Genomic DNA, 140,775 nt, shown 5'->3' with positions numbered 1-140,775 from the left:
GACAATGAAAAATACATAATAGCTGTCTAAGTTATTTATTTAACAATAATATCTAGCAGATCAAAGAGTTTAATTAAGCAAATATTAGTAGCTAGTGCCGCCCCCAATCCTTACTAATTAAGCCTCTAATAGAGTCAGAGAGAGACTAATTCCGCCTTCTTTAATTTGGCTCATCAATTTTGTCATGCTTACGTTCAAAGCACCATCTCCTTTCACACCAAACAACTCCTTATAAGTAAGTAAGTAATATCCCTTAATTCCACTACTACTCATATATATAATATCAAAAATATTATTTGTACATTAAAATCAGTCACTAAAATTAGTCGTATTTGTGTATAAATATATATATAGTTTAATTTATTTTTAATATATATTTGTATTATAATATGTATTTTATACTGAGAACTGACTTTAGTAGTTGATTTTGGTGTACACGTAACATAGTCGATATATATATATATATATATATATATATATATATATATATATATATATATATATATATATATATATATATATATATTTAATAAGTTCAACGCATCATCAAATTATTGCTTTAATTGCTCCAGCAGTTTACAAATTATAAACTCATATGTGTATGTATTTGCCTTATTTTACAAGAAATCAAAGTCACACATTCACTCACAAAAAGTCAACCCTAAGAAAGTGTCCCACACACACTACTAATTTATCAATTAACCTAATCAAAAAAATCAAATCAACAACCCTTTTATTATAAATACCACCCTTTTATATCTCCCCCAAATTCCAATTCCAATTCCATTTGCTTAGTTTTCTTCTTCTCTCTAAACTTTCTCAATCATCATCATCACCCACATACTAAATTTTCCAAAATTTTATTCTTTTACAACCCACACACCAAATTTTCCAAAGTTTTTGTTTTTAATTGATACATATATACAAATTAAAGATTTTATCATATTATTATTATTATTATCATGATGAAGAGAGAAAGAGAAGTGATTGAAAGCATGACCATGGCAAATTGCTTGATGCTACTATCTAGAGGAAGTGATCAATTTAGGGCAACATATTCTTCAAGTTTTTCTTCTAATTATAACAACAACGACGACAACAACAGCAACAGAGTGTTCGAGTGCAAAACATGTAACAGACAATTCCCTTCATTTCAAGCACTTGGAGGGCATAGAGCTAGTCACAAGAAGCCAAGGTTGAATGATGATCATGGTGGCAATAACAAAATGGAAGATCAACATCAATTGGAACCTCAAAAGCCTAAGACTCATGAATGTTCCATTTGTGGGTTGGAATTTGCAATTGGTCAAGCATTAGGTGGACATATGAGGAGGCATAGAGCTACTTCAAATTTGAATCATCATAATGGAAGATTATTATTGCATAATAATAACAATAATAATAATAATAATTCTTCTACTATGAGTAGTAGTAGTGGTGGTAGCACTAGCCTTGAGTCAAAGAATAATAGTAAGAGAGTTTTGGTTTTGGATTTGAATTTGACACCCTTTGAGAATGATTTGGAGATTTTGAAGATTGGAAATTGTTTGTATTGATGAGTAGTATAGTTAATTAGTGTATTAAATTATAGGAAGATGAGTGTTTTTAATTCTTTTTTTTTTGAACTCTTTACATTTTGTAATTTTTCATTATCACACTGTAAATTTGTTCATTTTTAATTTCTTGGCCTCAATTATAGAATTTCATGTTATTTATTTACATGGTAATAACTAATAAGTCAAATAGAAAATTGTTTGCATATATAATTTACGGTAAAAACTCAGATGAAGTTGATTTCACGTGAAGTTGATACCTGAGAGTTATTAGATGAAAATTTAGTCAAATCAGTCAAATCATTTAACGGCTCTCAGATATCAACTTCATGTAAAGTCGACTGCACCTGAGTTTTCACGATAATTTATTCTTCAAACTACTGCTGTGAAAGTTAATTAAAAGCTTGATTAAAATCTATAATTTAATTAATAATTATATAAAAAATTGACTAAATGATTGGAAGAAAAATATTTATCCTTAGCTTGATCAGTTTATTTTGATTAAAATTTTCAAAAACTCTAAAACTAAATTTTTAAAATATGCAATATGTAATTATTTATCAGAAAATTAAAAAACAAACGCAGCCATACAATTATATATTGTGGATGACATTTTACTGTTCATTTTATATATAGACGTTTAATTTCTTTTACAATAATATATTATAGCGAGTTCAATTACTTGCAAATTATATATAATTAAAATTTTAAACAACCTGCCTAAAGCGTGAAAAATAAACAAATGATATAAAACCCTTTTTATATTTGATGCGATATTGCTTTCAAAGGAAAAAAAAATAACGAAGGTTTATATCTCTGACTTCTCATAGATATTCAATGATCATTGATTTGATGTGAACATTTAATTAATATACACACATCCTTATAATATGTAGGTTAATATACGAAAATATTTGATAAAAAAATAAATATATTTTATTTAATATTTATTAATTATTATAATAATTAAAAAAGGTTAAATAAGATAAATTATTATCGATTAATATATTATAGTTTCGTTGCTAATAAATTGGGTAAGGAAATTCGCAACTGCCAACGCCGTGCACTTCAATATATATTATTCATCTTAATTAACGGCTGCTATCTAGAAGCTCTCTTAATATTAATTAATAATCAAATTATTGTTGTATTCACAGTTTCACACGCTAAATATAAAATTTTTAAAGAAATATATTAACATGCAACGCTTGCTACTTACAGAATTGTTGGTAGCTACTAGCTAGAGTTTGTTAAAGATAAAAGCGAAGAAAGTTTGTACTTTTTCAATCGTTTATTCAGTCTATAGATATTTTATGAATTAACCTAAACTTTTCTGTAAAAAGGAAAAGATATATTAAAAATGGACCATGCATAAGTTGTTAGACCAAAAAGTATGGTAAACCATGTGCTTCACAAGTGTTTCTTGGTTTCTATTTCTTCAATTCCCACCTTTTCATCACGATATACATAGAGAGAGAATTATTTTTTATAATAAAATCACTACTTTACAAAAAAAATTTTGTTATCACGGAGTCACGATGGCAGGACAAAGACTAATCCGCCGCGATACTAAATTTTATTTAAAAGTTTGTTGTTAGCTAATAAATTGCTACGACATGCATAAAGTGAAATTCAAATTTCCAACACTTATTTAAGTAAATTAGTAAATTAATTAACTACTATATTAACCCAACTTAATTTACTTTATAAAATTTAAACCGATGGAAAACACAAGGATAGTTATATCTAACTTTCAATTGACAATTTATCATTACCCACCAATAACTTAATTAAATAACTACTGACTCCATCAGTTAATCATCCTACGTACCTAGCTATAATCATAAAGTTAGCCTAGCTAACAATATTTGAAAAATTATCGATTATTTAATAAAAATATAATTATTCATATAATTTATTTTACTAATTTAAATTTTTAGAAAAAAATAATTTATAACAAAATAATAAAACTTTTATAATTTAAAAGTTTAATATTTGGTTTTTATTAATTTTAAAAGAAAGATTTTTAATAAAAAGATAATAAAAAATATATATAAAAATTACATAAATTTAAAATAAACTTTAAGTAAAATTAAATTAAATATATAATTATTCGTATATTTTTTTATTAATTTAAATTTTTAAAAGAGTAATTTTATAACGTTATCATATCACACGATCTTTTCCCATTTTGGGTGTTTCAAAGGAGTGACAACTTATTTAAAGTTTTAAACTATTGCCTAACAAGTGATGGTATTAATTAAGTAATTTTTAGATGGTACGACAAGTTAATTAAATTAAAAGAGTTACTATTACACGATAATATATAATATTGTCCGAGGAGTTAGAATTTGTGTGGATAATATATACTTTCCGATAGGCGATTGTGACAACTACTTGGCGTAGATACTACAAGAGACACGAAATAAGTTATCTATTAATTCTTTTAAATTTTATTTAATAAATTAAAACCATAGGATAATAATGATGTGAATGGCAATTGTTATGATGAGTAAATAATCAAATTTATTTTCAATGAGTTATAGTTTAAATGGTATAATCTTTTTATATTTATTTAAGAGATTATAAATTTGAGTCTATTTATTTTTAATAAAAAAAATCAAATTTATTTTAAAAAATGATTTATTCTTTTAAATTATCATTTAATTGTTAAAAGATTTATAATTAAATTTATTTAATTTTTAAAAATTTAAGTTGATTATATTAATTTTTTATTATTTTTATTATTTATGATGTCAAAATTAAATAATATAATATATTAAATGACATTATTACGACAATATATATTTGACAGTCATAATTAACGATTAATATGATAAGTTTATAAAATTAGATCAAATTAATAATTTAAATTGAAAAATTTTAATATTTCAAAAAAATTTTTGATTTAAAATTAATTTAATCTAATTATATAAATTTATCATATTAACAGTCAATTAAAATTATAAAATATGTATTTAATCAGTGTAATATTACTTAACAAGTCATATCAATAAATTTTAATATTATTAATAACAAAAATAATAAATGAATTAATATGAATAACTCAAAATATTTAAAAGATAAATTTAACTAAAAAAATTTAAAAATTATTTTAAAAAAATAAATAATTATTTAAAAACGAATTTGATCATTATTCACGTCTCAATTCATTGTATATATCAGTTTATATTACCTGGTAACGTTATTTAATTTTTATCTTCTTCAATGGACGATGGGAGCAAATTCTGAAGTGATAACGTTTACTTGGTTACGAAGAAAACAATGTGATTATATGTAATAGGGTAATTAATTAATTAATCAAGTAGACTTATTATTTTTTGTATTCACTACAGTCATCATCATTAATTATCACCATCTATATCATCATCTATCATATCACCTCAATAATACAGTTAATGTCAAAGTTTCTCACTTTGCAATTTCCTTCGTTTTGCTTCATAATTATCACTTTATTAGTCAGCAGGTCGCATATAATTTTTTTAACAAAAATCATAATATATATAGAGAGCTACTCACGTATAAAGACGCTTAAAACGTCTTTTTTTAAAGGCGTTTTTTAATAATTAAAATTTAATCTATATAATCGATCAAACTGTGTTATTTTTGTTAAAATTAGATCAAACAAATCGATTTAACCGAAAAATTGATAAATCAAATATTGAACCAATTTAAATTAATATTTTTTATAAAAAATGATTATAATACTCTTATTATAAAAAATAACTAAAATATTCTTATTATATATATTAATTTTAAAAATTCTAAATTCTAATTCTATGATGGCATAGAGAGAAGAAAAGAGTTAGGATTTAGAATTTTTTAAATATATAATAGAAATATTTTAAGTCATTTTTTATGATAGGAGTATTATAGTCATTTTTATAAAAAAAATATTAATTTAAATCAGTTCAAGATTTGATTTATCGATTTTTCGGTCAAATCGATTTATTTCGTCTAATTTTAACAAAAATAACACAGTTTAATCGATTTATAAGTTATATTTTAAGTGTCTTTATGTGAGTGGTTATATATATATATATTATTCTCTCAACAAAATTCTGATAATATTATTCCTTTTAAATAATGAATTAAGAAATTTAATGGCCCCAGAAAAATGCATGAGAGATTGAAGAAAAATGTTTTTCTTGGATGCTTCAGTTCAAAAAAGAAAAATAAATAAATGATAAGATGCGGAAACTATTATACTAATTTCATGGCTGCCTGAACATGTTAGTCAAAGAGTGGAATTTATTTATTATTATTATTTTTTTAAATAGATAACAAAAATTAAACTATGTCGGTTTGTTAACACATCTAGAACCTCAAATTAGAAAAACAAATTCTCAACCTTTCTTCATTATATATCAACCACAAGTTACGTACTTTTATAAAACGTTTACTGTTGACATATTTTATAAATTGATTTAATTTTTGTGGGCATATTAAAATATTACCCTTCATTAGAATTCTAAATTAAATTAAAATTACAGTTTCTTTTTGTTAAAATTTTCAACCAAAAATAATGAAGGTATTCCACTATATTCCATGGTTTTATTTTACAAGTATAATAAACGTTTATATTATTAAAGTTTCTAGAAATAGTGTAGTGTGTATGTAGTGTAATAATAATTAAATACTAGTTAGGACAATTTGATTATTTTGGTACAACCTTGTTAGGTAGCTTGCAAAAGATGTGTTGGTCCAGCAAGGGATATTTCAGTAAAAGTTTGGTCTAATAAAGCTTCTTTTTCCAAGTACTATATAGTAGCAATGGAAATTATATTATGCTGTTTTTTTTGGTCCCCATAGCTGACCTTGTTATATTCCTACATTTAGATTTCACACAAGCCACTTCAAATTTTATGTTAAGAATAGATTGATGTGTCTTCGAGTTGAAATATGACCAGATTTGTTAATGAAACTTCCGTTTGTAACTCTTAGGAAAAGTCATAAATATCTTTTTCAGGAAGATAATTTTGTATTATTATTATTATTATTATTATTATTGAGTAAATAATCAAATTCGTTCTTAAAATATCACTAATTTTTTAATTTGGTATCTGAAAGATTTTTTAGTCAAATTTATTTTCTAAAAATTTTAAGTTAATAACGTTGGTCCTTCCGTCACTTTCTTTGTTAACGGTATCAAAGTTTACTAATATAACAAGTTAAATGATATCACAATATATATTTATGAGTCTTAATTAATTATTAATATTTATAAGTTCATCATAAAATTAGATCACATCAAAACTTAATTAAGAGAAATTTTGAGACATTAAAATTTCTCGATTTAGGATTTGATTTGATCTAAATTCATAAATTTATCATGTTATTCGCCAATTAAAATTATTAGGTGTGTATTGCAGTATCACTTATAGTATCATATCTGCAAATTCTAGATAATTTAATCAAATTATAGATTTGATCTAATGTCATTAGTAACGGAAATGACAAAAAAACTATGAGTAATTTAAAATTTTTAAATGATAAATTTAATTAAAATAATCTTTCGAAAATCAATTTGAGAAATAGATAATCTTTCAAGAGATTAATTAATTTGATCATTTATTCTATTATTATTATTTAGTAGAGTTAAGTTTCTTGAAAATAATAGCATGAAAATATTCATAAATAGAAAAAAGTATAAAATAATATAGTAAATTAGTAATAAGCATGAGTGCATGAGCAAGCACGCAAGCATAAAATATTAAGAAGAAAAATTAAGAAAAAGTCAAATGGTTATTAATTAATGTTTGGTGTATAGGGAGAGTAATGAGTCGGTACCCACAGTTAGTTAGCAACTTAACTAACACTTAAGCGACGGCGTGATCAATGCCGTTTATAAATTACAAAAGCCATCATCGTAATCAAAACGACAGCACATGCTACCAACCCAACTAATTAAGTTTTAATTTCATTAATATATAAACTTTAATTTTTTTAAATGACAAAAATTTTGATATTATATTATAAAATTATTTATTTAAAAAAATTAAATTGATAAAAAGAAATATATAAATAGAGATATTTTTAACGAAACAATTTTTTGTCTTTAATATTATAATGATTTTTTTGAAAAATATAAAAAATTGTAAAAACCAATTTTCTAAAATAGCTTAGTAAGTGTTATGAAAGGAAGTAGCACGTCAAGAAGAACAATAAAGTCAATACTATGGTAAGTCAATGTTATTACTAATCTCCCACCATTAGAGCAGCAAAACCGCCAACATCATATTAATTTGTTGCATGTCATCAATGTTGACTTTCACAACTCTATTGTTTGACTTGTTTGTTCTTATGATGTATGTGGATATGCATCATGCATATCACAATTTCTGCTATTGTATATTTCTCACTCTATTTTTTTTTTTTCATTTTGATATTGGTACATTATTCTTGTTTGTTAATTATATATTTTAGTTATGATGATCTGTGGCATTTTCGAATAGAACGACTTGTTTGCAAATTAAAGCAACTTATCAATTCACAAAGATACATTGATTTCTTGCCTCCACAAATATTCTTATAGCAAGAATTAATGCTGGTTGCATTAAACAATTTTCCTGTATGTATATATAACTTGTGTATTGAACTTTAGTCCATAAATTGAAGAACACTAAGTATAATAATATAATCAGTTACTATAAGAAAGCTAATTAAGGTGGTTAAATATTAACCTCTGAGAAAGCTGTGATTTAGATTTAAATAATTTCTTTCTTGTATGTATGTGTTAACATTAGATATTTTTTGCTACCAACCAAGTTGGGTTGGTTTAGTGGTTAGCTCACTAATCCGCTTAAGCAAGTGTCGGGGGTTCGAATTCTGTCTTGTGCATGCAGCAACCCATTGATTAGCGACAGACAGATTAGTCCTTGGCCTGTCGGATTAAGAGATACCGTGGGAAACAAAAAAAAAAAAGATATTTTTTGCTACCCCATTTTAGGGAATAACTTCAATTCTTGCTTACATATATAGTGGCACAAATGTTCACACGGCAAGAATAGATGTTTATGTATCTTTAATTTTGGCCCTTTATTTATTTGTTTATTTTATATTAACTTTAATTTATCTTGTGACAAACACATGCATTTGCTCAAAAGCCAGAGATTCTTTGGATTATATATATATGACATATAAGGCACCTTATTATGGCAATTATATTTATATAGCTCATATGGCCGATGTAACTTTCCATTTCACAGTTGCTAATAATTTGGCATTTATATATACATATATGTTCTTGTTAATTATTTAGTTTCGTATATATACTTGCTTTTTATTATATAATTTCATCACTTTTAGTGTGGCTGGTGCTGCTCAATCTAGCTACTACCCACTCCGATCCTATTTCAACTTTTCCACAAAAGGAAGCAAAGGAATTTATCAAATTGTTATATTGTTTGGATAATATTATTTAAGGTACATTATCTCAACTTTTGGGTGCTATGAATACTTAAGATCATCTAGTGATTTTTTTTCCTTTTCCTTTTTAGGGTATTCTATATAGAAAATGTTTGTTCACCGTAAGAAAAACCTCAAATAGCGACGGTTTTTTAGGATTTTGTGATAATTTTTAATCGTTGCAAAATAAATTATCAATGGTTTGAGAACCGTCGCCTTTAAATCGCATGAATTAAAATTTGCAGTAGCTTTTAACAATTATTGGTATAATTGTCGTTAAATAGATAAAATTATTTGCGATGGCTAACAATTATCACTATTTGAAAAATAACCGCCGTAAAAAAATAATATATAATTTTTTTAAAAATATAGCAAAAATTTATAACCACTGCAGTCTTCACAATTATATTAAAAGAATTAATTTTTCACAAAATTATTTAATTTCTCTTACAACTAGCCAAAAAAAAAAAAAAAAAAAAAAACTAAACTAAGTTAGCTTGTACTAATTTTTTTTTACTGGAATAAAATCTAAAAAAAGAGAATTTTTGTTTAACAAAATCTAAGTGTCATTAACCAACGATTATTAATACTATAAAATTGATCATTATCTCATTAGAATTATAAGTAAAAATGCCTCATGAATAATAATAGAAGGAAAATCAAACACAATAAAAAAAAACACCAAAAAAATATAACTCTTATGAATATTCAAACAACAATTCATTCTTTCAAAAAGCAAATAAAACATAATCAAATATAAGGATTTAATAATAAATAAATAAAATAGAATAAAAAAAAGCTACACTACTGTAGCTAAAGTCTTTTCTTCAAAATAAACTCATGAACCAAATGCAGCAACAGAAATATCTGATACTCTAAAGCTTGGCTCCCTAGGATTTGATTTTTCATGTTAAAATTGCTTTTAGCAATATATTGAATCTAATGACAGAACATAATACATATAAATATTTAGCCAAGAAATTAAAATCAAAATTAAAATATCTATAAAATGTATATAATAGCATTTCATTAAAATTAGACTTACTTTTCTAATTACTTCTCCCTTGCCATGATTTTTTCTGACTTTGTTGCACACTTATATATTATTGTGAGGTTAATCTTTCAAGAATTCTCCATCATCAAGACGTTGGTGGACACATCATCATGGCATTGTTGTTTTAGTGGGATGGAGCTCTCAAAAAGGAACATCTTTTCAGGTCAATGTAAGTTTATATATGTTATTGAATAAAACTACATATATACACACCAATTTAATTATATTTATTTTAGCTTAACGTAACTTTCTTCATATATGATGAAATCTAGGGCTCCTTTAGTTTTAGGATATAGTTCCACCCCCTAATGCATGAATCTTTGTTTAATTATGCTAAAATAATTCCATTCTTCTATTTTCTAATTATATTAAATCACATATTATACTATGTCTAGTTTATTCAAATATATTGATGAGTAATATTATATAATCAATAAATATTATTATTTTTAGTTAGTACTTAACTAGCTTAATAATAATTTATATTTATATTTACAGATATTTAAATATTTGAGTAAAGTATCGTTTTTGTCCCCAACGTTTGGGGTAAATCCTATTTGTGTCCCTAACGTTTAAATCGTTCTATTTATATCCCTAACGTTTGTAAAAGTGATTCAATGTTATCCTGCCGTCAATTACACATCATGAACACTTTAGTTTGAGTTTTAAAAATCTCTTCTTGAAGTTAGAATACAAATGTCTGGGATAGAATCGATGATCTACTCTGAAAAATAGCTCATCAAAAGTTGAAACTAATTCGTACAACATATACATAATTCACTTTTCTAGGATATAATTGAATTTAAACACAAATAGTAGGTATAATATTAAAATCGAACACATCCAAATGAGACCTAATTGAGAATGAATATATCCAAGTGAGAATAATTAAAAAATATAATCTGATTTGTTAGTATAATTAATAGTAGGATAACATTGAATCACTTTTATAAACGTTAGGGATACAAATAGGACGATTTAAACGTTGGGGACACAAATAAGATTTACCCCAAACGTTGGAGACAAAAACGATACTTTACTCTAAATATTTTGTACACAAAAAATATATAATTTATACTTATATTTATCAGAATTTTGTATACATAAATTAATATAATTTATTTGTTAAAAATAATTTAGTGTTTATACTGGACAAATAATAACTAAAAATTACTAATCTTAAAAAATTTCTTTATATTCATTATTAAAAATATTATAAATGGTTACAATTAATTTATGAGTAATCCTAGAGAGAATCAAATTTTTTTCCAATGTTACCTAATTATTTATGATTCTTTATACTTTTTCTTAATTATTATCTTTTTTAATTAGCTGATGTTCTGTATATGTTTGGCAGATAATTATATATTTATATCTACTAGCTATTTGAGATTGGTTTCAAACTATCAAGCCACACTTGCCATTGAAGAGAAAGATCATTATTCAAGTTATTTATGCACGAACCTTATTATCAATAATTCAGGTAATCATTATTATTTTAGCTGACTTTTCATATAACAATTATTAGAATAGTCTTTATATAAAGTTTATAACTAAAATTGTGAACATATATATGTCAAATTATTTAATAACAAAAAACAATGTTAATGGGTGAAGATGGTGAGTTGAGCAACTCCAATGATATATTTTTTGGATATTAGTTTTGACTTTTATAGTAACTAAATTGATTTAAAATTAAAATTTGCATTAGACATAATTTTTGAAATGATATTAGCACCAGTAAGGAGATATTATATCTAATAAAATGCTCCAATCTTATTAAATAACGTTAAATTAAAACAAAACCAAGCATTGGAGTGATGAATTTTATATTAAGTTTCAAATTAACTTTTATGATACATCATCCTACAAATATTTATGTGATACTATATGAAACCTAAAATAAAATAAAACCAAGAATTAAGATGTTCTTAGTTACTAATTAACATATCGGTTCCGCTACGTTACCAATAGCGTTTCTGTTAACTTCTGCCAACTCTTATTTATAACTGTGTTTAATGGAAGTGTCTTCGTGGATGTGTCTAATAAAAATGTATTTTTTATGGCCGTGTTTAATAGAAGTGTCTTTATAGATATATTTTTTGGATGTATCTCTTTATATATGTGTTTAAAATATAATAATTAATTATTATTGGTAATAAGTTGGCAGATAATATATTGGTAATCTATACTTTTCCTTTAACATATATATCCTATTTTTCACGGAGGAAACTGAAATGGCAGATAGTGTGGTGAGTAGCATTGTTTCGTTTGCGGTGGATAACTTGTCACGGCTACTTGTTGGTGAAGTGAAGTTACTTTCTAGTATGGAAGATGATATTACTTCTCTGCGTAATGATCTCAAGTTCATGGTAGCGTTCTTGAAGAATTCTGAGGGAAATCGCAACAACGAATCGGTGAAAGAGATGGCGGACCAGATTAGACAAGTGGCTTTCCAGTCTGAGGATGCCATTGACACATATGTTGCTAATGTTGCCAGGCACAAAAGCTTAAACAAGTTGAGGATGTGTTTCTACTGCACAGGCCACGTGGCAATACTTCATGAGTTGAATGCTCAGGTTAAAGCAATCAAGTCCACTCTTAAAGGTATATATAGAAACAAAGTCATGTATGGCATTGATGAGCATAGTGGTACTACAAAAGGACGGAGCAGGTGGTGTGGAGTATCTCCAGATCAGAGAAGAAGGAGAGATGTGGAAGAAAGAGAAGTGGTAGGATTGGTGCATGAGTTCAATGTGGTTATGGAGAAGCTCATGGAACCAGATCCTAATCTTAACGTGGTTTCCATAATAGGCATAGGTGGTTTGGGAAAGACCACCCTTGTTAGGAAGATCTACAATAAAGATGAGGTGAAGAGCATGTTTGATTGTTGTGCATGGAGTTATGTGTCCAATGATTATAAAATTAGAGATCTACTTTTAAGCCTTTTGAAATGTTTTAGAATCATCCATAGATGAATGTAAAGATTTGAGTGTGGATGAACTGAAGAAGAGGTTAAGTGAATGCTTGAAGGGAAAAAAGTATCTGGTAGAGCTTGATGATATTTGGAAAACTCAATGTGGGATGAGTTGAAAGAGGCGTTTCCAAACGACAAAAATGGTAGTAGAATAATCATAACAAGTCGTCTAAAAGAAGTAGCATTATATAGCAATGCAACCCTTGTGTATGACCTTCCTTTTCTTGATGAACAAGTTGGAAACTCTTCTCCAAGAAGATCTTTGGAGATAAAGAGTGTCCATTTGAGCTAGAGCCTCTAGGTAGAACAATAGCTATCAGAGTAACGGGTGGAAATGGATAAAGAATGGGTTCAAGTTGGCTACTATTATCACCTAGTGGATTGAAGGCATTCATCCATCTAAGGTATTTGAAAGTCCAAACATTTTCTACAAAGATTTTCTATGCTATCTTTGGAATCTAGAAACGTTGTATTTATGGCATGATGAAGTTATTATTCTACCAAGCAAAACATGGAAGCACAAATCACTCAGAAATATTTTTATAAATAAACTCTCATCGGTTCACCATAACATAGAGGAAAGGAGCATCAATGTCTCGCATTCGACACTATAACATTCCTCTCAACCATGTCTCAGAGTGAGGTTATATTGGTAAAAACTCAACTTGTAATTATTTTTAGGTGAGGTTAATAGTCAATAATCGTTATATAATAATTTAATCAAATATGTTAAATCATCAAATGGTTTTGGACTATGATCTTCACATGAAGACAACTTAATGCTAGTCTTCACCGGTTATATTCATCATCAACAGCCAAGCAACGCAATTCAAGTTTAATTTTTCTATGCTTTTCCATATTTCTTGATTGTCGTTTAGTATGTTTCACTTAGATATGTGTTTCCATCACCATGTAAACTAACTATGCCAATATTGAGGAGATGCTTTAATGTTCTTGTGTGTTTTACTACTAATGTTATGGGTTCATTTTTAGATGCCATCCATAGCCAAGCAAGCCAGCCCAATAGTTTAATTTTTGTATGCTTTTTGTTGTGTTTATTTTATTTTATTTGATTATTTGGATCTTTGTACTAATTTTTTTTAATTGGGTCCTTACAAAATTAAGTCAATTATTGCTAAAAGAGATTTAATTGAAAAAAAAAAATTTAATACAAGGACACAATTTAAAAGAAAAAAGGTATAGAGACTTAATTGAAAATTTGGCGAAACCCTAAAACAGAGAGACTGGATTAGCAAATTAAAGCGATTTAATTCACAAAGATGAACTAATGCTATTGGTTGAATTTAACAATTAAACTTATGTCTGTAAAGAAGACTCCACATACATGATCCAATAATAACTCACAAACACACCCTTCATCTTCAGGTCTTCAAATATGAGCAAACTAATAAAGATGGTTAATCAACTTTTGAGAATTAAATATGTGATTTAGATTAGAAAATTCTTTTCTTGTAACGTACCTCTATGCCTAAAAGATAATGTTATGTAGTGCTCTTATTCTAAAGTTCTTTTCGATTTTTTATTTTTATTTTTTGATTCTTCTTTTTTGTATGTAGGTTTATGATTAGAATAGGATTGAAAGAATTTGAGATTTTTTTAGGTTTAATAATTTTCTTAGCTTTTTGGATGCTACTTGTTTGGAGAGAATTTGCATGTTTAATGAGTAAGATTGTGATTGAGGAAGTTTTTGGATGTGATTTGGAGGAACTAAAGCTAAATTCGAAAGGAAATTAATGATCCTAAACGGTTAGAGATTCGAGAGTGTCAGCCAGTGTAATATGTGTGTTATTCACGCTCTTATCAAAATATTATGACTCATTAATAATTAATGAATGTTAAATAAAATAAATTTTGACTATTTTTTTTTGTTTTTCTGATATTATCGTATTTTTTTATTATACATACCTTTTCGATTACTTAGCATAACTAAAAACCAAATATGAAAACTCAAATCACCAAGACATATAAACTTAAAATAGTTTAGCTAACATGTATTTTTTGGACACATAATAAAAGGGCAAATGACGCATATAAACCAAATAGAGGATTGTTTTACACAATTCCACCAAAGAAAAAATATTATTAGGTTTTACTAAGAGCACTTTTTTATATAGTTCGAATTAGAGCTATTCGAATTACACATACCATAGTAATTCGAATCATACTGATTCGATTCACACACACTAACACACGCTTATTCGAATCACCCTGATTCAAATTACACACTAATGTACACTAATTCGAATCACCCTGATTCGAATTACACACACTAATTTGAAACAGCATCATTCGAACTAGTCCAGAATTTCGTGACCATAGTAATTCGAAACAGGTTGTTTCGAATTACCCCCTGTTTTCCCTATATAAAGAGTTCGAAGTAACCTTATTCGAACTACTATTCTAAATCCACGCCCCACCAAATCCCAGAGAAAACAACCCAGTACAATTCCAACAAAGGCTTGAGCAGAATATTTAGCTGATGGGGGATAATCCGGATCGATTTTATCGTTTGGATGGAGTAGTCCATATAGCTGGTGTTATCAATGAAGAGGTCAGTACGAACTTGTTCTTTTAAAATATGAGCGAATAAGTTATTTTTTTAATATATATTTTTACCTTTGGTGTGTTAGAATGGTAGTCATTATGTACCGTTGCTAAGTTAGATAGGATTGCCATACAAGTGGTTTTGTTAGTGGTTTTGTTAGTGAATGATGTTAGTGGTTTTGTTAGTAGTAGTGTTAGTGGTTTTGTTAGTGAATGATGTTAGTGCAACGGCAGCAGGGTATGCGTCTGGGCGAGAGGTACGTTCCGTACTTACAGATGGCCGGCTTATACCATCTTACGGGGCTGAACGAGAGATGGTTCAGACTGGATGAGCCCCTGGTCAGTGCGTTCGTTGAGCGCTGGCGTCCGAAGACGCACACGTTTTATATGCCATTCGAGGAGTGCACTATTACATTGCAGGACGTGGCATACCAGTTAGGACTGCCGATCGATGGACATTATGTCAGTGGTTGCCTAACAGATTTTCAAACATACATCCAGGGTGGTCGGCCAGCGTGGGTATGGTTCTAGGAGTTGCTGGGTGTGTTACCTCCACATCATCATCACCATCATCATCCAGCAATGCATCACCCATCCCAGCCGGTGCCCCACACTGTAAAGAAATCGACACCCTCTCCACGATACCAACTTCTCCGCCACCACTGCAGTTGAGATCAACAGCGAACGACGGGGAAGCGACAGGCTCGTCCCGAGGTGCATTCACAGGCACGGACGAAGATGCACCAACAGGTCTCGAGCTAAAACCGGCTACCGTGCCTAGAGTTTGGGTATTCCGATCCGAACCTCCCGAACTAGATACCACATCAACCAACTTTGTCAACAACTCAGGTGTCCTGACCTCGGAAAACTGCCGACGACAATGGAACAGGACCTGCAAATCCTCGTCACTTCCTATAATGAAAGAATCATACTTCACGTCATCTCTAAGCACTGATATCGGAATGCGATAGAATAACTTCTGAACCCGTTTCACGCCTTGCAGCTCAAGTTTCTGTATTATAGAATTCAAGAAGTTATCGAATCTCATCGTAGGTCTCATAAAAGTACTTAGAGGATCTTTATCAGTGAACTTCACACCAGAGCGTGTTTTTCTCTTAATCGACCCTCTATAATGCACCAACACTACACAACTCTTCTCACTAGCCATTTTGTCTCACTCAAATGAACTCAATTCACGTTCACACCATATTTATACACGTATGGGGCTTCCTAATTCGAAACAGCCAATTTTGAATTATATATACATAATTCGAATCAGCTAGATTCGAACTGCCTATTGAATTGCTCACCATATAATTCGAATAAGAGTGATTCGAACTGCCCCATGCATGATTCGAATCAGTTCGGTACGAATTACCTAGCATGCATACTCCCTCATAATTTGAACAGCATTGATTCAAATTACTATTGTTTTTAGTTCGAATTACATAAATACATGCTTTTGGTTGATCCATGTCTTATTTTTCGATTTTGGTTGAATCATGTAATATCTCATTCAAACTGGTTTAATACTGCAATTTGTCCCATAATAAAATTATTAATTAATTTTTTTCATACAAACGATATAAAATTTAAATTTTCAATATATTTATTATGCATTTATTAGAGAAAACTATTTAAAATTTTCTATTACTAGCAATTTTAACTTCTGCCTTAAGAAGACAGGTTAGTTAAACCCTAATTTAAACGATGACACACAAAAAAATTGACTTTATTTTTAAATTAGTCAACATACTCATTTTCCCTTGTTAGTTTTTGTACCAAAATTTTTTTCTAAGAGAAATACTTTTGACGGTAATATCAAAGAAAGTTTCTCCTTGCAACGTTGCTACCTTTGATGATAAAAATGACAACTAACTGCTTTATTTATATGTTTTGCCATTGTGATTTCAGTTCATCCACTAGATTTGTGAAATCAACAAACTTTATCAGTAACTTGAAGAATCAATGTGCCTGCCAATAAGTAAAAGAAAAAGGTACACGAAAGAATGTGTAGCTAAAAGCCTAAACTCAAAAACATATAAAATTCAAGAATTAGTCCTAAAACATACAGTCACAATAATAAGCATGTATATTGTACTCCGGAGCGGATCCTCTCTAGTGAAGAAAAAACTGGATGGTGTTAATTGTAATCTCTTATCCTTTATTGTTTTTTCTCTCATATTTATTTTTGGTCCTACTTATAAAGTTAATGGTAACTGATAAGAGATAACACTTCATCTGCTCAGGTGTTAAAAAAATTAGAGAGGATCCATTTCCTGTTGCGGAAATGTTTGGTAACCAAAGAAAATTAGACAAAAACAATCATAACTTGCCTTATTTAACATTCATTAATTGTTGCGACAATAAATGAATATTAAATAAGACAAGTTCTGACCGTATTTTTTGTCTCCCTAACATTACCCCTCCTGTTGTACCCATCTTCATAGCTAACATTCTACTATGAATTAATTAACATCCACTTGCACATGCATCCACTTGGGTCTGCTCAATCATGTCATAATTAATTAATGGGATAAGTTGATCTTAACAATAATGTAAATTTGTTTAGGCGTAAAAATGCAAATTTTTAACTCTGCATGCGAGTAACGACAACACTCTACTAGTCTACTGTACTCCACTAAGCTAGTGTTGGTGCATAGATTATTTAATTGAATTAGTACTTTTCATTTCTATTATAATATCACAATTACCTTTAATTTCTTTTATACCAATGAATTTTTTAAGCAACTTGACATTACTTTTTTGAAATCGTCTTATCTTACCCTCTCTATTCATACTGTGTATGTCTTGCTCTTCTTCCCAGCTTTTATATGTAATGTAACACACAATCACTACTACTTTACTTCTTAGTTCTTATGTGGTTAATTATATGTGTGCCTTCTCTCTTAATTACTGGTACGTTCTGATCATTTATTTTCTCTCATATATATTTGATTGATTTGATTCACTTTATATTTTCTTTCTTTATTGTTTTAGGGAAATTGGGAAATATATTCCATTTGAATAATAAGGATACAGATCTTCAAGATTTTTCACTTATTGGTGAATCATACATAGTTTGGCGAGTATTTGGATATGTATTAATAACTATGCTAATACTTGATTTTTTCTTTTCTGGCAGATTTTTTTTTAAAACAAGGATCTGTTTGGTGGTTAATTTATCTAACAAATAATTAATAAAATTTGACAAAAAAAAAATTGTATTTTAAACAAGCAAAGAACAAGATTTAAGTAGTTAGCATAAGGCTATTCAAATTTATCATTTATTTTTATTTCTTTTTTATATTTTCTTTAAGAGAAAGAGGTTTTTTAACGAAAAATGAAGCCCAACAAATAGCTATTCAAACTGTTTATGAAGCTTACTATATAGATTGAAGAAGAAGAACCATTGCTATATTATATTATTACTGTAAAAGTAATATTAACATCATAAACTTACTCATATATAGAAGATTTGAAATAATTGATAAAGAGAGATAGCTAGGGAAGAGTAGTGTAAGGGAGAGATATAGCAACAGAACAAGGAAAATAAGAACAAGCAAATTTTTTAAGAAATTGCTCCTAGTTATAACTGCAGTAAGGTCCAGTTTGGGTAACTAACTTTATTAAGCTCCTTTTGATAAAATAACTTAAACAATAAATGATTCTGTTAAAAGTAACTTATAAATAAGTTATTTTGTGTTTAGATTTTTAACTCTAAAAGTGCTTATTTTAAAGAAATGTAATGAAAAGTAGAAATATTATGAGAGAAGTCATTTTTTTTAACTTCTCTATAAGCTCCAAAATAGCTTTTTAGAAAGTTGCAATTTGGTTTTAAAAATTGCACCCGACATTAATACTACTACTTTTTATAAGTTAAAAATGAAAAAAAACTACTTCTAGAGTTTCCAAACGGCCCTAATAAGTATCGATATCTACTTATTTATTTTGCTTCGCTCATTTTTTTAGTTTTATTTCTAGTGGACTGAATTACCATGAGCTATGTAGATGTGAATAAGATGTTTAATTTATACAAAATATTTATTTCTTAGAAAAAAAGATTATTTCCAAATTCTTTTAATTTGATATAATATGGTATAAATTTTACAATATTGTCCTTGTTATTAAATATTCACTCATCATCTCCTTAATTTATTTTCATGTCAAGTCAGAAAATGAAATTGAATGACATTGATGATGGATTATAATTAACCCACCATATATGTTTGTTTGTTTCTATCTAATATTTATTTTCATTAAGAATTATTCTTCACATATAAGTTATTTATACATACAAGTTTATACAAATTATTTATATTGTATTATTTAAAAATTTTTGGTGTATGTATATTGATAAATTTTGTATAATTCAAACTCTTCCTTTTCTTTCTTGCATTATAAAAGTGAATTTTATTGAATTAAGATTAACTTGTATAAACTTGTATGCCAAAAAAACTTGTATGTGTAGCAGGTCTGTTTCATTAATTGTGGATGAATACTAATTAAAGCAAGTTCTGTTGTTTTTTTTGTTTCTCTAATATTATGTTATATTTTATTGACTTCCTTCTGCATAGATGATTTTGCTTTCTTGCTTGCCTAACACTCAACAATGTCCTCTCAATTTTGTCCTAGGATTGTAAGATGGTGGACACTGTTGTATCCTTTGTGCTAGACAACTTGTCGCGGGTGCTTGTTAGTGAAGTGACATTGCTTTCAGGTGTGAAGGATCAAATCAAACCCCTAAGTGAAGAACTTAAGTTCATGAACATTTTCATTAAGAGTTCTGAGGGAAAACACGATGATCCCGTGGTGAGAGAAGTGGTGAACCAGATCAGAGATGTAGCATACGAAGCTGAAGACGTGATAGACACCTATGTCGTCAATGTCAACAATCAAAGAAGCAGAAACATGTTGGGAAAGTTACTCCACAGCAAAGACCATGTGATGACGCTTCATGAGGTGAATGATCGGATTACCACCATCAAGAGAAGGATCGATGATATCTATGAAAACAAGTCTAAATATGGCATCCAACAAGGTGATTTTGAAAGTCATTTTAGAAACAAAGAATTTGCAGAAGACTCATTGCTTGCAAGAAGGAGGGATGTGGAAGAAGAAGAAGTAGTTGGCTTGGTGCATGACTCCGATGAGGTGATTAACCACCTCGGTAGCAGAGGAGATTCGAGTCGTAAAGTTGTTTGCATACTAGGCATGGGTGGATTGGGAAAAACCACTCTTGCTCGAAAGATCTACAATAGCGACAAGATCAAGACCATGTTCCAGTGTCGTGTGTGGGGTTTTGTGTCCAATGATTACAGAGCTGAAGAACTCTTAATAAACCTTTTGAAGTGTTTGGGATTATCTGTAGAGGAGTGTAAAGATTTAAATGATCAAGAAAAAATGAAAGGAGAAGTCAGAAAACGCATGAGTGGAAAGAAATATCTGCTAGTGCTAGACGACATCTGGAAAACTCAAGTGTGGGACGAGTTGCAAGAAGCCTTTCCCGATGACGACAAGGGTAGCAGAATATTAATAACTACACGTGTTCAGGATATTTCTCACTATACAAGAGCAACCTTCACTTACAAACTCCCATTTCTTGATGAAACTCAAAGTTGGGAATTGTTTTGTAGAAAGGTATTTTGCAAAAAAAATTGTCCTCTTGAACTAGAACCTCCTGGCAAAGAAATGGCTAGTGCCTGTAAAGGTTTGCCACTTGCCATTGTTGTGTTAGCAGGTATGGTTGCCAAAAAAGAGAGGTCACCAAGAGAATGGCATAAAATCAAGAATCATGTTTCTTGGTATCTTGCTCAAGAGGAGGAATATCGAATTGTGACCAATATTCTGAAGCTTAGCTATGATGACCTTCCTCAAACATTAAAGCCATGCTTTCTTTATTTGGGAGTGTATCCTGAAGATTATGAAATCCATGTGAGAACATTGTGTCAACTGTGGATAGCTGAAGGGTTCATTCAGAAAAAAGAAGTTGGACCATCGAATTCACCAGAAGTAGAAGATATTGCCGACATGTATTTAGATAAGCTGGTGGAACGGAGTTTGGTGCAAGTTGCAAGTAGGAGAACTGATGGGGGTGTGAAGACATGTAGAGTCCATGATCTTCTCCGAGACCTCTGCATTTCAGAGAGCAGCGAAAATAAGTTTATGGAAGTGTGTACGACATTAGATGCTAACAAGTGTAATCCCCGTAGGATGTCTCTCCAGTATAGAGGAAACCTGAGGCTAACCAAAGATAACCAATCATCTGCACGCTCTCTGCTTGTATTTGGTGAAAGAACTATCTGGAAGAGTAAATCAGAAGGGTGGAAACAGATAGAGAATGGTTTCAAGTTGGCTCGTGTATTGCATATGAACCTAGTGGAGCTACATTCACAACCAAGTGGATTGAAGTCATTGATCCATCTAAGGTATTTGAAACTGATAGTAGGTTCTCTAAGAATTGCAGGTGATGTTTTAACTTGTATATGCAACCTTTGCAATCTAGAAATGTTGCATCTAGAGTTTCATCGTGACTCCGATCATTTAGCTCTACCAAGCAAAATATGGAAGCTGGAGTCATTGAGGCGTATTTATTTTCGCCAACTGTATGCAAAGTGGGATTGTACTGGAGTATCAATGTTGAGTGTAGAAAATGGGGAAACAAGTATGGAGAATCTCCAGACTCTGGGTTTCATTCATCTCGATTCACAACTAGCAAGTGTCCTTAACAAGGGCATGTTTCCCAACTTGACAAAACTAAGTTTATGGCAACATCTAAATAAGTCAAATGATGAAATATTAGAGAAGATTTTGCAGTGCCTAAACAAACTCCGTACGCTAAAGGTACATAACATCAGTAGGCTTCCATTAGATCCGAATGTGTATCCCAGGAGTCTCTCCAAGATTACCATAAGACGCCACTGCGAAATAGACTCAAGATTGATCAAGACTCTGGGACAGCTTGTCAACCTGCAAATCTTGAATCTAGAGTTAGCAAGCATGCATTACGATGTTAATTGCGCGGCTGGGGACTTCCCACAGCTTCAAGTGCTACGTGTGAAACTGTACAAGAGGCTCCCTGGCAGGTGGAAAATAGAAGAAGGAGGAATGCCACATATTCGATATTGCGACCCTGAAAACCTGCTCAACCGTGATCAAGACTGAAGTTATATTCATCATCTACAGTCATTAAGAGAAAAGGACAAATAGGTCCCTGACTTTTTGCCCTGCATTGACTATTGAAAAATACTTTTAAGTCCCTGACCTTCACAAAACTTAGACGGATCAGTCCTTAACGGAGGCATTTGGACGGATCAGTCCCTGACGAAGGCATTTGAACAAAGGGACTGATCCGTCCAAATTATGTGAAGGTCAGGGACTTAAAAGTATTTTTCAATGGTCAGAGACAAAAATGTCCGCGGGACAAAAGGTTAGGGACCTATTTGTCTTTTTCTCTCTTAATTTTTCTATGCTTCCGTGTGTTTTCAGATTATAGTTCATTATTTTTCATTACTAATAGTGTGTGACTTTCCTGGTTTTCAATTCCCATAATAGTTCTCTTTCTTGTTTAAAAGTGGAGTGAAATGAATTGTATATTATTCAATTTACTGGTGTTGATTGTTTGGATTCAGATGCATTTCATACTGAATTTGAAGATCTTTTTTCCAAGGAATGAAATCCAATAGTTGCAAAGACAACAATATCCTTAGTAAAATGAAATTGAAGCTATTTAAGGTGTTTGAATGGAAGGAAAGAAAGATTGCTATGTTGATAAAGAGCATCCACATTCACAAAGTAAAGGGTTTCCTTGTTAATCTCTAATAATCTGACATTTTAGAACAGAGAGACCGGATTAGCAAATTAAAGCGATTTAATTCACAATGATGAACTAATGCTATTGGTTGCATTTAACAATTAAACTTATGTCCGTAAAGAAGACTCTGTAAACATGATCCAATAATAACTCACAAACACATCCTTCATCTTCAAGTCTTCAAATATATATATGAGCAAACTAATAAAGATGGTTAATCAATTTTTGAGAATTAAATATGTGATTTAGATTAGATAATTCCTTTCTTATAACATAATAAAAGATAATGCTATGTGATGCTCTGATTCTAAAGTTCTGGAGATTTTTTTTTGACTTTTTGACTTTTTCTTTTTTGTAGGTTTATGATTAGGTAGGGTTGGAAGAATTTAAGATTTTTTTAGGTTTAATAATGTTCTGAAGTTTTTTGGATGCTATTTACTTATTTAGCTTGTTTGAAGAGAATTTGTATGTTTATAGAAATATTTGGTAACTAAAGAAAATTAGTAAAAAATAGTCCTAACTTATCTTATTTAATATTTATTAATTATTACAATAATTAATGAATGATAAATAAGATAAGTTTTGGTTGCCTTTTTTTTTGTCTCTCTAGTATTACCGACATGTTTAATATTGTGATTGAAGAATTTTTTGGATGTGATTTGGAAGATCTGAAACTGAAATTGGAAGGAAATTAATGATCCCAAATGGTTAGAGAGAGGAGTGTAAACTGTGTAATATAGAGCTGGCAATGAGTAGGGTAGAGAGTAGGGTTTGTATCCTACTCTAACCCTACTTGCGAGTTGAAAATTTTATTAAAACTCTATCATATTTTATCTGTGGGTTGAGAACCCTACCCGTACTCTAAAATTCTAAACCCTATCCTATCTTATCTACAGAAATATCAATTTTTTTTAAATAAATATAAAATTCAATCATTTCGAATTTCATACATATTAATAAAATAAAAAATAAAAAACTAATGCTCTAAATTATTAAATTAACTAATTAGTTTAGTGGTTGCTTCATTTATTATAAGTCATTATACGAAGAAAATTATGAGTTTAACTCTCACCTCCTTCACTATATATCTAAGTTTTATGAAACGGGTTTAGCTAATATATATTTTTAGGACACATGATAAATGTAATAACCAGAAAAAAAAAAAAAAAAGAAGATAAGACGTGGGACCCACTCCTAAGTATATTTCTTCCTTCTCTAACTCTAGCCCCGCACTCACTCACCTCTTACCGCCGCACACACCCTCACTCACCTCATACCTTCTTTCTCACAGCACACACACCCAAATTCAACAGAAAAAGAAAGAAAAGGGAAAGAGAGAGGGGAGACCGCGAGAAGAGAAGGGAGGAGGAAGGAGGGAGCTGTCCACGCGAGGAGAGAGAGGGCCACACCTCGTCACCGCCGGCCTGGAGCTCGCCATTCGTGTCTTGTCGCGTCGCTGCTAGCCGCGTCCAGCTCGTTGCCATCGCGTTGTCATCAGAGGCTAGAACCGAGAGATGCATCCGAGAGAGGGGACGAGCGTGAGAGAGGAGACGAGGACGGACAGCCGCCGCGCCTTGTCTACGTTGCCGCTGAGCTTCAACCGCTGCCATGCCAAGTCGCCGTCGCCATCATTGAGACAGAAGAGAGAGCTCGAAGAGAAAGAAACAGAATGTGCGAGAGGAGCCGTCGTGAATAGAGGGTTGTTCTGTCACCAGTCGTCGTTCGGGTGAACCTTGGTTGCTAATGGAACTGTTGGTGCTGCTGGAGCTAAACCGTTCCTGTCAATAACCCAAACTATCGCAGCTCCACCTTGTCGCTGCCCTAATCCAAATCCTACGCTCATTCGTTCCATTTTACTTCAATCCTCCTCACCTTGGATTTTGGCACTCCGGGTTCGGTATCTTCGGTCCCTTGAGACCAAATTGTGAGTAGACTTTATATTTATAATTGTTTGATTGTGCATCTATAATTATTTTGATCTATAACTAGTATGATCTTTGAATTATACTCACTATATTTGTCTTGAATGATTTTAAATTGATTAGTATAATTGATTTATTTAAATAATTCGTTTTTATGAAGTTTATGCTTTCGGAACTATACATGAGACTATATATATTTTTGATGAAGTTTTGCACTTCTAAAATATTTGATTTTACTTGAATATCTATTTTTTTTAAACTATATATATTTTTGATGAAATTTTGTATCATTCTAAAATGTTTGATTTTACTTGAAAATCTGTTTTTGAAGCATTGAAGTAATTGTTAGTACTCACTTACTTTAAAGATTGTGAAATATGTTTGAAATTTCTTATGATTGAGAAGTATGATTGGAAAGATTTCTGATGAAAAAGTAAAATATGATTTGATTTGATTCTATACCTTATATATTTGAAAGATCAAGGATTTGTTGTATTTGAAATTATATGTTTTGAATTGGTTTGGGAGGCTCGTATTAGAAAACTGTAGTTAATGGTGGTTATGACGTTAATTTAGATGCATCTAACTCAGACTCCAGCTAGCAGGGGTGTTGCTAGCCTAACGTGTAGACCACACGCTAGATCTGTTATTCTGTTAGGAAACACAAGAGGAAAGGGCTACCCATAGAGGTGAAGCCGCTCAAGTGTGGACTTTTGATTTGATTTCTGTATGAGAACTCTCTTATTGATTCACTTATTATTATCAAGTATTATTTTCTAATTAAAATTATTTTGATATAATGTTTATATGGTCTCATGCCGATTATAGATGTATTGTCTAGTCATTGAGTTGCAAAACTCACCCTGTTTTTCTAAAAGTATTTTTCAGGAACAATTACTTGTCTATGTGAGGCTTTCAATTCAAGATGTACGATCTGCAATGAGTACTTATTTGTTGACGAGTTTTTAGATGTATATATGCTCCATACGACAGAGGCATGATCCAACTATTTTTAATTATTTTAATTTTGTTATAAGTGTATAATTATTTATTTTAGAACTTGTATAATATTTGTAACTTTCTTATTCAACTTATATTTGAGTCGGTTAGACTTGCTAGGGGACTATTTTCCTGAGCGCCGGTCATGGCTCATTTTGGGCTGTGATAATAAAATTACTAATTAAAAAAGTTTTTATAAAAAAATAATGTAAAGTTTAAATTATCAATATATTTATTGTGTATTTATTAAAGTAAATTATTTAAAATTTTCTATTATTAACATTCTTAACTTGTATTTTAAAGAGAGAGGTTAGTTAAACCCTAATTTAAATCATGACACAAAAAAATTGACTTTTGACGTAATATCAAAGAAAGTTTCTCCTTGCAACGTTGCTACCTTTGGTGATAAAAATGACAACTAATTGCTTTATATGTTTTCGCCATTGTGATTTCAATCCATCCACTTGATTTGTGAAATCAACAAACTTTATCAGTAACTTGAAGAATCAATGTGCATGCCAAAGAATGTCTAGCTAAAAGCCTAAACTCAAAAAATACCATAAAATTCAATAATTAGTCCTAAAACATACAGTTACAATAAGCATGTATGTTGTATCATCTTCATAGCAAACAATCCACTATGAATTAATTAACACTTGCACATGCATCTACTTGGGTCTGCTCAATCATGTCATAATTAATTAATGGGATGCGTTGACCTTAACAATAATGTATATTTGTTTAGGTGTAATAATGCACATTTTTATACTTTTCATTTCTATTATAATCATCCACTTGTGCATAGATAATTTAATTGAATTAGTACTTTTTATTTCTATTATAATATCACAATTACCTTCAATTTCTTTTATACCAATGAATTTTTTAAGTGAGTTGACTTTACTTTCTTAGCTTGAAATCGTGTTGCCTCCCTATTCATAGTTTCATTCTGTGTCTTGCTTGCTCTTCTTCCACAGATTTTTATGTCTGCCTTCTCTCTTAATTACTGGTACGTGCTGATCATTTATTTTCTCTCATATGTTTGATTGATTTGATTCACTTCATATTTTCTTTCTTTATTGTTTTAGGGAAATTCGGAAATATATTCCATTTGAATAATAAGGATACAGATACAATCGACACACCTTGTGCTTCAAGATTTTTCACCTATACATAGTTCGGTGAGTATAATTGGATATGTAATAACTATGCTACTACTTGATTTCTTTTTTTTGCTTGAATTTTTTCTAAAACAAAGATGTGTTGGTGGTTAATTAATAAAATTTGACAAAAAATGTATTTTAAACAAACAAAGTACAAGATTTAAGTTAGCATATGGCTATTCAAAAGATCCATATATTTGACATGAAGAAGAATCTAGATAAGACGAATTAACTCATTCATCTATTCAGATTTATCATTATTTTTTTTATATTTTCTTTTAAGAGAAAGAGATTTTTTTTTTTTTAAAATGAAGCCTAACAATTAGTTACTCAAAATGTTTATGTAGATTGCTATACAAAGATTAAAGAAGAACCATTATTGCAAATATATTATATTATTACTGTAAAGGTAATATTAAGATCATAAACTTAGATATGCATATGACATATATAGATGTACGAACATAGAAGATCTGAAATATTGATAAAGAGGAAAAAAAAGAAGGGTGTGAGTGAGAGATTCATATAGCAACAGAAGAACAAGTACTTCAACAAATTGCTCCTACATACTTATAACTATTATTTATTTTTCTTCGTTCATTTTTTTTTTATTTTATTTTTACTAGACTGAATTACCACGAATTATATAAATTCAGGTGTAGTCAGATAGTTGAGAGATAGTTGAGAGTCTTTAAATAATTTAATTGATTTGACTGAATTCTCATCTAACGACTCTCAACTATCAATTTCATATGAGGTTGACTTCATCTAAATTTCTACCTTCTGGGAAATAAAAAAAATTATAAAGTAGCTATGAAGTTGTGTTTTACACTAAGAAATCTTCAAGATTACCGGTTCTTCGAAGTTGCATGCGCAAAAGAATAAAACCTTATGTCTGTGTATCTCTCTTGAACACACACAATTTTCTAGTGAATCTTTCAAGACTCTTTTAGTTATTTTCTTATGACCTCTTCTTAGAGTTATCGGTTGCTTTTTATTATTATTATTATTATTATTATTATTATTATTATTATTATTATTATTGATGTTGATAATTTTCAATAATAACTATTAAATTAACAAAATTCAAACTCGTTCAATTTCTATATATTACTAAATTATTCAACAATCTTTATTTTTCTGCAAATTTATTCATAGATAAGCTATTGAAATTAAAAGAAAGATAGATGAGAGAGAAAGAGAGGCATGCCATTTTTCTTGAACAAATTTTGATAGCTCTTTTCTTCCTTTTTTTTTGTTACTTAAAAAAATGCTTGTAAATGAGTCAAAATAACTTTCAAGATTATAAGGAAGAAATTATACAACAACAACAAAGTCTTGTCCCACTAAGTGGGGTCGGCTACATGAATCAAACGACGTCATTGTGCTCTATCATGTATCATGTCTACAGAGAGACCGTTTACATATAGATCTCGTTTGACCACCTCATGGATGGTCTTCTTAGGTCTTCCTCTGCCTTTCGCCCCTTGTCCATCTTCCATCTCATCCACCCTCCTGACTGGATGTTCTATCGGTCTTCTTCTCACATGTCCAAACCACCTAAGACGCGATTCAACCATCTTTTCCACAATGGGTGCTACTCCAACTCTCTCCCTTATATCTTCGTTCCTTATTTTATCCAATCGCGTATGACCACTCATCCATCTCAACATTTTCATCTCTGCCACACTCAGCTTATGTTCATGCTCCCCTTTAGCTGCCCAACACTCCGTACCATAAAGCATAGCCGATCTTATAGCGGTGCGATAGAATTTACCTTTAAGTTTTAAAGGCACTTTTTTGTCGCATATAAAACCAGATGCACTCCGCCATTTTGACCAACCTGCTTGGATCCTATGATTTACATCATGTTCAATCTCTCCATTATCCTGTATGATGCACCCAAGATACTTAAAACTTTTAACTTTTCGTAGGCTGTTTTCTCCAATCTTCACCTCTATATTAGGGTTTTCCCTTCTCAAACTGAACTTACATTCCATATATTTCGTCTTGCTACGGCTTATGCGCAAACCATACACTTCTAGAGCTTCTCTCCATAACTCCAACTTCTTATTTAGGTCTTCCCTTGACTCTCCCATAAGGACAATATCATCGGCAAAAAGCATACACCATGGCACAGGATCTTGGATGTGCTCTGTGAGTACTTCCAAGACTAATGTGAAAAGGTATGGACTTAAGGATGATCCCTGGTGTAATCCTATACCAATAGAAAATTCCTCTGTCACACCACCTTGAGTCTTCACACTAGTTGTGGCCCCATCATACATGTCTTTAATTGCACGAATATATGCGATCCTTACTCTCCTCTTTTCTAAAACCTTCCATAAGACCTCCCTTGGTACTCTATCATACGCTTTTTCCAAATCAATAAACACCATATGTAGATCCCTTTTTATTACTACGATACCTCTTCATCATCCTTCTTAAAAGGTATATCGCTTCAGTGGTAGATCTGCCTAGCATAAATCCAAATTGGTTCTCTGTTACTTGTGTCTCTTTTCTCAACCTCCATTCTATCACCATTTCCCATAACTTCATGGTATGACTCATAAGCTTGATCCCTCTATAGTTTCCGCAACTTTGTATATCCCCCTTAAAATCTCATTAAAAAGCTTGGTTAACCAGTTGATGCCTTTTTCTCCAAGACCCTTCCAAACCTCAATCGGGATATTATCAGGTCCTACTGCCCTGCCATTTTTCATCTGCTTTAGAGCCTCTTTTACCTCGAAGTCTCGGATCCTCCGATAGTAGTCAAAGTTTTGATCTTCTTCCCTTGTGCGTAATCGACCAAGGCTTGGAAAAGTCTTCTGTCCCTCATTAAATAACTCGTAGAAGTAGCTCTTCCACCTTTCATTAATCTTCTCCTCTTGAACCAACACATCTCCATCCTTATCCTTTATGCACTTAACTTGATCCAAATCTCTCGTTCTTCTTTCACGGCTCTTTGCGATTCTATATATACATTTTTCTCCTTCTTTCGTGCCCAAAGACTAGTAGAGGCCCTCATATACTCTTGTTCTTACTTCACTTACAGCCACTTTTGTCTCTTTCTTAGCCGCCTTATATTTTTTCCAGTTATCTGCGTTGCGGCATAGAGACCACTCTTTAAAGCACTCCCTTTTTATCTTTATCTTATCTTGTACACTCGCATTCCACCACCATGACTCCTTGTCTCTTGGTCCTATTCTTTTAGATTCACCAAAGCTTTCTTTTGCTGTTCTTCTAATAACTTCTGCCATCTCCCTCCACATCTCTTTCGCGCTTTCATTCCCATCCTACTTTGCCGCTTCTCCTACCCGTCTTAGGAATCTTCTTTGTTCCTCACCTTTCATCTGCCACCACCTCGTCCTTGGGTTCTTCGTATGATGTCTTTTCCTCAACTTTTGCTCAACGCGTAAATCCATGACGAGCACCCTATGTTGTGTTGTCAAACTCTCTCCTGGGATAATTTTACAATTAATGCAAAATTTTCGGTCGACTCTCCTCAACAAGAAGAAGTCAATTTGAGAGCTTGTCATGCCACTCTTATAGGTTATAAGATGTTCGTCTCTCTTTTTAAAATATGTATTTGCGATGAGAAGATTAAAGGTTGAGGAAAAGTCCAAAATAGTTTTACCCTCGGCATTGATCACCCCGAAACCATGGCCTCCGTGAATATTCACATATCCAGTCACTTCTCTCCCAACATGGCCATTTAAATCTCCTCCTAAGAAAATCTTATCTCCCAAAAGTATGTCTTGAACCAAACTCTCTAGATCCTCCCAAAACATTATCTTGTGTTGTTCGTCCGAACCCACTTGCGGTGCATCGGCGCTAATCACATGGAAAGCACCTCCCTCCACCACAAGTTTGATAGAGATGATCCAATCTCCCACCCTCTTAACATCCACTACGTCCTTCTTTCACTGCTTACCCACAATTATTCCAACCCCATTCTTATTCTTCACCTTTCCTATATACCAAAGTTTGAAACCAGAAGTATCAAATTCCCTAGCCTTCGCACCAACCCATTTTGTTTCTTGTAGGCACATAATGTTAATCTTCCTCCTTGTCATGGTGTCCACCACCTCCATGGACTTTCCTATTAGGGTGCCTATATTCCATGTCCTAAATCTCAACCTTCTGTCGCTCCAACCTTTACCTTTTACTTTGTGAACTAGCTTATTTACCCTTGTCCGTTCATGAAAACGCGAGAATCCTTGCTCATTTAACACTATATTCGGGCACCGATGCAGCGGCTCTTGCTCATTTGACACCGTACTCGAGCCATACAGCGCGTTGCTTCCGGGCAACGACCTAGCTTTAGCGCAATAATGTCTTTGATTCATATCATGGGGGTTCGACTATATTTTTATGTTGGTTGTCGAAGACCTAACACAACCCTCCTCCTTTATCTGGGCTTGGGACCGGCTATATACCGCAAGTGTAACATAGGCGGAGTTATAAGGAAGAAATTATATTGTTAAATAATTTATTAAATTAGTTTTTAAAAGATAATTTTAAATAAACTTTTAGTATTTATTTTTGATAAATTAAACTAAAAATTATTATATTTAATAAACACAACTAATGGTTTCGAATTAAATCATCATACTAAATCGAAACTGTTGGCTTCAATTTACCATGGCATCTGTTCACGTGTATAAATCGAATGTAATAGATTCGATTTCCTAACAAATATAAATCGAATCTCTTTGTTTCGATTTACATGTATGTACAAATCGAAGTTATTTGTTTCGATTTATAAATATATGTCAATTTGTATGCAATTCAAATTTAATAAATTCGATTTAGTATTGGTTTCGTAAATCGAATTTAATAGATTTGATTTATATAGAAATGGATCTTGGGACATTCAGTAGTCATGTTTGATTTGGAAGATCTGGATAATTTTGGGTTTCAATTGGTTTATTCTGGTAATTTACCCTTTGTTTTTATCATAAAGTGCACATTATTTTCTTTAAAATAGTTTTTGTGTCGTTTTTTGTTGTTGAAGGTTTTATCCTAATGTTAATTAAAAGTAAATAATAAATAAGATATTTAATTTATATAAAATATTTATTTTTTAAAAAAAATTGTTTCTAAATTCTTTTAATTTGATATATAAAATACTATAAATTTCACAATATTGTATGTTCTTGTTATTAAGTATTATCTCATTATCTGATTAATTTATTTTCATGTCAAGTAAAAAAATGAGATTGAATGACATTGATTATCAATTATGATTAACCCATCATATATGTATGTTTGTTTCTATCTAATATTTATATTTTATTCATTTTTTTTCTTATGGATGATCTTACTTTCTTTCTTAATACACTTAATTAACAATCTTCCTTTAATTTTTTCATAGGATCCGAAAATAAAAAATGATTGATAGTGTTGTTAACTTTGCACTGGACAACTTGTCACGGCTGCTTGTTAGTGAAGTGACTTTGCTTTCTAGCGTAAAAGATCAAATCAGGTCCCTAAATGATGAACTGAAGTTCATGAACATCTTTATCAAGAGTTCTGAAGGAAAGCGTGAGGATCCATTTGTGAAAGAAGTGGTGAACCAAATCAGAAATGTAGCATACCAAGCTGAAGATGTAGTAGACACCTATGTCGTCAATGTCAACAATCAAAGAAGCAGAAACATGTTGGGGAAGTTCTTCCACAGCAAAGACCATGTGATGATGTTCCATGAGGTGAGTGATCAGATTAACAGCATCAAAAGAAGGATCGATGAGATTTATCAAAACAAGTCTAAATATGGCATCCAACAAGGTGATTTTGAAAGTCATAATGGAAACAAAGAATTTGCAAAAGACTCATTGATTGCGAAAAGGAGGAATGTGGAAGAAGAGGAGGTAGTAGGCTTGGTGCATGACTCTGATGAGGTGATTAACCACCTCGCCAGAAGAGGAGATTCGAGTCGTAGAGTTGTTTGCATATTAGGCATGGGTGGCTTGGGAAAGACCACTCTTGCTCGAAAGATCTACAACAACAAGAAGATCAAGAGCATGTTCCCGTGTCATGTGTGGGGTTTTGTGTCCAACCATTACAGAGCACAAGAATTACTACTGAGCCTTTTGAAGCTTTTGGGGTTATCCTCAGAGGAGTATAAAGATTTAAATGATAAAGAGAAAATGAAAAGAAAAGTCAGAGAATGCATGAGTGGAAAAAAATACCTGGTAATCCTAGACGACATCTGGAATATTCAAGTGTGGGACGAGTTGCAAGAAGCCTTTCCTGATGAAAACAATGGTAGTAGAATATTGATAACCACACGTATTGAAGATATCTCTCATTATACAAGAGCAATCTTCACTTACGAACTTCCATTTCTTGACGAAAGTAAAAGTTGGGAATTATTCTGTAAAAAGGTGTTTGGTAAAGAAAAATGTCCTCATGAACTTGAACTTCCTGGAAAAGAAATGGCTAATGCTTGTAAAGGTTTGCCACTTGCCATCATTGTGTTAGCCGGTATGGTTGCCAAAAAAGAGAGGTCACCAAGAGAATGGCTTAAAATCAAGAATAATGTTTCTTGGTATCTTGTTCAGGAGGAAGAATATCGAATTGTGACCAATATTCTGAAGCTTAGCTATGATGACCTTCCTCAAACATTAAAGCCATGCTTTCTTTATTTGGGAGTGTATCCTGAAGATTATGAAATCAATGTGAGAAGATTGTGTCAACTGTGGATAGCTGAAGGGTTCATTCAGAAAAAAGAAGTTGGACCATCAAATTCACCAGAAGTAGAAGATATTGCTGACATGTATTTAGATAAGCTGGTGGAACGGAGCTTGGTGCAAGTGGCAAGTAGGAGGACTGATGGTGGTGTGAAGACATGTCGAGTCCATGATCTTCTTCGTGACCTATGCATTTCAGAGAGTAGGGAAAATAAATTTATGGAAGTGTGCACAAATTTGGATGCTATTAAGTGTAATTCTCGTAGGATGTCTCTCCAGTATAGAGGAGAACTGAGGCTAACCGAAGATAACCAATCATCTGCACGCTCTCTGCTTCTGTTTGGTGAAAACACTTACTGGGAGAATGAATCAGAAGGGTGGAAACAGATAAAGAATGGCTTCAAGTTGGCTCGTGTATTGGACATGAACCAAGTGAGGCTATGTTTATCACCTCGTGGATTGACGACATTGATCCATCTAAGGTTTTTGAAAGTTACAGCATCTTCTAGAACAATTGGAGATGAAGTTTTAGCTTCTATATGCAACCTTTGGAATCTAGAAACGCTATACTTATGGATTAAACACTCTATTACTCTACCAAACAAAATATGGAAACTCAAGTCACTCAGGCATGTGTATTTAAACTGTGATGATATATTTAGAGAATTGACTCAAATAGAATCAATAATGCAGAGGATGAAAATGGAAGAAGCGACGAAGATATTTAAAGGATGGTCTGGAGGAGCATCAATGTCGAAGATGAAAATTGGAGAAACAAAGGTGGAGAATCTTCAAACACTGCATAACATCTGTCTTAATGCAAGAACAGCAAGCGTCCTAAAAAAGGGCATGTTCCCCAACTTGACAAAATTAACTTTGCGTGGAGAGGTGACAGAGCTGCCAGAGGCACCAGAAAAAGAATTCTTAGAGAACAGTTTGCAGTGCCTAAACAAACTCCGAACGCTAAAGCTACTTGGCATCGCGATACTTCCATTAGATCGGAATGCGTATCCTACAAGTCTTACCAAGATTACCATATCCTTTGGTCAACTGGATGCAAGAATAATAAAGACCCTGGGACAGCTTGCCAACCTGCAAATCTTGAAACTCGGTGGCAGAGGCATATATGGCGATGTTGATTGCGTAGCTGGTGACTTCCCACAGCTTCGAGTACTACAGTGTGGGGCTGACATGGTAGATGGCAGGTGGAAAGTAGAAAAAGGAGCAATGCCTCAGATTCGATATTGCAACATTCCTCACATCCGTGACTAAGAGTGATGAGGTTATATTCATCATCAACATTCGACCTTTGTTTTTCTGTATGTCTTGATTACCGTTTAATATCTTTCCTTGGATATGTAGTTTTATTACGATGTTGTTGCTTTAATGTTTATGTGTGTAGTACTACTAATGTTATTGCTTGGACACTTCGCTGAGTTATCGTGTCCGCGTGTCGGACACATTTCGAACACGACACTCACGACACTCGTCCGACACACTTAAATACAACCACATATCCGTGTGTCCAGTCTTATTCTTAACATATATTCTTAAAATAAATTTAGATATAATATATATTATTATTTATTAAAAAAATATTTTAAATACTTGATATAATTAAAATAAGACATTAAAAATAATTAAAAATTTTAATTTATATTTTAATATCAATAAAATATCAAAATATCATTACAATTTATCTAAAAAAGACTTTATATTTTATATATATACGTGTCTCCGTGTCATGTAATATTTTAAAATTCGCGTGTCAGCGTGTCCCGTATCGTATCGTGTCCGTGTCCGTATCAGTGTCCGTGCATCGTAGGATTCCATCAACAGCCAGAGCCCAAATTTAATTTTGTATGCTTTTCTTCTGTGTTTATTTTATTTGATTGTCGGACTACAGGGTATCAAGTTTCATTTGCATTTTGTACAATGATGAATACAAGAAAACAAAAACATTAGCAATTCCATATAAGATATAGTTAATTAACATTTGAAGCTGTGATTTGGAATCAATACTCAGATACTCCAAAACATAATATTACATTCAATGATCACCAACTTCTCAATATACTCCAAGCTCGAATAGAACGGCTTTATTGCCAAATTAAAGCAACTTAATTCACAAAGATACATTGATTTCTCGCTTCCACAAATATTCTCACGGCAAGAATTAATACTGGTTCATTAAGCAATTTTCCTGTATATATCTTCTGTATTGAACTTTAGTCCATAAATTAAAGAACACTACTCTATAAATATATGATCCATAATCATAACTCAAGCACATACACCCTTCACTAAGTATAATAATATAATCAATTACTATATGCAAGTTAATTAAGATGGTTAATTAACCTCTGGGAAACCTTTGATTTAGATTTAAATAATTCCTTTCTTTTATGTATGTGTTAAGATTAGATATTTTTTGCTACCCCATTTTAGGGATCGGAATAACTTCAATTATATTTGATACTTAGCTTGCTTACATATATATACATATACTTGCACAAATGTTCATACGGCAAGAATAAGATGCTTATGTATCTATCTTTTGGCCCTTTATTTATTTATTACTTTATATTGTGACAAACGCATGCATTGCTCAAAGCCCAGAGATTCTTTGGACTATATATGACTTAAGGCACCTTATGGCAATTATTTAATTTACTATATATACTTGCTTTTTATTATATAATTTCCTCACTTTGGTGTGGCTGGTGCTGCTCAATCTAGCTACTACCCAAACCGATCCTATTTCAACTTTTTCCACAAAGGAAGCAAAGGAATTTATCAAATTATTATATTGCTTGGATAATATTTATTAAGGTACATTATCTCAACTTTAGGGCACGGTTATGAATACTTAACATCATTTAATTAGTGATTTTTCCCCTTCTAATTTCGGTTGTCTATCTAGTGAATGTTTGTTCTTTCACACATTGGATTAATTAAGTTATTTAATTTGTTGTTGCACACATCATCATGGCATTGTTGCTTTGGTAGGAGCTCTTATATACAAAGGAACATCTTTTCAAGTCAATGTAAGTTTAATTTATGTTACCGAATAAACTATATATAGATTCACCAATATAATTATCTTTATTTTAGCTTCACTTCCTTGGTATATGAAATCTACGGCTCCTTTGATTTTAGCCTATAGTTCCACGGTTCCACCCCCTAATTAATGAATCTTTGTTTACAGTACATTATTTCTTCTATTTTTTATTTATATTTTAAATAACATATTATATCATTTCTAATTTATTCATATATACTCATTATTAAAAATATATAAATCGTTACCATTAATTTATTATCTAGCATGACTTATTTTTAATGATTGAGCGAGTACTACATACACACTGTTAGATTCTAAAGAAATTGATGAGCGAGGAAGAGATTATTTAAACAACATTGATGAAAGATAATTCAATGCATCTCAATAAAAATTATAAATCGAGTTAAATTCACATGTAGATATTTTAATATAAAATTAATAATTAAAAATTATCAACTTTAAATAAAAATAAATACATATAAATTTTAATCAATTAAATTATATTAACAGAATCTTTACGCACTTATTTAACCTTTTTTTTTTCTCCCCCACTTGTTCTGTGTAGGTTCTAACTGCCTAATAGGATCACAGGAATAATCTCTTGCCTCTTGGCACACCACCTGCTGTTGAAGTTGATTTTAGATTTTTTAATCAAGGTGAGACACATTTATTTCTTTTATATTCTCTGTGTCACTGCCAGATTCTCAATATATACATATATCTGTTTCATGAAATAATAATAATATTAAAATTTGGTCAATAATTAGTCGGTAAAAAAAAAGTGATGAGTAATTTTATATTATTGAATAAAATTTCACATTATTAAAAATATCAATAATAATTAATTAATGATTATAAATCATAAAATTTGATAGCCCTAACACTCATTGATAATTAATAACAATGATAATGAATAATGTAGCATGCATATGATCTATTTATCTATTTATAATAGAGTAATGTGAGAAAGATAATAAATCAATAATATAAAGTTATTTTATTTAATTTAATATTTATAATTTTATATATAATATTTATAATTATATATTTAAAATTATTCATTTATTTTAATAATAATTAAAAAGTACAAAATAAGGAAACTAATACATTAAAAAAAAGTTATGGCTTCTACTATAACCTCCAAATATTATACTTATATGTATTAAAAAAATTTTAAATAGTTCCACCATTATTTTTAGACATTTACTTTCATTTTATTGTGCCACGAAAGATTTTGTTTTTAATGACATAATATTTTTTAATGACGATAGATTATAAAAAGGAGTTAATAGTCAATTTTGAAAGCTACTCTAATCTTTATTTTGATCTTTGAAAGATAAAATTAATTAAAATTGTTCCCAAAAAATATACGATTTAGTAACGTTAGTCCTTCTATCAATTGGATGATGACGTATCACGTTAAGTACCATGTGGCATGATAACGTGGTGGGTTAATACCATGTGTCACAAGATGATTGGTTGACATGTCAGATCAGTGCCACGTGTCAGATCAGTGACACGTGGTGCCATGTGTCACTTAACATATAAAAAAGTTATTTATAATAAAAATAATCATTGAAATTTTAGATGTAAATTATTTTCATCTTTAAAATTTTAAAAATTCAAATTAGTTCTTATATATATATATTTTATTTTTTCTTGATAATATTAAATTTAAAATATTTTTTGATACTACTAATTTTAATAGAAATATAATTGACAAATAAAAAATTAGTAATGATATATTTTCTTCTTAAAAATTTTTTCAATAAAATTATCTCTCTTTTAATTCTTCTCAAAATCTCTCTTATTCTTTTCTATTCTAAAACATTTTTCTTACATTATTACATTTTGTTGGAACAAATATATATATATATATATATAATTAATTAATTAAAATATATGTATTTGCTAATCTAAACAAAGTTATATGCTCAAAATCAAAATTTATGTATGTTAACCTAAACAAAGTTATACCACTATTTTTTTTACTATATCTTTTTTTTATTACGGTATTACTTACATATAGGATGTAATGGTAGTGATATTAAAAATCAAAATTCAAGAAGATCAACAAATTTTGCTTCAATTTCAAACTTACAAAATATTGAAAATTTATTGCTTAATTATTATTATTATTATATATGCTAAACGAGTTGATTCTTAAGCGTACTACGTGCAAAAATCATAATAAATTTTTGTATGTTTCATATGTTTGAGATAGATTATATCATTTTTCTTTTAATATCACTACCATTACATCCTATATGTAAATAATACCGTAATGAAAAAAAAAAGATATAGTAGAAAAAAAATAGTGGTATAACTTTGTTTAGGTTAACATACATAAATTTTGATTTTGAGCATATAACTTTGTTTAGGTTAACAAATACATACATTTCAATTTTGAGTATATATATATTCCAGCAAAATGTAATAATGTAAAAAAAAGGTTTTAAAATAGAAACGAATAAGAGAGATTTTAAGAAGAATTAAAGGAGAGAGATAATTTTATTAAAAAAACTTTTAAGAAGAAAAGATACAATTACTAATTTTTTGTTTGTCAATTATATTTCTATTAAAATTAGAAGTATAAAAAAATATTTCAAATTTAATATTATTAAAAAAAATAAAAAAATTATATAAGGACTAATTTGATTAATTTTTAAAATTTTAGGAATGAAAATGACTTACGTCTGAACTTTCAAGAACTATTTTAATTATAAATAACTTTTTTACATGTCAAGTGACATATCAACCAATCATCTCGTGACACGTGGCATTAACCCACCACGTCATCATCCAACTGACGGAAGGACTAACGCGACCAAGTCGTGTATCTTTCAGGACGATTTCGATTAATTTTGTCTTTCGAAAACCAAAATAAAGATCAGGTATCTTTTAGGGACGATTTTGACTATTAACTCTTATAAAAAAAGGTTAATATTAACTAAATAAATTCTAAAAAATACAAAAGAGTTCATACGTGCTAATTTATTCTCTTGATAAGAATTATCATTATTTTTAAAAAATTTAAACTGAATTTTATTATAAAAACAAGATAAAAGACTCAAACAAGTGAACATCAATGTAGCACAATTGTAATTTTAAAATTTCTCAATTCTCAACTAAAGAGTTCTTCACAAGAAAAAAATGATAGTGTCTATCTTTCTGATTTCATATAATATACCATAAATTTAATAACATTATTAAATGTTCTGTGATGCATGTCAAGTAAGAAAAATGAAATTTAACCCAGCATATATATGTTTGTTTCTATCTCATGGATGATCTTGCTTTTGCGCTTGCTTAACACTCAAAATATCTTTTTAATTTCTCCATAGGACTGCAAAATGGTGGACAGTGTTGTTAGCTTTGCTTTGGACAACTTGTCGCGGTTGCTTGTTAGTGAAGTGACGTTACTATCGGGTGTGAAGGATCAAGTCAGGTCCCTATGCGATGAACTGAAGTTTATGGACATTTTCATCAAGAATTCTGAGGGAAAACGCAACGATCCATTGGTGAAAGAAGTGGTGAACCAGATCAAAGATGCAGCATATCAAGCTGAAGACGTGGTAGACACCTATGTCGTTAATGCCAATAAACAAAGAAGCAGAAATATGTTGAGCAAGTGCTTCCACAGCAAAGGCCATGTGATGATGCTCCATGAGGTGAATGATCAGATCACCACCATCAAGAGAAGAATCGATGAGATCTATCAAAACAAGTCCAAATATGGCATTCAACAAGATGATTTTGAAAGTCATGCGGGAAACAAAGAATTTGCAGAAGACTCGTTGATTGCGAGAAGGAGGGATGTGGAAGAAGAGGAGGTAGTAGGTCTGGTGTATGATTCCGATGAGGTGATTAGCCAACTTGAGGGAGGAGATTCGAGTCATAGAGTTGTTTGCATAACAGGCATGGGTGGTTTGGGAAAGACCACTCTTGCTCGAAAGATCTACAACAACGACAAGATCAAGAGCATGTTCCCGTGTTGTGTGTGGTGTTTTGTGTCCTACAATTACAGAGCTCAAGAATTATTAATGAGTCTTTTGAAGCTTTTGAATTTACCTGCAGAGGAGTATAAAGATTTAACTGATCAAGCAAAAATGAAAAGAAAGGTCAGAGAACGCATGAGTGGAAAGAAATACCTGGTAGTCCTAGATGACATCTGGGAAACTCAAGTGTGGAATGATTTGCAAGGAGCCTTTCCCGATGACAACAATGGTAGCAGAATATTGATAACCACACGTGTGAAGGATATTTCTCACTATACAAGAGCAACCTTTACTTACGAACTTCCATTTCTTAATGAAAGTCAAAGTTGGGAACTGTTCTGTAAAAAGGTGTTTTGCAAAGAAAAATGTCCTCACGAACTTGAAGTTCTTGGTAGAGAAATGGCTAAAGCCTGTAAAGGTTTGCCACTTGCCATCGTTGTGTTGGCAGGTATGGTTGCCAAAAAAGAGAGGTCACCAAGAGAATGGCTTAAAATCAAGAATCATGTTTCTTGGTATCTTGCTCAGGAGGAAGAATATCGAATTGTGACCAATATTCTGAAGCTTAGCTATGATGACCTTCCCCAAGCATTAAAGCCATGCTTTCTTTATTTGGGAGTGTATCCTGAAGATTATGAAATCCATGTGAGAAGATTGTGTCAACTGTGGATAGCTGAAGGGTTCATTCAGAAAAAAGAAGTTGGACCATCAAATTCACCAGAAGTAGAAGATATTGCTGACATGTATTTAGATAAGCTGGTGGAACGGAGCTTGGTGCAAGTGGCAAGTAGGAGGACTGATGGGGGTGTGAAGACATGTCGAGTCCATGATCTTCTTCGTGACCTATGCATTTCAGAGAGTAGGGAAAATAAATTTATGGAAGTGTGCACAAATTTGGATGCTATCAAGTGTAATTCTCGTAGGATGTCTCTCCAGTATAGAGGAGAACTGAGGCTAACCGAAGATAACCAATCATCTGCACGCTCTCTGCTTCTGTTTGGTGAAAGCACTTTCTGGGAGAATGAATCAGAAGGGTGGAAACAGATGTGGAATGGCTTCAAGTTGGCTCGTGTATTGGACATGAACCAAGTGAGGCTATGTTTATCACCTCGTGGATTGACGACATTGATCCATCTAAGGTTTTTGAAAGTTACAGCATCTTCTAGAAGAATTGGAGATGATGTTTTAGCTTCTATATGCAACCTTTGGAATCTAGAAACGCTATACTTATGGATTCAAGAGTCTATTACTCTACCAAACAAAATATGGAAACTCAAGTCACTCAGGCATATATACGTATGTTTAGCGCCAGCATCAATGTCAAGGATGAAAATCGGAGAAACAAAGGTGGAGAATCTTCAAACACTGCATGCAATCTTTCTTAATGCAAGAACAGCAAGCGTCCTAAACAAGGGCATGTTCCCCAACTTGACCAAATTAACTTTGTTTGGGGCGATAGAGCTGCCAGAAAAAGAATTCTTAGAGAACAGTTTGCAGTGCCTAAACAAACTCCGAACGCTAAAGCTACTTGGCATCGCGAAGCTTCCATTAGATCCGAATGCGTATCCTACAAGTCTTACCAAGATTACCATATCCTTTGCTCAGCTGGATGCAAGAATGATAAAGACCCTGGGACAGCTAGCCAACCTGCAAATCTTGAAACTCGTTGACGGAACCATAGATGGCGATGTTAATTGCGTAGCTGGTGACTTCCCACAGCTTCAAGTACTACATGTGAGGGACGTTCAACTGGATGGCAGGTGGAAAGTCGAGGAAGGAGCAATGCCTCAGATTCGATATTGCAACCCCCCTCACATCCTTGACTAAGAGTGATGAGGTTATATTCATCATCAACATTCGACCTTTGTTTTTTTTGTGTCTCTTTCCTTGGATATGTAGTTTCATTAAGATGTTCTGTGTTTAATTTGTTGGTTCATTGTAAAATAATTATGCGAGGAGTTGCTTTAATGTTTTTGTGTGTACTACTACTCCAAGCTTGACTCACTGATTTCAAGAGGAGAGTCTTGACTATGAAAGTGGAGTGAAATGAATTGTAATTATTCATGAGGTGTTGATTGTTGCGATTCAAATGCATTTCATACTGAATTTGAATATCTTTTTTCCAAGGGGTGAAATCCAAAAGGAGACTACTATTATTTGCAATAGCTGCTAAGACAACATTGTCCTTAGCAAAATGAAATTGAAACTCGTTTAAGGTATTTGAATGGATGAAGCTCCTTACAACTAGTTAAAAATTCAGCAAAAATACCAATGATATCAGTAGTATAATGTCTATTAAGTAGTGCTTTAGGTTCTCCACCTTCTAGAAAGCAAGCTGGTCTCTAATGCAGGCTCATAGCATAAAATTAACTATGTGGCTCAAAATTTAATTTGGTAAATTGTTGAACATATCATCATCAACATTGTTCTCTTCCCTGGAATAATCTGATGTTTCAGAAACTTAGGCTTAAAGAAAAAGGCACAGCACATGTTGATAGGGTCTTAACTGAGTAAAATATTGTGTACAAATATAAATATAAATTGGAATGAAAGAAAGATTGCTAAGTTGATAAAGCACATCCACATTCACAAAGTAAAAGGTTTCCTTGTTAATCTCTATTACATCAAAATAGAACCTAAAACTACAATTTTATTCACTACTCATTATGTAAATACAAAGAAAAGAATTGTTTCCCCTAGTAGTCACTGCTTGAAAGGGGTTCCTGACCATCATCACCAATGAAGGGGCCAATTGATATGATTAGGGGGGAAAAAGTGATTGGTAAGGACAATTTTGATTTCTGCTTTCGGTTTCTCAAACAATAGGGCTTCAAGATAGTATATATCTCTTAAACTAGATATGTCATACACATAAAATATGAATGCAGAAGTATTATATGATTACTAGTATCAGATACTATTATAAAAGGAGTTCATCACCAATTTTAAAGTATTTGTGCATGATAGATGAACATGAATGATTGGTTATTACCATTCCTCCAGTAGCAGACCTGAGATGAATGCAAGCAAGAACCGAACCAAGCAACTGTGCAAACCAATACAAAATGCTCCTCAAAAGGGTTATGTTTCCTCCAATGAAGGCACCAAAAGTAACAGCAGGGTTCACATGGTCACCAGAAATGTTTGCACCAACAGAGACAGCCACAATAAGACCAAATGCATGGGACAATGATGCAGCTATCAGACCAGATGGTATTGCTGGTCCATTGTTTGTAAGTTTATCTGCCAAAAAGTAACCATAATGTTACTTTTTTCACATTTTCACTAGTATCCTAAAATTCTCAAACTACCTTGTCTTTTCTAATTATTAGCCTTAAATGTGGACTAGATTCTGGTTATAATTGATTGAACCTTAGTGTGTAAGAGTATTACATTAATAGTGTATAAAATTGAACTATAAAGTATAAATTATTCTAAACTAATCTTAAAAAGGGGGTTGTATAGACTATAGAGTGGATACTATAAGCCATGCCAGAGACTTCACCAGCAAAAACAAAAATAAGCAATGAGAAGAATTCTGCAAATGCTGCTCTAATTGCATCAGGCTGAGCAGCCTCTCCAGGAGACCCAATTGCAATTCTTTGGACTGCCATCAATTCACTAATCACAACCAAATTATTGTGCTTATTTACTTTATTTATTTATTTATATATGGTTTGGTTGACAAGTGAGGAAAAGAAAGGTGTGAGATTTTTGTTTGCTCTTTAAATACAAAAACTAAGGGCCAAAGAAATGGTCAGTAAGACTATGATGTATTATGAAAGCATGGAGCCTACAATGACTATGAGACTGAGGTGGTTCATAGAGACACTTATAATTGACTTGGTCATAGTGTTTCCATGTTTTGTGGCTGTGATGAAGAATCAAAGTTATCACAGATAGATTAGAAAGGTATCATTTTTATTTTCATTTGGGGGGTGTATCCTGAAGATTATGAAATTCCTGTGAGAACATTGTGCCAACTGTGGATAGTTGAAGGGTTCATTCAGGGAAAAAAAAGTTGGAACATCAAATTCACCTGAACTAGAAAATATTGCTGACTTGTATTTAGATAAGCTTGTAGAACGAAGTTTGGTGCAAGTGGCAAATAGGAGGTGTGATAGTGGTGTCAAAACATGTAGAGTCCATGATCTTCTCCGCGATCTCTGCATTTCTGAAAGTAGAGAAAATAAGTTTATGGAAGTGTGCACCGAGTTGGATACTAATAAGTGCAATGCCTGTAGAATGTCTCTCCAGTATCGCGGACAATTCTTGCCAACCAAACACAACAAGTTGCATGCACGCTCTGTTCCGTTTTGGTGAAGAGACTTATTGGAATACTAAATCAAACGGGTGGAAAGCTATAATTAAAAACAAATAAATAAACCTATAATAATTTATAATTAAAAACTCGAAAAGTGTAATGAATACGGTGCCGAAAAAATGGTGTTTATCTACTAAAAAAAGGATAAAAGTTAATTTTTAATTTAAAAGATATAAAAATAAATTATTTTTTAGAGGATGTACTAACAATTTATTATTTTTTCTTTTATTTATTTTTAATTCCACTTATAAAATTAAAGGTGAGAATCACACTAAATTCTGTCAAGTGTTAAAAAAACTGATCTATATATAATAGCTAGGCATATAAGAACGAACAAGTCTTCACGCAGAACACTTCCAACCTCCATCATCGGTGAACCACAACTCCATTTTCTGAAATCTGACAAAATAAAGGTGATGTCTAAATCTAGCTTCTACGTGTTGTAATTATTAAATTACTCTTTCACCTTAATCTATGACAATAATAAAGAAGTTTTGTGATCCACAAATTCAACCCAATAAAATACATAAATTCAGTTACAATTTTAGTATTTATTATTTTATCTTATCTTATCTTTATCTTATTTTTATTTATTCTTATCTCATCTTTATTTGTTTTTATCTTTCATCGACCAATGCTTTATATATATTTAGTTTTACATTTATAATTTACAACTCAATCAATTCAATCAATCAAAAAATATAAAGTACAATATTTTTTATCTTTTTTTTATTCTTTCATAATTTTATCACTGATCTAGTATTCTAGTAGTGTACGTACGTATGTATTGCTCTCATAATGCATGAAAAATATAATACATTGTGTTGAATAGATGCGATTAGCTATAGTGGTAGATCAGATCAGATTATATATATGTGTATGTATTTATGTTATGTGTTTCCGTTGCATCAATATCATAATTCCCTACCTCATGTATGACCTTCAGTTCATGCTTAACACTAAAAATTCCTTTTTCTTGTAGGAAGATGGGGGACAGTGTTGTTACTATTGCCTTGGAGAACTTGTCAGGGCTGCTTGCTAATGAATTGATATCACTTTCGGGAGTGAACGATCAAATCAGGTACCTATGCAAACAACTGGAGTTCATGAACGTTTTCATGAAGAGTACAAAGGGAATGCGCGACAATGAGTCTGTGAGAGAAGTAGTGAACAAGATCAGAGATGTGGCACACAAAGCTGAAGACATGGTAGATACTTATGTTGTCAATGCTAACAAGCAAAGAGGCAGAAACATGTTGGTGAAGTACTTCTTCCACCGAAAAAACCATGTGATTATGCTTCCTGAGGTGAATGACAAGTTTGAAGCCATCTTGAGCAGTATCCTTGAGATCCGTGAAAAGATCAATGAAAACATGTTTATATATGGCATTCAACAAAGAAACAAAGAATTTGCAAAAGACTCATTGATTGCGAGGAGGAGGGATGTGGAAGAAGAGGAGGTAGTAGGCATGGTGCGTGACTCCGATGAGGTGATTAGACAACTCGAGGGAGGAGATTTGAGTCGTGAAGTTGTTTGCATATTAGGCATGGGTGGTTTGGGAAAGACCACTCTTGCTCGAAAGATCTACAACAACGACAAGATCAAGAGCATGTTCCCGTATTGTGTGTGGGGTTTTGTGTCAAATTATTACAGCGCTCAAGAGCTGTTAATGAGCATTTTGAAGCTTTTGGATCTACCAGAAGAGGAGTACAAATATTTAACCAATCCAGAGCAAATGAAAAGAAAAATCAGAGAATCCATGAGTGGAAAGAAATACCTGGTAGTCCTAGACGATATCTGGTATACTCAAGTGTGGGACGAGTTGCATGAAGCTTTTCCTCATGACAACAATGGTAGTAGAATATTGATAACCACCCGTATGGAGAATATTTCTCGCTATACAAATGCAACCTTTACTTACAGACTCTCATTCCTCGATGAAACTCAAAGTTGGGAACTGTTCTGTTACAAGGTGTTTGGCAAAGCAGGATGTCCTCTAGAACTTGAACCTGCTGGAAAAAAAATGGCTAAAGCCTGTAAAGGTTTGCCACTTGCCATTGTTGTGTTTACAGGTATGGTTGCAAAAAAAGAGAGGTCACTTAGAGAATGGAATAGAATCCAGAATCATATTTCTTGGTATCATGCTCACGAGGACTATCGAATTGTGACCGATATTCTGAAGCTTAGCTATGATTCCCTTCCTCGAACATTGAAGCCATGCTTTCTTTATTTGGGAGTGTATCCTGAAGATTATGAAATACCAGCGAGAACATTGTGTCAACTGTGGATATCTGAAGGTTTCATTCAGGCAACAGAAGCTGGACCATCAAATTCACAAGAAGTAGAAGATATCGCCGACATGTATTTAGATAATCTTGTGGAACGGAGCCTGGTGCAAGTGGCAAGTAAGAGGAGTGATGAGGGTGTGAAGACATGTAGAGTCCATCCTCTTCTTCGCGAGATTTGCATTTCCGAGAGCAAAGAAAACAAATTTATGGAAGTATGCGAGGAGTTGGATGCCAATAGAAGCGATTCCCGTAGAGTGTCTCTCCAGTATAAAGGAGAATGCTTACCAACCACAGGTGACAAATGGCTTGCACGCTCTCTACTCTTTTTTGGTGAAGAGACTCGTTGGGAACGTGAATCACAAGGGTGGAAACAGATAAGGAATGGCTTCAACTTGGCTCGTGTATTGGACATGAACCAAGTGGTGCTAGGTTTATCACCTCGTGGTTTGAAGACATTGATCCATCTAAGGTTTTTGAAAGTTACAGCATCTTCTAGAAGAATTGGAAATGATGTTTTAGCTTCTCTATGCAACCTTTCAAGTCTAGAAACGCTATACTTATGGCTTAGAGACGAAGTTACTCTACCAAACAAAATATGGAAGCTCAAGTCACTCAGGCATGTGTATTTAAACTTTGATAATATCATATTAAGAGAATGGACTCGAAAAGAATCAATGCCGAGGATAATCAGACAAAGGGCGAAGAGATTACAAATATGGTCTAAAGGAGCATCAATGTCGGAGATGAAAATTGGAGAAACAAAGGTGGAGAATCTTCAAACACTGAATAACATCTATCTTAATGCAAGAACAGCAAGCGTCCTAAACAAGGGCATGTTCCCCAACTTGACAAAATTAACTTTGCGTAGAGAGCCGACAAAGCTGCTAGAGCCAGAAAAAGAATACTTAGAGAACAGTTTGATGTGCCTAAACAAACTCCGAAGGCTAAAGCTACTTTGCATCGCGAAGCTTCCATTAGATCCGAATGCGTATCCTATAAGTCTTACCAAGATTACCATAGGATACTTTGGTAAACTGGATGCAGGAATAATAAAGACCCTGGGACAGCTAGCCAACCTGCGAACCTTGAAACTCGTTGGCGGAAGCATAAATGGCGATGTTAATTGCGTAGCTGGTGACTTCCCACAGCTTCAGGTACTACATCTGAGTGACGTTCAACTGGCTGGCAGGTGGAAAGTAGAAGAAGGAGCAATGCCTCATATTCGATATTGCATTAACCCTCACATCCATGACTAAGAGTGATGAAGTTATATCTCATCAACATTCGACCTTTGTTTTTCTTTGTGTCTTGATTACCGTTTAATATATCTTTCCTTGGATATGTAGTTTCATTACGATGTTGTGTGTTTAATTTATTGGTTCATTGTAAAATAATTATGCGGATATTGAGGAGTTGCTTTAATGTTTTTGTGGAGTTGCTTGATCTTTAGATTCCTTTAACTGCCAGGTAAGGCAGCCCAAGTTTAATTTTTGTGTGCTTTTCTTCTGTGTTTATTATATTTGATTGTCAGACTACAGGGTATTAAGTTTCATTTGCATTTTGTTACAATGACGAATATTGTGTACAAATATAAATATAAATTGGAATAAAAGAAAGATTGCTAAGTTGATAAAGCACATCCACATTCACAAAGTAAAAGGTTTCCTTGTTAATCTCTATTACATCAAAATAGTACCTAAAACTACAATTTTATTCACTACTCATTATGTAAATACAAAGACTAACATAAAGAAAAGAATTGTTTCCCCTGGTAGTCACTGCTTGAAAGGGGTTCCTGACCATCATCACCAATGAAGATATTATCATACATATTGGCAGCAATGGCACCACCAATGAAGGGGCCAACCCAATACAGCCAATGATGAGTCCATGACCAATTAACAACAGCAGGACCAAATGACGCTGCTGGATTCATTGATGCACCATCAAATGCACCACCTACTAAGATGTTTGCACCCACAACGTATCCAATTGCAATTGGGGCTACAATCCCCACATTTCCTTTCTTTGGATCCACACCTGTGCCATAAACTGTGTACACTAACCCAAATATCATCACTATTTCAAACACTAATGCATTCCATACTGACACACCAGAGGATAATGAGAAACCTGTTGTTTTCTGCAATGTCCTAATCAGAGTCTTAGTATATTGCTTGTTGCACAAGTAAGAGTCTTTGTATTGAAAATATGAATGTAACAAGAGAATGTTTTTAGTGAAAGGAGTTATTTAATGTTAGGGAGACAAATATCTTTCTTTCTTCCACAAATATCTCATGGCAAGAATTAATGCTAAGGAGACAGAGAAAAAAAAAAAACCAAAACTTATTTAATATTCATTAATTCAAGTTTTCACTAATTTTGATTAATTTTTTTTGTTACCAAATATTTTCGTTTATATATATTGTATTGAACTTTTGTCTATAAAGATGACTCTATATAAGATACAATAATATATTACTCACCTCCATCATCATCAACCAAACTAATTAAGATAATAAGATGGTTAACTAACTTTTGAGAATTGAAGCTTTGGTTTTTTAGATTTAAATTAATTCCTTTCTTGTATGTGTTAACCACCATTAGTAGATATTAATTATTGCTACCCCATTTTATTATTAGGCAATGGCTTTAGTTTGATACTTAGCTTGGTTCCATGTATACTTGCACAAACGTTGTGATGACGGCAAGAATAGATGCTTGTGACAAACACATAGATACACGGATTTGCTAATTATGATTACTTAAGGCACCTTAATTAATTATGGCATTCATTTAGAGATCATGGTCCATGCATGGTAACCTTTCCATTTCACAGTTGCTAATTGCTGTGCCTGGTGCTTCCCAATCACCCACTCACTACTATTTCAACTTCTCCACATAGCAAAGAAATTTATCAAACCATATTGAATGAATAATATTTAAGGTACACTCTTTCAACTTTAGGGTGTTTGCTCTATAATTTCTTACATAGCATAGCATAGCATGCATGAATTGAAGTGCCTAATTTATTTGTTGTTGCAAACTTATAATACTTGTTAAGTAGGAGCTCTCTTGAGAAAGGAACATCTTTCCAAATCAACGTAAGTTGTGTGTTATTGAAATAAACTACTGGTCAATTTAGTTAGAGTAATACTAAAGACATAAAATTATTTTATTTAACTTAATATATGTAACTTCATGCATGTAATATCTATTAAATTGGCTTTTAAAATTATACTTTTGTTTCAATTTGATTTTCAAAGCTTCGACAATTTGATTTCCTAATTTAGTATTTGTGACCCACGTTGGTTTCTGGCTTTATTTTTGTCACAGAACTATCAACATCATACTGACGGACAATTATCTGCTAAATTTTCTAACAGCTATTTGAAATAGTAATTAAATTTTTTTTTACCTCAATTTTCTTTCCACAAAACATTTAAAACCCTCCGTTTCTATTTCAACACGTCGTTAACAGTTCTATACCGAAAATATGATCAAGAACTAATTTGAGTCATTAATATCCAGTTAAAAGATTAAATTGTGTAAATTGAAATTTTGAGAATCGGATTAAAGCACATGTATATTTTCAAAGATCAATTTAAGTATTATCTTAATATATTACTCAATTATTTGAAGGATAATTAAATTAAAGAATAAAAAATAAAATAAATAATAATTAAGAAATACAAAATAAAATAACTAACTTTAAATTATTTTGGGTTGATTATTTTCTATTCACTCCTAAACATTTAATTATGTTTGTTTTACTCTATAGTTCCACCTCCTAATTTTCATGAATGCTCTGCCTTTCTTCTATTTCGTATTTATATTAAATGACATATTACTATTTCTAAATTATTATTTTATACTTGTTATTGAAAAATATTATAAATGATTACAATTAATTTATTATCCACATAACTTTTTTATGATTATATCTACCATATATAAACATATTATTAACATAGATTGTGTAATGTTTATTTTTATTTTCTTCTCAAAATAAGATAATAAAATAGTACATTAAGTCAGTTATTTACTACTTAAAGAGACGTATTTTTAAGATTAAATTTTAAACAAATATTTGATATCATTCATAGTGTGCCATAAACACAACGAGTTGATGAAATTGCGAAGAGCAATTACTAACTATTCGTTGAAGATAGTTTGGTGTTTCAACCGTAATGAAATATTAACAATATTAAGTAAATAAAAAAATAGTATTGTATGTTAATTATAGCAAAATTTTCTTTATATTCTTAGTGAGAAAATTAAAATCATTATTAATTATTTTATGAAATCTGTCGCACTTTGGCTGGGAAATTATTTTTCTGTGCTGATGAATTAGACTAGACATCTTTTCAATTTTGCAGAGCCGGAAAAGAAAAAAAAAAAGTGAATGATAACTAATTGGGAGATAAAGACGCTTAAAACGTTTTTTTTGTAAAGATGTTTTTTAGTAATTAACATTCAATACATATAATCGATTAAATCGTGTTGTTTTTATTAAAATTAGATCAGATAAATTAATTTGGCCGAAAAATCGGTAAACCAAATCTTAAACCGATCTAAATTAATTTTTTTTAATAGAAAATGACTACAATAACTTTATTATAGAAAATGACTAAAATACTTCTATTATATATATTTTTTTAAAATTTGAGAATCCTAATAAATTCTAATTCTATGACACAGCGCAGCGCAGAGAAAAGAAAAGAATTAGTATTTAGAGTTCTTAATATATATATATATATATATATATATATATATAATAATAATAATAATAATAATAATAATAATAAGAATAAGAGTATTTTAATTATTTTTTATAATAGATATATTATAGTAATTTTTATAAAAAAATTAATTTAGATCAGTTCAAGGTGTAGTTCACTAATTTTTTAGCCAAATTAATTTATCTAATTTAATTTTAACAAAAATAATACGATTTAATTAATTACATATATTAAATTTTAATTACTAAAAAATATTTTAAAAAAAAGACGTTTTAAACGTGGTTCCTAACTTTAAATAACTTAATGATATTGTGATGTACACCTCATATAGAAATTAAAGTACGAATTTGTTATTTATCTTTTGAACATGTTATATATGGCAGATAAACGATATATACATCAGCTATTTGGGGTTGGCTACAAATTATGCTTGCATCTTCTTATCAATAATTCAGGTAATTATTATTATTATTATTATTATTATTATTATTATTATTATTATTATTTGAGATTTTGAGAAAATATTTGATGAGATAATGTTGTTACATGAGCTAATCACTTATCAGATAATTAGTTCTTTAGTTAGTTAGCCAATTAGCATTTGTAAATAATTAGTTAGAAGCTGACGTGGTAAGTTAGTTATTGTGCTGAGTGGGAGTTGGCTAGTTTACTGGTTTTAGTAGTTAGTTATAGCAAGTGCTATTTATAGCAAAATGTGATGTTATATATCATTTATTCTTGTAGTAACTATAAATTTCTCGCTTTAACGATCATAAAACACATTATGATGAGTTAATGTTATTGTCTCCTAGAAAAATGTCACTCAGATAAAGACGCTTAAAATATATTTTTTTAAAGATGTTTTCATGTTATATTTTAATTAGTTTTTGTATAATTTATTTGGTGTTCTTCAACACATATTATTAAATTTCTCAAAAGATTTTCTTTCCAAAAATAATAAAAAGTACTTAATTTAGACTAAAACCAAAAAGGTAATAAATTAACTATTAATTTTTTTTAAAAGATTATTTACATAAAAAATATATCACATTCATCAAAAAAAAAAAAAATATATATATATATATATATATATAACAAGCTCTTAAAATTTTTATAAATAAAAAAATAATTAATTTATATTCGTACAATATATAAAATAATTACTATATTATTATTATATTATATATTAAGATTCACTCATTTAAATTTTATTTTAATATAAGCATTAGAAATAAATAAATTTTTTATAACAAAATGTAGTGTAACAAAATATATATAATATTAATTAGTTCTTAAAAAATTCTAAAAAAATAGTTTCTTTCATTTTAGTAAAATAACTATTTATTAAAGTAGACAAATTAATTATTTTCTTCTTATATACAGTTTTTTTAAAACATAAAAGTAATTAATTAGGACATTGGTTAAGATAATTAAAGTCACTATTTCATTAAATTTTTAATTTAAAGAAAAATCCTAGTTAATTTTGGTATAGAAATTTCGAATTTGAAAACATTGATAAAATTATGTTGAATTTTGATTTATTTTATTCTCATTTAAATTAATCGCTACATAAGTTAAAGTTCTGTTTTGAAGTTATATTCGAGCTTTAATCTGATTTTTAAAGTTTCAATTTACTTAGTTTGATTTTTTAACTTAGGTACCCGTGACTCATATTAGGGTTTTAAGTGTTTAGTTGAAAAAAATAAGGTAAAAAAAATTTTAATTGTCACATCAAACAGTCGCTAGAATGTATAATGTAACAGTCGTTAGTCCATCTCAGCATGTCGTTAACGATTTTGTGATATAGTGATAAAAATAAGATTAGAAACCAATGTGAGTCATAACTATTAAGTTGGGAGACTAAATTGAGTAAATCGAAATTTTTGAAATTAGATCGAAGCATAGTTGTTAGAACCAAACCAGTGATCGAACCGGTCAAGCTACTGGTTTACTGGTCTATTGGTTCAACCGATAAATCATTGGTTGAACCGATAAAATCGGTCTCACGTAAATATAAAATAGTTAAAAACTTAAAATTAAAATTTAAAATATATATCTTCACTAACATTTTATGAAGAATCAAGTCTCAACTTCTAAAATAACTAATATAAAAAAATCATAAAATTTTAATACTACAATAGTATCTTATTTTGACACAATAAAAAAATAATTAATTCACAAAACCTATCATCTAACTATAATATCAGTAGATTTTAACACTAACATCAAAACAAATAACCTTAATCACAATACTAACAATAAAATAGATCAAGTAAATTAATAAATTTTTAGTGAAATTTATATTTATATTAATAATGGTATATAATTAAAATATAATTAATTTTAAAAATAGAAAAAACAAAAATTAAATTAAATTAGATATTTATGTATACTATATAATTAAAATATAATACTTATTATTATTATTATTATTATTATTATTATTATTATTATTATTATTATTATTATGTACATTAAAAAATAACAGGCCAAATTATTGTCATAACATAATAGAAGTATGGATGTTTATTATTCTTCTCTAATGGAGGAAATAAAATTCTTTTCAATAGTTTATTTGACGTTTAGTAGAATAAAAATAAATTTTATTAGAATAAATTTTAGTACGAGTTTAATATTTTTATTCATCATAAAATATTTATAGAATTCCTCATAGATAAATTTTGGAAAAAAAAACATGATTTTTAATTTTATTTTTAAATAAACTTTATTTTTAATTTTAAAATAAATTTTAATTTTAATTTTTAATAATATTAATTTTTTATCGTATATAATTATTCAATTATTTTTTAATCATATATAAATAAATTACTCTTAATAAGTTTTTTTGTGTTATTCAATTATCTTTTTTAAAAAATAATTAAACTTTTCACAACAAAAATAATAAAAAAAATTATGAACGAAAAAAATTAACTCTCCTGATACTTTTTTGTATTTTTATTTATATTTTAATTATAAACATAAATATAATTTAATTATATTATTTATGAATGTGACTATAGATGTAGATAAAATTTAGTTATATTACTTATATATAGTTTTATTGTATTGTATTGCTTATAAAGTTAGATTATAATTATGACAATAGAATTGTTTTTGTATTTTTATATGTGTGACTAATTGGTGGTGTTAAAACATTACTCTTAATTATAAATAAGGTTTATAATTTAAAAAATTAAAGACTCAATTAAAAAGATACGAAAAAAATGATGTTAAAATATTCTAACTCTTTAAAATAAAAATATTTGAAATTCAATTAAAAATTATTTAAAATTTAAACTCAATAAAAATTTATATTCAATGTGTTTTGTATTAAATATATTTAATAACCTATTATATCATATTAGTTGAAATTAATTTTTATAATGTTAATTTTTTAATAACACTTTATTAGAAAAATAATCTTTTCAGAATTTTTTAAAAATTAATTAATATTATATATATTTTGTTACATTACATCTTGTTATGAAAAATTCATTTATTTCTAATACTTACATTAAAAATAAAAATAAAATTTAAATTAGTAAATTTTAATCTATAATATAATAATAATATAGTAATTATTTTATATATTATACGAATAAAAATTAATTATTGTTTTATTTATAAAAAATTTAAGAGCTTGTTATATATATATATATATATATATATTTATGAATGTGATATATTTTTTATGTAAATAATCTTTTAAAAAAAATCTAATAGTTAATCTATTATCTTTTTTGTTTTAGTCTAAATTAAATATTTTTTATTATTTTTGGAAAGAAAATCTTTTGAGGAATTTAATAATATGTGATGAGGAACACCGAATAAATTATATAGAAACGAATTAAAACATAACATAAAAACATCTTTAAAAAAAGACGTTTTAGGCGTCTTTATCTGAGTGGCCTCCCTCTTAGAATATGTCAAATAATAATTTTCTTAGCGTAAATTTTTAGTCACAGTAATTATTTAAACGAAAGATCACTCATCACTTAACGCATATGAATGAGATTTTAAATTAGGAGAATATATTCTTATTTAATTTTTTTTTTAATTTGTTCTGCTTAGGTTGTACCTACCACCTAACTGGAATTTAAATACAACATCACCTGTTGAAGTTCATTTAAGATTTTGTATGCGGATCCTCATCAATAATAATCTAGGTGAGAGATACATTTACTTGTCCTCTTGTATTTTCTTTGTATGACTGATAATGCACATTCTCCTTATATATATATATGTTAATAATATTATTGTTATATAATTATATTTTAAATAAGCCATATTATTACGGATTTTAAATAAGATATCTAAATAAAAGTTTAAATATGCGAATATATGTGTTGAAAGTTACTTAGATTTGGTCATTTTTTATCTTATAATTTTTATGTTCTTAACTCTTAGCTTTGTCCAATTATAATTTTTTTTTAACATTTTTCGTCAATAAAATAGGTATTACTTGCTCTAAAACAGTTGTTGTATAGTTTTTTTTGGTTGTTTTGTCCTTAATTTAAAGAATAAATATGTTTAATTTACTCAAATATTTAGTTTTAAGAAAAAAAAGATCACCGTGTCTATTTTCCTTTTTAATTTGATATAATATGCTATTAATTTCATAGTATTATTGTCTAATCCTTTCCTAAATGTTTTCTCATCATCTTATTTAATTTGTTTTTATAATTTTATGCATGCCAAGTAAGAAAAAGAAATTGAATGAGATTGATTATTGATTATTGATTATAGTTGACCCAACATATATATTTGTTTCTATCTAGTATTTCATATTGATAGAATTTATATTTATTTTATTTTTTTATTCTCTTGGATGATCTTGCTTTCTTGCTTTCACGGACTCAACAATATCTCTTAAATTTTCTCGTAGAATCACAAAATGGATAATGTTGTAACCTTTGTTCTGGACAACTTGTTGCGGTTGCTTGTTAGTGAAGTAACATTGCTTTCGGGCGTGAAGGATCAAATCAGGTCTCTATGTGATGAACTGATGTTCATGAACATTTTCATCAAGAGTTCTGAGGAAAAGCGCGGTGATCCGGTGGTGAGAGAAGTGGTGAAACAGATCAGAGATGTTGCATACGAAGCTGAAGACGTGGTAGACACCTATGTTGTCAATGTCAACAAGCAAGGAAGCAGAAACATGTTGAGCAAGTGCTTCCACAGTAAAGACCATGTGATGATGCTCCATGAGGTGAATGATCAGATTACTACCATCAAGAGAAGGATCGATGAGATCTATCAAAATAAGTCCAAATACGGCATCCAATAAGGTGATTTTGAAAGTCATATGGGAAACAAAGAACTTGCAGAAGATTCATTGATTGCGAGAAGGAGGGATGTGGAAGAAGAGGAGGTAGTAGGCTTGGTGCATGACTCCAATGAGGTGATTAGCCAACTTGAAAGAGGAGATTGGAGTCGTAGAGTTGTTTGCATATTAGGCATGGGTGGATTGGGAAAGACCACTCTTGCTCGAAAGATCTACAACGGCGACAAGATCAAGAGCATGTTTCGCTGTTGTGTATGGGGTTTTGTGTCCAACGACTACAGAGCGCAAGAATTATTAATGAGTCTTTTGAAGCTTTTGGATTTACCTGCAGAGGAGTACAAAGATTTAACCGATCAAGCAAAAATGAAAAGAAAGGTCAGAGAACGCATGAGTGGAAAGAAATACCTGGTAGTTTTAGATGACATCTGGAATACTCAAGTGTGGGATGATTTGCAAGGAGCCTTTCCTGATGACAACAATGGTAGCAGAATATTGATAACCACACGTGTGAAGGATATTTCTCACTATACAAGAGCAACCTTTACTTACGAACTTCCATTTCTCAATGAAAGTCAAAGTTGGGAACTGTTCTGTAAGAAGGTGTTTTGCAAAGAAAAATGTCCTCATGAACTTGAACCTCTTGGCAGAGAAATGACTAAAGCCTGTAAAGGTTTGCCACTTGCCATCATTGTGTTAGCAGGTATGGTTGCCAAAAAAGAGAGATCACCAAGAGAATGGATTAAAATCAATAATCATGTTTCTTGGTATCTTGCTCAGGAGGAAGAATATCGAATTGTGACTAATATTTTGAAGCTTAGCTATGATGACCTTCCCCAAGCATTAAAGCCATGCTTTCTTTATTTGGGAGTGTATCCTGAAGATTATGAAATCCATGTGAGAAGATTGTGTCAACTGTGGATAGCTGAAGGGTTCATTCAGAAAAAAGAAGTTGGACCATCAAATTCACCAGAAGTAGAAGATATTGCTGACATGTATTTAGATAAGCTGGTGGAACGGAGCTTGGTGCAAGTGGCAAGTAGGAGGACTGATGGGGGTGTGAAGACATGTCGAGTCCATGATCTTCTTCGTGACCTATGCATTTCAGAGAGTAGGGAAAATAAATTTATGGAAGTGTGCACAAATTTGGATGCTATCAAGTGTAATTCTCGTAGGATGTCTCTCCAGTATAGAGGAGAACTGAGGCTAACCGAAGATAACCAATCATCTGCACGCTCTCTGCTTCTGTTTGGTGAAAGCACTTTCTGGGAGAATGAATCAGAAGGGTGGAAACAGATAAAGAAAGGCTTCAAGTTGGCTCGTGTATTGGACATGAACAGAGTGGTGCTATGTTTATCACCTCGTGGATTGAAGACATTGATCCATCTAAGGTTTTTGAAAGTCAGAGCATCTTCTGTAAGAATTGGAAATGATGTTTTAGCTTCTCTATGCAACCTTTCGAATCTAGAAACCCTATACTTAGGGATTGAAAAGCCTATTACTCTACCAAACAAAATATGGAAGCTCAAGTCACTCAGGCATGTGTATTTAGACATTGATGTTTACGTATTAACAGAAAAATTGTCTGTAGGAGCATCAATATCGAGGATGAAAATTGGAGAAACAAAGGTGAAGAATCTTCAAACACTGCGTAGCATCTATCTTAATGCAAGAACAGCAAGCGTCCTAAGCAAGGGCATGTTCCCCAACTTGACAAAATTAACTTTGTGTCGAGAGGTGACAGAGCTGCCAGAGCCACCAGAAAAAGAATTGTTAGAGAACAGTTTGCGGTGCCTAAACAAACTCCGAACGCTAAAGCTACTTGGCATTGCGAAGCTTCCATTAGATCGGGATGCGTATCCTACAAGTCTTACCAAGATTACCATAGGATACTTTCCTCCACTGGATGCAAGAATGATAAAGACCCTGGGACAGCTAGCCAACCTGCGAACCTTGAAACTCTTTCGCGGAGGCATAATTGGCGATGTTAATTGCGTAGCTGGTGACTTCCCACAGCTTCAAGTACTACATCTGACTGACGTTCAACAATATGGTAGATGGAAGGTAGACGGAGGAGCAATGCCTCAGATTCGATATTGCAACGACCCTCGCATCCTTTGACCTTTGTTTTTCTGTGTGTCTTGACTCCCGTTTAATATCATTCCTTGGATATGTAGTTTCATTACGATGTTGTTTGTTTAATTTGTTGGTTCATTGTAAAATAATTATGCGGATATTGAGGAGTTGCTTTAATGTTTTTGTGTGTACTACTACTAATGTTATTGCTTGATATTTAGATTCCATCAACAGCCAGGTAAGAAAGCCCAAGTTTAATTTTTGTGTGCTTTTCTTCTGTGTTTATTTTATTTGATTGTCGGACTACAGGGTATTAAGTTTCATTTGCATTTTGTCACAACGAGGAATATTGTGTACAAATATAAATATAAATTGGAATGAAAGAAAGATTGCTAAGTTGATAAAGCACATCCACATTCACAAAGTAAAAGGTTTCCTTGTTAATCTCTGTTACATCAATTTTATTCACTACTCATTATGTAAATACAAAGAAAAGAATTGTTTCCCCTAGTAGTCACTGCTTGAAAGGGGTTCCTGACCATCACCAATGAAGATATTATCATACATAATGGCAGCAATGGCAGCACCAATGGAGGGGCCAACCCAATACACCCAATGATGAGTCCATGACCAATTAACAACAGCAGGACCAAATGACACTGCTGGATTCATTAATGCACCATCAAATGCATCACCTACTAAGATGTTTGCACCCACAATGAATCCAATTGCAATTGGGGCTACAATTCCCACATTTCCTTTCTTTGGATCCACTGCTGTGCCATAAACTGTGTACACTAACCCAAATGTCATCACTATTTCAAACACCAATGCATTCCATTCTGACACACTAGAGGATAATGAGAAACCTGTTGTTTCCTGCAATGTCCTAATCAGTGTCTTAGTATATTGCTTGTTGCACAAGTAAGAGTCTTTGTATTGAAAATATGAGTGTAACAAGAGAATGTTTCTAGTGAAAGGAGTTGTTTAAACAATAGCAAAAGATACAAGATTAAGCATATATCATAAGTATTCAAGATTTAAATTGCTAATGTCACATGATCACTTAAAAAAATTGTCTGATTTTATACTCTATTCTTAATCACTGATGTAGAAACCATTATTATAATGATATGAGCATAGAAAAGTGATTGGTAAGGACAGTTTTGATTTCTATCTTCAGTTTTTCAAATGATAGAACTTCAAATTTGAAGTATTTGTGCATGATAGATGAACATGAATGATTGGTTATTACCATTCCTCCAGCAGCAAACTTGAGAAGAATGCAAGCAAGAACTGAACCAAGCAACTGTGCAATCCAATACAAAATGCTCCTCAAAAGGGTTATGTTTCCTCCAATGAAGTTACCAAAAGTAACAGGGTTCACATGGTCACCAGAAACGTTTGCACCAACAGAGACAGCCGCAATAAGACCAAATGCATGGGACAATGATGCAGCTACCAGGCCAGATGGTGTTGCTGGTCCATTGTTTGTTAGTTTATCTGCCAAAAAGTAACCAAAATGTTACTTATTTCACATTTTCACTAGAATCCTAAAATTCTTAAACTACTTTGCCTTTTCTAATAATTAGCCTTAAATGTGGACTAGATTCTGGTTATAATTGATTGAACCTTAGTGTGTAAGATTATTACATTAATAGTGTATAAAATTGAACTATAAAGTATAAATTATTCTAAACTATTCTTTTAACTATCTATTATAAGAAATAATTGTCAAATATAACTTTTCTTTTTCACTTAACTTCATTTGTTGATGACCCTTTCAGTGCATCTAAATTAATCTAAACATTTGTAAACTAAAAAGAGGGTTGTCTAGAGTGTATCCTATAAGCCATGCCAGAGCCATCACCAGCAAAAACAAAAATAAGCAATGAGAAGAATTCTGCAAATGCTGCTCTAATTGCATCAGGCTGAGCAGCCTCTCCAGGAGACCCAATTGCAATTCTTTGGACTGCCATCAATTCACTAATCACAACCAAATTAGTGTACTTATTTATTTATTTATATATGGTTTGGTTGAAAAGTGAGGAAAAGAAAGGTGTGAGATCTTTGTTTGCTCTTTAAATACAAAAACTAAGGGCCAAAGAAATGGAGCCTACAATGACTATGAGAGTGAGGTTGTTCATGGAGACACTTATAAGTGACTTGGTCATAGTGTTGCCATGTTTTGTGGCTGTGATGAAGGATCAAAGTTATCACAGATAGATTAGAAGGGTATCATTTAGATTTAATGATGACTATGCTTTATTTTCATTTTCATTTTCATTTTCAGTCAATATACTTAGTGAGAAAGTGACTGTGTTGACTAGCCTCACAATTTTGTTGAGATCAAAGCATGATTAATTTCTTTAAATACTTTTTAACATAATCATTGGTAATCAATAAAAATATGTTTCTGACGACATTTAGTAAGTTTATAAAATATATACTGATAGAATAACTATTTTTTAGTAGTTATCATAAATATTCATTTTTTTACATCATATATGGTGTACCTTAAGTTTAATTCATTTATAGAAAATTTCATAATAATGTTTAAAAGGGATTGAAAAATCATGGGCTTCACCCGTAGACAATTATCAAAAATATTTTTAATATCGAAATACTTAATTCAACATCAGATAATCGTTGTAGTGTATATAAATATCAAAAGAAGCTCGAGTTAAAACTTGGCAAAGAGAAGAAAAATGAAATAAGGATTTGTTTGAAGAGAACTAAAATTCTTGAAACGTAACGTGGAAACGACAGAAGATATTCTAAGCACCTGCTTCATAGGATTGAGTATGCAAAGCAGATCATGAAATGGGACATTTAGTGCACTGACCTGTCTTATCTATTTCAGTATTTCTACAATTGAAGCTTGTGTTTACAATTGAAACCAAAATGAAAAGAACACACATTGAATTCAAGCAGCAAAACTAATGCCTTCTAAACTATCATTGTATATATACAGAGGTTACATCTTTCGGATTCTCAATTTTCTACAATTTTCACAGATTCAAAAATATAAAACAAAATTACAGTTAACAATAAGTTCATCCATCATCCACGGTTGAGTTAAGGAGAGTGAAAAAGTAGTGACCTCAGCAGAACTAGTGTGTTGATTCCACCCCCTCTCTAGAGAAACCAAATCAATACCATGGATACATTACACCTTCGTTCTAAGTTTCATGCTTCCAAAAGAATCCAACCACCCCAAATCCACAAACCAACCAAACTCCAAAAATCCTATCTTTAATTCCTACACATCCTATATCCCTAATACAGTATTCTCTTCCTATGCCTACCAGTGCTGTGTGCTAACCCGAGCTCCATTTTGGCCGTCGACCCACAACTTCCACCTGACATTCTCGGAAAATCCATCAGGTGCAAGAGTCCCCAGTGATTCAACTTCAAGCAGAAAATGAAACTATGCTCGTGAACCAAACATTAGTAGCAACACAAGTTACTCACGTCACATTGTTCCAGTCTAAACAAGCCGATGCTGACGCAAAGCCTTACCAAAATGAGGTTGCATCAATCGGACATACAGACCATTCTTAGCCATCAATGAATCATGAGTCCCCTCCTCCACTATCCGTCCCCCATTAAGCACTACGATATTGTCCACATGCCTCATCATTGCAGCCCTATGCGCAATTAAAATGGTGGTCTTGTTCCCCATTATTAGTGTGTCTAGAGCTTCTTGCACCACCCGGCTTGACTCGGATTCAATTGATGAGCTTGCTTCATCCAACAACAAGATAGGCGCATTTTTCAGCACAACCCTCGCAATTGCAATTCTCTGTTTTTGTCCAGGAGTTAAGTCAACACCTCGCATCCCAACGTGAGTGTCATAACCATGAGGCAAGCTGCTAATAAAGTGATGGGCATTTGCTATTCTTGCAGCCTCTTTCATCTCAGCTTCACTGGCATTGTGCCTTGCATATATGATGTTTTCCCTTATGGTTGTTGAGAAGATAATAGGTTCCTGCTGAACCAGGCCAAGGTGGCTCCTCAGCCATCTCAAGTTGTATACCTTCAAATCCCTTCCATCAAGTAAAACTTGGCCAGAAACTGGATCATAAAACCTCTCAATCAAAGATATAATAGTGCTCTTTCCTGACCCAGAAACTCCCACAATAGCAACCGTTTGCCCACCATTGACTTTGAGACTAAAATTGCTCAATACCAAAACTTCTGGACGAGTTGGGTAACAGAAATCAACATTTTTTAACTCAATTCTTCCATGTACATTGGGTGGCTTCAATGCTGAGCTATCATCAGGATCAATTTTAGGCACACGATCTATGATATCAAACACTGATATGAGAGACTTCCGTCGTTTAAGGATGTAAGGAGCCAATCCAAAAGGCTCTACAAGCGCAAATGTCGCAAATGAGAAAACCATATACTCCTTGAGTGCAGTAGATAGTTGCACATAACCATGTTTTACACATCTCCCAGTGTACCAAAGTAGAAGGGCATTACAAGCAAAAAGTAGGAACTGTGAAAAGCCAAATGCAAAACCGATTGCCATCCCATGAAGAAAGCTCTTCCTAAATATTTTCTTCAACTGCAGCCTATAAAGTTCCATTACCTTATTACCAGCACAAAATGCAACAACAGTGTAAATGTTTCTAACTGCATCTTCAAGAACCAAAGATGCCTTTCTATGCATTTCCTGTATGCCCCTTGAAAATCCAGCAAGCCACATCTTCTGCAATATCCAAAACAGGCTGTTCATTAGTTGTATGTTTTGAAAAAATTAAAGCAGATAAACTACCGTGCTATTATTCTTAGACAGCTTTATTAAATTTATAGGGTTTCGCTATCTTGTACCCTAAGAGCACATGTTAAGAACACCATAAAAAAATGTTTAACTAAAAGTTATTGAATATATAACACTTTTTTTTTTTACATTTCCAATACATCCTGTTGTACCTCTAACTTTTCCAGAGAAGGTCCATCAACTAGTAAAAACAAATTAATATTCACCAAGGTCAAAATAAAAAATCATTCAAGACTGACAATGAACCCAACCACACAAGTGTAAAATGTAAACTACCACTCAACCATGTAAAACATTGATGCTGCAATGAATAAATGCAACAAATTGGTTCAAATTGGATTGGATTTGAATACCTGACACAGTTCATACATTTATACCTATTATTACTATTAGCCACTCAAATATTATAAACCTAGTTTGTAAAGAATGAACCGAATGGAAAAAAAAATAAAGAAAGAAAGAAGGCCATCAGCACAATTTGAGACTAGAATCTATAGATCATGTTTCATTCATATTCTGAAATTTGTGATTAATTTTCTATAAATTATAAAATACCAAAATCACTGGATTTCGTTAGAGGAAAAATTTGCAAAGATACCATTGACATGATGGAAGTTCAAACCAACCATTGAGAGATATATTTGAAAAAAAGTGCAAGTGAATACCTGGGCAATTGCAGCAACACAGAGAATTGGAAGGGTTGCAAAAGCCACAAGTGCTAACCGCCAGTGCAGCAAGGCACCAATCAGAAGACCAACAATAATTGCAGCACTGTCCTGAATAAATATAGACAGCCTATTGCTAAAAGCAGCTCGTACAAAAGTAGCATCATTGGCCAATCGCATGGATAAATTGTCAGCACTGTTTTCCTCATCATCAAACCACCCAACTTCATTGCGAAGCATGGCTGCCATATAATAGAAACAGGTTAAGTACTGCTCATAATTCCAGATTTTTAAAACAGGAAAATAAGGCATAGAGGAGGATTAGTGCACCTGAGAACATCATTCTCCTAACCCTTTCTGTCATTTTCTCCCCCATGATACCAAAGTAGAAATGCTGTAAAAAGTTGGCAATTACTGTCACAATACCCATGCAGCCAATGGCCAAACACCACTTGTTTACCTCCCATCGTAAGTGATGTTCTTTATCAATATTATAGTAAGCTGTCACCACAAGGCCAATTACATAAGCAAGAAGAGGATTGAAAGAACCAAAGATAGCAGCACCTATGCTTCCTAACACAGCATAAAGCCACTCAGCGAAGCTAAGCTCAGCAAGCTTCCTAAGTGATGGTGGTTTTTGATGCCTTGTATCCTTCAATTTTCTCTTTTCAGCTGAAAGATCATCAGAGTAACTCTGCGTTCTACTAAAAGTCTGCGAATGAGAGCGTTCACTCTTGGGATCAGATGTTAAAAGGGGAGAAACAGGAGATTCTGGGTCAGAACCATTTGATTTTTGACGATGCAGAGACTGCACATCAAGCTTGGGTAACTCTGGAAGTCTCATCTCAAAACTATCCTGCCTTCTTATTGATGGCTCCTTATCTGCTCCATCAAGGGCCTGACCATTTTCCACCATCTTCTCAGGTGGTGGGCTCCGGGCCTTTGGAGATTCAAGCAAGTTAAAGGTTCCGTCTGGAGGGCGGGATACATTAGATACTCTTTGAAGAGAAGGTGACTTCAACATTTTAGGGGAGGATGGTTCCTTGAAGCTATGACTTGCTGAAGAATCCTTCTCAATTTGAAACGCTGCAGTCTCCTTGTAATTTCGAACAGGCATCCTGGATTAGTATTTTGGAAAAAATAGTGAGCATGATACATACCTGCTGGGAAATTTTGCACAACATTCAAAATATAAAATATTAAATATTGCAGTTCAGCAGTAGTTGAATGCACTAAAGATGAAAAATGATTAGGAGTCCTAACTTATCTTCCTAATTTCTAAATAAAGAAAGTTTTGAATTTTTATCTTTTTTTACCTTTTCAAGAAATAACATTTATATTTGAATTCTTATTCATTTAAGTATTAGGAGGATGAATTAGGACTCTCAATCATTACTCTTATCACTATTGTTAGTTTGCTATCGTAGTAAAATCATTTTCTTAACTAACTCCAGTCATTACCATCGCGTATTAAATTTTGGAAAACAAATAAAAGGGCAGTCTAGTGCAAAGCATCCCACATTACGCAGGGTCTGGAAAATATATAAATAAATAATGCATGTCAAAGGAAGGAGGATGATTTGTTCTAGTATTGGACCTCTTGGGAAGTTTTGCTGCCTCTTCACATCGAAGAAGCTCTGCATATAAGCCATCCAAGGACAATAATTCATCATGAGTACCCATTTCAACAAGTTGACCTTCCTCCATAACAGCGATATAATCAGCATTCCTTATGAGACTAAGCCGTCGAGCAATTATTATTGTTGAGCGTCCCAACATAAGTAGGTCCAAAGCCCCCTGAACAGCCCTCTCAGCCTCAAAATCAAGACCACCAGTAACCTCATCAAGTAGAAGAATTGATGGATTTAAAAGCACAGCTCTAGCAATAGAAAGTTTTATTTTTTGCTCTTCAGTCAAAGCCAGACCAGCCCTGCCAACCTGAGACAGGTACCCAGGTTTTGGAAATACCACTTGGTCACAAACAAGGAACAAACTGAAAATAAAACACAACAGCCATAGGCATAATCATGTCAATCAAGCCTCACCTGTGTGTAATAACCTTTCTCCAATGAGCTGATAAATGTATGTGCATGAGCTATTTTAGCAGCCTCTTCAATTTGATCCATGGTGGCATCCCTCCCATAAGCAATATTATCTCTTATACTCAAACTAAGCAAAGCAGGCTCCTGGGTGACTAGTCCTATTTGGCTCCTAAGCCATTCAAGTTTCAAGTTCTTGATGTTTTCTCCATCTAGAAGAACTTCCCCTGAACCATGGATCAGTAATTATGATGTCAACTTAAATCTGCAAATGACTAATATATGCTTTTAATGAATAGCAAAAATGCAATTATACAATATCAGAGGTAAAATGATTACCTAATGTAGGATCATAGAAACGCTCCATTAGTGGAATAATACTACTTTTCCCAGAGCCATTTCTGCCAACAAGAGCCACAGCTTTCTTAGCAGGTACACTAAGATAAAATCCACTCAAGATAGGGATTTCAGGACGAGACAGATAGCTGAAATAAACATTCCGAAACTCTATATTTCCTTGCACAGAATCAGGAGTAATGCCGTCATGATCATCAGATGAGGATGACCGGCTTATCATCTCAAATAATCTATAAGCAGCAATTCTCCCCTGATCAAAAGAGTAGAAGTTTGTTGCTGCTTGATTCAATCCCCTTGAGAAAGAAACAAAAGTAAAAAGTTATATGTAAAATGATTAGGATATAAATATAACGAAAATATAAAGTAGGGAATGATACTCACAAGCCACTTAGAATTACAGCAAACAGGGCTGTTATAATTTCACCACCATGTGCTTTTTCATGTATAACCAAGAACCTTCCAACCCAGAGTTGCAATGCACAAGAACATATTGCAAGCCCATATGTAAATCCAAGACCAAGCCCTTGAACAAGACTTATTAATATACCATATCTAAGAGTAGCTTGCAGTGATGTTGCATAGGAATACTTGGCCAATGTTTCATTTGTGAATGCATACAATGTCCTTACATACGAAACTGCCTGCATCACATGAAATTATCCACACTGAGAACACTAAAAGATAAATTCACCCTTCTTTACTCTTCAAAATGAAAACAATAAAAATAAAGTAAGGACAAAAACTGAAGCATATCTGATTTTAAAAACAAAACCATTCATATCCATTTCCTTTCAAACTATAGAAGTGAAGTGAACTTCAAACTCCTCCATGTACAATCAACATATGGATTCCATGGAGACAACTATTTTACTTTTTTGGATAACACTGATATTTGTTAACAGATTCCAACTTCATTACAAAAACATCCCCCAAAAGGAGGAAAACATTTTATTCAATATAAAGGCAGAGTTAGATACAAAAACTAACCTGTTCGGCAATGCTAGCCGCTTCAGCATATGCATCTTGAATATTCTCTGCAAGTCGGTGGAGGAATATATTTGATATTCCTCCAGCAGCAACAATAAACGGACCTGTTGCTAACGTTATCAGAGCAATCTGCCAACAATTTATGAGTCCAATGACAAGACCACTGAAGAACGTAGCCATATTGTGAATATAATTTCCAACCTGTATCATCACCACACACAAATAAAAGTATTAAAGAAGACTTATAGAGAATTCTCAGCAAATTAGTTAAATGAATATGTGCATAATCAAGGAAGACATACTTTTTCACTAAGGGCAGACTGAATAAGCAGCACATCACTCAAAACTTGACTTACAATGTCTCCATTATTTCCATAAGTATCAAAAAAGCTCATATCTTGATTTAGTAACACTTGAACATATTTTGACCTTATGACAGCAGTCTGCCGTTCTCCAGTCAAAATCCAGCAAGAAACCTCTATAACCCAAAACACAGTTTTTTAAAAAAGGAGAGAGGAAAAAAACATTAGTATACTATACAGAAAACTAGAAGGCTGTCTAATGAAACACATTTCTCATATTAAGTTCGATAAACATTTAACTTTTACCAATCCAACCAGCTGCAAAAACTCCCGCGGCAATATAAACAATGGTTAAAGCAAGCTGCATGGGAAACAAAAGAGATAAGTTAGCAGAAGTTCACTGTTGACATCTTCCAAATTCTATACCCCAAGCTCACACAAAACTGAACATAGTTCCTTCTTTGAAATTTCCTCTTTTCAAATAAAGACAACAAGAGCACATGATTCAGGAAGCTCTATCAAGGAACAAAACTTCTAGTTAAATGTTTTGTCCAACACTGTTCTATTCTTAAGCCGACTCTAACCAGCAAAACAAGACAAGGCTGTTGTTACTTGGGGTTCAACACGTTATTTAGCTGAAATTGGGTCCTACTCCCATTTTGATATCTTTTCTAGAATAGCACGATGTTCAAATCTTCAAAGGATTTGGAATTCATATCTTACCCATGGAGGGTTAAGAGGTATGGGAGGCAGGATGCCCTATTTAGAATAATGTAACAATATAAAGGGATTGTCATTTTTATGAATTATGGCATCTAATTGCACACTTCCAAGTTATGTACCCATGTATGCTATCAAACCCTAGATATGAAGTGTGATGCCAAGACCTCTCCAATAAACCATCCTGCCTTTCGTTATTTTTTAAACTTATCCATATCACCTGAAATTGAACTTCCTTATCAATTCACCCAGCAAACCCAAATCCGTTAAATCCAAACCATGTTTCCATCCTTATATTCATGAGTTTAGCAAAGTTGATGCACTGTAATTAAATGGTCAGGAAGGTGATATAGAGGGGAGGGCACTTTCAAAGCTCATCCCTTATGTCAGACATTTCACGTGGCAAGCTCCAAAACTCAACCAACTAATGTCAGCTTGTTCCTGTATCAACTCATTGAGTTTAACTTGAACCAGCAGTAGGTGTGAAACTACATATAACACACATACACAAAGACTCAATAATCTGAGGACACTATTTGTGAATTACTATAAAAGGATAGGCAAAAATATCTCAAAATACTAAACAATCTAACCTTATAATGTACAGTTGCATACAGCCTACACACAGTGAAGAACCTCAATAAAAAATAAACTGTGCAATTACCCAATGCTACTTTGCACCAATTCAATGCTACAAGTGTAAATATGAAAATAAGGAGTTTGTGTAGTAGCAGCACCACCAACAAAAAAAGAAAGAGAAGCGAGAATGAGCAAGGCCACGGCAAACTCAGCATAACCGGATTATTTCCTTGAGCACTTGACTGTCCAATTAATTCCACCAACAATCAGAATCAATGGTCCAATGTTCTAGAGAATCTGGCAAGCAGAAGTTTTCAAGACACCCAGTTTCTTGCCAACATGAAAACAGAAAATATTAATAGTGTACATCAGGTTGCACAGCCCCTAGCTAGCCCCCTACCTAATGTTGCTGCAGCATCAGCAGCAAGAACAACAACCACCACCAAATTGAAGACACAGTTTAATGTATACATAGCCTACTGCTTCAGTATAACTTCCTCAATCAACTTTAACCAAATTATCAGAAGTGAAAACCTACATGCCAAGTCCAGCTAACAACAAAGCCATTCCACAATTTCAACGAATAAATATTAATTCAAGCTTCAAACACATGTTCACGTTCAACCTCAATTAAAAGCATTATCCGAAAAACCAAATTGAGAGAGGGAGAGAGAGAGAAATAGGGTTTTGCAGATAGAAAAGACGATCTAACCTCATTGAACCTGTGAAACAGCTCGTGCTTAGGTTCCACCAGCACATGTATGATCTTCGCGAAATAGTGCAGGTAAACGACGAGGGCGGCGCCGTGAGCTGCGGCGGCGACCGAACCAGCAGCCATGAGGAACCAGTCGAACCGGTCAGCGCAGGCGAAGAGCCTCGAGAAAGGAACCGCCGCCGGCGGAGGCTCGACCTCCTCCGGCTCCTCAATCTCCTCATCGACCTCCACCTGCTGCTGCGACGCGGAGGTCTCGGCGCCAGGGTCAAGGTACGGCGACGGAGACTCCGGCGGCTCCGAAACCTCCGAAACTGGCGTCAGAGGTTGCACGTGCGGCGGGGACCAACCGAACAATCCTCTCGAAACCATCATCCGCCTCTCTCCGAAACACAAAAACTCTCAGATCCACGCAAAGGAAATGGGAAAATCCAAAAAATAAAAATCCTGCAAACTTATTTCAGTTTATGTATTCTCTTTTTCGTTCTTCTCTTCCGGCGAACGACGTCGTCCTGGCTTTTTGCCGGCACCGCCGTCGCCGTATTCTTATCGGCCTCCTCAGGTGGCGGTGCGCGGAGGAAATGCTCCGTCGATAACGGTTTTTGGGAGAAATATGATAACACGCGAAATTTGTGAACTCTCTCTTTCTCTCTCTCCTCGTTCTTCTTCTTCTTCTTCTTCTTCTTCTTTTGGGGATTTTTTCCCTTTTCTTCTTTTAGGTTTAACGGTCAAACGCCGGCGTCGATACGCTTAATGAAACGTTTTCTTTTTCATCTTTGCCACCTATTTTTATTAATATTTGTTTTTATAATAATTATTAATTAATTAATTTGTTTTGTTTCATGAGCTTTTCTGTTTTTTCCTTTTTATTTTACTTTTTTTGCTTTTTTTGACACATAGATACAGTCATGCAGTGAGTGTGCGTTGTGACGGCGATGTTATGTATGCGGAGCTGGAAAAATTGGACGAGGGACATTTTGGTAAAATTGTAGTCAATGCTGGTGGTTAAGTTGGTGTTGAAATTACGAATGGACCCCTCGCCAATCGTTGGAATGAAATGAATTTAATGGGACTTTCGTTTAATTACAAAAGTTTCTCTTAAAGTCTTTTATTTTATTTTTTGGATTTAGTTAATTTTAGTAGAAATTTTTAAATTTTATTTTAATAAATAAAAAATAAATATATTAAAATTTTAAATTTTATATCTTCTTTTTATATAAATTTAAATTTATATTTTTTAAGATATAAATTAGCTAATTTTTTTTCTAAATAAAAAATACATTTGATTTTGATAAAGTATAAAAAATTTTATATAATTATTTAATAATATTTATTTTTTAAATAATTTTCTGAGTAATTAATATAAAATAATTATTTTTATTAATATAATATTATATAATTAGATAAAAACATAAAAATTATTTTATATAAAATTAAATTCATAAAAATGATTTAGTGAAATAAATTCAATTTTTTTTACAGTTAATATAAAAGGTGTGTCAGTTTTCTTTGTTATTGGACTCTTTTGCCCTTACTATAGCTCCAAATATTAAAATTTGATCCGCTACGGGGAAAAAAAACAATATATGGTTTTCCTTTGTAGACTCTTTGACTATTTGATTTGACTTTTCCAAATATCTTCTTTCCCTAAACATTAAATATATTTGTTTATTTATTTTTAAAGTCTAATTAATTAGACTACAAGTTTTCTTTTATTTTAGAGTAGAATAGTATTCTTCATTTAATTATCAAAGGATAGACATGAATATTAGAGGTAAGATTTTAAAATAAACTATTAAAATAGTAGTGATTTATAATGTTGAAGTATTGACATATGAATTTAATTAATTTTTTTTCTTATCATTAATATTTAAATACTATTATTAAAGTCTAATAAAGTATTTTAATGAAATTTTTTCAGCATGAACTATTTCATCTCAAAACTTGACTACTTTAGTGATTGTTATGTTTTTCAACAACATGAACACACTTTACCTAGTACTTTGTTTTGTACTAAATGTCTAAATTACATATTACATATTCCCAAAGGAAAAAAGAGAAGTAAATATGGCTACGTTTGTTTCTCAGAACATGACAGAACAAGACATTGAGAAGAAGACATAAGAGACAAAGACACAAAATTTTATGTTCTTGTATTTTGTTTGGTGATAAACTAGAACAAATTATAAAAATTTAATTTATTCTCAGTTTTTTTTATTCAAAAAATTTGAGATGAAAAATATAATAATAAAAAAATATAATTATGAAAAGTTAACAAGAATAATGAAAGAAAAAATGAAAAATAAGTTATATCTTTGTTAGTGTCTCCGTGTCCTTCCTGTCAAGATGGACACAAAATACACTAATTCAGTGTCTTTTGACACATTATTTCTGTCTATGTCTCTTCTGCCAAACACAATTTTGTGTTGTTGAGTCCCTATCTCAATGTCCTGGCTCTGTAAACAAACACAGCCTAGCCTAAGATATGGAACATCCACATGGACACTAACACACTATAGCATAAAAGGATAAGTCCAAGTCACAAGGGTTCTCCTCCACCACAAAGATAGAATGCATTAAGAATCAAACAACACTAGTTTCACTTTCTCTTTGCATTTTCCAAAGCCATAATAACAATGGCTTCCCTCCAGAATTCTCCTACACTTCACCAAACCCTCTTCCATAATTCTTTCCCTCAGGTACACCATCCTCTCTCTTTCTCTCTTTCATATGTTTTAGCTTTGTAGTTTGATTCAATCTCTTTTAATTTGTGCTTGTTACAGAAGCATGGTGCTTCTCGTTCCTCTAGAAGAGAGAGCATTTCTTTCATTGTCAAAGCTGCACAAGTTCCATCACAATCTAATTCAACAGGGTCACTTTCCCAAGGTCAATTTTTGTCTCCCTTTCACAGCTATCATTATTTCATAAAATGTTGTATAGTGTATAGTGTGTAGTGTTTAGTGTATAGTATACATTTTATTGTGACTTGAACTTTAGAATTAATCTGTTTGTTTTTCATCATTGGCACTATCTTGCTGTCTTTTTTTTTTTTAACTTCTAAAAGGGTATGCAAGGAGCTCAATGAACTTGTGTCTGCCAACAATTTCTCCTTTTATGATTTTCTAATCAATGAAAACACTAGATTAAGGTGTAGTTTAGAAAGGTGATGTCGATTTTTCGTACAAACCAAATGCCTAATAACAATGTCAATATGGACTGTAGTGAGAAGTAGGATTTTGTTTATTTTTCTTCAAGAAAACTTAGCATAGCATGATAGGGAACTTAGGTAGAAGATTTTATGAATTCTGAATTGGTATAATCTTTGTCTAATCTCTTGTGACGGTTTGGCAGATAGACCTGGAAGGCGTCAAGTAATCGCCATTGGTTCTACAACCCCTTTGGTTTTTTTGTTCAACCAACATTCATACTCCTGTAAGATTGCATTTTAAGCAGTTGAGTTTTCCATATGTTGGAAGTAATTGCATTTTCTTCACCTCTTAACTTACCTAAATGCCGATGCCTGATATATCGTGGATTTACGCTTGATATTGCTCAGTTGCTGCAGAAAATAAGAAAGGGTATCTGCCGGTATTGGATAAGAAAGACGGATACCAATTTCTCTACCCTTTTGGATGGCAGGAAGTAGTGATTGAAGGTCAAGATAAGGTGTTCAAAGATGTCATCGAACCCCTTGAAAGTGTTAGTGTAAATATGATCCCAACCGGCAAACAGGATATTCGAGAATTCGGGTCCCCTCAACAGGTTTGCCTTGTATCAGTGCAAGTTGCATTGTGTTTATAGAACTATAATGAAATACACAACCAACCGACAAACAGTTACCAAATTTAGAAACAATCGGAAGAAACTGTTTAGGCCTTCTCTTATTTTGATATCTTGAACCGAACGAAAGGAGTTATTCCTTTTAGTTTGTTTTGTAGGTTGGTGAAACTCTAATCAAGAAGGTTTTGGCTCCTCCAACCCAGAAAACAAAGATAATTGAGGCAACAGAGGTTTGTTGTTCAGCTATGAATTCTCTTCCTTTGTTATGTTCTGCTAGTTTCATTTCATTTTGAATATCAAACTTTACTGAGGATATATAGTTATTTGAAGTAGTAAAATATTATCAGTTCCTTTACTGCCATTGGAAATTTTGGATTCCATTCAATCCCATCAGTCAGTAAATTTTTTATGCAAGTTGAAGCCAGTATATTTGTCACATGATTCTTATGGAATTTGTCCATGAATGATATGAGATCTTGCTAAATGAAAATTTTCTAACACACTTTTATGTTGTCATCATATTTCTTTGTCATAAGACTCATTCATTCATTTCTTTCTAACTTTTGGGGTTTGAGCTCTTATATATATTTATACAACAACTACAAAACACTGATCATAGCATGCACCATCTTTTGATGTTACAGCAAGATATTGATGGAAAAGCATATTATCGATTCGAGTTCATAGCGCAAGCTCCGAACTATACTCGGCATGCTCTTAGCACAGTTTCCATTGGCAATGGTATGGTTGGATCCTTACTTTTGAATGTGCCAAAAAGTGTGAGTGACCATAAAATAGAGGAAACACTATTGAGTGGTGAAGAACAATTAGATTCATTATTAACTATAACATCATATGATTTTGTTCCTTGTGCTATTGAGTTAAATTCTTTTGAACACACTCTTGAGTTGTTAAACATTGCAGGTAAATTTTACACATTGACCACAGGAGCAAATGAGAGAAGATGGGGGAAGATGAAGGACAGACTGCAGACAGTTATAGATTCCTTCAAGATTTTCAATGTTTGATAATATCACCATTTATAACCATTTTGTATTAGAGATAAAGAACTCTTCTATAAGCGAGAATGTTCATTTTGGAGAGTTCAGTGTCGATTTTGCTTATTACAAATAGTGTATGCTGAATTGAGCAATGCATTGTACAAAAAGAACAAAATATAACTATTATTTGTTCCCCAAAAGGATAAACAAAAAAAAAATCGAATTTCAGATAAATTGGTGCTTTGCATTTTATTCATTTCTATTGTTATAACTGATAATAATTTCATGGAATATTTTACATCAGAACCACACATTCCCTATTTGGCTTGTCCTAATTATAACTTTCTGAAATTGTGATACAAATACGTGGCTAATATAACGGTTTCAGTTAGGCATAATCAAAATAACTTTTTCATCCAATATTATTGGACCAATAAAACCTGTTACTAAATCTAAATCTACCATACAAGGCAAAGCACCTTATGCTGCAAATTAAACACTAAGAGTGAAAATCAAAAAGTCGATCAAGAACAGATTGCCATGGTATAAAATTGAGTTCATAAAACAACTCCCAAAATTGAATAGACAATTCTTTAGTTGATACATATGGATAACAAAGTCCTAGCAAAAGGGGCATGTATAACAAGAACAACTATCTAAGCAACCATTGATGGACTTTTCTCAAATAAAGCAGCACAACTTAGATTATGCCAATTTTGTTGGCTACATCCAAAGCGTCGTAATCCGGAGTCAACCTCACATAGGCTTTCTTCGTTCCGTCCGGCCTGCATACAAGGAAATGAAAAGTTTGTTAAAACATTATAACACACCCAAATATTATAATCCACACAACGAAGCAGTCTGCATTCGATTAACATAAGAAACACAATCTTGTAACATTGACATATAAATGATTAATATTAGTATTGTATTAATTCTAAGGATGCTCGAAAACAGCAACTAGCAAAGTTTACATGTAGCAGAATTGAAATGCTTTGTCTTGCCCGTTACCTGATCAAAGTATTAACTTTCTTGGCCTGAATATCATACATTTTCTTGACGGCATCTTTAATCTTCTTTTTGTCAGCACGGAGGTCAACAATGAAAACCAGTGTGTTGTTATCCTCAATCTTCTTCATTGCAGACTCTGTGGTAAGAGGAAACTTAAGAATCTGATAATGGTCCAACTTGTTTCTTGGTGGTGCACTGATGCGAGGATACTTAGGGTTCCTGTCCTTCTTGAGTGTCTTTGGTCGGTGAAATGTGACTTTGGTCCTGATCTTATTAGCTTTCTTTTTAAAGACTTTGCCACCTGATTTAACAGCCTTGGCTGCCTTCAAAGCCTGAGCTTTGGGATCAGCCTTTTTGGTATTATCAGCTACACAAGAACAACAATCTTGTTAGATTCACTATTTTAAAATGATTTCCAATATTTGCTCCTATACCGCTAAATCGACGTTTATAAAAATAATGCACTAAACTACTGTATTGTCAAGCTTATATAACACATTGGGGAATCTGTCAAGATGAGTGCTGAACATAGTGCAAATCACAGTATACACAAAACTAAGAAATTGTTTGCCAATGTCTCAGCAAATACTCCAGAAACAAGTCTAAAGAGAAAAGTATAAGAAATTATAAAATGGTTATCATTAGTTCAGGTACAAACCAAGGAAATGAGCACATCCATGTCCTGTAAATTAGGTTCACTTATTCATATTCTAAGTTACTTATCAGTGTTATGTACAATTCAAAACTCAGAGCCCTATTGACCAAATACCAAACAAAAAAATAAAATAAAATAAAAAATGGATAACAATCAACCAATTAACATTAGCACAAACACACAAAGGCACATTAAAAGGAAGATAAAGTATGTACATGAAAATTTGGACAATAAAACCAATAAAAAATGTTTAAATTTGAAATTACCCTTAGCGGGAGCCATTGCAAACGCTCAGCTACCCTTCTAACAAGCTCCTGCACATGCATATATCGATAAATTGAATAAACCCGTTAAAGCATAAAATAAGGTTAAAAAAGAGGGAAAATACAGAAATCAATGAGAACTTCAAATATTCAAATTCAACAATGGCTCCTCTGATTCAGTAATAAAATTTATGGGTGACTATAACAAATCGTATAGGTAAGTGCATGTGAATCTGAATCAGTTGAAAGTAAGAAAGCTTACAGTTGGAAGAGCTGGTGCAGCTGCTGAAGATTAGGGTTTTGGATTTGTGAACATTACGTGGATACGAGATTTATACAGAACACGAAATTACGGGAATAACCTTGTCATCGCAGTGACCCGAAACATGAGTTTTGGGCCCCTGTTCGAATCTGTTGTTGAGAGCGGCTATGGCCCATGAGCCCCAACAAAGCCCTTTTAAAACTATCTCAACTACCCTTACCAAAAAAACCCACAAACCAATTTGGGTTCGACAGTAGTCAGCTCACTTGTCCAGTGTCAGGAGTCTCTTAATCTGTCGGGTTGAAGAATATCGTAAGTATAAAAAAAAAAACCCACAAGAATGAAAGACCGTATTTTTCCGTTATCGAGTGTGCGAGTCAATACATACAAGGACACTAAGTCATATACAAAATGAGATATAAACAAGATATTGTGTTTTGAAATACTGGAGGAAAATATATTTTTTTATTTTTTTATTATTTTTATTATTAAATTTTTATAATTATATTTTTTATTTTAAATTTTGTATCAAAAATAAAGATAAATTAAATTTTTTAATATTTATTTTATTTTTATATTTAATTTATCACTGAATAAAATATAAAAATATTAATTTTTATATTTTTATCATTTGTATCTTATTCTTAATATCTTTTTTTTTTTAAAACTAAACGCAGCCTAAATGATTGGTTCAACTACTTAAATCAAATATAACTAAAATATGTAAAATGATATTACAGTGTATATAGATATATTGCACATATAGCAAATTTTACGAAGTGTTTAACTTTTAAGTTGTGTTTGTTTTCGAGAATAGAATAAGACAAGATACTGAGAACAAGACATAAAGAACAGAGATATAAAATTTTGTGTTATTGTATTCTATTTGGTGATAAACTATAATAAATTATAAAAATTTAATTTATTCTTATTTTTTTCATTCAAAAAATTTAAGATAAAAAATATAATAATAAAAAATATAATTATAAAAAATTAACAAAGAATAATAAATAAATTATGTTCCTTGTTAGTATCTTTGTGTCCTTTCTATCAGGATGAACACAAAATACACTAATTCAGTATCTCTAAATATAATATCTCTATTCATATCTATTCTGTTAAATACAATTTTATATCTCTCTATCATTATCTCAGTGTTTTGTATCTGTAAACAACCCCAGCCTTAACTATTGTTCTTAACATTGAATCAAATATTGTGATGGTGTTAGGTATATATTTAAGGTAGCAAATAGTTGTATGTATAAATTAGCGAAAGAATAGGACAAGTTGGCATTTAAGTATGACCGCTTTATGATGCGGTGCCTAGTTTTCTTCAAATTGAGATGTCAGCGGTAATGCAAGTATACAATTAATTGCAAAATATAAATTGAGAGTTAAATGGCTACTATTTGTTCTTTATTATAAATGACTCTATCCAGTGTAAGAATCTGGAAGGATGCAGAAACAAAAGAAGCTCAAATCTGTCTCGGTTTCTACGAGTTTCGAGATTTTTTGTAATTAAATTTCAAATTTACTCTTAGCTTTTAGTTTAATATAGAACCTTTTTTTTTTTAAACTTAATTTTATCTTTTCTTATAATTGGTAAAATATTTTTCTTCTCTGAAAAAAAAAACAGCAGTAATCTGCAAGACTACTAGTACTCAGCAAACAACCCATTTTTTATGATTTTGTCTAACTAAATCAATCTTTAATAAATAGAAATTAATATACAACTTTCGTCTCTTTCATGATTAAAAATAATAATTAAATCTTACTATGCACAACACACTTTTTTCAAGTTTGTCCCTTTGTGGTAGTTCACTATTTCATTTGTTATTTGCAGCATTAAGATAATTTTTCCCTTTTAATAGTCATGTTTGCCATTTCATTGTATCATAAAAGGTATTTCCATTTTAAAAAAAAAAATTTACCATAGTTTCTTTTTTTCTCCTTTACATTTTAAATCTCTTAGAATACCATGACTACTTGACTAGCTATTAAGGAGTGTGATATCATCCAATCTCTTTGTTTGAATCTAGAAATTCCTGATTCAGGGATATATGAAGTAAAGCATCATGAGAGAAAGCATGAACATTTTTCTTTAAATCTAATAAATGTGAATAAGCAAGAATTTTCTATATGCAGAACATAAATGTCCAAATTGAAGGTGTAAAAGCACTGTACAATAAGCTGAACTAGGATCATGGACTTGGCAAAGTGGCAACCTCCTGCAACCAACAAGCAACAAAGTTTATTATTGGTGGTGCAAATATCATTTCTCTAAATCGAAAACAAAAACTCTCAATCTCATTATTTTGAAATGACATGATTGTCTGCAAACTTATTATTCCCTCCCTGAACATAAGTATTAACAATAGTTACATGAAGTTGTTATTCTTGAAACTATCCATCAACACAAAATACATTTGAATTACCATTTCATGCAAACGTTCATTAGTATTTTTCATGCAAAAAATTAAACCAGCAATGCTAAAGCTTTGTCTTTTCTATTGAGATTCAATAAGAATTTCAAAATCCACACTTGCAACTAAGTTTAGAATAGTTAAGTTAGTTCTAAACATGTTATAAACAACACAGAAGATTTAAAAAAACAACTATTACCATGATATAAAAAATCAAGATTAATTGATTAAGGAAAAATATTTTGAACTAGTAATGGAGATTGTAGGATGCCTATCAATACCTCACTTGATATCTTGTCCCAAGGGAAGATCAAAATCAGAGAATGAAAGTGACGTAGGTAATCACAGCTGCATACGCAGTAAAGGTTATGCAAGTTATTGGAGACGAGGGCTCTGCTACTATCCTTTCGCTACAATGAACTCAGCAAAGAGTGGAACTCTCGTGGTTCTTCATTCTGTCTAACAACCTATTCACAAAAGGAATTTAACAATCAACATGTTATTAAAAAGGAGTTATAGTTATAGCAAGGTGTGACAAAAGTCAAACTTGATAAAAGAGAGATAAAGGCATACCTTGACAATAGTATTCTTCGGCAAACTTAACCGTGTAAGAACATCACAACCAATTCGATTCCAGTCAAATTCTCCTACAAAATCTGACTTCATACCTCTGATTAACTGAACCCGTGAAGCATCGCAACTGAAAGACCTCCCTATCCAAAAATATAAAATGTTTCCCTCATTGACATCAAAAGTTGGAGAGAACACAACAAAAGCAGCTTTAGATTCCAGATGACTTGCACCAAAAGTCTCGATCTTTTCTAAATTGGGCCAGCGGTATACTAGAGTTTGGGATATCTTGCACTGCAATGAGCCATCCCCATTATGAAGTGAATCTGATGATGTAGGCTTCAAGTATCCACTTGAGGAACCATATATTGACAACTCACTAGACTTTCTAACGGGCAAAGAATCCTTGTAGTCCACATTAATTGAATTAGCGCCTGTGTCCTCGACACGATTGTTAGTTCCACAAGAATTATATGTACTATCTGATGGTTGCGAACAGCTTAAGTTGCCATTCTCAAGAACCCCATCCTGTCGATTAGCATGCAAAGGCAATGGTTTATCTGTTACCTCTGTTTTATCATTCATTAGAGGCAACTGCAAAGACTTTGACAAACTACCCCTGCGTTCGGCCAAGGAAGATGATGGTTTTTTCAAAGGCAACGGGGCTGGGTGAGAATGAGGATGTGACAACTTGAAATCACAGATATCGGCACTATTAGATACTGGTTGGGAAGTAGAACTTTGCAACAGGGTCAAATTAGAAAACTTGGACAAAGATGAAGACACTGGATTGGCAGTCAAAACTGCAGAGTTATCTGGGGAAACCTCTGACAAGAACTTCAAATGAGAATTGGAATCAGAAGAAACAGAATCTGGAGAGATATACGAGGGCGAAGATGATGATATAGATGATGAGGATGGAGATGAAGTTTTTGTTGAATGAATACACAACATGGAATCGGAATAAACCCTTGGGAGGGATGACTTAGGGGCTGTGACAATCTCCTTCATATGAGAAGAGGAAACTTTACGCCTTAAGGCACTCCAACTACTCTCTCTTGCAGGAAGATGGGTTTCATGTTCATCCTCTGATGATGGAAATGGTGGCACAAAACCTCCAACAATAGCTTTTTGGAAAACTTCATAATCAACATCATAGGAGCCCACTTTCCTCTCACCCGGCCGAACCTTAGCACTTGATTTGAAACTTTCTACTTTACTGTAAGATTTATCCATCAAAGGCAAGAACCTTGAGAAAACTTCCCAGAAGTCAGCAGGTTCATGAGCTTCCCTAATCACTTTAACGGGTCCTTCCGCTTTCTCATAGCGAATAATCTGACCAACAGCACCTCTGGCATCCCTTTCCATGATGGGATCACACTTCATACCAATCCAAACAAATATTGCAGTGGGAATATGTACAAAAAAAGCTCCCCTGGAGTCCAATGCGGAAGGCGAAGGATCCGTTAACATTTTGGGGACGAGATGCAAAGGATCATAAGGCGAGTGTGGAGCCATCCTATACATCCTAAGCAAAGAGGTAGGGCTAAGAGGAACTGCATGCACCCTCTTCTGGCACTGCAACAACTGGCAAGCAAAACCCATATTCGGATCGGCAATACCCCTTGCAGCCTTCACCAACTGAAAAGCATCATCAAAGCTCTGTCCTTCCCTCCACATGAGGTATGCAATCACCAACGAAGTAGACCTAGACACACCTTGACAACAGTGCACAAACACCCTACCACCTTGTTCCCTAACATCCTCAAAGTAATCAAACACATCATACAAGATACTAGTTATATCCTCCGAAGGACTATCCTGAAGCCACAATGTTCTATACACAAAATCAGCCTTAAAATACTCGGGGCACACAAAACCAACACAGTTCAAGATATGAGTGATCCCATTCTGTTTCAATATATCCCTATTCTTAGCAACAGCATCACCACCAAGGTAAACATGTTCAGCAACCTTTGAACACTCCTTATCAAAAAATGCAATTCTATCCCTCTTCAAGAGTCCACTAACACCATTATTGTTACAACTATTATTATTACCACTACTATTACTGCCATTATTGCAATTCCTATCATTGTTCATCTGAATTGAGGAGAGATCAAGTTTCAACCTTTCACCAGGGTTACCTCTCATGCCGCCACCAGGGGTCAACGGCGGCTGCGGGGGCAACCACTCCCCAATGTCATCAGAGCTCGCCTGCGGCCACTCATCGAGGCTCCGCCGGGCTATCGAAAGCGGCTGGAGGGGCGGCAGGCTCGACCGGGACTTGGAACTCTGCTGCGATCGCGGCGTAAGTGGCGGCGGACAGAACTTGCGATTCTGGCCGGTGACAGTGTCTCCGCCGCAGGAATTTGGATCCGCCTCACCGGATGGGTTATTGCTGGAAGCGGTGCCGGTGCGAGAGGAGGACCACGACGCCGACCTCCAAAACACTCTCCGGTCACCAGCATCGTCGTTTCCCACCATGAGAGAAGAAAAAAGGGATTTTTGTGAAAACCTTAGTAAGATATGTCGGGGGAAGAACCCTAGCAGTTAGATTTTCAGGTTTTTTTTTCTGCTATGGATAAAAGTTAGGGATTAAGCGATATTTAAGGAATCGGAGCCAATTAGGGTTCTGCATTTGAAAATAGGGGAGAAAAACAGAACCCCAGTTAGGGTTCGGGAAATTAGGTTACAAGGAGAAAATTGATCAATGGAAACCGAGTCAGAAATCTTCAACTGAAAATTTTGTTGAAGGGTATTTGGTAAAGGGAAGGAACCGTCCCATGGGTACGATAAAGATGAGATTTTTCTTTTCTTATTCCATTTTTTTCTATCTTTTGTTGATGTAGATAAGAATGAAAGGATTAGGGATTTGAGCGAAGAACATAACAAAAGGGAATTTTGGAATTTGGACTGAAATTTAGAGAAGGGTGTTACTCTTAGTTGAGAGAAGGGAAAATGGGGAAAGTGGTGTGTTTATAAGAGAAATAGAGGAGGGAAGAGAATGATGAGTGAAATAGTGTATTTTGTATATTGAGTGGGACTTTGAAGAACTTTAAAATGAAATTTAAAAAAAAAAATTATATTTCTTAACTACTAAATTCTGATTTTAAATAAAAATAAGATGGTGAGGTACAGTCGACTTTACGTAAAGTTGATAGTAAAGAGTTGTTAGATAAAAAATTAGTCAAATTAGTCAAACCATCTAACGGCTCTCAACTATCAACTCTACGTGAAGTCGACTGCACCTAAGTTTCTACCTAAAAATAATATTACGTATTTAGATTTTTTTATCAATTTAGTCCAACTAAATTAAATAATAAAATTTAAAATAATATTAGTCATAATTAATTTTTATGATGTTAAACAAATTTAATTAATTAACAAAAAGACTTAAACATATAGTATTATTTTTTAATTAAATTTTATCTATAAAATTAGAGTTTTATATATATATGACTTGTACTATTTCTCACTTAGGAAAAAGAAAAGGTCATTAATATTTAAAACCCAAGTCTTCTGCAAATTCTTAAACATCATTGAAACACAATTGTCTTAAGTAAAGATGTGATTGTGGTATATTGTGAAAATTTGACCATCTAAAAAGTTGAGAGATAGTGATGATGAAAATGATTTGTCTTGCAATGTAAATTCAAACCCTAATAATACAAACCCATATGATGAAAAACCTTCACTTTCATATGAAACAATCAATTTATTCCTTGGTTTTGTTTGCAAAACATCATTCGTAGAGGTTATTTTCAAGGTTCAAGGAAAGTTATATTTATATTTTGTAGAGATAAAATTTATGCATATATAGTTAGAAATTTAATTTATTTTATGCATTTATTTAGTGAACTTTTGTGAACTAATATTACTAATATCTTTTCAAAAAAATTTACTAATTCCAACATTTGATTATAAAAATTAGCACCATTTGTTGGCGTATTTTTTTTTTTACATAATTTTAATAAATACTTCGTAGTTTAATTTATATTCTATATGGATAAGCGATTCATAGTTTATTTTTGGTATTTATATAACACAATTGTTATACATTATTGGTAAATCATAAAAATTATTTGAATCCAAGACCAAAAATTGCAACATTTCTTCATTGACCTTTATTATTATTTTTTTCCTTGTCTCTTTTCTTAACATGAGTGCATGAGGGTTGATTTTACCCATGCGCTTCTCCTTTGACACAAACAAAATAATTTTGCAGGCAAATCATTAAAATAAATTAAGGGGATCAAAAAATTACACGAATAAGTCAAATAAAAATTTTTTTCATGAATCAACTAGTTCACATTTTTATATAGTTCGAATCAACCTAATTCGAATTCTATACATGTAGATGAAATTCGAATTAGGGTAATTCAAACTATATAGAAATGTGAACGAATTGATTCATGAACCAATTTTTAATTTGACTTATTCATGTAATTATTTGATCCTCTTGACTTATTTTAGTGATTTACCTTAATTTTGCAGAACCATAAAAAAATGGATCTAATATATATTATTAAAAAAATTTCAAGTATACTAATATATCGATATTTTAATAATTTTTAACTATTAATTTTAATTATATATACTATATATATTATATATATTTTTTATAATTAAGATTAATTATTAAAAATTATTAAAATATCAGTCCATTGATACACTTGAAAATTTTCTTATGTTATTAGGTACTTTCCTAAACTATTATTTTAAGAGTCTCCTAGAATAGTAGAATCTCATATTAGTATCAAACTAATATAGAATGTTTAAATATATAATAAACAAAAGAGTTTGGTAGTGATATGATATGTGTAGCTCTTTGCCACAATGGCATGGAAATGTTAATGACACGATACTATGGATTAGATCATCAACATGTGTATTATGACATACTATATATAGATACATATATTTTAATACAAAGTTGTGGGTTCACAATCTTTAGATGCACTAATGAGGGTTACATTCATGCCTTGTCATATAATTTTCTAGTATATGATTATATTATTCTTTCTATTATTCTTGTCTTTTTTTTCTTAATGTTACTTTATAATATAAAAATTTAATAATAACTCTACTTGAGTAAATCAAAAGGACTAGCAAAGTTGATAGCTATTTGCTCTAAATTGTAGTAAAAAATACAAATTTGCTAATTTTTTATAATAAAAAATATAAATATAGATTTCGGTGAATCGATGTAATTTTTAAGAGGTAGATCTCGATAAGTTTTAAGAGACAGATCTCGATGAGTCAGTGCAGTTTTTAAGAAGTAAAACTCAGTGAGTTAATATAGTTGTTAAGAGAGATTTTAGTGAGTCGACATAACTTTTAAAAAGCAGCCAAAACTGTCATCTGATTCATGCCTCAACTATTGTGTTAAGAGGCAGATCTCTGTGAGTTTTAAGAGACAGATCTCGAAGAGTCAGTGCAGCTTTTAGAAAGCATATCTCGGTGAGTCAATACAGCTGTTAAGAGACAGATTTCAGTGGGTCAGTGTAGCTTTTAAGAAGCAGCCAAATCCGTCATTTGATTCATGACTCAGCTGTTGTATTAAGAAGCAAATATTGGTGAGTTTTAATAGGTAGATCTCAGTGAATCAGTGTAGTTTTTAAAAGACTGATCTCAGTAAGTCAATGTAGCCTTTAAAAAACGAATCTCGATGAGTCAATATAGTTGTTAAGAGACAGATTTCAGTTAGTCGGTGCAGCTTTCAAGAAACAGCCAAATCTACCATCTGATTCATGTCTTAACTGTTGTGTTAAGAGGAAGATATCATTGAGTTTTAAGAGACAGATTTCAGTGAGTCGCTGTAACTTTTAAGAGACTGATGTCGGTAAATTAATGTAACATTTAAGAAGCGAATCTCGATGAATCAATATACCTGTTAAAAGATAAATTTTTGTGAGTCCGTACAACTTTTAAGAAGCAGCTAAATCTGTCATCTGATTCATACATCAATTATTATGTTATGTTTCAGTAATCTAAAATATTTTATTCATCTAAATATATGCACCTCCATATAAATATAATTAAATAAAAAAATATTCAACTCTAATTGTATTTCGTCAAATTTAAGATAATCTAATATAAATTATTTTAAAATATACAATGTATATATAAGGTAGAACGTCCATAAAAAAACATGTCATCTATCATAATTTTAATACCTCTTATCTAACTACTAATTTTATCATCAAAATCTCTTTCAGATATTACTTTCCTTCAACTCAAAAATTGTAAATAATTAGAAGTTTCTATCCCCTAAAGATTTTCGTTAATCCAGATAGTTATTGAACAATTTGTACGTGTCAATTAGCAAGTATATATAAACTAATATCATGAAAATATATATAATATAACAATCTACATAATTGGAGGAATCAATATTCCTTTATGACAATCTATGACATGGGCATGCAGAGTTTTATTATCTATAAAGAGGTAGTTATTTAATTTCATTGGTATTGTTGTTGCAACATAATTAAGCAGCATCAACTACTCGTGAATATGAGGGAGGACCAGCAGTGAATCTAGACATTATGAAAAAGAGACAAGTGTTCCCACTCAATTGCCTTGTTCTTCAGGTTCAGGGCAATGACTAAATTAAATCCAAGATTATTTCACTTCTCACTATTTTGCTGCATCACAGGTAGCATGTGTTATCCCATATCATTCATTACTCTTTTTATAATAATATTTATGTGACAAATACCTTGTTTCTTTAATAAAAAAATATGAAAACTCAGGTGCAGTCGACTTCACGTAAAGTTTATAATTGAGAGTCGTTAGATGATTTAACTGATTTGACTAAATTTTCATCTAATAGTTCTCAATTATCAACTTCACAGAAGTCGACTGCACCTGAGTTTTCACCTAAAAAAAATAGTTCAAGTTGTACTTATATTGTAAGGGATTTTTTAGTCCAACATTTTAATCTCTAAAAGCAATTTTAAAGACAATCCCGCTACGTTATCAACAGTATTTCTACCAACTTCTGTCAATTCTGATTTATAACGGTATTTAATAAAAATGTCTTTATAGATGTGTCTAATAAAAATATTTTTTTTTATGACCGTGTCTAATGAAAGTGTCTTTATAGATGTATTTTCTAGATGTATTTTTTTATACATGTGTTTAAAATATAATAATTAATTATTGTTGGTAATAAGTTAGCAGATAGTATATTAGTACCCTATACTTTTCTTTTTAAAGATTATTTCTATTACAAATACAATTTTTTAATTAATTTTATTGTCAATAAATAATAATATTTGTCCATGTATAAAAATCAGTCACGTAACTGTTAATAAGTATATATAGACAAATTAATTTCTGTGTAATAACTAATAAGCAATACTGCATCAATTTGTAGTTATTTTTAACGCTGATATTTATATTTATTAATATGCTTTTTTAGATTTTTTTTTAGGAATTAAATTTAAAATTTTATTTTTCTTTTTTAAAGTTAGTTATTCTTTTATGAAATTAAAGTATTCAACTAAAAAAATTCTTAGAGACAAATTTAAAGTATTACTTGTGACACAACTGAAAATTTTGAAAGTAAAAAATTAAATGAAAAATTAATTATTTTATTTATTCAATAATTGCCATAATTAAATAATTAAAAATATTTAATAATAGGAAATAATCAAATTTTGTTTTATTTAATATTTATTAATTATTATTAAAATTAATAAATATTAAATAAAACAAATTTAAAATTTTTTTATATTTTTTATATTATCTTTAAATAGTGTACATATTTAGGGTTAGATTTGAGCCAAAACCAAAACATAGGGTGATGAAATTAAATATGGGTCAGAAGCTGAGGTGGCTTAACAGTTTGGCATATCAACCTAGCTCCATTGATATCAATAATTTCTCTTTGTTACTGTTGGTGACATAAAAGGTGACCTGAAATTCAAAACTACTACTATTTGTTTAGTTGAACTCCTATGATGGTTGTTAATTTCTGGTCTCCGGAATTGTAATAATGTTGATAACCAAATTTCTTAGTTTTATAAAGAAGTATTATTGAAACTTGAGTGTTAAAACGGAAGATCCATATAAAATCAGTGGATTTAGAAATTTTATAAGAGGGGTTAAATTAAATATAAAATAAATTAAAATATGACATAACAAAAAATTAATAAAATATAATTTATAGTATATAAATCAAAATTAATAATTATATTATATAACAATTAACATTCAACTATTTACTTTAAGATTTTGGTATTTTTGAATTTATTCTTGATATTTCGTATAACTAAAATTATTAATTTATCATCTGAAATAAATTTTAAAACATTCTCTTTTTCAACATATACAATCATATAATCTGTTAAAAGTTCGTCTTTCATCTTGTTTTAAAGTATTATTTTTATAATTTTTATTGTTTAAAAAATTTATTCAATTATTACTGTTGTCATAGAAAGAGTCAAAATAAAATTTTTTTATAATTGTTACTTTTTAGATTAATCCAAACCTATATTTTTTAATAATTTTTTAATTATTTATATATTTATACGCTTTTATTATTTTCTAAACCTATTTATTAATTACTACTGATATATTATAATACACATGATAATTTATACATATTAAGTTACTAATATGTAAATTTTTTTAGTGTGTAATATACAAAAATATATTTAATTTATAATAATAAATTAATAATAAACTAATTGTAATAATTTTAAAAAAAATTGGAAAGACCATGGCCACCTTAGATCTCTTGTAAATCTCTCACTCTATAAAATAATATTTGGATTTGGATATTCAAAAAATATTTTTTAATTTCTTAAGATATGGACTTTCTCATATAAGTATGATATTGATTCCTCAAGCTAATTAACTATATTAAGAAATAATTAACAATGATAAAGATGGTTTAATGAAGAAATAAGTGCCATTTTTAAAAACAAGTAGTGATGTGTCCAAGTATAATAATTAAAATGTACTATAAGATAATATGTCAAACATTTTAAAATAATTTATTAACATTATAGAATTGAATGATAGCTTTTTGAAAAAAATGACTGAAGTTGTGGAAATTGTTGGTGGAGTTTCTAGATGTTCATAATTTGATTACTTGTTTGCAATTTTGAGACTATAGTCATATGTGTGGACCGTTGCATGACCTTAACGTAATAAATAGTAAGAAAATTTTGAGAGAGAGTTTTGGATAACACCTTAATGGCTAAGAATTAAGATAGTATTGACAATTGGTCAATGTTAATCCCTTTAAGGTTCAGTCTCTGTCATTTTCCATGTGAACTGTTATTGTCTTGTTGTGATTATTGTTTGGGAATGCAAGACTTTTTGAGCTACGTTTGTTTGTGTAACATAATGCATTGGGTCCCTATATATTCAAAATAAAGTTTAATTAGGATTTTTTATTTTAATATGGAAGAGCGGAGAGAGTTTTACGTTAATGTTACAAAAAATAGAGTTTTACAGTGTTATGGGGGCGCTGTTCTGTGCAAGCACAATACGCAGAACACGTATTGTACTGACAATACGCAGAGTGTGTATTTACAATACGCAGTCTATGTATTGTCTTTATAAATTAAAAAAAAATTAATCTGACAATTCGCACTCTGCGAATTCTATAGCCCCAGAATTTTGTAAAACATCATAACTTCCAATATTAAAGGATTACACCCATTTTTTATCCAATATAAAAAAAAATTAACCGTTTAATTATTCTTGATATTTTTATAATTTTATCAAATTTTTAATTATGTTTCTATATTTTTTTTTAATTAAGTCCTTACTCTTTAGACGTTATATAAAATTACAATGATAGACTTGCATCAAGTAGTTAAATGTTACAGAAAATTGTTACCAACATTAGTAGAAAAAAGGAGATGAAGATTACAACAATATATATGCTGTTATTTTACTGTTTTTTGGTTAAAAGGGACTAAATTGAAAAAAAAATTAACATCTAAAAATTCAATTGAAAAAAAAAATATAGAGATTTAATTGAAAATTTGGTAAAACTATAGAGACCTTTAGAATAATTAAACCTATTAAAAATAAGGTTTAGTTATTCTCTTTGTCCTTATAACTTCATCAATTTTTTAATTATTTTTATATATTTTTTTTAATTACGTTCTTATACTATATCAGATTTTATAAGTAAGTCTTTTTTTTGGTGACTTATAAGTAAGTCTTTATTATAATAAAAATATTGATATTAACAGAATATTTTGTTATTATACTATATCAGATTTTATAAGTAAGTCTTTTTTTTGGTGACTTATAAGTAAGTCTTTATTATAATAAAAATATTGATATTAACAGAATATTTTGTTAAACTATATAGAATATTCAAACAAGGGTTAGGTATATTCGTTTTGTTTAACGAAATATTCCATTAATTCCATCATTTTTGTTACGACAAAGACTTAATTACAAAATCTGATATGATATAAAAACTCAATCGAAAAGAAAAAAAAAAGTATAAGAACCTAATTGAAAATTCAACAAAACTATAAGCATAGTGTAGTAAATAAACCTAAAAATAATTTGTACCCTAATTGGAGTAATGATAACTGTACTTGCAATTATATACACCAGTTCAATTTACATCCTCATTACCGAAAAAAATTATGAAAAAATAACAAAAACAGGATTTTGTAATGAAAGTACTTTCATGTAGTATGAAATTTTGCTTTGCTTTTTGTGCAGATTAATGTCTGTTTATTTGTATATAGTATTGTGAAAATTACTTTCATACCATCAAGTATCTTTCTTATATCATAAACTCAACTTTCATGATTCACCAATAACTAAACTTATTTCACCTTTTCTTTCTATGCAGAACCATTTTCTGGTGACTTGGATGAACATCCTTAAATGGTGTGAATTGCAACTAGCAATTTCTTTTCAAATTTATAAACACATAAATTACTTGGATAATCATAATTAGATACTATAGTTTATCACAATGGACATAAACATAGTATAAAGAACTTTCAAACAACACACATAATAAAAAGAAGTTTGCTTTTATAAACAGATGGTAAAAGAAGTGGATACTATTTTGTTAAAATTCATCAACTTCTTTCATTTATGATGTCACTGTTGCTAAGCTCACTAGGGTGCCCTGACATACACAACAAACATGGCTGCCAAGGCTTTGATGTTTGATAGTTTTAAGACTCATTATTGACTGTAGCACGAGCCTGCGCCGTCTGGAGCCTGTCTAGCATAAAAGTGTCTGACAGGAGCGGCGGCAACCCCACGTCTATTCAACAGGCATCTGAAGTTTAGCAGCCGCGGCAAGGTGGTTGAGGTAATATTTGCTTTAGGAGTTGACTCTCTTGGACTCCACAAGCGTTCTGTGCCAATCAAGTAGCACTTAATATGATTGCGAACACAATATCAAAATTAAACTCTATATATATCATGGTAGAAACTCATGTGCAGTTGTTTTCATGTGATGTTACTAGTTAAATATCGTTAGATGATTTCACATGTTTGACTAAATTATTATCTAACATGAACACAACTGCACGTGAGTGTTTACCATATATAATTGAAGAGATACTTCGACAAAAGAAAAATGAATGATGCAAGAATGGCGAATGACAGAACGTCGAACAACTTGGCATCAGTAAAATGTGCATACCTGCAGCTGCAGCCGCTCGAGGCCATATTGTTTGCTGAATATCGGATGTATCAGCCGTCTCACCCCACATGCATACTTCTCCACCGATTACAAGCTTTTGCTGGGAGGCGTCGTATATTCCTTCTAGCGGCTCGGCCTTATAGACCTCGTCCCAAGGCACATCTAGATGGTCAAGATACCAGACTCCTTGGTTACTGAAAATGCACCTGAAACCTTTCGCAACAGCCTTCGGACAAACGCCGGGACCCAACCTACAGTTTTGAGAAACACATTTGAGTTTTGTAACATAATAAGAGTACTTACTTACACTGATGGAAACTCACCAGTTATGCACTATAGTTTGTGGATTGAGCTTAGATGGAAATGCATTGAAGGTTTCTTCCCTGAAGAGTTATCACAATAAGAGTCAAATCTATGAACACATGTAAGATTTAAGAGCGTGACATCGTAAATACATAAAAGCATTATGTATATATAGAGATTATACCAGTTCACTGGGGTCCAGTTTTTCGAAAGGGCTATTTCTTGCGCTTTCAGTACGAAATATTGATAGCCATCTTTTGTAGTCAAGTTGTTAGTCTGGAGCCTGCATTTCAGTTAATGGTCAAAACACTGAATAGGCATCAAGCATAAACATTGTGCAAAAAAATGAAGTGTCTAAAATGGGACAAGAGAAGCTGATAAACTAGATTGTCTGTTTGAAAATCGAAGCTCTGCACGGTGGAAAAAAGAAAAGAAAAGAAGAGAAAATATGACATGATCACTTTACCAGTCCTTTACATATGAGAAGTTCTACTTGAGATTCCAATAATTTATGTGCTCAAATGCTAACTGCTTTACATGAACAACAATTAAAGCATCATAAAATATAAAGAGGTTAGTACCATTGTTTTACATGAGGAGTTTTGCTCCAGCAATCTGTCGAAACAAAACATAGTTCTTACATCAGTTCGCAGCAGTTCACATTACTTCTTAATTACAGTAATCATTCAAAGTCTAAACTCTAAAGAACAGACTTTTTGATCAAGTGAAAACAGTCAAACTGACCTGTATTAACTTCGTCACCACCCAAGTGAAATAGCTCAAATGGGAAAATCTTTCTCAACTCTGAAAAATTATTATATACAAAATTAAGAAGTAACCAAAAAACTGAACAAATTATAACTAATTGAACTGTTTCAACTATACGGTAACAGCTAGTTTAAGAATGTCATCAAGCACTACTATGGAGGTACTACACATCAGAACAAACTAGTTTTCAATAGTATTGCCAAGGCCAACTATGAATCCACAAGAAGTCATCAATGATTTATATCAGAGAATACAATTATTAATGTAGCACACAAATCCAGAAAGAACAGAACAACTGTGAGGCTCCGGGTTTTAACAGAAGCTAACCTGTCAGAATACCGGAAAAGACATCAAAAGTGAAATTCTTTGAAACATCTAGTGGCTCCCTACAGGTAGGTGATGGCCAAAGATCCGGATATCCGACACCCCTAGACATTTAAAGAAAATAAAAAAGGAAAGACAGAAAGAATGAATGAAAATAAAACAAAGAAAACAAGTTAATTTTTATCGGATGCGCATTAAACTTGATGTTCATGAAGCCAGTAAAATGCTTAACATGTGGCTTTTGTCTTCTTGATTTCAAGGTAACAATCTGACCAAGCAAATATGGAAGGGGAAAAAAAACTTAGCAACTCCTCACTATGATAAACAAAATTGTGAATTCAATGTCAAACCATAGCACTTCTTCGAGGATACATTGAGCTAAATACCGACAATCAACATCTAATTTTCCGACGAAGGACTTACTGTAATTATATATTACATTTTTCAAACTAATCATCAACTTCTCTATGGTAAACTATGTCTTTCAAATCTTGAAGTAATTACAATGAGTTATAAAAGTATATGAAATTCATTGCTCTTACTGAGTAACAATAATAAAGCCAATTACTATCATACTATCAAGCTGCACTTAAGGTATCAGAAAATGTTTTTTTACCATGATTCTGCATGACCAGGGACATCCACTTCTGCCATCACATTTATGCCTGTGATAAATCATGCAAATATTCATCAAATAGATGATCATTATAGCTTAACAGGCACAACAGGGGGGAAAAATCATAGTCGACAAGCATAATTTGCGTGATAAATATATTAAATCAAACCTCACCTCTCATTTTGGCAAAACTTTTAGCAGCACATGGTGCAACATGGAATAAAAATAAGAGGAAAAAAAGTATTAGTCTTTGATAGATTAAGAAATTTGACTCAAAGATATGCCCTGAAAAGTAACAAGTTGGTAAAAGGAAAATATCCATGGATCAATTATCATTATTTTGGAACATAGAACATGTTACATTTATAGCCCTTCCCCATCTTCAGTTCTAAAACAATTTTTTTATTAAAAAAAAAAAAAGAATTTCATTAGATGAGGAGAAGGATAATACAAAATGTGGGGATAAGGGATTTCCTATACAAAAGCAAAACAAAACAAAAGGTTTATCACTTTATCTTGAAGCATAGCTTTCCAATCTTTCAATATGTCAGAGAGGGAAAGTCCCTGAACAGATCATGAGCTTTACACCAAATTGATGCTAGGCGTCTAACCCTATCCCATAAATCTTGCTTGTAAGAACATGTATCATTGAAGGTGTGTGCCTTATGCTCCAACCAAAAGAGTCCTAATAGTGGCAAAAACTGCCCAGTGCCACAAAACTTTTGCCTCTTTTCTACCCACCAAACCCAACAAACTATTGCCTCTTTTTTAAATTCAACTATGAGAGGATTCAAAATTGCTTGTGATGATAAAAGTTTGAGATATGTTTACAGTAGTTTAGTTGTGGTAGCAGCATTATTTACAATGGGACAGTGTGAAGCAAAAATGATTGTAGAGAACTTGGATAAGGTAATTCTTACTTGACAATTTCATATGCATCCTCTACTGTGTAGCGTTCCCATTTTGTGTATGAACCGTTCCACAAATTTGGATATGAAGGTACCTCAAGAGGAAATGACTCTTCATCTATGATGTGCCAATGCAGAACATTCTATGGGGTTGAATAAACATCAGCATTACATGAAACAAAAAGAGCAGGATAGGCTTGTTAGGTTGATACTTCTTCAGTTTCTAATTGTCACAAACAAAACGAAACTCGTGACACTGATCTTACAAATTTAGCATAGGACATAGAGTCAATGATCTGCTTAATTACAGTAATTGGTAAATAGTGTCTTGATGTATCTGCAAATTAAAGAAATTGAATAATCATCATGATATAAAATTGATAATTGCAGAGTTTTTCTCAGTGAAAACATTGCAGCTCACCCAACATAAGCCCGCGGTACGCAAATCTAGGCTGATCATGGATGACCCAAGGTGCTTTGTGTATTTGTACTGTCTTAGTTGTATAATCAAAAGAACACAATTGGCTGAATGTCTGGTGCATCATGCAAAGACAATAGATTATTTTCTTTAAGCAACTTACAATCTAAATGCAAACACATACTTCGGCAGTATTGAGATTGATATTCGATAATGTAAAGGTATAAGAAGGTAATGCACTTGTGCAAGGATAAAAACAGATTTCAGATTTACAATTCCTATGGAGAAAATGCATACCTACAATATCAAAGGTGGATCATGCATATAGATACATAATTTGAAGTTAAACAGTATATGTCACAATTAATCAGGAAATATTTGGTATCTATAACTCTTTTAATCAGATATGAAATAATAATGCTATCAAGGAAGTTTAGGACTTGAAAACAAGAACTTAAGTGTTCTATGTTTATCAATCTCTTTCTTCTCCTAGATTCTAGGCATGCTCCTCTATTTCAAGTCCCCTAGAATAAGATGAAAAGGCAAAGGGGAAAAAGTCTCAGCTGATTGAGTTGCATGCACTTGCAAATTCTATACATACCTCTATTCCGCGCAATGCACCATAAACAGTATTCGCCTACAACAAATTGAGTGTCAAAATAAGATTACTAGCAATCATCTAGAATGGCAGTATTGCTTTACATTATCATTACAAAGATGTCTTTGAAGATGATAGTTAAAATATTGACATGCATTATGTTGAAGCTGAACAGTTTAGTCAAATATATTAAATTATCTAACGATTCTCAACTATTATCTTAGTGAGTTATAAACACTTGGTTCATTTTTTTTTTTCAGTTTTAGAAAAAAGAAGCAATGTGTAAGCTACTATCAATTACCCTAAAACAAAAGCATACAGATAAATAATTAAATTGTTGTAATCACAATTCACAAAGCACCTCAATTGTGACTTCCCCAGCAATGGAATCCTCCTTGACTTTTGAAACCTGCAAGGTATAGCTTTCATCCACTCCAAGTTGAAGCTACAAAGAGAAAGAGAAAGTTGCCATCTTTTTCAAAACCCATAAAAGAAAACAATCAAAAGAGACCAAAAGTCTGAAACTTTAAGTAACAAACAACCTCATCATTGTCTGAATGGACAGTGATCTTCAATTGGGAAACATCATATTCAGATATGATACTTTCCACCAACACCCTCTTAAAACGAAGCCTTTCACCAACATTACCACTACCACTGTGCTCAAATATGATCTTTTTGTACCTCTCAAAAGCTTCTCCAACAATGTAAGAGGCACCAGCACCACCAGTTCCAGCTACAGAAAGTTTGAGTGAAGGGTCAACTGAAAGAACTTCATCACCTGAAGTGAATTCAGCTGGTAAAGGCCAAAGGTATGTGAGGGATTCATCAAAATGGGGTTGTTTGGTTCTGATTCCTCTCGAACCATCAAGTAAAAGTGATTGAGGAAGAACAACAAAGAGAGCACACAGAACGAAAAAGTAGCAGAACATGCGAAGCATGATGATGATGATGATTGAAAGTCCAAAGCTTGAAGAAGAGTTGAATTTATAAATATATAGAGAATTTTTCCCTCTTATATATTTGGATGATGTGAGTAACAAGGTTAATAGATTTGGAAGAAGGTGAAGACTGAAGACCGAAGAGTGAAGACTGAAGAGTGCTAGTGCTACAACGTTTACCAGCTTGGGGATCTAACTCTGGTGGAAATGTCTCTGAGTTTCCACCGGTGCAGAAAAGGTTTTAATGGCTGTAAATAAGCCACGTGGCGTGTTTAAAGGTGAAACAAAAACTAATTAGAATAAAATATATTTTTTGTCGTTAAAGTTTGACAAAAGTTTTAAAAATACCCCTAAATTTTATTTTGTTTCAGTTTTGTCCCAAAATTTTTCAATTTGCATCAAATATATCCATGACGACTAATTTTTCAAAAAATTTAAGACCAATTCAACAACAATTTCATAAGAACAACCCTCAACACAAGCAAATCAAGCATAATATTCATGCATTATTGTTAGATTGATCTTAAATTTTTTTAAAATTTAATCGTCGAAGGTATATCCTATACAAATCTAAAATTTTTTGGATAAAATTAAAATAAAATAAAATTTAAGGATATTTTTAAAATTTTTACCAAATTTTAAAGATAAAAAATATAATTTACCCAATTAATTATCTATTATAAAGGTTTTTTTATAAAAATAGAGTAATTATTCAATTTAATTTTTTAATTTTTTAATATTAAATATTTTAATATTTTAGGTTTTAGAAAATATAAATAGTCTTTAATTTTTATTTTTGTTAGACAATATAATTTTTTTTCAGTTTGATCCATTGAATTGAAATCATTATTTTAGAATTTTTAAATATTTTCAGAGATTATTTTGAGATTTTTTTAAAGTTTTTTAAAAATTCTTTTATACTTACTTTTCGAATCAAATTAAAAGAAAATGTGACGTCTAATAAATAAATATTAAGGATTGGTTTATGTATTTTAAAATTTGAAGACTAAAATATTTAATTTTAAAAATTTTAATGACTAGTTTGGTTACTCATAAAAATATTATATTATACATACTAAAAAACAGTTATTAAATTAGTTATATATATTGTTTTATATAATTTTAATATTACTTTTTATTTTAATATATATATTTTATATAAATAATTAGTTTAGCGACTAATTTATAAATATGATAACCTCGTGCAAGTGCATGCATAAAAGCTAGAATAAATAATTCTATTTGATGAAAGTAGGTAGGTAGATCAAGACAGAACAATTTCAATTATAGCTTAGGTCAAAATTTGTCTATTTATCTATTTAGTATGATATTTTAGTTTAATTTTGGCATAATTTTAGTGTCTATGATGTGATTAATTATCTATATAAAAAATTGTTTTAATTTAATAGTACATGTAGTAGTTTTGAATATACTGATAGAAACAATTTTAAAACTATTATCAATTTTAGCCATTATAGTTAATTCTCTAACTCAATCTTTGAATGTAATAGTCATTAAATAGAAAATTATATTCTTAATATATCAAAATTAATCTCCTCTATGGTGTAGTATGGACTATAGATATATACAATTTTTTAGTTGATACTTTTTGAAAATTTCTATATGACAATGTCTCATATAAAAAATTCCCATAAAATAAAATATTTTATTGTTGGGTTGGGCCTTCATTGTACAAAATTCCTATAAAGCCCACCATGACTGTATATGGATCCATATCAAAGTATCAAACCAAATAACAAATATATTTTTGGAAAAAAAGAACTTTTTAGAATTAATAATGTATGCTATGAAATATATAAATAATAGATCTAAAAATTGTTATTATTGTTTTTCTTAATAAAAAATAATTTGATCCATGAAGAGGGACTAAGGTCCTATCAATTTTTTATTTCTCCATCCCAGAATTTAAATGATGAAAGTTATTTTCAGTTTTCTTTTCAAAATAGATAAAATATAAAAACTCACAAATACGCAATTATTATAGATTTTAGATTTCCAGAAATATTATAAAAGTTATATGGATAAACACCAAGTCACCAACAAACTCATGACTCAGTATTATTGTTCATTATTATTTTTGTCTCTGTTTATTCTTTTGCGAACTTTCCTCGTCCATAAAGCAGGTTAGGGGGACCATTCTCTATTAATATGTGGCCGAATTCAAGGAAGTTGCATCATGCCCAACAAAATAAATGACTAAAATGAGTATTATATTGATATAGTTCGATTCTTTTTTAAAATAAAAATATTTATATTTTAATTTTAGGGTAAGGCACATAATTATATCAGTACAATAATAACAATTTTACATCAATGTTCTAAAATAAAAAATGTTACGTACATGTCTCCATACACATATTTATATAAATTGAATTAGGCTAATTTAAATTAGATTTTGTAGTAATAAATCAAAATAGGGTGTATCAGATTACTAGTGTTGGAGAAAACTATATAAATCGAAACAGCTTATATCGATTTATGCATTACTAAATCGAATGTAATCAATTCAATTTATGTGCATTGTGTGATAGTAATAAATTGACACAGCCAAGTTCGATTTAGTATATATGAATCAACCATACGAATAAATCGACATCAACTAATTTGATATAGTAGGATACACCTTTATAAAAAGGAACTGAAGTTTATTCCTCATTATAGTGGGGTTCGCAATGGTTAGTAATGAGAGTTTCTTAGTTTTAGTGCACTATAGAGGGTCGATTAAAAAAAAAACGTGATTTGGGATAAAATTTATTGATAAAGATCCACCGAGTGTTTTTTTAAAACCTTCAATGAGTTTCGGTGAATTTCAGAACACTATAATCGAAAAATTTGGACTGCATGGTATGAAACGGGATGATAAATTATTCTATAGAATTTCAATTTCGGTGTTGCACAACAGTGTGAAGTACGATTCGTTCGTCATAGACAGTGACAAGATTTACAAGTTCTGTTCTATTGTCGTCGCCAGTTTTCCAAGATGAAGACCCCTAAGCTATTAGCTAAGCTTGTAGATGTGGTCGGTAGTTCAGGAGGTTCGAACTGAAATTCTCAGTCGACGACAAATCCAGCCGCTTCCAGATTGAAACTTGTTGGTGCCTCGTTATCTGTGCCTGTGATTGCACATGCGGCCGTTTTAGTTGCATCTTCGTCCTTCGCAGCTGATATCAACTGCAATTGTGACGGAGTAGTAGGTGACAATCGATCCTTCAGTAATCTTGTTATTGCTATGACCGGTACTCCTGTTATGGTCCCAGTTTTCGAAGAGGGTGGAGCACTGGTTGGTATCGATGATGTACTGCGGGATGATGATGATAATGATGTGGAGTCCACCATGATTGTTGATGATCGTGATGACGACATCGCTATGAATATTCCAATTAGGGCTGGTAGAGCATCTAGTTCAGAAACTCATTAGTACTTTTCATACTTTTCAACTTTAAACTTGGATGCCATGACACAGATGTCTTTACCGGGAGTACTCTTTAAATTTGGGATCAGAGATCCACAGGATACTGGAGCGTCGGCTGAGTTCCAAGTCGAGCAGCAATTTCAGGATAAATAGGAGGTCGTGTTAAGCGTGACGACTTATAATATCCGTTGTGGAGTTGAGTACAAAATGTTGAATTTATATAGATATGTGTATCAAGACATGTATGTAACGTTTTTTGTATTGAAACATTGATGTAAAATTGTTATTGTACTGATTTAATCACGTGTTTTATCTTTTTTTTTTTTTTGGATTGTCTATTTCAAGTGTAATTATTCTACTGTGATATATTTAATTATTTTACTATGATATATTTAATGTTCGATTAGCCGGGTACCAAACGGATCAGATGAGCGAAGTGGTTATGAGGGATGAAGGGAATCTGGTCCAAGGATGCTGGCGAATGTATGTATCTCCCGGATTCGTGTCTAAGGATGGATCGTTGGAGCCTCGCGACCTCACAAGCTGTTGTGGTGTAAAGGGGGAGCCACCTGCAAAAAAGACTCCGACGTCCAAGTCAGAATCCGTACAGATGGCAGGAGAGAGAGGGTATAGTGACGTACTTCGGGGAAGGGTAGGACCCTCCCCTATATACTTCGTACCTAGGGTGGGTCCCACAGAAACAGACCCGCCTTTCAAAAAATTTTTTTCCTCAGCTGTTAGGTGCTTTGCTGGAGGAGTAAAGGTGTCGAGTTGACCTTCGAATTCGGATCCGACGTGCCTGTTGGGTCGACCGCCCGGGTCGAGGCGTAATGCCAGCTGAGCTGAGTCGGAACATTTAATTATTTTGATAATCGATTATTTAGTTAAAAAAAATGCATCTGAATGTATAAATATAAAAAAATACATAATAATTAATTTATTTAATAAGTTTTAGTATACGTATTTTTTTATATTTTATTTAGATGTATATGCATTAAAATTGATTTTTTTCGACTGAAACTAATAACATATTTAATTTGTTTAGAAAAAGGTTATCGATTCTGATCAATTTTGATGACATTATCAATTTATTTATATTTTCCAATAAACGAAAATCAATTATAATAGTCTCTTTCCATGCAACTTGATAGGAGAAGATATTCAAATCCAAATCCAAGTAAAGCAATCATCTTATAATAGTCCAAAATTTTGAATAGATTGGTTATAGTAATTTAATGAGAGATTCATATTTCTTTTCATAAAATTCATCGATAATAAAATTTATATCAAATTTTGTAGTATTTTTTTAATGTAAATAAAAAAATAATTAATAAAAAATTTATCTTTTATTTTATTTTAAAATTTATTTTTTATAATATTTATAACTGAAAAAAATTAAATTATACTTAACAAAAAAAGCTGAGGCCAAAATCTTCATTTGTCTCTATATGTCCGTTCTTGTCTATAATTTATAATATAAATATACAATATATATTATATTTTTTAAATACTTTTCTTGTATAATTGTCAAAGAGAATTATTTATATGACTTTAGTTTATTGACAAACAGATATATAGTTTTCCCCAGAATCCCACTCACCATACAACACCTTCCCTTATTATGCATTGCAATAATAAATTAAACAATTATTATTTATTATATCATTCGATAATGGTATATTCTTTTATTATATTCTCTCCCACCCAGTTGGTTCTCCATCTCTGTTAACAATTTGATGTTGATTCTGAAATATAATGCTAAGAAAAATGGGCAAATTGTACATTTTGACTAAAGAAAATTCAAACATATTATTAGAGCTTTTATTTGCAATATTTAGAGTTGGTAAAAATCAATGAATATAGATTGGGTCCAATATTTGAAAACATTTTATCCATATAATCTATCCACTTTTTTAAGATACTATCTAGTTGTTTCAAAGCCATGCTGTAGAGAATAAAATACAAAAAAAATTATCAAATATTTTATTCATGTCAAATAAAATATTACATCATAAATGTTGTTAGGTTAAGAAATGAATAAATTCCTTGTCATATCCAATAAAAAGGGAGGTGCATCATACATGCATCATATCAAACTAAAAACAAAAGTTTTTTTTTTTTTTTAATTCAACATAATATTCTTTCACCAATATTTAAAAAAAAAATTCAATATTGTCGAGTAAAGAATTTAAGCCTAAAATTTTTTATTGGAAAAAAGTAGTTTTAGTATTAAAAAATTAATTATTTGATTATAAAAAGGCTGGTTATTTTTTATAGTTAATTGTTTTATCTTTACATATACATATATTTATTGTTATAAATTTTTAATATTTGTAAAACATTTTTATAAACAATTATACAAGAAGTTGTGTAAAAAAAAAATCAATTATGTTACATATATACTAGAAATAAACTACCATGTATACTGTATAGATTATAAATTTAGTATTTCATAAAAAAAATTTATATTATTATAAATATATTTGATTATTTATCTATTACATAATTAATTATTTTAATATAATAAATTTAATTTTTAATAATTAATTATTTAATTAAAAAATACAAATCAATATATATATAATACATAATAATTTTTTTGTTTTCATAATAATTAATTTTTAGTGTATATAAACATTTTTGAGAGGCAGTATATTTATCAACACTCATGCACTTTAAAAAAAGTATCAATACGGAAGTATACATAATTAGTTACCAATAATGATAGATACTCTAATATATAATTTTTTTTATATTAAAAGTATTGCATGCTCCATTATTTCATCTAAAAGAATCTATATTTTGTCAACTCTATTTACAGCAATCATAAAAGTCTTTACAAATTGGGAATTCTATTTTTTTTTTTAAAAAAACGTTGAGATTCAGTGAAGGTGATTTACATTTACTTTGATATTTTTTTTGGTAACTACATTTACTTTAATATATTATTTGATTTGTTATTTTTATCATAGAAACATAATCCAAATAAACCAAACCTATACGTATTTTTTGGCTCAGATAAAAAAGGCACTCAATTGGAGACTTCTTGGTAGAATGAATGAACACGCCATGTTTGAGTAGAAACTCTATTGGTAATTATTTTTATATAAAATTATTATTTATTATGATAAAAATTTAGATACAATTAAATTTATATAAAATTGATAATAAAAAATTATTATATAAAAATTTAATTATATTATTTAAATTATTTAATAATTATTAACTATCAATTTTACGTAAAATTGACTGCACTGTTAGGTTTTACTCATAGTATCATTTTCAAAACCCGGGACCAGATTCATCATTCATGTGGCCCTTGCTCCGCGCAAAATCTCATCCGTCCACGTGTACAATACCAAGCCACCACGCGCCAAAACCATCAATCGTCGTCACCGTCCAACAAAACCACCACCACGTATCGCGCGTGTTCCTTACTCTCTTAGTTTCAGCTACTACTCACTCCTTCAGCTCATTTCTTTTTCATGCCTTTCAATTCCCCTCTCACAGTCTCACGTTTCGAAACTATTTCAATTGTGTCTGCATCTTTATTACAAGCAAAGAAGAAAGAAGAAAGTATATCATAGCATCAACACCAACCACAACCACAACCACAACGTTCTCTAAAATGCATCAATGCAATCACAACCGTTGATTCTTCTTCTTTCAAAATCTTGATCTACTTTTTCAGTCAACAACGACGACGGCGAGAACGTTATAAACGACGGCGTTTTAGGGGTTTCTGGTGAACGGAGACAATGGTGGAGACGTTGGAGGTGCAAAGCGACGAGCAGAGATCGCTGCTGTCGCCGGACTCGAACAATGGCGACCGTTCATGGCGGTTGAACTTCGAAGGGTTTCAGATGTCGTCGCCGCACGCGGACAAGCAAGTGAAACCCTCGCGTGGAATCCATGACTGCTACGGTGTTCTAGGTACAGCACAAACGATAAAATCGAAATGTGGAAAAAAAAAAAAAGAAGGAACAAATGAAGAAATAAGATGAAGATAATTGAGTAATGATTCTAATTAGTACCTTAATTTGTAAGTGATTCAAATTAGTACCTCACATCGGTACTTGTCAGATGCTAATTTGATCGGAACTTTACTATTTTGAGGGTGAATTTGAGGATTTACTGACAAATATAAAAAATTTTGCTATAACCTTTTTGGAATTTCTTTCGGTATTGGTTTTGTAGTATATTTTCTTGGAATCTGCTTTTTGTTATGATATGGTGAGGTTAATTTATTTATTGTGAGTGGGAATCTGGAATTTGCTTTCTATGAATGGTTGTAGTTAATTGCGAGCTTGTGCTTCTAGAGTTTTTGCTGTTTCTGTGTGTACGAGAAGGATTTAAGCTCCCTGTTTTATATTCTTTTGTATTTTCTTTTGCTATAAGAGTATACTGATACTATTTAGGGTTAGTTTTTCTCTTTCCGATGGTGGATTTCGTTCAAGGTGAAATTTCAGAGTTTGTCGTTGCATTTATGTTTGTTTGGCCTGGTTTGATAGTATTTATTGGAATTTTGTGTTTTGGCCTAAGGGTCTGGGACTCTGGGTATAAAGTGAAGGTCCTTGTGAAGATTTGGGTGTTTTGGGGTTCTTTCCGTTTGCACAATAAGTTAGTAGCTTTTGGTGATTGAATTGTACACTTTCATGCTCCATGTTTTTAACTTGAAGAAGTTTCATGAAATGACTGGTGTATTAGGTTTTGCATTTGGATTTTGGATCTTTGCCTTGTGTCTTTAAATGGAGTTTTGTTGCTTCTGTGATTCCTGCAGATTTATGGAAGGCTTTGCTTTTCAAGTTAACAATCTGTCCGCTTGTTTTCATATGACTTGCTTACTGTGTTGTCTGGTTTATGGAGACTTTTTTCTTATTATTTTTGTGGTCCTTTAAATTAAGTTTATTTGTACTTGAGCTTTGAGTGTGCTACTGAATTTTCTTCATCCATGAATTCTTATGTGCGGATTTCTTTCTGAGAGGAGGTTAATTATATTTCTAACAAGTTTATTTTGAATGATGGTATCTGTATCTTACTCTTACCTACTGAAATTTGAAATGATATTTCTAAAAGTATTCATTCCTCAGGGCAAGAAGATAACATTGCTGAGTACTATCAGCAACAGGTTGAAGTGCTAGAGGGCTTTAATGAAATGGATGCCTTGGCAGAACGTGGTTTTATTCCTGGGATGTCAAAGGTCTATATTTCATTCTGCTTTCTATGTTTCCAGCTGAGTTTTCCAAACAAATTGATGTCCATATAATCGACTAGAGTAAAAAGTGGTTATATAAATAAGCCACTATTGAAATATATTTTAACGTTCCAAATACATCAGTGCCTTTGGCTGAATATCCAATTTTGTGTACAGGAGGAGCAGGAAAAGCTAGCAAGAAGCGAGACGTTTGCCATCAGACTATCAAATGTAGCAAACATGGTTCTCTTTATTGCTAAAGTCTATGCATCAATCAGAAGTGGTTCCTTGGCCATCATTGCATCCACTTTGGACTCGCTTCTTGATCTCCTGTCTGGATTCATACTCTGGTTTACTGCATTTTCCATGCAAACACCGAACCCGTATCAGTACCCTATAGGAAAAAAGCGAATGCAACCTTTGGTTAGTTCTCCTAATTTATATTCTTTTTGAGAATGTCTGAATATCAACTTATGTTCTTGCCTGTCATACAAAGAGTTGGTATTTTTCTGTTTCCCTATCTTCTTGGCTCTTGGGATTTACTTTATAATTAAATCAGATATTGAGAAAGATTACTATGTTATAGTTTGGTTCTGTTGTGTAATTGCGTAACGCGTACATATGTTCCATGGATAAAGCATAAAAGAAAATTTCATCGATAATTCTCTAACGGATAATTATGTTTTCATCTTGCCACTAAATATTGAATTCAAATCTGGTTGCAGGGGATTCTTGTTTTTGCCTCTGTTATGGCAACACTAGGATTGCAAATTATTTTGGAGTCAATGCGGACACTAATATCAGATGTAAGTTGATTATTGGTTATGAAGTTGACGTACAAACGGATAACAATATATCGTGTTTCTCTAATCTAATCCATTGCATAATAACAACTCCAGGAAAATGCATTCAGCTTGACCAGAGAACAAGAGCAGTGGATTGTTGGTATTATGCTTTCAGTGACGTTGGTCAAATTCCTCCTAATGATCTATTGCCGCTCCTTTACTAATGAGATTGTCAAAGCCTATGCCCAAGATCACTTTTTTGATGTGATCACGAATGTCATTGGTCTCATTGCTGCACTTTTGGCAAATTATGTAGATGATTGGATGGATCCTGTTGGTGCTATCATTGTAAGTGAATATTCCCCCTTTGTTTAATGGTTTGAACTGTGTTATTTTGTTAGCCATAGAAAAGGACACACAAGTCTTCTGCCAAACTCTCCATGAATTTATGTTAAGTTCTGATTCATACCTAGGAGTAAAAGCTAATGAACCAAAATATACAAAAATGATATTTTTTATTCCTCACATTCATTGACAACAGTGACCATCTCTGCATTAGCTTCTGCTGTCCTCCTGTATTTTTACAATTTATTCCTTTTTATGGAAATCAATATCCTGTGCAAATGGGACCTGGTTAGACGATTGCAACTGTCAAATTAGCCTCGTAATTTCTGTAGTCTCTCTTCCATGAATTATTGCATGTTATGATGGTTTGATGCATACAGCATACCTTTTATATCATACTCTAGACTTCTAAGATTTAAAGAACAAGCATTAGTCCTTTTGAGCAGTACCATATTGTGATGGAAGCGATGTCATATTATCACTATTTATGTTTACTTGCCAGCCTATATAATAGCTTGTAACATATAACTTTCAATTGCCTTACTTATGGTTATGGCTGACTCTTCTACTACAGCTGGCTTTGTACACTATCCGCACATGGTCGTTGACAGTGCTGGAAAACGTGAATTCCCTGGTTGGAAGATCAGCTGCACCAGAGTATCTTCAGAAACTAACATACCTCTGCTGGAACCACCACAAGGCCGTGCGGCACATTGACACTGTGCGTGCTTACACTTTTGGGTCTCACTACTTTGTTGAGGTTGATATTGTCCTGCCTTCTGATATGCCCTTGCAAGAGGCTCATGACATTGGGGAATCATTGCAAGAAAAGCTTGAGCTTTTGCCTGAGATTGAACGTGCCTTTGTTCATCTTGATTATGAGTACAGTCACAAACCTGAGCATGCCCAATCCCATTGATAGCAGCAATTAGGAAATGCAATGCCTTGCCATCAATTGTAAATGTGAACCATTTCACTTGGATTCCACTCTAAAGTTGCTAATCTTCCACATAACCCTGTCATGCATCATAAGTTCTTAAATCTCAACTTGGTAATATATGCCCCAAGTGTATGTCATGATAGGAAAATCATGCAGAGATCCTTGAACATCCCAGAGTACTATAGTAGCAGAAATAGATTCCTTGCTTCTACCTCTATTCAGGTACAGTATCACCCATGTATTGTATCTCAATATAGGGTGCTGGTTAAAATGTGCAAATCTAATGTTTTCCTTGGACCAGTTTCATGATTAAACTATAGGATGTGTTTTTTTCTAGTTCATGTTTTTGCCTTCCAATTTTCCGTGATTTCTATGTCTGGTAATTTTGTTGAAAAACAATACATGTGAGGGCTTTAACATCAAAGATCAATCTGGTAAGTTGCCAAATTAAAGATGAATTTCACGTGTAATATCAAGTGATTCGAATATTTAGATAACATACCAGCAAAGGTTATGCATAACTATCATCTTAGATTTGAACATTTCTGTAACTCTTTCACACACACACACACACTAGCTATTTATTTTTTGTGTTGGAGTGCAACTGGTGTTTTCTAATAATGTGGATGGTTAACATTTTTTTTTTGTATGGACACCACAAATCTGAGGTCAGATTTGTGGTTTTTATTTTTTTTAAAAAAAATTACAAATCTGATCTTTAAATTTGTGCTTTAACAATAAAAATTTTTTGAAACATGCAAATTGAACCCTCTGATTTGAGGATTTTGAATTTTTTTTTGTTTTTTTATTCAAAATTTACCCTCAGATTTCTATTCCTACACAAAACCAATATTCAGTTTTCTATTCTACCTAAAATCTGACCCTCAGTTTTCTATCCCTACCCAAATCTGAGTCTCCGATTTGTAGTTTCTAATTTAAAAAAAAATAATTATCTCTATATCCATAAAAAATATACCAACTCTCCATAACTATGTATTATAAACCTCTCCAATTCATTACCAAAAAAATTAGCCCCACACACACACATATATATATAGGGAAGGTCTTTAAATAAATGTCAAAAGAGCTGGTTTTATTTCGTGACGTGCAAATGAGTCTGTGGATCAACCGATGAAGTCAAGGAAGATAAAATATAATATTAATATGCCATGTGCGACACGTTCGACGTATGAAATTCATAATAGATCCAACAAACAAGATATTTATTTAATTTAATGTCCTTTTACACTAAGCATCATTTTCTGTTTTTTGTTTTCTGAGAATGTTAGGGGATAACATTTATTTAAGAGAAAACTGATGATTATCTAATTTTTTAATAATAATAATAATAATATCGTTGTTAAAGAGAAACGTTTTTCTTTTACGTATAGTATAATACGAAATTAAACTAAGACAAACAATGGGACACACTTAATATACTATATTTAAAACTAAAAGTTTATCTCAACTTTGCACGAACCATCTAATTTTGTGATTATACGACAATTTAGGTGTGTTATCCCTAACCATATGCAACCTGACATAAACAATCGAACCACCAAAAAAAAAAAAAAAAACATAGTGCATGAGTCCATGTCTTCGGAACTAAGAATTCATAATATATATAATTACCTGGTCTTATTCGATTCCTTTGTGTTTGATTTCAAAACATGAAAATGATACTACCACTTAAGTCAGAGAGAGTATTTAAAACTTAAAGAGGTTAATAATGTAAATAGAAAACTGCTTAGATAAGGTAACATCTACTGAGAAGTTAGATCTTAAGTTGCGTGTTCAATAAAGACTTGTTAACCTATTTGTTAATTGTAATTAGTATGCGACTATTTCATAACATCTATTGCGTAACACCTCAATATAAAATTCTAAAACATGCGTGATTCTGATTCATAAACCTTGACAAGCAATGAAAGAAAGAAAGAGCAATCACCATCTTTAGAATAATTTATTTAAAACTTATTTTATTCAAGTGATATAATATTCCATCGTTTAATTTCAAGTGACATGATAAATAATAATCTAATAGTCTAATATAATAATGATTAATAACGATTAAACCATGATCTTTGAAAATGTTTGATTTCAAATACGTTTACCACTCCTAAGATACTATAATCCTATCTACATATGCATGTATGTTTCGTAATTAGACGGGTAGTCAACTCACTCGTCTATTTAAATAAGTGTAAATGGTTCAAATCTCGTATTGTGTATGCATGAAAATGAAAATATTGATTAAGGGTGTTCAAATTCAAACCGATCTAAATTAAACCGTTCATTCAATCCAATCTAAACCGAAAATCGATCAAAACCGTATTAATTTGGATTTGATTGGATTTTATTTTTTTTAAACCGCTGGATCGGATTGGATTTCAGATCTACTTTTCATAACCGATCCAATCCAATCCAAACCGCACAATGTGCAATAATATTATTATTTTATTATTATAGTTACAATTATACTTATAACATGTTTAATTTGTTAACATTTTATATTATTCATGTATTATTATTATTTAATAAATATTTTATGTTTAAAATATTATTTATTTATTTATTTATTTTAACTAACCTATAATTTTATTTCTATTATTATGTTATCATTAGCTTTTTGAAATATTATTGAGACTTATTATGTCATTGTTGATTATTTAAAATTTGATGTTGAGACTTGTTATGTGTATTTAATTTTTTTAATTTACAAAATCGCAAATCCAATCTAATCCAAACCGCTTAAAATTGGATCGGATCGGATTTTTTCAAGAAAACCATCCAATCCAAACCGCACCGCAAGTAAAATTAATATTCAGATTGAATGAATTTTTAACTTAAAACCGATCCAAACCGCACCGCGAACACCCCTAATATTGATACATAGATTTTAATGTTCCATAAGCAATTATAGTAAAGTTGTTCATATCATTGACTGTGACAACATCCTTCATACAATAATAAGCACATTATATAGCAACATACATTAAATACAAGTGATGGTCCAATTGCCTATTTTCATGACCTGATTATTACCTGACAAGTTAGGTGCATCATTGTGTAAGTTTGTAACCAAATTTTATTCCATTTTATTTTATAATTTTTTTTTTGTGAAAATACTATTTAAATTTTAATGAACCCCAATTAGTTTGATTTAAGTTAGTGACTAACTCTCTCAACAAACATGTAATGACCAATGGTATATCATTCTAACATATTTTTAAGTTACTCAAAGTACAAAATACAAAATGAAGTTTTTAAGATATATTTGATCCAATCATAGTACAGTGTGAATACAAAAATTCAGTTATAAATTAATCTTTGTGTATAAAAATTATATTTGGCTTTTCAAAAAAAAAGTCATTATATTGTTATAAACAAGTTTGATTATTTGTTTATTATTAATTTGATTATTCTAATAATTATTATTTAATTAAAAAAATATAAATTAATATATATAAATATATAGAAATATATAGAAATATATAATGACTAATTTAATTACTTAATTAACATATTGTATTAAGTATTTTTGCTAAGAAAATGAATATCAAGAGTTTAGATACAGTCTTATTACTGCTTTATTAGTAGATTTTAAATTAATTATTAATTAAAATATATTAAGTGATGAAAAGCAAGTTTCTTTAGATAATTAAATATTCCCATAAGTAGTCAATGACAATAAATTTTCACCATAAAAAAGGTGAACTACTTAACAAATTAGAACCTTACAGCTATATTGATTAAGAGTAGTATATTCCTAAAATTTAAAAGATTAAGAGTAGTATACAATTTTATAAGAAAGCTGATTAAGCCAAATCCATCATTTAAAAAATAGTGAATACCCATCTGACCCTGACAATTATCTCAAAAGGACAATGGGACTTTTAAAAAAAAAAAACATCTAATTCGGTCTCTGATCTTTTTTTTGGAATTGATTAACTCCTGTACAAAAAAAAATAATATTAACTTTTTTTTAGTACAGAGACTTCATTATCCTTTCGAAGTAATTATTAAAAAATGAGTTGAGTTTTTTTTTTTTATTAAAGATCTCGTTGTCTTTCGAGATAATTATGAAAAACTATTTTAAATTTTTTTCTTTAAAAAAGAATCTTGCTTGTAGTTGCAGCGTATCCCATAATATTTTTAGATCTTCATGAAAAGACGTCTAGGTTCACGTCAATCATTCAAAGTTGAGCTACTTATTATAAATAATATAAAATTTACAGCTAATAATATTATGACAAATGTCTTCATTGTTCATTATTTATTTGCTTTTGTGAAAATATGATTGGCTTTCTATAGAATTAATTCAACCCACCAATACGGGCACATACATTATTGGCCACCATTTCGAATTTCCCAATAGATCATATGGCATATCAAACGATGAATAACTAATAATGAAATCCTATAAGAAATTATTAATTTCATCATAGAGTAAATGATATTTTGTCCTTTTATGAGGGGAAGATTCATTTTTTTTCCACCTCACTATTCGATTCATAAAGTGGAGCTTAAGCCATATTTGACTAATAAACCATCAAATAATAAACAAGTGAAGATTTGGTTTCCCAATTCCCACGTTTCTTCTTTCTTTCCCTCCAATTATTCATAGGAAGAATACTAAATCATACCGATCAATATTTTCAAAAATATTTATAATTTAAACTCATATATATATTAGTCCTAAATAATATATAACTCACAATTAATCACTAAAATTTCAATCATTTTGAAGATTTGAATATATATATAAAATTTAATTTTGATAAAATAATTTTACACGTGTATTTAATTATTTAATACTGTATTAACAAAAATAACTTCCTTTCACTTTGATATCGTGAATAATAATCATAAAAAAATAAATGTGATTATATGACTATTAAAACATTTTACATTATTAATACATTAAAATTAAACTATATATATAATACATATCAACTGAATTTTTTTTAATGTGACACACTAGCACTTAAATTCAATAATACATGATTATTCATATATTTTTTAGTTTAATAGACTAAAAATTAATACTTATTTAATCAAACAAATCAATTGACTAATTTGACCAAACTAAATTGCATATTTAGAACACTAAATATGAGATCTATACAAATATCTAAGAAATAGTAATATAATTTACAAAACTGAGTAAAATCCACATTTGTTTAACTGTTAAAATTTCTACAGGAGAAATTGACTAAAAGCTTTTCACATGACATCAGTTAGATTATTTCTCAATCAACTTTCCTTATTCGTCATTATTATCATTATTATTATTATTATTATTACCAAAGATATGAAGACTTGAACCCACAACCTCTTAAATGAGTACGGAGAGTTTATGTCATTTGAGCTATTACTCGTTGGCTATTATTATTATTATTATTATTATTATTATTATTATTATATAAAAGATTTTTGTGTCCCATCTTACCCTTGAGTTCTTCTGATTTGTGTCTCATTCAGTTTTTCTTTTCCCTTTTAATTCTCCATCACTACCTATGCCTATGCGCCACAACCACTAGTTAGTTATACTTTCAAACTTTCAACTTCGAAACTCATTCCCACGCGCCACACGCGCCACGCACGCGCATGCTCTGAAATACCATCACCGAAATGCGCCGGCGCTGCGCATGGAGATAACCTACGCATCCCCCAGCTTCGCCGACCTCTCTTCCGCCTCCATGACGTCGCCGGCGACCAACACTACCTCCGCCGCCGCCGGAACAGCCACATCCCGTCCGGTCAGGATCATCCCCCTTCAGCACCCGAACATTACGAGGACGTCTTCTTCTTCGTCTTCCTCGTCGCCGTCGCCGTTTCCGTTCTCTCGGTGGGCGATGAAGCTCCGGCGAATGACGTGGATCGAGTGGATCGAGTTCTTCCTACCTTGCATGCGATGGATTCGCACTTACAAATGGCGCGAGTACTTCCAGACCGATCTCATGGCCGGCATCACCGTCGGCGTCATGCTCGTTCCTCAGGTAACTCATGCTTTTTTCGTTGCCGAGAAAAAACGGAGGAAAATTTGAATGAGTTCTTATTTGAATTGCTAAGTTAAGTTCGTGTTTGGTAAATGATTAATTGTTAATAGATAATAGTTTCTTTCTTAATCTGTGATTTCATTATAAGCTGTTTTTAACTAAGCTGCTTATTGCTCGTTCGTTCGTTCATGCAGTCGATGTCTTATGCAAAATTAGCAGGACTGCAACCGATATATGGACTTTGTAAGATTGCTCATCTCTGCTATGATGTTGAACGGTTAATGAAGTTTTTCGATTATGCATGTAACGTAGTTAAGCATAGCTTCATGAATTTCTAAATTTTACTCATCTCTCTCTCTCTCTCTGTTTTTGAGTGATTGTATGTGGGAAAAGGTGATAGAGGCCAATGGCAATGTTTTCTTTACTGGAAGAACTAAAATAGTAGATGAGAAAGAAAAAAAGATGAGCAAATTGATACAAAATTATGAACGAGTTTTTCCAACTTAGACAAAACCAATAGAACTCTCAAGTTGTTGACATTGTTTGATTTAGATTCAAAAATAGTTTTCTTTTCTTTTTTTTCTTTTATCAAATCATCTATGCACAAAATAAATATATACCGTGTCTTCCAAGCATCTCCCAGAGTTTGATTCTTACGAATCAAGTGTTGTTCATACCATGCTAATCTTAAAACATGCTATACTTTTGCTTTCATTACTTTTGTAGCTTGCATTATTTGTGTGTCATATATTTTTGTTGCTTATATCCTGAAGTTCTATGTAATATTTTGTTATTGATGTTATCTTTGCAAGGAAGACTCTGGATTTGTTCCCCTATTAGTGTATGGGCTATTTGGTTCTTCTCGCCAGCTTGCAGTTGGTCCAGTCGCATTGGTTTCTCTCTTATGCTCCAATGTGCTAAGTAGCATAGCTGACCCATCCAGTGAATTATACACAGAACTGGCAATACTATTGGCTCTTATGGTTGGGATAATGGAGTGCATAATGGGAATCTTGAGGTATTTTTGTCATTCTCATTTTCTGAATATAGGTTTAGTATTTTACCAAGGCTATGGATACATGCATGGGCATTTCCTTAAACGTTGTTTCTCCCTTTATGTACTGGTATCTGAATATCTGATAATTTAACCAAATATATAGTTGTACTTTATTTTCACCATGCGTGTTAAATTGATCAAATAATTATTTTGATACAATGCCTTTGAATCGATATAGGGTTGTGTTAGGCTTGTGATATTGTCCTAATGTATGGACACGATGTAATGATGTCTTTGGATTCATTTGGAATATGGCTTTATTACAATTAAGGTTAAGGACGATAAACGTGCTTGTATAAATTGACATGATGATTCTAACGGATTAATTGAAATATGAGTACCGTAACCAAGAGGAGGGATGGGACTCTTATGGCACCTGTTATACTTCAAACAAACAATTGAGCATCAACCAAGTTTTTTCTTATGAAAAGGATTTTAAGATACTTGTCTTTTGGTTGTTTCAGGCTGGGGTGGTTGATTCGTTTCATTAGCCATTCAGTGATATCTGGGTTTACAACTTCTTCAGCTATCATCATTGGTTTATCTCAAGCAAAATACTTCTTGGGATACGATGTAGTCAATAGTAGCAAAATCATACCACTGGTTGAGAGTATAATAGCTGGAGCACATAAGGTATGCATTACCGTCCTTGCGTTGCTTGGTTAACTTGAACTAGAATCAGTGCATGTATGACTTTCTAGTGAATTTTCAAGTAAATAAGTTGTTGTTCATATAACTATCATGGAAAATTGTTCCTTCTGCATTTCTTTATTAACAGAGGAGGTTTTCCCATTTGTAGTTTAAATGGCAGCCTTTTGTGATGGGGTCAATTATGCTTGCAATACTACTTACCATGAAACACCTGGTATGTATATGTCCGGTATTTGCTAAAACGTTTACCTTTTCGTGTCAGCTTCCTATTCATTGTGTTGACATTATACATTCAGGGAAAATCAAGGAAGCAGCTAAGATTTTTAAGAGCCGCAGGTCCCCTCACTGCAGTAGTTCTGGGAACTATCTTCGCGAAAATATTTCATCCATCATCAATTTCTCTGGTGAGTACCTAAAAAGATGTGACAAACTATTGGCCTTGCAATGCACTGGTCATATTAATACTCAAACATTTGACTCTCATGGTTCTACAATGCTCAAGAAACTTATTGCATACTTCCATGTCCTCTGATTATTACCCTAAATTACTGTCATAAATGAGAAAAATGTGCTTTGTTATTTGTACAGATAATTGATTTTTGTATTATACGTGACTGTAGTATTCAGAGTTTTGGACTTTGGGTTATTCTCTTTGAAATAATAATTGAGAGCTATTGATACATGAAGCTGATCAAATCCAATGTAACAAACTGATTAATATTGTACTGACTTTTGACTAGGTGGGAGATATACCTCAGGGCCTTCCGACATTTTCTGTTCCTAAAGCTTTCGGGTATGCAGAATCTTTAATTCCAACTGCTGCTCTTATAACTGGTGTGGCGATATTGGTAAGGTCTCCTTTTTTCTTTCATTGGGTTTTTCTATTTGAGCTTAATTAAAATAGTAGCTTGGCAGTTTGTTCTAGAATCACATAAATTTCCAAACAGGAATCTGTGGGTATTGCCAAGGCATTAGCAGCTAAAAATGGGTACGAGTTGGACTCAAATCAAGAGGTATATCTCTTTCCAAAGCATTTACAATGCCTGTTTGTTGCAGTTGTATAGAAGTATCTCCAGTCTAGTTATCCGTCCTGAGATACGGGATGGATATTGCTAGTAAAACTCATAGCAATTATTGGATTGGATACTTTTGGTTTTTTCTTTTATTTCATGTTTATGCAATAATCCAGATTGTATTTAATTTGTTTCTGGTTTCCTGGATAGTTGGTTGGGCTTGGTGTTTCGAATGTTCTTGGCTCATTCTTTTCAGCATACCCTACTACAGGTGAGACTTCTGTGTGACTCTGAAAATATTTAGCTTTCTGCCATACCAAAGCATCAATTGATTTCGGAATTATGACCTAACTAGCTCAAAAAATATATTGAAATAATTTTCATTTATTCTGAATGAGTAATACAGGTTCATTTTCAAGGTCAGCTGTTAACAATGAAAGCGGTGCCAAATCTGGAGTATCTGGGATTGTTTCTGGAATTATAGTGACCTGTGCACTTTTGTTCTTTACTCCATTGTTTGAGTACATACCTCAGGTTTGTTTTCATGTCTTTTATAGACCATATGCTGTGGTTGAAAAGGTTTTTCTTGCAGTTGTCTGTTTCAGACTAAATAAGTTCAAATGGAGATTCTACTACAGCGACATGCTGGAATTCAATCATAAAACTTAGAACAATGTTCACTAGTAAATAGCATTAAAATTTGAGAAATTATTTAACTTTATCTTTCCTTTCTATTGAATTTAAACTTCTTTCTCAATATGCATTTTCAGTACTGAGTTAGTGCTTACTATGAATTTTATTGTCCCAAAAATCCAGTGTGGTCTTGCTGCTATTGTTGTCTCTGCTGTGATAGGTCTGGTAAGAATTCCCCCTTTCTACTAATGAATTTATTTCATGTTCAATTTCTGTGGATAGTTAGAAGTGATATATTTACTTAGTTCTGGAGGAAAAAAACGAAGGAAGAAGTAATGTTAGTACTTTTATGTAGTGGAAAATCGGAAAACGTAATTAGAGTTTACTTCTATCTTTGTTCTCACTGCTATGAGATATTGTTTGATCATTTTATTTTAGCTTGGATACGATGAAAAATCAGCTCATTAGTAATTTTTATACGTTAAATGTCTTCTTTTCTATCTCATCTAATTTTCAAAATTTGTTGATTCGAGAGATTATCTTTTGTAGCAGCTAAATCATTTATTGTCATGCTCATCTAAACTCAATTGTGAATGTTTTGTAGGCTATCGCTTTTTCCACATCTCAGTATTTACTTTATGATTCTTTCAGGTAGATTATGATGAGGCCATCTTTTTATGGCGTGTAGATAAAAAGGATTTTCTTCTTTGGACCATTACTAGCATTACAACGTTGTTCTTTGGTATTGAAGTTGGTGTACTTGTTGGGGTGAGTACAAGGTGAACTAAAAATGCATATTCATTATGGAGTAGTCTTTATATGGTCAGGCATATTCTTTATGGAATAGACTTTTTATTGGATAGAACCCTTCTTGTTTCACTCGGAGATGATGGATAAGCCATTTCTTAGGGTGTTGATCTCATTCCAATGGAACTATGTAAGATGATTTCTTTGTATTTGTATTTGATCGGATACGTGTTCGCTCACATAATAAATTGACACCCTAAAGCCTGAACATTGTCATCTTGATTTCTTAGGATGTTTATTTTTAGTAGTCTTGCAAAATTAGTTGCATTCTCTATATTCTAAGCTAATCATTTTTTCTGACTAGTGATAAGGTTTTGAAATTGTAGGTTGGTGTCTCACTTGCCTTTGTCATTCATGAGTCAGCAAATCCACATATTGGTAAGTTGATTGGTCTAGTAATAGTCTTTAGACTCTTTAGATTATTCTTGTGTTATCTTGTGAAAAACACTTTAGTATTGTTGACATTATTATTTTGCTGTGAGCTGCAGCTGTTTTGGGTCGTTTGCCAGGGACAACTGTTTATAGAAATGTTAAACAGTATCCTGAAGCATATACATACAACGGAATTGTAATAGTTCGTATTGATGCTCCTATTTATTTTGCAAACACAAGTTATATAAAGGACAGGTAAGAAACCATTTGTAGTTAGAGTTTCTTTCTAATCGAGTGCTTTAATTCAATTAGTGTTTTCCATCAGGTTGCGGGAATATGAAATCGATTTTGTTAATTCTACAAGCCGCTGCCCCGAGGTTGAAAGAATTTACTTTGTGATTCTAGAGATGGCACGTAAGTCTTGCCTTTTTTCACAAATTAGCATACTGCATACGCCGTAACCTCAATTCCACATTTCTGGGCATGATTATGAACAAATTAAATTCTGGACATGCTCTGATTTGTCTCCTTGACACTATAATTTTCCCTTTTTCAGTTTTGTATTCTGTCTTTGATGTTCTGATTAATGATCATTGAAAGTACTTTCCTAGTTAAGAAACACCAAAAAAATTTTCATATGGACTTGTGATGATTGCAGCTGTGACCTATATAGACTCTAGTGCTGTTCAGGCTCTGAAAGACTTGTATCAGGAATACAAATTACGGGGCATCCAGGTACAACGAAATTTCATTTACACTTCAATTCGAATGTTCAAAATTCTTCCCAAGTATCATTACCACCAACAAAATTGGGTTGTTACTTGCAGATTGCAATATCAAATCCAAGCCCAGAGGTTCTTCTTACCTTGTCTAGGTCTGGGGTGGTGGATCTGATCGGCAAAGAGTGGTACTTTGTGAGGGTACATGATGCTGTTCAAGTTTGCTTGCAGCGTGTTCAAAACCTTAAAGGAGTATCCAACGGTTCATCAAGAGCACCCACTTTTTCAGAAGACAAACCAAGCTTGTTTGAGCGATTACTAAAACAGAGAGGAGAAAACTTGTCAATTACCGACTTGGAGTCTGGTAATGGCAGACCTCCACCCTCCAATAATGACAAAGCTTCCCATCTGGAACCGTTGTTACCAAAACAACAGTGAAGTTTTCTTTCTAGGTTTAGTGTAAAAAAAATGTATTTGCCATTATTTTGAATTGTATGATTGTTGTAAAATGTACTGAATAAACTTTCAAGCAATAATTTTTTGTGAAACTATCACTTTTTGTTATGCGTTTTGGATTGTTTATATTCAAACATTGTCTCGAGTTGCAAAGGAAATGCATTTCAAACAAAACTAACTTCTCAGTTCATTAAATTGTTTCCATCACAACTCACAAGGTCTTGATTATCAACCCTAATCACTATTACAATTACCAGAGTGACTGGCGACACATAACAGATACGCATAGGACCAATACAACAACCTATGTCCCTAATTCATTCTTATAACCAAGCTTCTGTCACTCTGTCATAACAGGTTTGTTCTCACTGGCTTTCGGTCTTTGCTCTTTTGGCTTCTGCTCCTCTGTTTTCCTGAAATACAAGAAGAGTTCCTTATTATTAGTCTAAACACAACATCAAAAGTCATTAAGAAAAATGAGCAAAACAAAAGTTCATATATACAGTGGATTAAATTTTTCAGCATTTAACCAGAGTAACAAGAACCTATACCAATGACCAACAACACTTGATGAAATAAGGCTTGTTTTTCGTGATATATATTATCACTCTAATAAAATATTTCCAACATCACTAAATAAAGTGCTTTTTAACAGAATATATCACTTTAAGAATATTCAAAGCAACTGCTGCATAATTCAAACACCATAAGCACCAAGCTGAGGTTAAGTGCCACAAAGCTTGAGCTGGAAATGTGTGTATTCTTTAATCCTACTTCTCTTTTTTTTTTTCATGCACATATAAAGAAGAATTTTCAATACACAGAAATGAAAAATCAACAAAGTACGAGTTAATCTGCTGATAAAATTACACAATAATAGCATTGCATAATTCACAAGAATAAAAACAGCATATGTTTTATTCAAAACTTTCCATTTAGCATAAACAACACTCTCCAAACAAGCACACAAAAATTTCTCAATATAAACGCACTAAAGGATTGAAATTTCACAATAAAAAAAAAAGGTATGCTCAAAATCATAGTACATATTCTGTTCTACAGAACATATCATGAACCCTAAGTCCCTAATTACACAATTTAGCAAAAAACGTCGAACGAATCATTGAGAGAGAGAGAGAGAATAAAAACCTCTTATCGGAGGAGCCTCCCTTCTGGCTAAGGAAGGAACGGAAGAGAGGAGAGTTAACGTCGTAAATCATTGTCGCCTTTGTCTTCTTCTGATTGCGGATGAGGAAACCCTAGTTCTCTTTCTTCCTTTGAGATCGCGCAGTTTCTGCAATCTTCGGTCTTCCTTCAAAAAGCAATTTATACTTTAGAGAAGACGAGAACGATAAAATCACCTCCAATTGGGCCGTATTTGGGCCTAGTCCAGTCCTTGTTAAGCCCATAATAGGACCCGACAAGAGCCACAACAAACAATTATTACTAAACTAGACAACTAGTAGTACTTGTTTGTAAGTTGTAAGTTATAAGCAAGCATATATGAGCTAAACAAATTAAGCTGCAACGTAGAATCTCTGGGATTTAAACACCCACAAACAGCATAAAATGAATAAAAGTCCTTCAATCTCTGAAAAACACATGATTTATGCAAAGATGGAGTGAGTTTGAACATACAATTATCTATGTTATAGTGTGGTATCACTTTGTTTATTTTGTCCTACATCGACGGATAAAGCTTTTGAAGCAAAGGAAGAGGTGTATAAATTGAAGAGAAGGAGCAACGGTAAAAGGTGCCTTAAACTAATGAGTAAGGAAAACAAAGCAAGTGGTGGGAGCCGCTTGCAGCGCTGAACCAAAAAGGCGCAAGAATTTATGGAGGGGTTATAGGCTGGCCAGGTGTGGACGCTGCTTACTTTGCAGGACCCACTTGTGCGGGCCTCCCAAGCCCAAGCCCCCTAATTCAGTTTCAAAACTTCACTTTTTTAAATTCTATCATCAATTTATTTTTGGCTCAACCAAAAATGTCTTAAAACTATTGTTCTAGTCACTGTGACCAATCCAATAACAGTGTTTCATAGGTGTCACTGATTCAAATTTCAATAAACTCAAAGCAATACTTCACTGTTTTGAGTTGTTCCCTCAATAAGCTTTTATTTGAAACACCAATTTTATTTGATTTTGGATTTCTGGTCTTTTGACTCTTATGCTACTCATCAAACTAATAACATCATTTATGTTTGTGTGGTATACTCAATTATTCACTTCCCTAGCCAAAAAGTTTGCCATCGTTGCTTCTAAATTTGCAACTATTGACAAAACTCTTTTCTGAGGAAAAGCAGGGAAAGGTGGCGAGTGATGGAGAAAACCAGTGAAAAATCTTGCAAAACCAGTGTTGAATTCTAATTAACTTATGTATAACTCACCTTTTAAGTCTAACTACTTGTTAGTTAACTAAGCACAATAATCTTACCATCTGAACCTGTTAGAAGCTCCCACTTCAAACAGCTAACTGATCATATCTGTACCTGACTTTAGGTACTAACTATACTATCTCTGTCTATAAGTAGCAAACGACTTATGTATTTAATTCAAATTTTATAAAAATATTTAGATAATTATTTAAAAAATGAATACAAAAAAATGAAACAAAATTTAATTTCTAGATCTCTTTTTCATTTTTCTTAAAACTTTTTCTACTATTGCACAAAAAAAAAAAATCACAAAAGATATCCATTTGCCATGAGATTATAAAATTATTAAATTTTAAAGATGAAAATATTCTACTTTTTTTAATCACATTTATAAAATATTGTATCAAAACTCATTTCTAAGTCTCTTTTTTAGAATATAAATTTAATATTTAATTTTTTATTACATTTTAAATTTTTTTAGATATTTTTCATTTTGATCTTTCAAAAATATTTGTTAGTGTCAAAATCTTTGGAGGCAGTCTTGTAATTTACTTGAGACCTATTGAAAATGTATAGGACTCATACTCATCTAAGAGAGATGTTAGTTGTCTAATTATAACTTATAACATTGTTGTATTTTTAATCTACTTACTTAACTGAGATTTAAAATAATGATAGTCTAGGAGTAGCTGATATAGCATTTTTGTATTTCAAATTGTGCATTTATTGATATATTTAATTTTGTATATAAATTATAGCTAACACATAGGTATGGGAATATTTATGATTTATTTATTATTCTTCATTTTAATATATAATATTTCAAGATATTTGCTGTTGTATTATTTATATAATATTAAGAGAATCTAAAATGAACGGGCTATATTAAACTCTATTTTACCTGAAAATGAAAAATCATATTTTTCGATTATCAACAAGACACTCAAAGTTGCTCAGAATTTTAATTGTGACAATAAATTTATGTATGATTTTTCATACTACCCTATTCAAACTGTTGTTTTTCTTGAAAAGCTATAAATATTGTTAGAAATGATAAAAAATTTAAACTAATTAAAGCTTATTATAAACTATATATTTACATTAGTTAACTCCAAATAAAATTTTTTCATAAATATAGTAAATTTAATGTTGATACACTATCAGTGTAAGGTAGTTTTATACGTGCATCCAATTATATAATGTCACTTCAGTAAACATAACTACTTTTTACATTGACCACATAAATGGTTATCGAAAAAACAGATATAATTACACGATTTTGTAAAATGATAAGTAAATACCCAACCCTTGATAATTACCTCGAAAGGACTATTAAGCTCTTAAGAAAAAAAACCCAACCCAGCTTCTGAACTTTACTTTTATGGCTTTTATGGGACTGATTAGCTCTTGTGTTAAAAAAAAAAACAAAAAAACCACACTGCCACAAAAGTTAATCAGTCCCATAAAAATAAATCTCAAGAGTCGGGTTGGATATCTTTTTTTTGTTAAGGCCTCGTTTTCTTTTCGAAGTAATTATCAGAGACTGTTTAAGATTTTTTTCTAAAACGTTTTACACTGTCATTATTGTATCAAAATCAAACTCGAATATAATTTCAGAGCTAATGAACCAAATGTGATGATATTGACCTATGCCTGAACACAATGGGAAATAAAAGCATGGGCAAAAATTGGATGGTGGCAAATAAAACCATAGGTTTTGTAGAATGATGAAAACTTAGTTGTTTCTACATGGATCCATCACCCATGCATTAAGCTCATGATGATGTGTTAACCAGAAATCCCTAATGTTGTTTCAATGTTTGTCTTTTTAGGGAAAATATGTGTGGGGATGTCCCACAAATCACGTGGAGGGGTGGGTCCATGCACAAGACATACAAAGAATTGGTCATTTACAATCTCCTCTAATCCCCTCTCAACCAATTATCATTTATCTTTCACGTGGGACACTTTGTCCCACCTTTCATTTTTCCCTTTATATAATGTTCTACCTCTTCTTTCATTTTCTTTCATAATTATTAAGCATAAGATCTCAACAATACAATAAACTACTTGCATTGCATATCATCATCATCTCTTTGATCATTCACTATTTCCTTCACTACTATTTAGCAACTATTATTGGATCATATCATGGGAGATTCTTCTTCTTCTTCTTCTGCATCATACATTCATATGGTTAGTTTAATCATATTTACATGTATATTAATTTTGGTATAGTGTTGATCATCATATATTTATATATCATGGCTATGTTGTTGGTTTTAGTTAGTTTAAGAATTCTCTTTGTTGTAAATTTTAATATGTTATAGTTTTTTTTTTTACAATTTTTTTCTTATATATTAATTATAAAAGAAAATTTCATATCTATGTTACCATTTTAATTAGTTTTTTTTTTTTTTGGTGTGAAAATGAAATTAGGTGCAGCACTTGATTGAGAAGTGTTTGATCTTTCACATGACAAAGGAGGAATGCATGGAAGCTCTCTCTAAGCATGCAAACATTAAGCCTGTCATAACTTCCACAGGTATATAAATATACAGAAATGTTTGGTAACTAAAATAAATTAGCCAAAAATATCTAAAATTTTTTGACTATTTTTTTGTTTCTCTAGTATTATCGATAAATATATATGTTCTTTATCACTAGCTTTGATACCTATTTTTTGTTCTTATATTATATGTGTTGTTAGTTATTAAACATAACAAATTAATTAAACCACATGTATATAGAAGTAAAGAGCATATATACACAATAAATGTAAGATACAAATCCATGGCTTAGCTTGCAAAGTTGATGAAGAGATAATTAATAGTTGAATGATCATTAACATAAATTAAATTAAAGGTTGAATTTCACACCTAGTTATTTTATATATCTATGACTACTCATGATGACAATTTGTATAACTAGTTTGATTCGGCTTATAAACTATGTTGAATCTGAAATTAAATTAAACTTTTGATAATATATATATTAATCAAAAGCTTTTTGTTCATGTCCATCTTAAAAAATTATCAAGCCGAACACAAGACTACTCATATTTTTAGGATGCATAATTCATCTTTAATTTGACTTTCATTTAAGAATTTAATCTTTTAAGCTCAGATTAACATGTGCTTAATTTATTCTTATGCTTCAAGTCTAAAAAGGATTGCACTGTAACTAATTAAGAAGCATGTTAACTAATTAAAAACATATATAACTAGTGAGTTAGTTTAAAGCCTTTATTTGTTATTAATCATCATCATCAACTTTCTTGTGTGTTAAATTTAGCCCATCATGTTGTTAATTAAAGGTGCATAATAATATAAATAGTCTCATATATATAATTAGTAGAATTCAATTCCATCCCCTACTCATATACATGTTCCACATACTCAAAATTATACATATAGCATGCATCATGCATGTATGCATAAGTTGAATAGATATATAATAGTCTCATAATAAATTTTTATATATTGAACAATAAAAATTAATTAATTAATTAAACACACATATTTTCAATAATGTTAGAAAAATAAAAGAATACCGTCTAAATTTATCTTATTTAATATTTATTAATTTTAATAATAATTAAAAAAATTAAATAAAATAAATTTTAATTTTTTTTTGTTATAAAATATTTTGGTATATTTATATATGCAGTATGGAATGAGTTGGAGAAAGAGAACAAGGAATTTTTTGAGGCATATAGTGAGTCTAAGAGCAAAAACGACCGAATGTCTGAGGAAGAGACAAACCAAATGATACAGAAGATGATCTCCGATTCCTCTTCTTCTTCTAAAGGTTCTACCAACAACTAATATAATATAATATATAATTATTAATAATCACATTATTCCCATTTTTATTTATTGAAAACGATTTCTCAGACCTTTGTGTTCAGTTCCTCATCATCAAATTCCCTTGGCTTGTAATGTAACCAACCAAAACACATAGCTTCTTTCTCTATCTTTAGTAGTGTATGTTTGTGTTATTCCTCTTTTGTTATTACATTACTATTATTGCATGTGTATTGTGGTCCCTTCTTTCTATATATATATATATATATATGTAATATTAATTAAATTATGCTTATGCATGCTGGATGCATGCATGGATCGTTTTTATGTATGTATTATTATATTGTTGCAATGTTATACTAATCTATGATATATGATATGATAATTACTAATAAAGTGTTAATTTGGTGGTGGTAGTTGGGCTTTATTCATTCTAATCTTTTAATTTTGTATTGATAATAAGTCGATTATCTCTATACATCTTATTAACTCTCAGGCTTATATACAGAACAATCTTCATCTCTTTAAATTGGGTATTAAATTGAGTTTATCGAATGATTATTAATAGTTAATTTAGATACTAGTTAAGTTAAAAAAAATTAAAATGAAAAAAAGAAATCATATGATAGAAAGAGATAACAAACGAAGAACAAGCTAAAATCTTATTAAGGAAGAGAAAATGAACATCCCCATACTATTTAGAATAACCATCTGAGTACTAGGGATAATAAATATCTTTTCAAAAGCTTAAACCGATTTTGGAGTTCACCAAAGATCAAACTCTTGACTTTTCGGATCTAGAGCTCTAATACCATGTTATGATACTACTCATCCCAAAAGTTTCAGTTGATGGAAAAATATAACACTAATAGTTATATCTCTAATACTCCATAAACTTCTATTGTACATATTGTACAAATATTCTATTGGCTCCTCATACTTTTCCTTTGTACATACATATATTAATAATCTAAACGAAGAAGCTGATCGGCAATGGACTCACCGCTAACAAGAAGCGCGATGCAGCTGGTACTGACAAGCGGAGAAAAACGGCGGCAAGGATTTGCGCGCAAAAGTGTGTTTCGCGCCTTTGTCCCTTTGTGTTCACGCGAGGAAGAGAACAAACTACGAATTTGATTCTGGAAACGGTCGAAGGCAATGAGACAAGGGTGGATCGGCACCACGTGATTTCACGGTGACACAGCGGAGCACGGTAGAGCAGGAAAGAGTTCTGCGTACTCTACACTCTTCTTTGACGGGTTCCTTAATTTATTGATTTTGGGTACTCTGAATTGAATTTGGGTAAAATCACTAAATGGATTGGGGTTAACGGCAGAACTTAGTGGAATCGACACTAATTCACTACAATTCGGCGTCAAATTGATGATTTGGGAAGAGATCGCAGTTATCCTCTAAAAATTGTTGCTGTTGAAAAAACGGCAAACAATTTGCCGCCGCTATTCTCTGCTCGCTTCTGTTGTAGTGATTTATTGAGTGATTGTTTTATTTCTCTATTTAAATAAGTGTTAAATTTTAAATTTTGTTTTATCTATACAACGATTTAATAATCATCAGTAAATCTTTAGACAAAGTCTAATTTTATAGTAAATCAATTCTTAATTTATTAAGTTGGAATAGTATCGTAAAAAACAAAAGAAGAAACAAATAAATAAATAATGAAATAAATGTGATATATACGGAAGGAGCACGGAAGTTTGTTACATTACATGGCCCTCATAGGACCATAAATGGTCTCACCATATCTAATGTAAAAGCTACATCATCCATAAGCTAGCAAATAAAAGCATGCCACGTCAGCATCAGTAAGATTTCTACCTTTAATTTGATCTATGATGTTGATGGATACATATAAACGTTGTATGTTGAGGTGGGCAATGTGGTAATTTGTCTTTGTTCTACCCTAATACACACATATTGACACAGAGAAAGCTAAGTCATCATCATGCATAAAACATTAAAACTCAAATGTAATGTCAACATTACATTATAGACGACGATCCAAGATATTTCCACCATATAATAACTATTTTCTTATTTAATTTGAAATGTGTAAGCATGATCATGACTTAGCTTCAATCATACCTTTGGTTCTTTCTAGAACGTTTTTCAAAATATATAAACGAGTAACAAAGTATCGTTTTTATCCCCAACGTTTAGGGTAAGTACTATTTGTGTCCCTAACGTTTAAATCGTCTTATTTGTATCCTTAATATTTATAAAAGTGATTTAATGTTATCCTACTATTAATTATACTAACCAATCAGATTATATTTTTCAATTATTCTCACTTAAATGTATTCATTCTCAATTAGGTCTTATTTGGATGTGTTCGATTTTAATTTTATACCCACTATTTATGTTTAGATTCAATTATGTCCTTAGAAAAGTGAATTATGTAAATATTGTAGGAATTAGTTTCAACATTTGATGAGCTATTTTTGGAGTAGATCATCGATTCTATCCTAAACATTTGTATTCTAACTTCAAGAAGAGATTTTTAAAACTCAAATTAAATCGCTCATGATGTGTAATTAATGACAGGATAACATTAAATCACTTTTACAAGCGTTAGGGATACAAATATGACGATTTAACGTTAAGGACAAAAACGATACTTTACTCAATATAAACTATCCTTAATTATCAACAAGTATCCCATACAAATCTTAAATAAAATTTATTGGTTTAATTATTGAATTAACTTTTTCTTTTAGTCAATAAAAAATTCAAACACAATGTTGAAGGAAGATACAAAAAGAGACAAGACAGCAAATATGAAAAAGTTGATTGAATATTGATCAATATCGAAAAAATCGGTGAGTTGTGATATTCTAATGGAGTATCTAGCGTAAAAAAAATGGTTATAATTATAAGAAATTCTTTGTAATTAAGATTGAAAATCACAATATTTGTATAGAATAATTTTTCACGTACAAGCGTTTTTTTTATATAAGTCTTTACAAGTCATTTATATTAACGCGCTTCGAACCGTTACTGTACGTTTTTACTGCATCTTCTTCTTCTTTTTGCTGCACGTTCTTCTTTCTCTTCCTCTTATTCTTTTTCTTTTTTTTTGTTTCTTGCCTTCTCTTTCTCCTTCCTCATTTACGTGCTTTTCTCTCTATTTTCTTTTTTCGTTATTCTCGATTTCCATTGTTTTTTGACATCAAGCTCTAAAATCATTTTTTAAGAAGAAGAAACAGCAGAAGATGAGGAAGAAAAAAAGAAAGAATTCTGAATTATGCATGAGGTGTACTTCAACGAATTTTGGATGTATTTCTGTAATCGTTTGGGTGTATTTCTGAAGTTTCATTATCTTCAATTTTGGCAAGAAACTCGTTTTCATGGAGGAAGAAGAAGAAGAGTCGTTCATAATACATGGCGAGTAGCGTGCTTTAGAAACAGGAAGTGGTTGAATAACGTGCGTTTATTTACTCTTGAATATAAAAGTGTAATACGTGTGTTTTATTGGACTTGTGCCAACTTATAAGACTTGTAATACAAAAAAACTTGTATGTGTAGCAAGCTTCATTTGTATAACACGCTTAATAATTAAATTTGTCATGAAGCTACACCGGCATATAATACAGTTAGAAGTAAGCCAAGTTAAAAAGTTAAATAAGTTTAAATTTGAATTACAAAAATTGGATTCGACTCATAGTTTAATCCGCTTATTAACAATTAAATATATTTATAAAATTTATGTTCGACTCATTAAAATTTATGAATTGACACAATTAATATAAACATAATTTATAATTTTATTTAATTTATATTTAAAAAATACTAATTATATATGTTATTTATCTATTAATTATAGTTCATCTTTTTTATTGTTATAAAAAGATGACTATAAAATTTTATTTCAAAATATTAATATACAAATATATTGCTTTCTTTTAAGAAAAATAATTTAATTACACTTGTCACGTTTTAATTTGTTATCCACTCAACTTACAATATATTATAATTTAAATATGACAAAAATAATATGCCCTCATATATTTAACAAACACGAATATTATAATTATGTGTATGTGTGTAAAATTGTATATTATTATTATAAACTAAAAATATAAAATATATAATATAATATTAGTATAAATAATTATAATAAATAATATATAGTTATAACTTTATATATATAATTAAATTAATTTATTAGCTAATAAATTAAGCTTATTTAAGTTTAAATTTAGGATAAAGTTTAGTTCACAAGTTTATAAATTTCACTTATCACATTAAAAAGTTGAATTTAAACATGTTCATGAATTGACTTGACTCATTTTTAGTACTATCAGAATAGTTGTAATGTTGATGGTGTGGCGGTAACCCATAAACACATTATACTATATTTTGTGACAATCCAAATCGTCACAAAATTACAGCGATTAAAATTTTTTTTACCTCGCTATGCATTTACAATACATTTATGTACATATTTGTGTTTAATTAATCTTGATTATTGAAAACTAACGAACTATAACTCAAATAATATAATTTTTCGGTCTTTATATAAAAGTTTTGGATTCGAGTTTCATTCCTGATACGTTATCTCATACTTCGGCCACCCGCAAAGCTCGGAACGTAACCAGATAAGCTCGGCACCACTTATCCGAAAAATAAAAAACGTGCTTAAACAAAGCAGATCACTAAAATAGAATATGATAACTAATCCATAAACTCGGACTAATCCAGAAAAAACGGGTAAAACAACGTCTATAAAGTCGAGCTAATATTCTCAGCTAAAGATCAAGTTTAATTCTCAGTCTTCATATTTACTTAATTACTCTCACTCGAAATTATCACTAACTTGAGCGTCGGGGTATCTTTTGCAAATATTCCTACTGCGGTGTTTGACCTTAACCGACGTACAGCTCTTCTCCTCTACCTGCAACCTGCTCGAAATTGCTAAGCTCGGTCACTCTAGTACTCGGATGAATCAATTCCTAACTTTAGAAAAAAAATATCTTAGAGCATTGAAAAAATTTGAGGTCGGTACAAGCAGAAACAAGCAATAATTTTGTTGATGTAGCTTTGATGGCTATATAGTAGTGTTAATGATTTACAACTTGAACACTCACTTGACATTCCAATTCAATACAAAATTTGATAGTGGGTTGTTATCTCATCACTTTGATGCATCCAATGAAGATGATATTTAATATCCAATAGACCTTGGTGTGGCTAATTCCTATTGGTTGGTTTCATACCATCATATCATATATTATTTTCTTGCAGTAAAAACGACATCATTAGAGATCCAAAAACGACGAGGATACACCTCTGAATCCTTATTGAGGCGTGAACAATTGTCGTTTGTCTTGTTATTATTGCATCATACTCATAGTGGCAGCATCTATTGTAGTAGTACAACGTTAATATTTACATAGATTTGTGTAATAATAACATATTTGTTGTTTCCCTACTTCTTTCAACAAAACTATTATTCATCACTTTTTTGTGTTCAATTATATATGATGTAAATTTTGGTACATGTCAGAGCAGTGTTAATTTTTTTTTTACTTTTCATGATATTTTCTAACTCGTTTAAAGACTAATACGTAGCAGATCTGAACTCTATTTAAGAGTTTGTTGTTAACCAATAAATGCTTACATACACACAACGAGATTCAGATCCTCGACACTTGCTTAAAAATGCAAGTATATTATATAAAATAATCATGATATATATACATATGCATGATTTTCTACCAAGAAGATTCATTTTCCTTATGACTGTATATTCTGTTTCAGTTTTTTTATGACTATATTATTTTAGCAAACTTTTAATATTGCAATTCTATGGAGAATGGAGATATGATCACAACCAAAAATATGAAGCTAAGGTTTGAATTAATGGAATGAGATGCATAAGAAGATCATAAATTCATAACAAATTCAACAAATCCACAACTACTTCCTTTCTCTTTCTCTTTTTTTTTTAAAAAAAAAAGTACAAATGAAATACAATAGTACTCCATATGAATGAATAATGAACCTATACCTACAACCTAATTCAAATTCTTCAACTTCTCAACAAAATAAAGAACTCAAAATCAATCTCTCAAAATCGACTCCAAAATCAATCTCTCAAAATCGACTCGAAATCAACCTATACATGAATTTTTTTTTTCTCTATATATGTGTCGGCCACAATTTATCTGCCTCTTCCTAACAGTTTAAGCTCAACAATATGAATGCTATAGCTGGACGCAAAAAAACCGAAAAAAAAAACATCTTTCAAAAATTTTCCAAGCTATCTACCATCTCTTGTGCAAGATCCTCTATTAACAACTTAACTATCTCTCTAACAATATCTTCAATACTTTCACCTAACTCTATCCAACTAATTTCACCTCCAAGCATATCATTATCTGCTGAATCCTTAATTGCTTTCTTCTCCTGAGCAACAAGCATCCACCATATCTCCTCCTCGATCATGTTGTCGCTTAGTTCCGCACTCAACCTTCTCGACACTGGCTTTTCCCATGTTGGGACATATGCTGCACATGGCTGCATAATCTTCGATAGTCCTGCATTGATTCGGTCGAAAAGAAGCCGTCTTTCAGATCGTTTCCAAAATTTCTGCTCACCGAATTTCTTTTCAAGGTTTTCGAAAACTGAAGTGCTAATAGGGCATTCTGCAGAGTGCCATGTAGAGAAGTCAGTAAACAAGCTCCTGTTTAAAACACCCGCCTCGGTTAACACCTCAACAAGATAGGAGAAATCTCGACTCTCCTCGGATCTAAATGATCCTACTAAATCTTTCTTCTCTTCATATTCACCAGTAACAGATTTATCTCCACACTCTTCATCACTTGAAATATTCAAGGCAAATACTTCATCATCATCCTCAGAGAAGTCTGAAATCAAGATGCAATGATACAAAGGTAGTTAATAACCGAAACTGGAGGGAGACTAGAAAATGAAACAAATAGTATGATATGTAAAGCGAATTTTGCGAAGGCTTTGCAGATTGTGACACACCATATACATCAGCGCCAGAAGTCTTCAAATTAAATGAAGTTTTGTTTCCAAATGAGGGGTTCATCAGGACTGAAATTGGACTTGGTTCGCATGAATCCTCAGAGCTACCGAGAGAATCCGGGTCAGTTCCAGATAAAAGTGAAGATACAGAATCTTCTTGAAGTTCTGATGCATCCTATAACATACACAGAAGGACAAAAAGTAAATAACTCTGCAATAAAAGTATTCGCAAAGTAAAACGAAAAGATCATCGAATTCCATCAATTTACATAATCATACAGGCCAAAAAAAATTCACAAAAAAACTAAATATGAATTGTCTATTTGAATTCTCTGTTTGATACCCAGTAAAGTAAAACTTAATATGGTTCAGCTTAAATTGAAGGCAATGAAGCAGAACAGACGTAAACATTTAAAACAACATCAAAACTCGCTATAACTAGAACTTAAAATCCCTATCAGTAACATTGTTTTGCTTCAAAACTCTTAAATCTAAACATGGTTGACAAAGACTTCTATTAAAGTGTTACAGGATATGTTGAGCTTACTTTAATAAACTTCAATAAGAGCTTCTAAAACCTAGATGATCAATTAAATTGATGGTTTATTCAGAATTTTAGACATGCAGTCATGATTTTTAACAATTCTTATATATTTAAAGGTCTGAATTCCACTAAACCAATGTGTAGGTCTATACTACTTTCATCTGTTCACTTGATAAATTTCATGAATGTTTTCGTCAAAATATGCCAACTCAGACACCTAAACTTTGTATCCGGAAATAAGCATATGGTAACCAACAGAGGTTTGATTTTTGTCTTGTATCCAACCTCACCATTAAAGATCTATTGAATAGTTTAGTTGTAAGTTTGTAACCCAATTTCATAGCATTAACAACTTGCGGGAAAGTGAAAATAATGATAACAATCATACCTGTTGTGTTGAAGCAGATGAACTGTGACTCAAAGCATCATTGTCTCCCGGTAAGCCCGTTGATTCACATTGCTGCATGGTTGGATTATATAGGCCAGCATAATTCTCTTTAATATGATTAATATCCGAAAAAGAGGAAGAAGATTGGGATTTCTCACTGCTGGACCTAAGGTCCATAGTTTCTGAATAATCATTATGGTTGATACTTTGATTCCTTGACTTCTGTGGAGGCGAATTTTTTGAACTCTTCCTCAAACCCCAGTATTTCTCGAAAAGGTTATCTTCAGTGATGGATCTGCGATTATCAGCAATAAGTGAAGATCCACAAAGATCCACTTTTCTAACACGACTATGCTTATCATCAACCTTGCATCTGAGGTTTGTTTTGATGTTAACATTACCAAAGCGACTTTGCTTATTCATGTTTGTTGTTCCATCCCCTGGAACAGTACCTAAAACTCTCTTTGTAGCATTTCCAGCTTGCACAGAAACATTCTCCGAAATTTTACAAAAAGATCTAGAACTCTGCTTACCAAAATCATCGTCGCGAGAAATTTTCCTAATCTCTCTCATTTCAGGATATACCCTCGTGATTTTAGGATAAAACACCTCTTGGAGCATTCCATTAGCCAAACGAGAATATTTGCAGGAACTTGGAAATAAAACTCCATTTCCCTCCTTTCTAGAATTCGCCTTCGAAGTCGCTGAGTTGAAAGTATCACCCTTCATGTCCAATTGAGATTTTGGAAGCCTAAGTAGTTCATACAATCCAGCCTCTCCATGTTCATGCACATCTTTCTGCGAGAGCTTTCCCTGATTCACATTTGAAGCATCCATAAGCAGTTGTTGTGGCGAGCACTTCGCCTTTGTTCCCAAAAAGTATGGATTTTCTTTCCCAATTTCCCTCGACGGATTATCATGCTTATCTCTCCTTATTGTTTTGACCACTCTAGAAACACCCTCAGGTTCTTCCATTTCTTCATCAGTTCCCGTTCCAAGGGAACGATGCTGGTGCGATGAACGCTTCTTTCTAACACCAATGGATGCAACTTTCTGCAGGTATTCTTCAGAGAGCACTTTCGGTTTATCTCGAACAGGTTCACGGGGAGACACTTTATCAAGACCCATCAATTTTAAAATTACACTTGGTGGTTGGTGTGTAGACTCCATATTCTACAAGACTACTCAATAAACCTCAAACTCGATTCACTCCCCGAAAAAATCAGCCAATAAAAAGGTCTGCAACAAATTACAAGGACTGACACAAAGAAACAAAGGCGATTCGATACATAAAATCTATGCAGCAATGTCTCCCCACTACCTTAGAAAACAACCTATGAATGCAGTGAATCCGAAAAAGCAAAAGAATTGCAAACTAACCCTTTTATTGCATCAATCTTGTGCTGTAGACCAGCAAGAATAATAAATAGGGGATATCAAATCTAGAGCTTCCAATTCTTGGAATCCTCTTCTTGCCTCCCTGTAAATTATGTCAATATTCTAATATTAAAATTAGATTAGGATTAAGAGAAGATAAACTGACAAAAGGTAAGAATACTGAAATGAATAAAGTAAGAGGGGGTAAGTTATGAAAGCAAACTCAATTTCAGCATAACAAAACAAAAAGATTCTCATCAAAGAAGCATTAATGAAAAGCATATTGCAAAACATGGAATTTTTATTATTTTAACAAAAGAAAAAGAAAGAAAGTAGCACCCAATAAGCTGAAGCCTAGTAGTTAACCTTTCATATTTAGTAGCAAATTAAACAATAAAAGCATAAAGGAGAAAGATATCAACACAAGCAGAAACTAAATCAACGAATCTAAATATCCAAAAGAAAAAAAAAATCAATGAATCTGATACAATTATGTGCAATCAACACACAGCAAAGAAAGCAGTGTAAAGTCAAAAGCAAAATCATTCTGATCCCACTACAAACACCAAAATAGAATATTAAAATAGAAATTAAAATCATACTTTGACATATACACAAGCAAAATCAAGATCTTAGCTAAATCATGATTTTCTTCTAAAATGAACCCATAACAACAAAAAAAAAAACCAAAATCAATCATAATCATAAAAAAGAAGAACATCAATTACATAGAAAGAATACCAAAGAGGAGTGTTAGAGAGAGAACCTTCTTCTTGTTGTTGTGTGAGAATTGTGTGCAAGTGAAAGAAGACTTTTCTTGTAGCTTAGTGGCACCCATAATCGAAAAACTCCATTGCATGAAACAAAACCAATCAAAGTTGCTTCCTTTTGCAAGAAAGCAAATTGGGCAATCAACAAAATTCTTTATTTATTATATTATCATCAGAGAAGGAGAAAAGGGACATAAACATCAATTGGGTCAAAAACAGCTGGGGATTTTGACACGTAGCTGTTTCTCCGATAAAATTTGTGAAAATTTTGGGGATACAAAAAGAAGGGATTGTGGATTTACGAAGCGTTGGTTACTTGGTTTAGAATTAGTGTGGGATTGAATGATGAATGAATAAAAAAAGAATGGATTTTGATAAACAATAATGATGAGGTTCCAAGTGGGCCTGAAACTAGTGTTACTTCACAATTTGATCATATAAATTTAGTGTTTATTTTATTGTTAGGTTTAGTTTTAGTTTCGGTTTGTCGCGTGTGGATTTACGCGCCAAACAATAATTGTCTTCTTCGCGTATTTCCCGCCATCAATATATTTTTATTTTTATTTCTATTTATTTTGGTGTTGACTGTTGACTGCACATTTTGTTTGTGCCGCCAAAGTGCTAACCCTAATTATTATTCCTTATATTTTTTTTCGTGAATTTAATTTTGATGCGTTATTAGTGTAAAGTAATTTTACATATATATTCAATTATGTAATATTATATTAATAAAAATAATTATTTTTTATATTAATTATGTGAATGGTCAATTAGTCAGTTAAAAAACGAATATAATTATAGATTGTATTAAGTATCAATACATTAAAATTGAATTCATCTTTCAATACAATAAATTAAGTATCAATTTATTGCAAATTATAATTCAATTAAAGGGCAAAATACTATAATAAGCCAACATCAATCCAAATTTACCTATATGAGCCAAAATGAAAATCGATACAGCAATAAGCCAGATCATATTTTTATGTAATTCGAACCAGGCTAGTTCGAACTTCATCTTCAAATAAATCGAACCAGAGCAGTTCGAATTTCAAATAAAAAATTGAAAGTAAATCGAACCAGCTTGGTTCGAACTAGGAATGCAAGTAATTCGAACCACTCCAGTTCGAATTATGGGTAAATGAGGTCATCATGTAATTCGAACCACTCTGATTCGAATTACTAGTGATTGGCCTATATAAGGAGTTCGAATCAGCCTCATTCGAACCATTCTCACCTTCCTCTGCCCCACCAAATCTCAGAGAAAACGACCCAGATTCTCTCCGAGAAAGACCTGAACGGAATACTCTGCTCATGGGGGACGATCCGGCACGGTTATATCGCTTGGACGGAGTCGCCCATATAGCTGGGGTCATCAACGAAGAGGTTAGTACGGAAATAACTTTGTTTTACCGGTACATGTGAGTTAGTGGTTTGGCATGCGGGTTAGATGTTGGTTTAGTTGGTGGTTTATTTTAGTGGTTTATGTTAGTGATTTCTATTAATGGTTTATGTTAGTGGTTTTTGTTAGTGGTTTATGTTGGTGGTTTATCTTAGTGGTTTATCTTAGTGGTTTATGTTAGTGGTTTATCTTAGTGGTTTATGTATGTGGTTTATGTAAGCGGTTTACGTTAACGGTTTACGTTAGTGGTTTATGTTAGTGGTTTATGTAAGCGGTTTAGTTGTGGTTTTATAATGTTAGATCTTTCATGTCAGTAGCCTATGGTGGTTTCTAATTTAAGTTTCTTATGCAAATGGTTCTCGTTCTTGGATTTTTAAGCGGCTATACATAGTAAGATTTTTTGGTTTATCAATTATCGTGTTGATTATGTTTGTCACCGTTAATTAAGCTGGTTCTAATAATGCGATTCATTTCTTCTTCAACCTCAGCGATGCATCAGGAGCATGCGACGGCAGCAGGGCATGGTCCTGGATGACAGATACGTTCCGTACCTGCAGATGGCTAGTCTTTACCATCTTGCAAGGCTGAACGATAGATGGTTCCGGTTGGACGAGGCCCTTGTCAGTGCGTTTGTTAAGCGATGGCGTCCGGAGATGCACACGTTTCATATGCCGTTCGGAGAGTGCATGATCACACTGCAGGACGTGGCATACCAGCTGGGTTTGCCAGTGGACGGGCGTTACGTCAGCAGCTGCCTATCAGAGTTCCATATATACATCGAGGGTGGCCGTCCAGCCTGGGTTTGGTTCGAGGAGTCGCTTGGAGTGGTACCTCCTCCTAGCCAGGTTCAGAAGTACGCGGTCAACTGCAGCTGGTTTCAGGAAACGTTTGGTGAGTGCCCGGAGGGAGCTGATGAGGATACTGTGCGTCGTTATGCCCGTGCGTACATCATGATGTTGTTGGGCACGCAGCTTTTTGCGGATAAGTTGGGCAACCGCGTTCACATCAGATGGCTTCCGTTTGTAGCTAGGCTGGAGGAGATGGGGACCTACAGCTGGGGTTCTGCAGCACTGGCATGGTTGTACCGGTGCATGTGCCGTGTGGCGAACAGAAATGTTATCAAGCTAGCGGGCCCACTTCAGCTACTTCAGTCATGGATTTTCTGGCGATTTCCTCGGTTTAGGCCTGCAGGATTTAAGACGTTCAGCTGGCCATTGGCCTCGAGGTACTTTACTAATCTTTGTCTATTTCAATTTACTACACATAACCGCGTGTTCATTCATAATGTATTGGATACCCTAAGCACACATATAAGTAGCGGTAACACATGTGCATGTTGCAGGTGGTCAGGTTACATCCCTTCCAGTAGCGAGAAGGGTCCTAGAGTTCAGACGTGGAGGCTCTGGATAGACCGGTTGCAGGATAGAGAGGTCAGTATGTTACTTAATAAGTTTTTTCATTTAACCACGATTTACGAGTTGGGATCACGAGTTGCCCTGACATTGTATCGTTCTGGGTGCAGTTTATCTGGATGCCATACAGTAGCCCCGACGTACTTCAGGTCGTGCATCCCGAGGTTTTGGAGCCTCGGCATATGGTGCTGTGGCGGTCTGTTACATCGCTTATCTACTTTGCCGTCATAGAGTGGCATCAGGTAGACAGGGTTCTTCCGCAGTTTGGAGGGGTGCAGCCCCGTCCACAGGCCGCCCTGAACATCGACTTTCTGATGTCGAAGGACGGCAGAGGCGGCGATCGATGGTTCCCGTCCCATTTGCAGAAGTGGCATTAGTATTGGGACGACCGTACGGAGAGCGTGCTGAGATTCGATGTTGTTGCTGACCCTGGTCCGTCGCATCAGTTCTTGGATTGGTGGAGTCAGCACGGGAAGAGGTTTTTGTCTCCGGATCCGCAGTTGGGCGATCCGAGAGCTGTCACTATTCCTGTTGAGGCCTCACAGCGGGGAGCTAGGCGAGTACCTGAGATGGATCGGCCTGACGACGTGCCGGACAGGAGGCGGGTTGATAGGAGAGCTCGCGTGGGAAAACGTCGTAGCCAGCGTGACTGGGGGTGGCTTGAGCGTGCTATGGAGGCTGGCGACGAGGCCGGCCCCGCTGGGGGTCGACGACGACATCATCCTGGCAGAGGTAGAGGGCGTGCTGCGGTTCATGCCGCTGCACCTGACCCTGAGGACGATGACGATGATCAGCATGGGCCCGAGGGCGGAGATGGTGCAGGGGCGGCTTCAGTTGCTGGTGGTAGTACCCAGGATGGGGTGCACGGAGGTGAGTGGTATGGCTCAGGGATGGGTGACGGGGCTGAGCCTAGTGACGCTGGACTTGGGTCCGGTCCTTTTGGACATTACTTTGTTGGAGTACCCACCGACGACCAGCCTCAGCAGGACGGTACTCCATGGGTTATTCCCGGATCACAGTGGCAGGACTTCCTTGGGGCAGATACGCTTGATGCGGACTTCGGCAGTCCACGGTTTCTAGCAGAGATTTCGGCTATCATGCAGGAGGACGAGCCGGGCAGGAGGCGTCCTCAGACCCCTGGCACGCAGGCACCCTTAGATGTTGATCTGAACGAGCCTGCTACGACACCTGTTGGTGACCATTTTGGTTTGGGAGGTACCCCACATTCCGCTTACACCGCTGCATCATAGTCTGTCGCCGGGCCGTCTGCCGCACCTGTCCATTTTACGCCACCCGCACAGCCTGCCCCGCATGAGGACGCAGATGAGATAGAGGATGAGGAGCCGTTTATCCGCAGAGGTCAGAGGCCACGGGTTCCCCGTCGTTGTGGGACAGGCTCCCACTTGTTTAGATGATTTACATTTCATGTATTTTGGATGTTAGGGTTCACTCATGTACCAGACCGATGTGGATTACTGTTGTTACTTTAGAGCTATTTTTCCTTGTTGTTTCCTCATCTTATTGTACTTAAAAATCTGGTATTTACCTAGTGGATTAGTGACTATGTATTATCATTGAATCATATAACACTTTAGTTATCAACTTTTGCAGTCATGGGATTTCTAGCTATATTCAAATTCAAATGCAACTTTTTCATTACTAGAAGGTAAAAAGATAAACAGATTACATAAGTCAT

At 32.0% G+C, this 140,775-nt stretch overlaps 21 protein-coding genes and 1 non-coding gene across 26 annotated transcripts; 13 read left to right on the top strand and 9 right to left on the bottom strand.

Moving 5' to 3' along the window:
• The first annotated feature begins 763 nt into the window (after positions 1-763).
• LOC112798145 (zinc finger protein ZAT7-like) lies at positions 764-1,679 on the top strand. Its single transcript, XM_025841330.2, has one exon. It carries the CDS (start codon positions 963-965, stop codon positions 1,554-1,556), a length of 594 nt encoding a protein of 197 aa, XP_025697115.1. The 5' UTR covers positions 764-962; the 3' UTR covers positions 1,557-1,679.
• Positions 1,680-12,272: 10,593 nt separating this feature from the next.
• LOC112795480 (disease resistance protein RPP13-like) lies at positions 12,273-13,128 on the top strand. Its single transcript, XM_025837409.1, has 2 exons — positions 12,273-12,912; positions 12,998-13,128. Exons 1-2 carry the CDS (start codon positions 12,273-12,275, stop codon positions 13,126-13,128), a joined length of 771 nt encoding a protein of 256 aa, XP_025693194.1.
• Positions 13,129-18,305: 5,177 nt separating this feature from the next.
• LOC112795478 (putative disease resistance RPP13-like protein 3) lies at positions 18,306-22,894 on the top strand. Its single transcript, XM_025837408.3, has 2 exons — positions 18,306-18,496; positions 20,213-22,894. The coding sequence occupies exon 2, from the start codon at positions 20,222-20,224 to the stop codon at positions 22,739-22,741; it is 2,520 nt and encodes an 839-aa protein (XP_025693193.1). The 5' UTR covers positions 18,306-18,496; positions 20,213-20,221; the 3' UTR covers positions 22,742-22,894.
• Positions 22,895-27,123: 4,229 nt separating this feature from the next.
• LOC112798144 (disease resistance protein RPP13-like) lies at positions 27,124-35,710 on the top strand. The gene is made up of 3 exons (XM_025841329.3): positions 27,124-27,320; positions 27,400-27,492; positions 32,852-35,710. The coding sequence occupies exon 3, from the start codon at positions 32,868-32,870 to the stop codon at positions 35,439-35,441; it is 2,574 nt and encodes an 857-aa protein (XP_025697114.1). The 5' UTR covers positions 27,124-27,320; positions 27,400-27,492; positions 32,852-32,867; the 3' UTR covers positions 35,442-35,710.
• A 1,154-nt stretch (positions 35,711-36,864) lies between these two features.
• LOC112795477 (disease resistance protein RPP13-like) lies at positions 36,865-43,354 on the top strand. Of its 2 annotated transcripts, XM_025837407.3 has the most exons (4): positions 36,865-37,001; positions 37,179-37,216; positions 37,799-37,889; positions 40,578-43,354. In XM_025837407.3, the coding sequence occupies exon 4, from the start codon at positions 40,587-40,589 to the stop codon at positions 43,053-43,055; it is 2,469 nt and encodes an 822-aa protein (XP_025693192.1). In that variant the 5' UTR covers positions 36,865-37,001; positions 37,179-37,216; positions 37,799-37,889; positions 40,578-40,586; the 3' UTR covers positions 43,056-43,354. The 2 variants fall into 2 exon arrangements, with proteins under 2 accessions (XP_025693192.1, XP_072071722.1); XM_072215621.1 differs by lacking the exon at positions 36,865-37,001 and having other exon boundaries at positions 37,092-37,216.
• LOC112794509 (aquaporin TIP1-3-like) lies at positions 43,162-44,842 on the bottom strand. The gene is made up of 3 exons (XM_025836508.3): positions 44,710-44,842; positions 44,240-44,471; positions 43,162-43,462 (listed from the first exon to the last, which is right to left on the bottom strand). The coding sequence occupies exons 1-3, from the start codon at positions 44,840-44,842 to the stop codon at positions 43,162-43,164; spliced, it is 666 nt and encodes a 221-aa protein (XP_025692293.2).
• A 1,696-nt stretch (positions 44,843-46,538) lies between these two features.
• Positions 46,539-49,097, top strand: LOC112795476 (putative disease resistance RPP13-like protein 3). Its single transcript, XM_025837406.1, has one exon. It carries the CDS (start codon positions 46,539-46,541, stop codon positions 49,095-49,097), a length of 2,559 nt encoding a protein of 852 aa, XP_025693191.1.
• Positions 49,098-49,582: 485 nt separating this feature from the next.
• On the bottom strand, positions 49,583-49,918 carry LOC112798141 (aquaporin TIP1-3-like). Its single transcript, XM_025841327.3, has one exon. The coding sequence runs from the start codon at positions 49,916-49,918 to the stop codon at positions 49,583-49,585; it is 336 nt and encodes a 111-aa protein (XP_025697112.3).
• Positions 49,919-50,608: 690 nt separating this feature from the next.
• On the top strand, positions 50,609-60,202 carry LOC112795475 (disease resistance protein RPP13-like). The gene is made up of 4 exons (XM_072215620.1): positions 50,609-50,788; positions 52,967-53,038; positions 56,655-56,749; positions 57,469-60,202. The coding sequence occupies exon 4, from the start codon at positions 57,889-57,891 to the stop codon at positions 59,983-59,985; it is 2,097 nt and encodes a 698-aa protein (XP_072071721.1). The 5' UTR covers positions 50,609-50,788; positions 52,967-53,038; positions 56,655-56,749; positions 57,469-57,888; the 3' UTR covers positions 59,986-60,202.
• Positions 60,203-60,334: 132 nt separating this feature from the next.
• Positions 60,335-61,921, bottom strand: LOC112798142 (aquaporin TIP1-3-like). Its single transcript, XM_025841328.3, has 3 exons — positions 61,787-61,921; positions 61,196-61,443; positions 60,335-60,819 (listed from the first exon to the last, which is right to left on the bottom strand). The coding sequence occupies exons 1-3, from the start codon at positions 61,917-61,919 to the stop codon at positions 60,448-60,450; spliced, it is 753 nt and encodes a 250-aa protein (XP_025697113.1). The 5' UTR covers positions 61,920-61,921; the 3' UTR covers positions 60,335-60,447.
• Positions 61,922-62,771: 850 nt separating this feature from the next.
• On the bottom strand, positions 62,772-71,902 carry LOC112798140 (ABC transporter B family member 6-like). Its single transcript, XM_025841326.2, has 11 exons — positions 71,094-71,902; positions 69,389-69,443; positions 69,083-69,258; positions 68,781-68,981; positions 68,175-68,434; positions 67,776-68,086; positions 67,443-67,663; positions 66,995-67,335; positions 65,728-66,515; positions 65,398-65,639; positions 62,772-64,660 (listed from the first exon to the last, which is right to left on the bottom strand). The coding sequence occupies exons 1-11, from the start codon at positions 71,466-71,468 to the stop codon at positions 63,431-63,433; spliced, it is 4,200 nt and encodes a 1,399-aa protein (XP_025697111.1). The 5' UTR covers positions 71,469-71,902; the 3' UTR covers positions 62,772-63,430.
• A 1,698-nt stretch (positions 71,903-73,600) lies between these two features.
• LOC112798138 (psbP-like protein 1, chloroplastic) lies at positions 73,601-76,108 on the top strand. Of its 2 annotated transcripts, XM_025841324.3 has the most exons (7): positions 73,601-73,792; positions 73,877-73,979; positions 74,445-74,525; positions 74,650-74,855; positions 75,032-75,103; positions 75,518-75,614; positions 75,798-76,108. In XM_025841324.3, the coding sequence occupies exons 1-7, from the start codon at positions 73,730-73,732 to the stop codon at positions 75,899-75,901; spliced, it is 726 nt and encodes a 241-aa protein (XP_025697109.1). In that variant the 5' UTR covers positions 73,601-73,729; the 3' UTR covers positions 75,902-76,108. The 2 variants fall into 2 exon arrangements, with proteins under 2 accessions (XP_025697109.1, XP_072071720.1); XM_072215619.1 differs by lacking the exon at positions 75,032-75,103 and having other exon boundaries at positions 73,621-73,792; positions 74,650-74,884; positions 75,493-75,614.
• A 272-nt stretch (positions 76,109-76,380) lies between these two features.
• LOC112798139 (large ribosomal subunit protein uL23-like) lies at positions 76,381-78,357 on the bottom strand. The gene is made up of 4 exons (XM_025841325.3): positions 78,066-78,357; positions 77,807-77,854; positions 76,886-77,252; positions 76,381-76,659 (listed from the first exon to the last, which is right to left on the bottom strand). The coding sequence occupies exons 2-4, from the start codon at positions 77,820-77,822 to the stop codon at positions 76,575-76,577; spliced, it is 468 nt and encodes a 155-aa protein (XP_025697110.1). The 5' UTR covers positions 77,823-77,854; positions 78,066-78,357; the 3' UTR covers positions 76,381-76,574.
• Positions 78,358-80,141: 1,784 nt separating this feature from the next.
• LOC112798137 (protein-tyrosine-phosphatase MKP1-like) lies at positions 80,142-84,123 on the bottom strand. Its single transcript, XM_025841323.2, has 3 exons — positions 81,062-84,123; positions 80,770-80,955; positions 80,142-80,293 (listed from the first exon to the last, which is right to left on the bottom strand). The coding sequence occupies exons 1-2, from the start codon at positions 83,543-83,545 to the stop codon at positions 80,899-80,901; spliced, it is 2,541 nt and encodes an 846-aa protein (XP_025697108.1). The 5' UTR covers positions 83,546-84,123; the 3' UTR covers positions 80,142-80,293; positions 80,770-80,898.
• A 7,946-nt stretch (positions 84,124-92,069) lies between these two features.
• Positions 92,070-97,802, bottom strand: LOC112798136 (beta-hexosaminidase 1-like). The gene is made up of 15 exons (XM_025841322.3): positions 97,189-97,802; positions 97,008-97,091; positions 96,650-96,685; positions 96,052-96,163; positions 95,897-95,967; positions 95,643-95,773; positions 94,897-94,913; positions 94,723-94,771; positions 94,110-94,210; positions 93,759-93,818; positions 93,596-93,629; positions 93,199-93,297; positions 93,035-93,094; positions 92,712-92,962; positions 92,070-92,421 (listed from the first exon to the last, which is right to left on the bottom strand). The coding sequence occupies exons 1-15, from the start codon at positions 97,585-97,587 to the stop codon at positions 92,246-92,248; spliced, it is 1,680 nt and encodes a 559-aa protein (XP_025697107.1). The 5' UTR covers positions 97,588-97,802; the 3' UTR covers positions 92,070-92,245.
• A 6,639-nt stretch (positions 97,803-104,441) lies between these two features.
• LOC112798135 (metal tolerance protein 11) lies at positions 104,442-108,620 on the top strand. 2 transcript variants are annotated; one of them, XM_025841319.2, is made up of 6 exons: positions 104,442-104,953; positions 106,111-106,220; positions 106,392-106,637; positions 106,940-107,020; positions 107,114-107,347; positions 107,919-108,620. In XM_025841319.2, the coding sequence occupies exons 1-6, from the start codon at positions 104,779-104,781 to the stop codon at positions 108,261-108,263; spliced, it is 1,191 nt and encodes a 396-aa protein (XP_025697104.1). In that variant the 5' UTR covers positions 104,442-104,778; the 3' UTR covers positions 108,264-108,620. The 2 variants fall into 2 exon arrangements, with proteins under 2 accessions (XP_025697104.1, XP_025697105.1); XM_025841320.3 differs by lacking the exon at positions 104,442-104,953 and adding an exon at positions 105,266-105,477.
• Positions 108,621-113,611: 4,991 nt separating this feature from the next.
• LOC112798132 (probable sulfate transporter 4.2) lies at positions 113,612-120,089 on the top strand. Of its 2 annotated transcripts, none has more exons than XM_025841316.3 (17): positions 113,612-114,286; positions 114,481-114,529; positions 115,103-115,304; positions 115,808-115,976; positions 116,143-116,208; positions 116,291-116,398; positions 116,735-116,842; positions 116,942-117,007; positions 117,218-117,278; positions 117,414-117,541; positions 117,824-117,865; positions 118,292-118,408; positions 118,774-118,825; positions 118,936-119,074; positions 119,145-119,233; positions 119,478-119,554; positions 119,647-120,089. In XM_025841316.3, the coding sequence occupies exons 1-17, from the start codon at positions 113,936-113,938 to the stop codon at positions 119,974-119,976; spliced, it is 2,154 nt and encodes a 717-aa protein (XP_025697101.1). In that variant the 5' UTR covers positions 113,612-113,935; the 3' UTR covers positions 119,977-120,089. The 2 variants fall into 2 exon arrangements, with proteins under 2 accessions (XP_025697101.1, XP_025697102.1); XM_025841317.3 differs by having other exon boundaries at positions 113,741-114,286; positions 115,099-115,304.
• A 67-nt stretch (positions 120,090-120,156) lies between these two features.
• Positions 120,157-121,812, bottom strand: LOC112798133 (wound-induced basic protein). Its single transcript, XM_025841318.3, has 3 exons — positions 121,633-121,812; positions 121,144-121,306; positions 120,157-120,407 (listed from the first exon to the last, which is right to left on the bottom strand). Exons 2-3 carry the CDS (start codon positions 121,212-121,214, stop codon positions 120,335-120,337), a joined length of 144 nt encoding a protein of 47 aa, XP_025697103.1. The 5' UTR covers positions 121,215-121,306; positions 121,633-121,812; the 3' UTR covers positions 120,157-120,334.
• Positions 121,749-121,900, top strand: LOC112799385 (U12 minor spliceosomal RNA). Its single transcript, XR_003200966.1, has one exon. It is a non-coding gene; the product is annotated as a U12 minor spliceosomal RNA (small nuclear RNA).
• Positions 121,901-124,308: 2,408 nt separating this feature from the next.
• On the top strand, positions 124,309-126,591 carry LOC112798131 (uncharacterized). Its single transcript, XM_029298077.2, has 3 exons — positions 124,309-124,565; positions 124,809-124,914; positions 126,039-126,591. Exons 1-3 carry the CDS (start codon positions 124,521-124,523, stop codon positions 126,194-126,196), a joined length of 309 nt encoding a protein of 102 aa, XP_029153910.1. The 5' UTR covers positions 124,309-124,520; the 3' UTR covers positions 126,197-126,591.
• A 5,505-nt stretch (positions 126,592-132,096) lies between these two features.
• Positions 132,097-136,724, bottom strand: LOC112798130 (uncharacterized). Its single transcript, XM_025841314.3, has 5 exons — positions 136,262-136,724; positions 135,499-135,598; positions 134,119-135,357; positions 133,187-133,361; positions 132,097-133,062 (listed from the first exon to the last, which is right to left on the bottom strand). Exons 3-5 carry the CDS (start codon positions 135,286-135,288, stop codon positions 132,440-132,442), a joined length of 1,968 nt encoding a protein of 655 aa, XP_025697099.1. The 5' UTR covers positions 135,289-135,357; positions 135,499-135,598; positions 136,262-136,724; the 3' UTR covers positions 132,097-132,439.
• A 1,446-nt stretch (positions 136,725-138,170) lies between these two features.
• LOC112795474 (serine/threonine-protein phosphatase 7 long form homolog) lies at positions 138,171-139,456 on the top strand. Its single transcript, XM_025837404.1, has 3 exons — positions 138,171-138,892; positions 139,010-139,097; positions 139,190-139,456. The coding sequence occupies exons 1-3, from the start codon at positions 138,171-138,173 to the stop codon at positions 139,454-139,456; spliced, it is 1,077 nt and encodes a 358-aa protein (XP_025693189.1).
• The last annotated feature ends 1,319 nt before the right edge of the window (positions 139,457-140,775 follow it).

This window comes from Arachis hypogaea, chromosome 14 (genome assembly GCF_003086295.3).
Source record: "Arachis hypogaea cultivar Tifrunner chromosome 14, arahy.Tifrunner.gnm2.J5K5, whole genome shotgun sequence".
Lineage (NCBI taxonomy): Eukaryota > Viridiplantae > Streptophyta > Magnoliopsida > Fabales > Fabaceae > Arachis > Arachis hypogaea.
This window is presented reverse-complemented; position numbering and strand designations above follow the sequence as displayed.

What these genes read in the sequence shown, in the direction of transcription:
- LOC112798145 (XM_025841330.2), top strand. Translation starts at nt 963, where the DNA reads ATGATGAAGAGAGAAAGAGAAGTGATTGAAAGCATGACCATGGCAAAT.
- LOC112795480 (XM_025837409.1), top strand. Translation starts at nt 12,273, where the DNA reads ATGGCAGATAGTGTGGTGAGTAGCATTGTTTCGTTTGCGGTGGATAAC. An exon ending in CAATAAAGATGAGGTGAAGA is followed by an intron (nt 12,913 to 12,997) that starts GCATGTTTGATT and finishes GAAATGTTTTAG; the next exon opens with AATCATCCATAGATGAATGT.
- LOC112795478 (XM_025837408.3), top strand. Translation starts at nt 20,222, where the DNA reads ATGGTGGACACTGTTGTATCCTTTGTGCTAGACAACTTGTCGCGGGTG.
- LOC112798144 (XM_025841329.3), top strand. Translation starts at nt 32,868, where the DNA reads ATGATTGATAGTGTTGTTAACTTTGCACTGGACAACTTGTCACGGCTG.
- LOC112795477 (XM_025837407.3), top strand. Translation starts at nt 40,587, where the DNA reads ATGGTGGACAGTGTTGTTAGCTTTGCTTTGGACAACTTGTCGCGGTTG.
- LOC112794509 (XM_025836508.3), bottom strand. Translation starts at nt 44,842, where the DNA reads ATGGCAGTCCAAAGAATTGCAATTGGGTCTCCTGGAGAGGCTGCTCAG. An exon ending in AGTCTCTGGCATGGCTTATA is followed by an intron (nt 44,472 to 44,709) that starts GTATCCACTCTA and finishes ACTTTTTGGCAG; the next exon opens with ATAAACTTACAAACAATGGA. An exon ending in CTTGCTTGCATTCATCTCAG is followed by an intron (nt 43,463 to 44,239) that starts GTCTGCTACTGG and finishes AGTTGTAAGGAG; the next exon opens with CTTCATCCATTCAAATACCT.
- LOC112795476 (XM_025837406.1), top strand. Translation starts at nt 46,539, where the DNA reads ATGGGGGACAGTGTTGTTACTATTGCCTTGGAGAACTTGTCAGGGCTG.
- LOC112798141 (XM_025841327.3), bottom strand. Translation starts at nt 49,918, where the DNA reads ATGATATTTGGGTTAGTGTACACAGTTTATGGCACAGGTGTGGATCCA.
- LOC112795475 (XM_072215620.1), top strand. Translation starts at nt 57,889, where the DNA reads ATGGGAAACAAAGAACTTGCAGAAGATTCATTGATTGCGAGAAGGAGG.
- LOC112798142 (XM_025841328.3), bottom strand. Translation starts at nt 61,919, where the DNA reads ATGGCAGTCCAAAGAATTGCAATTGGGTCTCCTGGAGAGGCTGCTCAG. An exon ending in TGGCTCTGGCATGGCTTATA is followed by an intron (nt 61,444 to 61,786) that starts GGATACACTCTA and finishes ACTTTTTGGCAG; the next exon opens with ATAAACTAACAAACAATGGA. An exon ending in AGTTTGCTGCTGGAGGAATG is followed by an intron (nt 60,820 to 61,195) that starts GTAATAACCAAT and finishes AGGACATTGCAG; the next exon opens with GAAACAACAGGTTTCTCATT.
- LOC112798140 (XM_025841326.2), bottom strand. Translation starts at nt 71,468, where the DNA reads ATGATGGTTTCGAGAGGATTGTTCGGTTGGTCCCCGCCGCACGTGCAA. An exon ending in TTTTGCAGCTGGTTGGATTG is followed by an intron (nt 69,259 to 69,388) that starts GTAAAAGTTAAA and finishes TTTGGGTTATAG; the next exon opens with AGGTTTCTTGCTGGATTTTG. An exon ending in AGTCTGCCCTTAGTGAAAAA is followed by an intron (nt 68,982 to 69,082) that starts GTATGTCTTCCT and finishes GTGATGATACAG; the next exon opens with GTTGGAAATTATATTCACAA.
- LOC112798138 (XM_025841324.3), top strand. Translation starts at nt 73,730, where the DNA reads ATGGCTTCCCTCCAGAATTCTCCTACACTTCACCAAACCCTCTTCCAT. An exon ending in TCCATAATTCTTTCCCTCAG is followed by an intron (nt 73,793 to 73,876) that starts GTACACCATCCT and finishes TGCTTGTTACAG; the next exon opens with AAGCATGGTGCTTCTCGTTC. An exon ending in AGATAATTGAGGCAACAGAG is followed by an intron (nt 75,104 to 75,517) that starts GTTTGTTGTTCA and finishes TTGATGTTACAG; the next exon opens with CAAGATATTGATGGAAAAGC.
- LOC112798139 (XM_025841325.3), bottom strand. An exon ending in AAAGTTAATACTTTGATCAG is followed by an intron (nt 76,660 to 76,885) that starts GTAACGGGCAAG and finishes CCTTGTATGCAG; the next exon opens with GCCGGACGGAACGAAGAAAG.
- LOC112798137 (XM_025841323.2), bottom strand. Translation starts at nt 83,545, where the DNA reads ATGGTGGGAAACGACGATGCTGGTGACCGGAGAGTGTTTTGGAGGTCG. An exon ending in CGAAGAATACTATTGTCAAG is followed by an intron (nt 80,956 to 81,061) that starts GTATGCCTTTAT and finishes TTTTGTGAATAG; the next exon opens with GTTGTTAGACAGAATGAAGA.
- LOC112798136 (XM_025841322.3), bottom strand. Translation starts at nt 97,587, where the DNA reads ATGCTTCGCATGTTCTGCTACTTTTTCGTTCTGTGTGCTCTCTTTGTT. An exon ending in CTGGGGAAGTCACAATTGAG is followed by an intron (nt 96,686 to 97,007) that starts GTGCTTTGTGAA and finishes AATTTGTTGTAG; the next exon opens with GCGAATACTGTTTATGGTGC. An exon ending in ACTCCTCATGTAAAACAATG is followed by an intron (nt 93,298 to 93,595) that starts GTACTAACCTCT and finishes ACTGAAATGCAG; the next exon opens with GCTCCAGACTAACAACTTGA.
- LOC112798135 (XM_025841319.2), top strand. Translation starts at nt 104,779, where the DNA reads ATGGTGGAGACGTTGGAGGTGCAAAGCGACGAGCAGAGATCGCTGCTG. An exon ending in TTATTCCTGGGATGTCAAAG is followed by an intron (nt 106,221 to 106,391) that starts GTCTATATTTCA and finishes TTTTGTGTACAG; the next exon opens with GAGGAGCAGGAAAAGCTAGC. An exon ending in ATCCTGTTGGTGCTATCATT is followed by an intron (nt 107,348 to 107,918) that starts GTAAGTGAATAT and finishes CTTCTACTACAG; the next exon opens with CTGGCTTTGTACACTATCCG.
- LOC112798132 (XM_025841316.3), top strand. Translation starts at nt 113,936, where the DNA reads ATGGAGATAACCTACGCATCCCCCAGCTTCGCCGACCTCTCTTCCGCC. An exon ending in TAATAGCTGGAGCACATAAG is followed by an intron (nt 115,977 to 116,142) that starts GTATGCATTACC and finishes TCCCATTTGTAG; the next exon opens with TTTAAATGGCAGCCTTTTGT. An exon ending in TGTGATTCTAGAGATGGCAC is followed by an intron (nt 119,234 to 119,477) that starts GTAAGTCTTGCC and finishes TGATGATTGCAG; the next exon opens with CTGTGACCTATATAGACTCT.
- LOC112798133 (XM_025841318.3), bottom strand. Translation starts at nt 121,214, where the DNA reads ATGATTTACGACGTTAACTCTCCTCTCTTCCGTTCCTTCCTTAGCCAG. An exon ending in GGAGGCTCCTCCGATAAGAG is followed by an intron (nt 120,408 to 121,143) that starts GTTTTTATTCTC and finishes CTTGTATTTCAG; the next exon opens with GAAAACAGAGGAGCAGAAGC.
- LOC112798131 (XM_029298077.2), top strand. Translation starts at nt 124,521, where the DNA reads ATGGGAGATTCTTCTTCTTCTTCTTCTGCATCATACATTCATATG. An exon ending in CTGCATCATACATTCATATG is followed by an intron (nt 124,566 to 124,808) that starts GTTAGTTTAATC and finishes AAATGAAATTAG; the next exon opens with GTGCAGCACTTGATTGAGAA. An exon ending in GCCTGTCATAACTTCCACAG is followed by an intron (nt 124,915 to 126,038) that starts GTATATAAATAT and finishes TTATATATGCAG; the next exon opens with TATGGAATGAGTTGGAGAAA.
- LOC112798130 (XM_025841314.3), bottom strand. Translation starts at nt 135,288, where the DNA reads ATGGAGTCTACACACCAACCACCAAGTGTAATTTTAAAATTGATGGGT. An exon ending in CATCTGCTTCAACACAACAG is followed by an intron (nt 133,362 to 134,118) that starts GTATGATTGTTA and finishes TGTATGTTATAG; the next exon opens with GATGCATCAGAACTTCAAGA. An exon ending in TTCTGGCGCTGATGTATATG is followed by an intron (nt 133,063 to 133,186) that starts GTGTGTCACAAT and finishes TCTTGATTTCAG; the next exon opens with ACTTCTCTGAGGATGATGAT.
- LOC112795474 (XM_025837404.1), top strand. Translation starts at nt 138,171, where the DNA reads ATGCGACGGCAGCAGGGCATGGTCCTGGATGACAGATACGTTCCGTAC. An exon ending in AGCTGGCCATTGGCCTCGAG is followed by an intron (nt 138,893 to 139,009) that starts GTACTTTACTAA and finishes TGCATGTTGCAG; the next exon opens with GTGGTCAGGTTACATCCCTT. An exon ending in ACCGGTTGCAGGATAGAGAG is followed by an intron (nt 139,098 to 139,189) that starts GTCAGTATGTTA and finishes TTCTGGGTGCAG; the next exon opens with TTTATCTGGATGCCATACAG.